The 121,896-nt window shown below is 44.1% G+C and overlaps 1 protein-coding gene across 1 annotated transcript; it reads left to right on the top strand.

Annotated features, from left to right (window-relative positions):
- The first annotated feature begins 13,519 nt into the window (after positions 1–13,519).
- Positions 13,520–97,347, top strand: pnpla2 (patatin-like phospholipase domain containing 2). The gene is made up of 9 exons (XM_070899397.1): positions 13,520–13,880; positions 58,612–58,844; positions 62,329–62,394; positions 73,831–74,040; positions 77,317–77,377; positions 86,385–86,570; positions 93,688–93,820; positions 95,353–95,475; positions 96,523–97,347. Exons 1-9 carry the CDS (start codon positions 13,682–13,684, stop codon positions 96,779–96,781), a joined length of 1,470 nt encoding a protein of 489 aa, XP_070755498.1. The 5' UTR covers positions 13,520–13,681; the 3' UTR covers positions 96,782–97,347.
- The last annotated feature ends 24,549 nt before the right edge of the window (positions 97,348–121,896 follow it).

The raw sequence follows: 121,896 nt of genomic DNA, 5'->3' as shown, positions 1-121,896 counted from the left end.
GGAATTCCACAGGTTAACAACTCTCTGAGTGAAGAAGTTTCTCTTCATCTCAGTCCTAGATGGCTTATCCCTTATCCTTAGACTGTGTCCCCTGGTTCTGGAGTTCCCCAACATTGGGAACCTGTCCAGTCCCGTCAGAATTTTATATGTTTCTATGAGATCCCCTCTCATCCTTCTAAACTCCAGTGAATACAGGCCCAGTCTCTCCTCATATGTCAGTCCTGCCATCCCGAGAATCAGTCTGGTGAACCTTCGATGCACTCCCTCAATAGTAAGAATGTCCTTCCTCAGATTAGGAGACCAAAACTGAACACAATATTCCAGGTGAGGCCTCAGCAAGGCCCTGTACAACTGCAGTAAGACCTGCCTGCCCCTATACTCAAATACCCTAGCTATGAAGGCTAACATACCATTTGTCTTCTTCACCGCCTGCTGTGCCTGCATGCCAACTTTCAATGACTGATGTACCATGACACCCAGGTCTCGTTGCACCTCTCCTTTTCCTAATCTCCCGCCATTCAGATAATATTCTGCCTTCGTGTTTTTGTCACCAAATTGGATAACCTCACATTTATCCACATTATACTGCACCTGCCACGCGTTTGCCCACTCACCTAACCTGTCCAAGTCACCCTGCAGCCTTTTAGCGTCCTCATCACAGCTCACACTGTCACCCAGCTTCGTGTCATCTGCAAACTTGGAGATATTACACTCAATTCCCTCATCTAAATCATTAATGTATATTGTAAATAGCTGGGATCCCAGCACTGAGCCCTGCGGCACCCCAGTAGTCACTGCCTGCCATTCTGAAAAGGACCTGTTAATCCCGACTCTCTGTTTCCTTTCTGCCAACCAGTTCTCTATCCACATCAGTACACTACCCCCAGTACCATGTGCTTTAATTTTGCACACTAATCTCTTGTGTGGGACCTTGTCAAAAGCCTTTTGAAAGTCCAAATACACCACATCCACTGGTTCTCCCTTGTCCACTCTACCAGTTACATCCTCAAAAAATTCTAGAAAATTTGTCAAGCATTATTTCCCTTTCATAAATCCATGCTGACTTGGACCGATCCCGTCTCTGCTTTCCAAATGTGCTGCTATTTCATCTTTAATAATTGATTCCAACATTTTCCCCACTACCGATATTAGGCTAACCGGTCTATAATCACCCGTTTTCTCTCTCATAGAAACATAGAAACATAGAAAATAGGTGCAGGAGCAGGCCATTCAGCCCTTCTAGCCTGCACCGCCATTCAATGAGTTCATGGCTGAACATGAAACTTCAGTACCCCCTTCCTGCTTTCTCGCCATAACCCTTGATCCCCCGAGTAGTAAGGACTTCATCTAACTCCCTTTTGAATATATTTAGTGAATTGGCCTCAACTACTTTCTGTGGTAGAGAATTCCACAGGTTCACCACTCTCTGGGTGAAGAAGTTTCTCCTCATCTCGGTCCTAAATGGCTTACCCCTTATCCTCAGACTGTGACCCCTGGTTCTGGACTTCCCCAACATTGGGAACATTCTTTCTGCATCTAACCTGTCTAAACCCGTCAGAATTTTAAACGTTTCTATGAGGTCCCCTCTCATTCTTCTGAACTCCAGTGAATACAAGCCCAGTTGATCCAACCTTTCTTGATAGGTCAGTCCCGCCATCCCGGGAATCAGTCTGGTGAACCTTCGCTGCACTCCCTCAATAGCAAGAATGTCCTTCCTCAAGTTAGGAGACCAAAACTGTACACAATACTCCAGGTGTGGCCTCACCAAGGCCCTGTACAACTGTGGCAACACCTCCCTGCCCCTGTATTCAAATCCCCTCGCTATGAAGGCCAACATGCCATTTGCTTTCTTAACCGCCTGCTGTACCTGCATGCTAACCTTCAATGACTGATGTACCATGACACCCAGGTCTCGTTGCACCTTCCCTTTTCCTAATCTGTCACCATTCAGATAATAGTCTGTCTCTCTGTTTTTACCACCAAAGTGGATAACCTCACATTTATCCACATTATACTTCATCTGCCATGCATTTGCCCACTCACCTAACCTATTCAAGTCACTCTGCAGCCTAATAGCATCCTCCTCGCAGCTCACACTGCCACCCAACTTAGTATCATCCGCAAATTTGGAGATACTGCATTTAATCCCCTCGTCTAAATCATTAATGTACAATGTAAACAGCTGGGGCCCCAGCACAGAACCTTGCGGCACTCCACTAGTCACTGCCTGCCATTCTGAAAAGTACCCGTTTACTCCTACTCTTTGCTTCCTGTCTGACAACCAGTTCTCAATCCACGTCAGCACACTACCTCCAATCCCATGTGCTTTAACTTTGCACATTAATCTCTTGTGTGGGACCTTGTCGAAAGCCTTCTGAAAGTCCAAATATACCACATCAACTGGTTCTCCTTTGTCCACTTTACTGGAAACATCCTCAAAAAATTCCAGAAGATTTGTCAAGCATGATTTCCCTTTCACAAATCCATGCTGACTTGGACCTATCATGTCACCATTTTCCAGATGCACTGCTATGACATCCTTAATAATTGATTCCATCATTTTACCCACTACTGAGGTCAGGCTGACCGGTCTATAATTCCCTGTTTTCTCTCTCCCTCCTTTTTTAAAAAGTGGGGTTACATTGGCTACCCTCCACTCCATAGGAACTGATCCAGAGTCAATGGAATGTTGGAAAATGACTGTCAATGCATCCGCTATTTCCAAGGCCACCTCCTTAAGTACTCTAGGATGCAGTCCATCAGGCCCTGGGGATTTATCGGCCTTCAATCCCATCAATTTCCCCAACACAATTTCCTGACTAATAAAGATTTCCCTCAGTTCCCCCTCCTTACTAGACCCTCTGACCCCTTTTATATCCGGAAGGTTGTTTGTATCCTCCTTAGTGAATACCGAACCAAAGTACTTGTTCAATTGGTCTGCCATTTCTTTGTTCCCCGTTATGACTTCCCCTGATTCTGACTGCAGGGGACCTACGTTTGTCTTCACCAACCTTTTTCTCTTTACATACCTATAGAAACTTTTGCAATCCGCCTTAATGTTCCCTGCAAGCTTCTTCTCGTACTCCATTTTCCCTGCCCTAATCAAACCCTTTGTCTTCCTCTGCTGAGTTCTAAATTTTTCCCAGTCCCCAGGTTCGCTGCTATTTCTGGCCAATTTGTATGCCACTTCCTTGGCTTTAATACTATCCCTGATTTTCCTAGATAGCCACGGTTGAGCCACCTTCCCTTTTTTATTTTTACGCCAGACAGGAATGTACAATTGTTGTAATTCATCCATGCGGTCTCTAAATGTCTGCCATTGTCCATCCACAGTCAACCCCCTAAGTATCATTCGCCAATCTATCCTAGCCAATTCACGCCTCATACCTTCAAAGTTACCCTTCTTTAAGTTCTGGACCATGGTCTCTGAAATTACTGTTTCATTCTCCATCCTAATGCAGAATTCCACCATATTATGGTCACTCTTCCCCAAGGGGCCTTGCACAATGAGATTGCTAATTAATCCTCTCTCATTACACAACACCCAGTCTAAGATGGCCTCCCCCCTAGTTGGTTCCTCAACATATTGGTCTAGAAAACCATCCCTTATGCACGCCAGGAAATCCTCCTCCACCGTATTGCTTCCAGTTTGGCTAGCCCAATCTATGTGCATATTAAAGTCACCCATTATAACTGCTACACCTTTATTGCATGCACCCCTAATTTCCTGTTTGATGCCCTCCCCAACATCCCTATTACTGTTTGGAGGTCTGTACACAACTCCTACTAACGTTTTTTGCCCTTTGGTGTTCTGCAGCTCTACCCATATAGATTCCACATCATCCAAGCTAATGTCTTTCCTAACTATTGCATTAATCTCCTCTTTAACCAGCAATGCTACCCCACCTCCTTTTCCTTTTATTCTATCCTTCCTGAATGTTGAATACCCCTGAATGTTGAGTTCCCAGCCCTGATCATCCTGGAGCCACGTCTCCGTAATCCCAATCACATCATATTTGTTAACATCTATTTGCACAATTAATTCATCCACCTTATTGCGGATACTCCTTGCATTAAGACACAAAGCCTTCAGGCTTGTTTTATTAACACCCTTTGTCCTTTTAGAATTTTGCTGTACAGTGGCCCTTTTTGTTCTTTGCCTTGGGTTTCTCTGCCCTCCACTTTTCCTCATCTCCTTTCTGTCTTTTGCTTTTGTCTCCTTTTTGTTTCCCTCTGTCTCCCTGCATTGGTTCCCATCCCCCTGCCATATTAGTTTAAATCCTCCCCAACAGCACTAGCAAACACTCCCCCTAGGACATTGGTTCCGGTCCTGCCCAGGTGCAGACCGTCCGGTTTGTACTGGTCCCACCTCCCCCAGAACCGGTCCCAATGCCCCAGGAATTTGAATCCCTCCCTGCTGCACCACTGCTCAAGCCACGTATTCATCTGCGCTATCCTGCGATTCCTACTCTGACTATCACGTGGCACTGGTAGCAATCCCGAGATTACTACTTTTGAGGTCCTACTTTTTAATTTAGCTCCTAGCTCCTTAAATTCGTTTCGTAGGACCTCATCCCTTTTTTTACCTATGTCGTTGGTACCAATGTGCACCATGACAACTGGCTGTTCTCCCTCCCATTTCAGAATGTCCTGCACCCGCTCCGAGACATCCTTGACCCTTGCACCAGGGAGGCAACATACCATCCTGGAGTCTCGGTTGTGGCCGCAGAAACGCCTATCTATTCCCCTCACAATTGAATCCCCTATCACTATCGCTCTCCCACTCTTTTTCTTGCCCTCCTGTGCAGCAGAGCCAGCCACGGTGCCATGAACTTGGCTGCTGCTGCCCTCCCCTGATGAGTCATTCCCCTCAACAGTACCCAAAGCGGTGTATCTGTTTTGCAGGGGGATGACCACAGGGGACCCCTGCACTACCTTCCTTGCACTACTCTTCCTGCTGGTCTTCCATTCCCTATCTGGCTGTGGACCCTTTCCCTGCGGTAAGACCAACTCACTACACGTGATACTCACGTCATTCTCAGCATCGTGGATGCTCCAGAGTAAATCCACCCTCAGCTCCAATTCCGTAACGCGGACCGTCAGGAGCCGGAGGTGGACACACTTCCCGCACACGTAGTCGTCAGGGACACTGGAAGTGTCCCTGAGTTCCCACATGGTACAGGAGGAGCATAACACCCGACCGAGCTCTCCTGCCATGACTTAACCCTTAGATACACTTAAACTGATAATAACAATGTTAAAAGTTACTGACCAATATAAGAAGAAAAAGAAAAACTACTCACCAATCACCAGCCAATCACTTACCCCCTAGGCTGTGACGTCACCTTTGTATCTTTGCCTTCTCCCTGTAGCTGCACCGGTACGCCTCTCGCCGACCCCGGACTCGCGCTGCTCCGAGCTCCCGCCTCCTCGACTGATTGCTCGAACTGCTCGACTCCCGCTGGCCTTTATAGGCCTCTCGCCGACCCCGGACTCGCGCTTCTCCGAGCTCCCGCCTCCTCGACTGACTGCTCGAACTGCTCGACTCCCGCTGGCCTTTATAGGCCTCTCGCCGACCCCGGACTCGCGCTGCTCCGAGCTCCCGCCTCCTCGACTGACTGCTCGAACTGCTCGACTCCCGCTGGCCTTTATAGGCCTGTCGCCGACCCCGGACTCGCGCTGCTCCGAGCTCCCGCCTCCTCGACTGACTCCCTCCTTTCTTAAAAAATGGTGTTACATTTGCTAACTCCAATCCATAGAAACTGATCCAGAGTTGATAAGACTGTTGGAAAATGATCACCAATGCATCCACTATTTCTCGGGCTACTTTCTTAAGTACTCTGGGATGCAGACCATCAGGCCCCGGGAATTTATCGGTCTTCAATCCCATCAATTTCCCTAACACAATTTCCTGCCTAATAAGGATTGCCTTCAGTTCCTCCTTCTCACTAGACCCTCGGTCCCCTAGTATTTCCGGAAGGTTATTTGTGTCTTCCTTCTTTCAGAACCAAAGTATTTGTTTAACTGGTCCGCCATTTCTTTGTTCCCCATTATAAATTCATCTGAATCTAACTGCAAGGGATCTATGTTTGTTTTCACGAATCTTTTTCTCTTCACATAGCTATAGAAGCTTTTGCAGTCAATTTTTATGTTCCCAGCAAGCTTCCTCTCATACTCTATTTTCCCCCTCCTAATTAAACCCTTTGTCTTCCTCTGCTGTATTATAAAATTCTCCCAGTCCTCAGATTTTCTGCTTTTTCTGGCCAATTTATATGCCTCTTCCTTGGATTTAACACTATCCTTAATTTCCCCTGTTAGCCACGGTTGAGCCACCTTCCCTGTTGTATTTTTACTGCAGACAGGGATATACAATTGCTGAAGTTCATCCATGTGATCTTTAAATGTTTGCCATTGCCTATCCACCGTCAACCCTTTAAGTATCATTCGCCAGTCTATTTTAGCCAATTCATATCTCATACCATCGAAGTTACCTTTCCTTAAGTTCAGGACTCTAGTCTCTGAATTAACTGTGTCGCTCTCCATCTTAATAAAGAATTCTACCATGTTATGGGCACTCTTCCCCAAGGGGCCTCGCACAAGAAGATTGCTAATTAGCCCTTTCTCATTACACATCACCCAGTCTAGGATGGCCAGCCCTCTAGTTGGTTCCTCGACATATTGGTCTCGAAAACCATCCCTAATACACTCCAGGAAATCCTCCTCCACCACATTGCTGCCAGTTTGGTTAGCCCAACAAGGCAAGGGTCAAATCATCGATGTCGGCCCAAATAAAGGATAGATCCCAGCATTCTTTAAATGGTGAAAAGGGAGGAACAGTGGAGGTAAAAAGATTTAGGAGTCCATGTATCCAGATCACTAAAATGTAGTTGGTACAAAAAATAATCAAAAAGGCTAGATATAGCCTTTATAACTAAAAACAACTTGTATTTATAGAGCACATTTAACGTAGTAAAATGTTCCAAGGTGCTTTACAGGAGTATTATGAAATAAAAAAATTGATACTGAGCAACATAAGGAGAAATTAGGGTAGGTGACCAAAAGCTTGGTCAAAGAGATAGGTTTTAAGAAGCATCTTAAAGGAGGAAAGAGTGGTAGAGAGACAGAGAGGTTTAGGCAGCGAATTCCAGAACTTAGGCCATCAATGGTTGAGCAATTATTATCAGGGATGCTCAAGAGGGAAGAATTGGAGGAGCACAGATATCTCGGGGTGTTGTGGGGCTGAAGGAGATTACAGAGATAGGGAGGGACAAGGCAATTTGAAAACAAGGATGAGAATTTTGAAATCGAGGTGTTGCTTAACCAGGAGCCATTGTAGGTCAGAGAGCACAGGGGTGATGGGTGAGCGGGACATGGTACGAGTTAGGACATGGGCAGCCGAGTTTTGGATAACCTCAATTTCAAGAAGGGTTGAATGTGAGAGGCCAGCCAGGAGTGTGTTGTAATAGTCAAGTCTAGAGGTAACAAAGGCATGGATGAGGGTTTCAGCAGTGGATGAACAGAGGCTAGGGCAGAGACGGGCGATGTCACGGCGGTGGAAATAGGCGGTCTTAGTTATGCTGCGGATATGTGGTCATAAGCTCATTTTGGCGTCAAATATGACACCAAGGTTTCGAACAGTGTGGTTCAGCCTCAATCAGATGTTGGGGAAAGGGATGGAATCAGTCGCTAGGGAACAGAGTTTGTGGCGAGGACTGAAATCAATGGTTTTGGACTTCCCAATATTTAATTGGAGAAAATTTCTGCTCATCCAGAACTAGATGTTGGACAAGCAGACTAAAGGGCTAGAATATAAAAAGGATGAAATTTTGCTACAGCTATGCAAAGTCCTGGTTAGACTGCATCTGCAATACTATGTACAGTTCTGGGCACTACACCTTAGAAATGATATATTGGCCTTGGAAGGAATGCAGCACAGATTCACGAGTTACCAGGGCTCCCAGGATTAAATTATGAGGAGAAATTACATAAACTAGGCTTGCAATCCCTAGAATATGGAAGGTTAAGGGGTGATTTTGATTGAGGTTTTTAAGATTTTGAAAGGAATTGATAGGGGAGACAGAGAGAAACCTTTCCGCTGGTGTGCGAGTCCAGGAAACGGGGACATAAGCTTATAATCAGAGTCAGGCCATTGAGGAAAGAAGTTAGGAAACATTCCTTCACACAGAGGGTGGTAGAAGTTTGGAACTCTCCCCTGCACAAAAAACAGTAGATGCTAGCTCAATTAATAATTTTAAATCTGAGATCGATAGAATTTTGCTAGTCAAGGGTATTAAGGGATATGGAGCCAAGGTGGGTGGATGGAATTAAGATACAGATCAGCCGAGACCTCATTGAATGCAGAACAAGCTCGAGGGGCTGAATGGTCTACTTCTGTTTCTATGTTCCTATGTTGGACGTGATTATGCTGACGAGCCCAACCACAATTAGGATATTGCTGATCATAAAATCTTGGAGCAGGTAGGAGTAACTGCCAATAGATGTGCTTAATGGTAGCCAATAACTTTCATACATCAATGGATGAAATCATAAGCAAACTGATACTACAGCCTGCCAGTCACTCATGCACTAAGAAAGGTCTTCTTAAGTTTACTAGGAAGGGAAGGAAAGCTGTTAAGTGAAAGCTGAGGATCTATAAAGTGATACTTGAAGCCTCTTTGAAACAGTTGAGAGTTGCTGTCAAGGACATTTATGATGTAGCACATTGTGAGATTAAAAAGTTCACCAGAGATATGAAGAGGAATCAGTGGGCTGGTGATCTTCAAGGGATCAGAATTTCACAAAATTGGTTAAAATTTGCTGTCAATTACGGTCAAAAGGATTCCTCTGTGCTTGTGGTAATCTAACCTATTTAGACATCCTTGTTGTCTAGAGAGAGCATTATACTGAGTTGGAGAAAGGAACTATCTGCATGGAAATTAGGAAAAATTATGGAGAGTCTTTGCCAAATAGAAGGCCTTAATAAACTAGTTTTCTAGGAGGGAGTGGACTCTACATTGGGCCACCTAGCTAATGATAGGGTCATAGACATGGACAGTATTCATGCCAAACTCATGAGTTATTCTAGGTGTGGGTGGGGAGGGGAGGGGGGCAGGAATTTAAAAGTCAGCCAAGAATCACTGACTTGTCTTGGAGCTGGCCTTCTGCTGCTGGTGAATAAGATTCTGTTTGAGACAGACATACTTTGGGTACAATGTGGTTTCTATCCACAAGAACAGGGATCTGCATGAGGTCAAACCTAATGAGAAAGGTCATTGATCTCAGTGGCCTTTAGGCCATTGGGACCCTACATTTTGAAGCACTGGAAATTCTTTGAAACTGTGATGACAAAAAGCATATCATGCTCTCATCTATTTTGTATCTTTTCGATGAGATAATGACCAGATAATTTGTTTTAGTGCTGTTATTTGAGTGATAAATATTGGCCAGGCCACCATGAGAACACCCCTCCTCTTTAAATAATGCTATGGGATTTTTTTATGTCCACCTGAAAGGCAGAAGGGGACTCGGTTTGATGTCTCATCTGAAAGATGGCACCTCTGACAGTGCAGCGCTCCTTCAGTACTATACTGATGTGTCGGCCTAGATTATGTGCTCAAGTCTCTGGAACAAGAAGTCTGCACAGGCTTCATTCAGCCTACATGAAGTGCATTTCTAGCAAAAGGAGAAGCAGGGCTACAAGTACACTGACCTGTCCTTCAGCAGTCTGCACAGGGAGTCAGCCTCACAGCAGGTGCAACTTTGTCAAAGTCCCTCACATCAGGATTGGAAGTGTAAAATATCAAGGCGATTGATACATTGCAAGCTATCCTGCTTAGGCCCTTCACCATTCTGAAGGCAGATGTATGTCTGTCATATAGTTGACAAGCATACTCGTGCCACAACAACTGCTGATCGTGAAAGCTACAAGATTATCATAAAAACTCAACTGGTTCACTAATGTCATTCTGGTAAGACACCTGCCAACCCTAGCTGGTATGGCCTATATCTGTACTCAGTCTTGACCCTTAATGCACTCAGTGACACTTGGGCAATATTCCCTTGCCACTATCACCCACATCCCAAGAACAATTTTTTTTAAAGTCTATACCCAGGGTATCATTAAGTTTGTAAATTTGCTATTTTTTTCAGCAATGAGGAGCATAGGGAATGGACTAATATCACTGTAAAAGCTGTATTTTGTTCATTGATTTTATGTCAAATAAACCAGTTTGTTTGTTTGCAGTCATGCCTTGTCTTGATAAGTGTACTTTTCTGCCCACCTTCCGCAAAAAGGTGAGAATGGACGTGGCAGCACATGTGATATTGGAGCAGCTGGTATATGGAGCAAGAGATCTATGTTATAATCCTTGAGATATACTATTCTTTAACTAGATACTGGGCAATAAAAGATAGACTCTGGATCATAGTGGATACAAGGTATGCTTGCCAGAGTGACCAGTGACATTAACCCCAAAGAGTATCTGAACAATACCTGAAAATTGAGACAATGCCACACCTGTTGAATGAAGATTGGCACTGAGTCAAACGTCCGTGGTAACTAAATTATGTGATACCAAAGTATATCTGCAGCATTCAATGGGTGCTGATTTATAGCCAGTTTGGTTCATTGGTGGCATCTAGGAATAGGCTGATCACTGGGATTTTTCCCACTTGGTTCCCAATAACTCACCTACCCAATGAGCTAATAGGTAGGGCAGACAAACAGCAGGAAGATTGCCAATGTTGTATGCTGGTAAACTGCATAGTTTTGGCTGATTAAATTCCAGCAACACCTTTCTTCGCACTGTGGGTCCCTAAACTCAGACCATCTTGCACCTACATTCTCTGGGCTTAGCTAATAGGGGTGTATCACTACTAGGAGGGAGTATTCATGCCATATTAGCCAAATGAAAACTATGCAAATTTCTCGGTACTTTGGTTTACTATGGTGGGGTATGAGCTGTAAGCTCGGCACTGAGCAGCGTCTTCAGGAGAGTTGGTGGGAGATCTGAGGTGTGATGTGGGGAGGGGATGAGAGATGCTGGGGCCCTGCTCCATTGTGCGAGCCTGGAGCAGCTGAGGGAGATTTATAAATAAGCGTCTCCCTGACAAGGCACGACAGCAACAGAAGCAATACCACAGAAAAATCAATGCCGGGGCACTCAAAGACCAAACTAAGAGAACCCTATACAGCCAGTGCCTCATTGCCAACCTGGCGATCTTCGATGACCCCGAGACGCAGAGTGCCCACAGCACTTGGTCTGCCCTCCAGACCACCATAACCAATGCCTGTGAAGAGACGCTCGGTCACTCAACCATGAAACACCAGGACTGGTTTGATGAGAATGATCAGGAGATCCAGGAGCTAATAAATCGCAAGCGCAGGGCATTTCTGAACTTAAAGCAACAACCCAACTTGGGAGCAGCAAGGCAGCTCTACAGACAGCTGGTGGCCAAGGTCCAACAAAAAAACCCGTGACCTAAATAGATGGTGGATGGAGAAAGCACAGGAGATTCCGCAGCTGGCCGACAGCCATGATGTGCGAGGATTCTTCACCGCAGTCAAGTCCACCTAAGGCCCCACCCCACTGCTGGCCAAGAAGGGGGAGACACTCATCAAGGACACTGAGGCAGTCAGGGCCCGCTGGAAGGAGCACTTCGAAGACCTCTTTCATCGAGACTCTGCCTTTGACACGAGTGTCCTCGACTCTATCCCGCAGCATGCTACCCGCCACCATCTCAGCAAAACCCCAAAAAGGCCATCCATCAGCTCAAGAACAACAAGGCATCAGGAGCAAATGGAATCCCTGCTGAGGCACTAAAGTATGGCGGGGAGGCACTATTGGCTCGAATGTGTGACCTCATCTCTCTCATCTGGAAGGAGGAGTGCATGTCTGGAGATCTCAGAGATGCCGTAATCGCGATCATCTTTAAAAAAGGGAACAAGTCCGACTGCGGCAACTACAGAGGAATTTCCCTGCTGTCGGCCACTGGGAAAGTCATCACTAGAATCCTCCTCAACCGTCTTCTCCCTGTGACTGAGGAGCTCCTCCCGGAGTCACAGTGTGGATTCCATCTGCTACGGGGTACAACGGACATGATCTTCATGGCGCGACAACTGCAAGAGAAATGCAGGGAACAGCACCAACTCTTGTACATGGCCTTCTGTGACCTCACAAAGGCCTTTAACACTGTTAAGCGTGAGGGACTACGGTGCATCCTCCTCCATTTTGGCTACCCCCAAAAGTTTGTCACCATCCTCCGCCTGCTATCCACGGCAACATGCAAGCCGTGATCCTGACCAACGGATCCACCATAGACCCAATCTACGTCTGGACTGGGGTCAGGCAGGGTTGCATCATTGCACCAACCCTCTTCTCGATCTTCCTCACTGCAATGCTCCATCTCACGCTCAACAAACTCTCCGCTGGAGTGGAACTAAACTATAGAACCAGTGGGAACTTGTTCAACATTCGTAGCCTCCAGGCTAGATCCAGGACCATCCCATCCTCTGTAGTCTCTGTAGTTGAACTACAGTATGCGGACGACACTTGCGTCTGCGCACATTCAGAGACTGAACTCCAAGCCACCATCAATAACTTCACCGAGGCGTATGAAAGCATGGGCTTAACGCTAAACATCCGTAAGACAAAGGTCCGCCACCAATCTGACCCCGCCACACAGCACTGCCCCCTGGTCATCAAAATCCACAGCGCGGCCTTGGACAATGTGGACCACTTTCCATACCTTGGGAGCCTACTATCAGCAAGGCAGACATCGACAACGTGGCTGTGGAAGGGGAAAAGTCAGATGCTGCTCCTGCCTGCCAGTCCTGCTGCAGTCTTTGGATGAGAGCAAGTTCAGGTTTTGATGTGATGAGCTCCCTCACTCCCATCATCAAAAAGCCTTTTGACATTCTCAGATCACACCTGACGAACGACCTCTTAGTCATTGCATTGGAAGCTGGCTTGTAGCTTCAAACGTGTCAAAAATCTCTCCCTCATCCAAGTGTTCTGTTGCCTTTCTGAAGTTCCCCAATTATGTGACTTCAGTAAGGGGATCAGAGTGGCATAGCAATAGATTATGTAGTTGTGTACAACCTTACACATGGCTTAACTTTGCAACTGCATTGAGATTGGCACCTGGGATTAAAGTTGGGAGCACCGGGGGTTACCTTCTGGGTGAAGCTATACCGCAGAAAGTGTCAGCGCCTTCCTGGGAGGAAATGTGCGTGTGTGTGAGAGAGACAAAGAGGGAAGAATGATGATAAAAGAAAACAAAATAGGTCAGCCAGTGAACTGCACATTAAGCTGCACCAAAGCTTTACGTCTCGAACCACATCGCGCGTGAGACAACGTCGCGGGACCAGTCCCCTGGGTGTGGGCGGGAGCTGCGGCCAAGGGCAGCTCGGCGATTGGCGGAGGCGAGCGGGAGGTGGTGGCGGTGGGGGTGATTGGACGAGGCGGCCGAGAACGTCATAGAGGGGCGGGGCGGGGCGGGGCGCGAGCGAGGAGAAAACAAGAGTGGCTGTTGGTGCGGGGCGAGTGGAGAACTGAACGGGGAGCCGGAGCTGAGGCGCAGCGGGGCCGGCGATCAGAGCGGGAGCTGAGGCGCGGCGCGGAGGATGTGAGTGGGAACTGCCGGGGGACACACTTCGTTGCGAGTTGTTGCCGCGGAGGAGATGCTGTCGCTGTCGCCCGACGACTCGTCCTCCTGGAGCATTTCGTTCGCTGGCTGCGGGTTTTTGGGCATTTACCACATCGGGGTGGCCAGCTGCCTGTGCGAGCTCGCCCCGTCCCTGGTGCACAACGCCAAGAACATCTACGGGGCATCAGCCGGCGCGCTGACAGCCAGCGCCTTGGTCAGCGGAGCCTGTCTCGGTAAGTGCCTGGCACTCTCCCCACCACCATTCCCCGGGGAATAAAACACACAACCAACCAGAGCCGCCCTGGACCTCAAGCCAAGCGGGCCAGGGAGCTAACAAGTTTAAAAATAACCCCCCACGTCTTTAAAATAGCGCCGCAGGACGTCCCCGAAGCTCTTCACAGCCAATAAAGTACTTCTTTTGGAAGTGCAGTCAGCTGTTGTAATGTAGGCAAACGGGACGAGCATTTGGCGCAGTCTTCTTCGGCAGTCCCTCGGAGTTGAGGATGACTTGCTTCCACATTAAAATGAGTTCTCAGGTGACTGAAGAGTCCAATGCGGGACCTACAGTCTCTGTAACAGGAGGGGCAGACGGTGGTTGGAGGGACAGGTGGATGGGGGTGCTTGGGTTGTTCTGCGCTTCTTCCGCTGTTTGCGCTTGGCTTCCGCGTGCTCCCGGCGAAGAGACTCGAGGTGTTTGGTACCTTTCCAGATGCTTCTCCTTCACTTTGAGCAGTCTTGGGCCAGCGATTTCCCCAGTGTCGGTGGGGATGTCACACTTTTTCAAGGAGGCTTTGAGGGTGTTATTGAAACGCTTTCTCTGCTCACCTGGGGCTCGATTGCCCTGTTGGAGCTCCGAGTGGAGTGCTTGTTTTGGGAGTCTAGTGTTGGACATGTGGACGATGTGGCCCGTCCAACGGAGCTGATCGAGCGTGGTCAATGCTTGAATGTTGGCCTGAGCAAGAACACTGATGTCGGTGTACCTATTCTGCCAATGGATTTGCAGGATCTTGTGGAGGCAGCATTGGTGGTACTTCTCCAGTAAGATCCCACAAACAGCAAAGATGTTCTGCTGAAAGGTCACTGAGTATGAAATGTTCACTCTCTTTCTCCACAAATGCTGCCTCACCTGCTCAGTGTTTCCAGAATTTTTCTGTTATTATTTCAGATGTCCAGCATCTGCAATACTTTGCTTTTGTAGCAATGAGATAAATGACTGGATAATCTGTTTGTGATGTTAGTTGAGGGATAAATATTGGCCAGGACACTGGGGGAGAATTCCTGATCTCTTTGAAATAGTGCCATGGGATCTTTTACCAACTGAGGGGGCAGACAGGACCTTCTGTCTATGTCCCTGCATCAGTGGAGCAGGTTGCGCTGATCATTAATACAAGTATGATTATAATAAGTAATGTTTGCTCTGGCCAAGACCCAACATTGAAAAATTTAGAATTATGGTTACAAAGCTGTAATTCAATGTTAGTGGCCCCATGACTTCCTGAAACTGATTGAGCTTTGCTCTTATGGTTTACATCGGAGCAGGTGTAGGCCATTCAGCCGCTCAGTCCTGTTCTCCCAATTGTGGGCCACCCCGACCTGCAAGAGAACATCTCCACAGGTCGGGGCTATATAAAGAGCTGGAGCATGCCACTGCAGCTTCCAGCGCGAGCTGACACAAATGTGCGACAGCTTCAAGGTGGGCAACTGGGTGACGTCATCAGGACCCAGGTCGCCTAGGAGCATCGGTGGGGCCCTAGTACAGCAGAGGAGCGGGAAGGTCGTGGCGGACTTGTGACGAGTGATCGGGGCAGAAAGGTAATGCGGGATCGTGGCTGAAATTTGGTGGGTGATCGTGACGGAGGTTCGGCGAATGTTTGGTGCGGCGGGAGATTGCAGCGGAGGAGCGGTGAGGGATCGTGGCAAAAGTGCGGTGAATGTTTGTGGCAGAGGAGCGACGAGAGATCGTGGCGGAAGTGCGGTGAATGAGGGTACAGGTCCCAGAAGAGCCGAGAGCACGGGCCTGCCCACACTGCAATATGTGTGCGCACTGGGTCTGTGCAGCAGAGCAGGTCTCCAGTCATCCTGGTTACATAAGAACATGAGATCATAAGAAATAAGAACAGGAGTAGGCCATGCGGCTCCTAGAGCCTGCTTCAATAAGATCATGGCTGATCTGATCATGGACTCGGCTCCACTTCCCCGCCTGCTCCTCATAACCCCTTATCCCCTAATCATTTAAGAAACTGTCTATTTGTCTTAAATTTATTCAATGTGCCAGCTTCCACAGCTCTCTGAGGCAGCGAATTGCACAGATTTACAACCCTCTGAGAGAAGAAATTTCTCCTCATCTCTGTTTTAAATGGGCGTCCCCTTATTCTAAGATCATGCCCTCTAGTTCTAGTCGCCCCCATCAATGGAAACATCCTCTCTGCATCCACCTTGTCAAGCCCCCTCATAATCTTATACATTTCGATAAGATCACCTCTCATTGTTCTGAATTCCAATGAGTAGAGGCCCAACCTACTCAACCTTTCGTCATAAGTCAACCCCCTCATCCCCGGAATCAACCTAGTGAACCTTATCTGAACTGCCTCTAAAGCAAGTATATCCTTTTGTAAATATGGAAACCAAAACTTCACGCAGTATTCCAGGTGCGGCCTCACCAATATCTTTTATAGCTGTAGCAAAACTTCCCTGCTTTTATACTCCATTCCTTTTGCGATAAAGGCCAAGATACCATTGGCCTTCCTGATCATTTGCTGTACCTGCATACTATCCTTTTGCACTTTGCAATCTTTCTCCATTTAAATAATAACTTGCTCTTTGACTTTTTTTTGCCAAAGTGGATGACATCACACTTTCCAACATTACACTCCTTTTGCCAAATTTTTGCCCACTCACTTAGCCTGTCTATGTCCCTTTGCAGATTTTGTGCGTCCTCCTCACACATTGCTTTTCCTCCCATCTTTGTATCATCAGCAAACTTGGCTACGTTACACTCAGTCCCTTCTTCCAAGTCATTAATATAGATTGTAAATATTTGGTTAACCCTTGCCACTGGATAAAGGCCTAGTTCTGTCAAGCCCATGTGGTATCTGTTGTGCAACGGCCACCACGTTAAAAAAAATCCACACAATGGCATCTTCGACCCCCTCAATTGGAGTTCAGGACTGGAACATCGGGTCCTCATTGAAACATCTGTGAACTCATGTGGAAGCAAGTCATCCTCGTTTGAGGGACCGCCTGTTCTGCCATTCAGTGAGATCATGGCTGATCTGTATCTTGCCTCCATCCACCTGCCTTGACTCCACACACACCCTGATTAAATTACAGCTTTATTACTCCCTGCTCTATTTTACATTTATATAATTTGTATGATTTATAGCCTCATTAAAATATAGGTAGTGTCGGTCGAAGGACATAAATAGAAGGCTGAGAGACTGTTGTCAAAATATTGAGTAATATTGTTACATAACTCGTGGGATTATGAATGAGTGGTCAGCAGATGGGAAGGAGATTTTATAAAGAAGTGGACACATTAATTATGCTAATTACTCACAAATTTGTTTAGGCCAGGAATGAAGAATAGTCATTGTGACAGAATCGTGGATGCAGGGCGGCTGCGGTGTCAAATCGGTTTTTATTTTGCATGTTCTGTGCAGTTTAACAATAGTCTGTTTTATGGTGGTAATTCTAAGTGGTTTATCATGACACCACCAGCTATGATTGCTCAGGGGGGGCTGGAGTACAAAGGGAAGGAAGTATTATGCCTCAGTTGTTTCGAGCCTTGGTCAGACCTCATCTGGAGCACTGCGTTCAGTTTTGGGTACCGCACATCAGGAAGGATGTAATGGCCTTAGAAGGGGTACAGCATAGATTCATCAGCATAATACTGTGCCTTAAAGGGTTAAATTATGAGGCCAGATTGCATAAATGTGGTTTGTATTTCCTTGAATCTAGAAGGTTGAGAGGTGCTCCAATTAAGGTCTTTGAAATGATAAAGGGATTCAATTGGGTAGATAATTTACTTCCTCTGGTGGGGGAATCCAGAACAAGGGGGCATAATCTTAAAATTAGAACTAGGGCATTCAGGAGTGAAATCAGGAAGCACTTTTGATTACACTGGGTAGTGGAAATCTCTAATTTCTTCCCCCAGAAGGCTATGGATACTGGGTCAATTAAAAATGTAAAGACTGAAATAGACACATTTTTTTACTCGGTAAGGATATCAAGGGATATGGATCAAAGCGGGTAAATGGTGTTGGGCTACATCATTCAGCCATGATTTAACTGAATGGCAGAACAGGCTGAATGGCCTATTCCTGTTCCCATGTTCCTAGAATGGATTAGTGGTATGAGAGCTGTTTTCCTTTAGAAGAAGCTCACTGAAAAATAACCTGATTCACCATTCGATTTTAATTAAAATATTTATTTTATATGGAATATTCATTCTTTAGACCTTTTCAAATATTGCTCATTTTGGTTTAAAAATGTGACCAATGTGAACACATTTTGCTCTGAAAATTAAACACCATTCCACATACCATTCCTGCTCACTTTAGATAGTAAATGCCATTCTTAATATTTCCATGAAGCTAATAGCTCGGAATTTAATTCTTTTTGATAAAGTATTGTGTATTCATTTTCTGTACTGTTTTTCTCCCCTGCATCCCTCTCCTGAAACACTTGATAGGGGTTGGTTCTACAGGCACCTGTCATTGTTCATGTGCAAGCCTTGACATTGGGTGTTGGCAGGTAATGACCATTTGGCTCTGTCTGTCTCTCTCTTTTTCTCTTGTGATCTCTGTCTCCCTCTTTTTTTCTCTGCCCCTCTCCCTCTCTCTTTCTCTGCATCTCTTTTTCTCTATCAATCTCCAATGCTTTTAGGATGCCATTGGTGATAGAACGGAAAGTGTGATAATTGGTCTTCTGGTTAGAAATGACTGCCAATAGATCAATATGTTCCTGCTCAATCTTTGGTAAATGAACAAACCTGATCTGATAAGAGTACAATCCCTTCCAGAACCTGAAATGTACCCTCGCTGCACTGGTGACATCACTATACAGCAATGTACAGTGAAACTTCCAATTAACATGGAGAAGTGGGATGACACTTTTTTTGTTGCATCTAAATACAAAGCGTCACTGGGGGCACTGGGCTTTGGCAGTTTTTTTCACGTGTGCGAAAGAACAAGTGTTGGCTAGTGCCACAAGCAGAAGTGAGGCATGAGGTATTGTTTGGCAGGAGAGAAAGAATGCTGTTCTCTATCACTGGGCAAATGGCTCGTATTAGAGCGGGCAATTTATAAGGGCACTATTGCTTTTGAAGTTTTTGGCAAATATTTTTCCCGTTCCAATTTTTTCTGTTCCCCTCTAACTCATGTTGGAATACAGTTCCACTTTGTCCAACGGACTATTCCAGTGCTAACATGGAACATATTTTGGTGGTGTATTTAAATGCATCATAACCAAATCTGATTTGATATTCACCCAACCCACATGTACACTTCCAAAGGGTCACTAGATAGCAATAAGGAGTTGTGGGCGATTTCATTTATTTTTGGTTTCTCCCTCCCTAACCTGTCGCAGAGGCACTGACCGATGATACTGCCACCCCAGTTGAGATCATCCATTTCAACATAGACCAGGGATCAAATCAGATACCACCTTGATCAGTAAAGTTGAGTGCCACACTAGGTGGTGCATTTACCCAATAAATAGGCAGTTGGATCATTTTTTTTAAAGAGAAAGAAGTCGGTGCACATAAAAGATAGTGTGCTGTACAAATACTGTGCTGTAGATACAGCTATGCCAAAACAGTTTTTAAAGCTAGTCATTTCAGCAACAGACCCTAATTCTCCTCCTGTACAACTTACACATTTTATATTGCTTTGCCACTGTGTCTGAGTGGTCACTTAACCTGCATAATGTTGTTTGCTACATTCATTAACATGTAGAAGCATAGAAGTTTACAGCATGGTAGGAGGCCATTTTGGCCCATCGTGTCCACGCAGACCAACAAAGGGCTATCCAGTCTAATCCCATTTTCCAGCACTTGGTCAGTAGCCCTGTAGGTTATGGCACTTCAAGTGCACATCCAAATACTTTTTAAATGTGGTGAGGATTTCTGCCTCTACCACCCTTTCAGGCAGTGAGTTCCAGACCCCCACCACCCTCCGAGTGAATAAATATCTCCTCAAATCCCCTCTAAATCTTCTACCAATTATTTTAAATCTATGCCCCCAATTGTTGATCACTCTGCTAAGGGAAATAGGTCTGTCCTATCCACTCTATCTAGGCCCCTCATAATTTTATACATCTCAAATCGCTCTTCCCGCAACCTCCTCTGTTCCAAAGAAAACAACCCCCAGCGGATCCAATCTTTCAGCATAACTAAAATTCTTCAGTCCAGGCAACATCCTCGTAAATCTCCTCTGTACCCTCTCTAATTGTCATGTATGTACATGTCGTTTGTAGCCACCAGATGGTGTCATTGTTGGAGGCCACTGAGCAGCACGCACATGGTACTGCTCGGGTATAAAAGGCCAGCCATTTTGTGAGTCAGGCACTTTGGGACTAAATAAAGCACAGCCAAGGTCGTACCTTGCTTAGTTAAACAGTACTCAGTTTGAACCTTTATTGCATACATAACACTAGTACAATCACATATTTCCTGTAATGTGGTGACCAGAACTGCATGCAGTACTCTAGCTGTGGCCTAACTAGTGTTTTATACAGTTCAAGCATAACCTCCCTGCTCTTGTATTCTGTGCCTTGGCGAATAAATGCAAGTATTCCGTGTGCCTTCTTAACCACCTTATCTACCTGGCCTTCTACCTTCAGGGATCTTTGGACATGCACTCCAAGGTCCCTCTTCCTCTACACTTTTCAGTGTCCTACCATTTGATGTGTATTCCCTTGCCTTGTTAGCCCCCCAAATGCATTACCTCACACTTCCCCGGATTGCATTCCATTTGCCACTATTCTGCCCACCTGACCAGTTCATTGATATCTTCTTGCAATTTACAGCTTTCTTCTTCATTATCAACCACAGAGCAGATTTTAGTGTCATCTAAAACTTCTTATCATACCTCCTATATTCAAGTATAAATCATGATAAATACCACAAAAAGCAAGGGACCTAGTACTGAGTCCTGCGGAACCCTACCATAAACAGCCTTCCGGTCACAAAAACACCCATCAACCCTTTGCTTCCTGCCACTGACTAATTTTGGATCCAGCTTGCCACTTTGCCCTGGAACCCATGGCTTTTATTTTCGTAACCAGTCTGCCATGTGGGACCTAATCAAAAGCCTTGCTAAAATCCATATACACTGCATCAGCATGAGTTAGTACAACAATTTTAAAACATTCATTCAAGAGATATGGGCATCGCAGGCAAGGCCGGCATTTATTGCCCATCCATAATTGCCCTTGAGAAGATGGTGGTGAGCTGCCGCCTTGAACTGCTACAGTTGTGTGGTGAAGGTACTGTTGTTTTTAGCCACTTTGAACCTAACTGTATGTCAATCTTCTTTTGGGGGGGGGGGGGGGCGGAGGAAGAGAGAATCTAAAGCAAGATTTTGTTTTAAAAGTGAAAAGTGCCCAAATTTAACCAAAAAACACACCAGTTTTAGGAATGGGGAAAAGGACAATAAGCCCACCCTGCTTTGATGAATCAATGAACTTCCTCACCATATCCGCAATCTTCTTTCCTTCTAAAAACATATTTAACTGCCTCTTGAACCCTTATATTGACCTTGCCTGGTAACTTAGTTATTCCATAATTCTATTGCCCTTTTCCTTTTTTAAAAAAAAAACCTAATTTTTTACTTCTGTAAATGTTTTCAGTTAACCACATATGGACTTCTGCATCATTATGAACACATATGTCTAGTTCCCCTCCCTCGTTGTAGATTGAGGTTATTGTTTCATTGTGATGATGCAGCATGGTCATTATCCAGTGTACTGTTTTTTTTTAAAAAAAAGAACTTGCATTTATATAGTGCCCTTCAGGATGTCCTTTACAACCAATAAAACATTGTTGAAATACTGTTACTTGTAATGTACAAACCCACAGATTCAACACTGAATGAATGCTCTCTGGGAAATTTGCCTGGTTTTGTGCATTTTATAATTTATAGCATGTTGAAATCCTGTTCATCTGTTTTACAGACATGGAATAAGACATCTATTTGTACGGTGAAAGATGAATGATAGTTTACTATCTGGGAAGGATGAATGATTGCTTACTGTCTGGGTCAAAAGTAATAGCTATTGCTGTGTAAGGGAAACTGAGTGAACTCTTGGTATATTTACAGAACTTAAGCAAGGACAGAGATATTTTTTCCCTTATCATTTGTCTCCAGTAGGATTTAGCTACTCCTAACATTGGTTTAATCAGCCAAAGCATTATGTGGTATGATATATTTTCAGCATATTCAGCTAAATGAAAATGCAGTAATGGTGACCATGAAACTACCGGATAATTGTAAAAACCCATCTGTTTAATGTCCTTTTTTAATGAAGGAAATCTGCAATCCTTACTTGGTCTGACCTCTTTGTGACTCCAGACCCACAGCAACGTGGTTGATTCTTAACTGCCCTCTGAAATGGTGGCTCAGCACCACGTTCTCGAGGGCAATTAGGGATGGGCAATAAATGCTGGCCTTGCCAGTGACAAGTCCTACGTCCCTAGGTCCTATGTCCTATGAATGAATTAAAAAAAAAATGTAATAGAATTTTGCAACTATATAGTGTCAGCAAGTAGCCAGCTCAATCTCGAGCAAGGTGATTTTGAGTCCAACAGCAACAATGTACATTTATGTAATGCCTTTAATTGTGGCAAAATATCCCAAGGTGGGAGTGAGACCTGAGTAGGAATAGGAGAGGTCTGGTATATGTGGTTAAAGACTCTATTCAACTGATGGACTTTAAGAATAATGTCGAAGGTGGATAGAGACATAGCAAGACAAAGTAGTTTAGGGAAGGGGTTTAACTGTGAGGACAAGGCAGCAGATGGCTCTGTCATTGCTGGTAAAGTGGAGGACGGGTGGAACATTCGTTAGACCTTGTAAGGCCTGTGAGCTTGTAATGTTTGTAGCTCCACATTGTGGATGTGGACGTATTGTGTACTGCAACTACAGAGTTAATAATTAAACAGAAGCAGGAGGTTCCGGAGACTTCAGAGAGCTGCCTGCCATGTTAGAAAGTTGTGTTGTGTGCTGTGCTCTGTGAATATATCACATTTGGTGGCGAGATGGGATTTTTCGGATGATTTAATGCTGACGTTTTGTTGGTGATGGATTCAGCCAGCCAACAGAGAAACTTTGGAAGCTTCTCTGTCTTTGGAAAAAGCTACAAAATCCGAGGTAAAAAACGAGTTTAAAATGGCTGCACCCATAGCAGTAATAGGACACTTAGGTGAATATAATTGTGACCAAGAAAGGATTAAGGCGTATGTGGACCGGCTAGAAATGTATTTCACTGCAAATAATATAATCGAAGTTCCAGAAAATGCTGATCAGAACTGGGCTGTGTTGGAACATAAGCAGGCCCGGAATTGTATGAAACCCTGGTAAATCTGCTTGTGCCTGACGAGCCAAAGGACACAACGCTTAGAGATTTTAACGAAGCTGGAGCAGCACTATAACCCCAAACCGTTAGAAATTGCTGAAAGCTATCGTTTCGGTATACAAAATCCAAAGACTGATGAAAGTATCAGCGATTACATTGTAGCATTAAAAAAGCTATCTATTCACTGTAATTTCGGAAACTTTCAAATCCGAGCATTGCGGGATCGTTTTGTTTGTGGGGTGAAAAATGATGCGATCAAAAGAATGTTATTGACGATGGATGACTTGACTTTTGAGATTGCTTGTCAGACAGCGAGGTCGATGGGCATAGCCGATCAATATTCCTGAGAATTTCATCATAATTATGGTTGTCAGTCAACTGAGGTGAATCACCTGCAGATTCAAAGTAAAAGGCGGGGTGGGAGCCCAAAGTCTCAGAAACTGGAAACTCTAACAGAGCATCGAAGTCGTGCTATCGGTGCCTGGGACAACACATTGCTCAAAGTTGTCCATATGTGAAGGCAGAGTGTTGCTTCTGCAGAAAGATTGGGCATCTTGCAAAAGCATGCCGACTGAAGAGTAAACCAGCTTTAAAGCTATGTCCAGTTTTCAAAGCTATGAGTAGAAATCCCCAGAGACTACATAGCATAGAAGAAGAACAACAGGAAGAGGAGATGTTAGAGTTACACATCATCAGGAGCACGATAATGGACAGCGATTCTAAAAGTATTAAAATCCACCTACATGTTGCGGGATTCAAGATACCAATGGAAATCGACATGGGTGCATCCGTGAGTGTACTACCGGAGTCGCTATACCTTGACAAATTGCATGATTTCCCATTGGAGAAATCCAAGATGGAGCTGCGAGGCTACTTGGGAGAGAACATTCCTGTGGTAGGTCGTATCACCGTACCGGTGAAATACAAGGATCAATTTCAGAACTTGCCTCTAATAGTAGTGAAAGGAGACAAGCCTGCCTTACTAGGAAGAAATTGGTTGAGATCACTGAAGCTAGATTTGAGTGAGATTTTCCATGTGGAAGCGAGATTTCCATCAACGGATGATATCAAGAAGTATCCGAAGGTGTTCTGTGAAACGGGCAGTCCGATCCAAGGCTTCAAGGCAAGTGTCAGGGTACAGAAGGATGCTAGATCGGTTTACTGGAAACCACGTTCCACACCATATGCACTCGAGGAGAAAGTTGAGCACGAACTAAAAAGACTAGAAACTGAGAACATTGTTTGTAAGATGGGTCGATGTAATCGGGCTACACCCATTGTTGTTGTACCTAAGTCAGATGGTAAGGTAAGATTGTGTGGTGATTATAAGGTAACCGTAAACCAGGTTCTAGAGGGTAATGTCCCCAATACATTGACGAATATAGAAGATTTTTCACAACACTGACAGGTGGTCAGATTTTCTCAAAGTTGGATCTTACGAATGCCTTCTTGCAGCTTGAACTAGATGAGGAGTCCAAGTCATGCTTGACTATAAATACGCACCTAGGCCTGTATCAATTTAATAGGTTTGGAGTGTCTTCCATCCCTGCCATATTCCAAGGGGTGATAACCAGATTTTTCAAGGTATTGAAGGGATAGTATGTTATTTAGATGACTTACTAATTTCAGCACCAAATAGGAAAATTCATAATAACATATTGAATGAAATCCTCAAACGGCTAGAGAAGCACAGAGTACGAGTGTCTGCTCGTAAGTGTGAGTTATTTCAAAACTCAGTGGAGTACTTCAGGTACAGAGTAGTCAAAGATGGTTTACATCCAACCATGGGAAAGCTGGATGCAATCAGAAATGCACCCAATCCCAGGGGAACTTCGTTCATTCTTGGGTCTTTTGAACTATTATGGGAAGTTCCTACCAAATTTGGCTACAGTATTACATCCACTGAATAAACTATTGAAAAAACAGGTCCATTGGAAGTGGTCAAAAGAATGCGATACAGCATTCAAGGAGTTCAAAAGTAAATTGGTAGAGAGTGCCATGTTAGTTCATTATGACATATCTAAGGAGATTAAGCTAGCATGTGATGCCTCTCCATATGGAGTTGGGGCAGTGATCTCTCATGTATCACGTAGTGGGTAGGAGAGACCAATTGCTTTTGCTTCACGCACTCTCAGTGCCAGTGAGAGTAATTATGCGCAAATTGAAAGGGAAGCTTTGTCATTAATTTTCGGGGTCAAGAAGTTCCACAAATACTTGTATGGTCGTAAGTTTACCATCATTATGGACCATAAGCCCCTAACAGCCAAGAGTTTTGCACAGTTACTTATGGTGGCCAGGTCTTGGTAAAGATATAGGGCCCAAGTTTCGGGCCGCGCCTAGAACGGCGCAGCCCCGACCTGGACGGCCGTTTTTCATGCCACAAAGTGCGGCTAAAAAAAAAAGTACCTATTCTCCGGCTCCCTGCAGGTCCTCTGGAGCTGGGTGCAGCGCAGCACGAGCTGTGGGGGGCGGAGCCAGGTCCCTGCGCTGAAAACAGTGCCGGGACCTCTGCACATGCGCGCTACAGTGGGCGCGCATGTGCAGTAGCTCCAGGCGCCCAAAACTGTGTGGGAGGGGCCAGGAGCACGCAGCCCCTAGCTCTGGCCGAACGGCCTCACTGGGGCTGCGTGGATAAGGCCGCCTCCCACGCCCAGCTCCTGCTTCCTCCCGACCCGACCCGACCCGACCTGACTTGACTCCTGCTCCCACACCCCCCCTGCCCCCGGACCCGACCCGACCTCCGCTCCCGACCGTGGCCCCATAGAGCTCATCGTGAGTCAGTGTACGACATGTCAATTGGTAAGCAAGCAACCACCATCAGTACCATTACAGCCAGGGAAATGGCCTCCCAGGGTGTGGCAAAGACTACATATTGATTTTGCTGAGCTAGAAGGACAACAATTGTTCATTGTGATTGATAGCCATTCGAAGTGGGTTGAGGTGTTTCCAATGTGGAAAATAACAAGAAGTAAAACATTAGACATTTGTGAAGTTTATTTTCTTCTTTTGGCCTCCCAGAAGAAATTGTTTCTGATAATGGACAAGAATTCCGTTCAGAAGAAGTTGCACAGTTCACGAGCAAAAATGGGGTGAAACATACCAAGGTTCCACCATATCACCCTGCTTCGAATGGTGCAGCAGATTGTAAAACTTGCCCTCATAAAACAAATGTTGGATCCAAATCCAAAGAAACGACAGTTGTCATCGGATCACAAATTGGCTAATTTTCTAATTGCGTATCGTGATACTCCTCACACAACCACTAGTAGAACATCAGCAGAGTTGTTTCTCAAACGACAGCCACGAACCAGGTTCTCGTTGTTAAAACCAAATTTGACACAGTCCGTGGAAGAGACACAATTAAAACAGAGAATCATGATAGAGGTAGAGTACAAGTGTGAAGTATGAAAGTAAACCAGAAGGTGAGAGTGAAGAACCATCACCATAAATGGTTAAAGTGGTTACTAGGAAGAGTAGTGAAAATATGTGGTCTTAGCACATATTTGGTCAAGATGTTTGATAATGGTTAGGTTTAGGTTAGGTTTGTTCATATTGATATTTTACCTACAGACATGGAAGGAGTTGAAGGTGGGAATGATTCAATTATTTCTGACTCATCAGATAGTTTTGATACATCAGTAGCATATCCTACATCTAATGTACTGGAAACAAATCGAAGAGAAAATCAGAATGTAAGTCTGGAAAACAATCTGAAGTTATAGTGAGTTCAAATGAAATTCCATGGATAAATCGCTCCTCAGGATGCGCCTTGAATGAGTGAATTCGATACCATGTTTGGAAGATTCTGTTCAAGGGCGAAGGTATCCTCTTCGAAACAGGAAACAAGTGGTTAAGTTAAATTTGTAAATATGGAAAAAATAAGCTTATATCCTGTGTTATGTATAAACCTGCAAGTAATGTATGATGTTTGTTATAATAACTTATTCAAATTAAGGAGGGAGAAGTGTAATGTCTGTGAGCTTGTAATGTTTGTAGCGCCACACTGTGGATGTGGACGTATTGTGTACTGCAACTACAGAGTTAATAATTAAACCGAAGCAGGAGGTTCCAGAGACTTCTGAGAACTGCCTGCCATGTTAGAAAGCTGTGTTGTGTGCTATGTTCTGTGAATATAATCACAGACCTGCATTAAAATAAATGTTCTTGGGATGTGGGAGGTGCTGGAAAAGGATGTGGTTTGCAAGCCAGAACTACCTGTATGAAAATAAATTCTGGCCTCCTTTTTTTTCTTTGCTTCACCATTGGTGGCTGTGCCTTCAGCTGCCTAGGCCAGAAGCTTTTTAAATTCCCTCCCTAAACCTCTTTTCCTTGCTACACCTCATCTCCTTTAAGACACTCCTTTTTTTAAAAACGACCTCTTTGACCAAGCTTTTGTTCACCTGTCCTAATATCTCCATGTGTCTCCGTGTCACATTTTGTTTGATAATTGCTCCTGTGAAGCGCTTTGGGATGTTTTACTACGTTAAAGGTGCTATATAAATACAAGTTGTTGAATAACAGACCTGTAAGTGCGTCAGTCTTTGTGCGTGTGTCCATGCAAATTGTAGAGCACCTTTCAGATTAAACCTGTGATCTTGTTAAATAAACATTGTACTCTGTTTGCAAAGGAATTATACCATCATGTGAGTTTGAGCCACTTGACCCTCCACTCAAAATTCAGTGGTACTAGCGATTATTGAACCATGCTTCAGCCCTTCTGTCCCTCCTCCTCCCCTCCCCTCCCTATCGTACTCCTGAGCATACTGCAAGTCCGTGAACTCTGCTGACTTGCTCTCTTTCTGATTATTGTTGCTATTTGTAACATTAGTAGATGGGCTGTACAAACATTTTTAAGCAAGAGGGATAAAAAGGCACTGATGTGTAATTATTTGAACCAGCAGATTGTAAACATTATTTCACTTTGATGGGACATATTAAATATAGAAACTGCCTTGCACAACATTTTGGCCATTCTCTACTTTACAATAGTGTTTCAAAAGAAAGAACTTTATATAAATGCCTTTCATGACCTCAGGCCGTCCCAAAGTGCTTCAAAGCCAGCAAAATCCTTTTGAAATGTAGTCACTGGCTGTCACATTTCCTTTGATTACAACAATCAGCACAGGATAAATGACAAGATTGTGTACTTTGATGGTGTTAATTGAGGCATAAGTGTTGGACAGCTGGAGAACTCTTCTACTCTTCTTCAAATAGTGCCCAAGGATCTTATTATGTCCAGCTGAGAGGGCAGATGAGGTCTCAGTTTAACCTCCCATCCAAAAGACTGCATCTCTGACAATGCAGCACTCCCTCACTACTACACACAAGTCCCAGCCTAGATTAAACTCTCAAGTCTTTAGAGTGGGACTTGAGCTTGCAGTGATCTGACTCCGAGGTGAGAGTGCTACCACTGAGCTAAGGCAGATGTTTGGTTGGCTATATGAGGGAATATCCACTTGCATTATAGCTGCCTGTGTTCTATCCTCGTCCTGTTTTATGGTGGGGGATCTCTGCAATGGTTGTGTTTGGGGTGTTTACAAGGAAGGTTTCATCCTACAGGGATCATTACCTGTCACCTTTTTTGAAAACAAAACTAAAAATCTTTGCTGTAAGTGGCTGTGGCTGTAAGTAAACTGCCAACCTGAGTAATGGAGTACCATTGGGCCCAAGTTTTGGCCTGAGTTGCTCCTGTTTTTTTGGAGCAACTGGTTTAGAATGGAGTATCTTAGAAATTGCAATTCTCGGCATTTAGTTTGCTCCAGTTCTAGTCAGTTAGAACAGTTTCACTTTGGAACAGAATTTTTTTTTCAAAAGGGTGCGTGTCCAGCCACTTACGCCTGTTTTGAAAGTTTAGGCAGTGAAAACTTATTTCAAACTAACTTAGAATGGAGTAAGTAAAGCATTTTGTACGCTCAAAAACCTTGCGTACACTTTATAAATCAGGCGTAGATTACAAATTAGGAATGGGGGGGGCGGGGGTGAAGGGAAGTAATTAAATTCTACAATCATTCAACAGTCATACTTCTACAAATAAAGATCCAACCTGAATAAAAATTTATAGACAAAGCAAAGATTAAATATTCCATGTTCCTACCTGTGTGAAGCAGCAGCAGTCTTCGAGCTGCGGTGCTTCAGGCAGGCCTTCCTTCCATCAGTGTCTGGACGGCAGCCGAAGAAACAGCAAGCAGCTTTCGAGCTGCGAAGGGGACTGAGGCCATTTGGCCAGGGGATAGGGGCGGCGTCAGGCCACAGCGGACGGCAGTAGAATCCGGCAGCAGCAGGCTCCGAGCTGCGAAGACTTGGGCCGTTCGGCCAGGGGATAGGGTAGGCGTCAGGCCCCAGTGACGGCAGCAGCAACCTCCGAGCTGCGAAGTCTTAGGCCGTTCGGCCAGGGGATAGGGGCGGCGTCAGGCCACAGCGACGGCAGTAGAATCCGGCAGCAGCAGGCTCCGAGCTGCGAAGACTTAGGCCGATCGGCCAGGGGTCCACGAGACAAATCTTAATTTTCCTCTAGTTCCTTTAAAAATGGCCGAGTGCCAATGTTTATGTGCCACTGCACGTGCGCGCTCCAACGCACACGCGCAGGGTTGGCAGCACGACATTGCCTTATTTAAATTAGCCCCACTACTTGTAGAATCGGCGCGAGTCTCTTGCTCCGTCCCCCCCGCTGTTATGTGCGCGCCGCGCTGCTGAAGACCTGCAGGGAGCCGGAGAATATGCAAGTAATTTTTCGGTGCACTTTCGAGCACGAAAAACGGGTCGGCGTGGCCCGAAACTTGGGGCCCATACAATCAGTTGGAAGAGCGTAATAGCTTTTTTTTAATCTTGGTTTGGTTGGATATTTTTGCTTTTATATTCGTTTAAGTCTGGTTTTGGGAACCCAGCAATTTGTGAGCTGTCTCCCAACATTTATACTGTTAAATCTATTTTCCACAGCCCAAGTAAAACTGTGTCAAAGTATCTGTGTTCCTGGGCTGCAGCTTCGCTGGGAGCCAGCTTTCTGATGCTAGGCTTCTCTATTCCAAAGTGAAAGAACAATATAAAGTCAGCTTTTGTCTTTTTTTTTAAAACCTTTTGAGATGAGCATTACATCTGCATGTTTCTGGGATGAGTTGGACAAATTGCCTATTATTAGCGGTGTCACATGATTACTGTGCTTAGTAGAGAATTTCAGTGCTTCCACATCACCTTCCTATTTTTGGTTACTGCATAAAATATACCATTCCAGAAATGTAGACTTTCCATTAGGCCCAGGAGATTAAAAAAAGGACAACACTTTTTATACAAATTTAAAAAAAAAAATTGAATCTATTTAAAGGGCAATACTAAATAATTTACAGATCCATATCATGTTGATGTACATGAGCCTGAGGTTAAAATCGAGTTCGAGGAGGCTGGATAGAATGTGTCCATGCTGGGTTACAATCCCACAGTTAGTTCATATTGGAATTAAGGAAGTTGGACAGTTCCAAAGGTACCTCGTTCATGTAGCCATTCTTCAGATGTTAACCGAGATGGTGTAGATGAGCAAGCCATTTGATCATGGAGGGCAGCACATGAGCCTATTCACATGTACACAGCCAGTAAGGTTGTTGTATAACGATAAGGAACTGGGATGAAACCTGATATACTGTGTTGACATTGGGCGTCACAGAAAGGTCAGGGTTACTACGGCCTGTTGATGTGATCACAACTATCAGTCTGTTGTCCTTTCAAAGCCTTGCATCTCCATCTATTGATCCCTTGGTTCCGGGGAACTGGCCATTTGCCACTCGGTAGGTACAACCCAAGGGCAGCAAGGAACAGGATGTGCTGCAAAACATTGCCATGTCTTGTGACTTCACTGTTCAGTTTTGCAACATGCTTTCCTCTTCTGGGTTGGGGGGCGGGGGGGGGGGAAGAGAGAAAGAGAGGAGAGGAAAAGAGGTTATTTTTAAAGAAAACATTGCTCACAACCCAAGAGAGATATTTTAATGAAGTGAGCAAATTAGTTGCAGTAAATGGTCCATAATATCCTATTCACAGCTGAGTCTGTGCCAGAAATTGCACTTGTTGAAATGTGCAATCATTCGATACTATACTGGCTGGTCGAGGGCCAATGTTTCGAGGAATTTTTAGTATTTCTGAGAACTGTAGTACATAGAAGAAGCACAACACTGAAGACGTTATTGTATGAAAGTAATGAAAAACAAGCAGCATGTTGCTGCACTACGTTCAATATTGCAGAGGGTTGCAAGTATGCTATCTTGCTATGCTACAATCCCAGATTCAGGAGTGTGCTATCATGGGACGATCCATAGAAATTAAAAGTGGAACTTTAAATTATATCTCTGCTCATTCAGTAGTACCCCCAGGATATGGAAAAACACATACCTTGCAACCTACAACCCAAACCAGTTGCTTGATGGCAATTGTCAGCTAAGCTCAATGGTAGCTGAGTCGGAAGGTCATGAGCTCGAGCCCTACTCCAGGACTTGAACACATAAATTGCGCTGATGCTCCAGTGCTACTCTGAGAGAGAGCTACTCTTTCGGAGGTACTGCCTTTCAGATAAGGTATTAAGTAAGCTGCATTGGAGTGGATATAAAGATCCCATGGCACTATTCGAAGAAAAGCAGTAGAGTTCTCCCAGCATCCTGGTCAACATTTATCCCTCAACCAACACCAGCAAAAGCAGATTTACAGGTGAATGATCTAATTATGGTCTATGGGACCTTGCTGTGCACACATTAGCTGCTGTGTTTGCCTACATAACAGTGACTACACGGCAAAAGTAATTTGTTGGTTGTGAAGCGCTTTTGGGACATCCTTTCTTCTTGCCAAGGACCTAGTCCCAACCAAAATCTTACACTTGGGTTGTTGCTGCACAGGTGGATCTGTACTGTGGTTCGCAAACACGGGGAGTTAATTTTGATCTTTTCCATATGAAGAAGGGGACACTATAAATAGGTTAACTTTCTTACGAGGGCACTTTCCCTTGCTGATGGTAACACCTTTAATTCTGCCTCCTAACAGCTCTGCAAAAGTGAGAAAAGGAGGAATAGCACTGAATTCCAGCTTGATCAACATCCCAAAGCGGCTCAGGCTATGAATAGAGGCCCAGTGACTCATGGAACAACCAGTCTGTCAAAAGCCATGAGTGAATGGGAGGGGACTGTAATTGGATCCGGGGCAGTATATTGAGTGTCACTTCCCAAAAACCCTTGAGATACTGCCTGACTGATACACATGCAAGTATCTAATAATGCCTTACCACATTTTTGACTATCAGTCTGAGTTCCTAATTAGCTATTATGGGCCCAAGTTTCGGCTGTCCTCCAGAACAGCGCACCTCCAAGAGGCCCGCCTATTTTGTAGAATTAAAAGCGCGCCTAAAACTTATCTCGCAATTCTCGGTGTTAAGCAAGCCTGTTTAGCAGTCGGTGCAGCTCAGCACAAGCAGCTGGGGGCGGAGCTACAGCCTTGCGCTGAAGAGTGCCGGCAGCTGCATGCATGCACAGTAGCTCCTGGCCCTCCCAGCGCATCCTGTCTCCGGGCAACCCTATCCTTGGCCAAAGGGACATCGCGATATTCGCCGCCCCTATCCCGGGCCGAGTGGCCTGCCTGCCTCACCGTCCCTCACCTTGCCTCACCGCCACTGCCCTTACCTCCTCGGTTGTGGGGTCCGACCGACCAGCAGCTCTTCGGGTGCAGGGCCCGCCCGAACTCCTCCCCGGTGGCGGGCCCCGCCCGACCAGCAGCTCTTCGGCGGCAGGGCCCGCCCGACCAGCTCTTCGGCAGGCTATTGGAGGGCTCCCGGTGCTCCAGAACGGATAGGTGCTGCAGTAGGTGAGTAGAAACTTTACATTTTTTATTTATTGATTTTTAATTTTTTTTTTAAATTTTTAATTTTTTGTTTGATTTATTGATGGTGGCTCTTTATTGATAAAAGTGAAGAGTTTAATGCTTTGGAAAATCCCCTAACTTCCCTCTAACCCCTCCCCCCACCCACACCCCATCTCTGGCTACCTGCGTCTAATTCTAAAGTGTACGCAAGGTTTTTCTGAGTGTACAAAAGTCAATACTTACTCTGTTCTAAGTTAGTTTGGAGTAACTTTTCGCTGCCTAAATTTGCAAAACAGGCGTATGTGGCTGGTAGCACCCCCTTTTGGAAAAAAACCTGAACTAAAACAAAACTAAACAAACTCTCTCGAACTGGAACAAACTAAATGCCGAGAATTGCGATTTCTAAGATATCCAAACTAAACTAGTTTCTCCTTTTTAAAAAAAATAAATAAATAAATATAAAAAAAATAGGAGCAACTCCAGCCGAAACTTGGGCCCATATGTATTGGGTTGTTTCTGTAATGTCTGGCCCCGGATGACATTGAGTATTTCTGTCAAAACAAAGTTTTGTTTCCCACTCCCTGCCCTTGTCCCCCCCCCCCTTACTGGATGAGATCACTTATTATGCAAATGATTATCTAGATGTATAGTGGCATGGATCAAAGCTGAGGCATTGTCTATCTCTAAGTTATTTAACTCTGAAAAGCTCTATATATGACAGACCTATTAACAAGAGATTGCTTGGCATTTATACCAACGTGTAATACTTTGCAGTAGATGCAAGCCTTTGATATCTGTTCCAGTGAGGTTGAACTTGCACTGTTGCATGTTGGTGTTGTTGGGAATGGGGTCGTCGTCGTCGTCATCATAGGCAATCCCTCGGAATTGAGGAAGACATGCTTCCACTCCCAAAGTGAGTTCTTTGGTGGCTGAACAGTCCAATACGAGAGCCACAGACCCTGTTACAGGTGGGACAGACAGTCATCGAGAGAATGGGTGGGTGGAGCTGGTTTGCCACCCGCTCGTTCCGCTGACTACGCTTGACCTCTTCACGCTCTTTGTGTTGAGACTCGAAGAGCTCAACGCCCTATCGGATGCACTTTCTCCACCTCGGGCGGTCTTCGGCCAGGGTCTCCCAGGTGTCAGTAGTGATGTCGCACTTTACCAGGGAGGCTTTGAGGGTGTCCTTGTAACACTTCCCCTGCCTACCTTTGGCTCGTTTACCAGGAAGGAGCTCTGCATAAAGCATTTGCTTAGGGAGTCTCGTATCTGGCATGCGAATTATGTGGCCTGCCCAGCAAAGCTGATCGAGTGTGGTCAGTGCTTCAATACTGGGAATGTTAGCCTGGACGAGGACACTGATGTTGGTGCACCTATCCTCCCAGGAGATTTGCAGGATCTTGCGGAGACATTGTTGGTGATATATCTCCAGCGACTTGAGGTGCCTTCTATATATCGTCCATGCCTCCGATCCATACAGGAGGGTGGGTATTACTACAGCCCTGTAGACCATGAGCTTGGTGGTAGATTTGAGAGCCTGGTCTTCAAACACACTTTTTTTTTTTTCTTCAGACAGCCGAAGGCTGTACTGGCGCACTGGAGGCGGTGTTGAATCTCCACATCAATGACTGATGAGAGGGATGGGGTAAGGGTGCACATAGCCATCAAAAGGATTTAGAAAGAAGTTTGTCTTCTGAGGCGTTCCCTCAAATCGAGGACCTAGTGCGCACACATATCGCAGTGTGGGCTGGCCTGTGCTGCCCCTGGACCCTCGCCTCTTCTGGGCCCCGAACTCGTGCTTCTCCTGCACCCCGATCGCATTGCTCTGCAATTTCGCCGCTCCTCTGCTCCGACCTTGCTGTACCTGCCCATGCTCCAATCACCGACCTGGGTTATGGTGACGTCCAATCCAGTTGCCCTCTTCACAGCCGTTGCCCTCCTGGACTGGCTCGCACTGTATCTTGCAGTGCCTCGATCTGCCGCTGATGGGTCTTCGCACGTCGGGGCCTCGCTGAGTTTGTCAGAGATCTGCTCCCTGTCAGTGAAGTTACATATTTTTGGATTGTCTCCTGGGCCAGCTAGTATTTTTTTTTAAAGATGGACACACGCTAGCTGTATCACTTCTATATACAGTACTAATTAAGTCACCCATGTAGTTTGCAATAACAGCAGTACAGTTATAAATTGAAATGAGAGAAATGTAATTCTAATTGCAGTGAGGAAATCACTGGTTTAGATAACCATACTGTTTTTAAATGTTAGGAGTTTATTGGTGTGACATTAACAATGTGGTCAAGATGGTAGGACAGAGGCAATTCTCAGGGCAGCGTTCTTGGCGCTGTTAGCGTTAGTGTTTTCTTAGAAGAATCACTCAACACTCAGTCGGTTCCAATGCTGATGCAGCTTTTATTACGCTCAGCGGGGAGGAAAAACTCAGGACCGTATCCAGGTTTCTCTCCACAGAACAAAGGGTTACATGCACCTTTATATGTTTCACAACAGTTACAAAACAGTTTACTACAGCTACACAGCCCATCACGGCTGGACACAAGCCAATCACAACGATTATAGATTACATATAGGTTCTTTTAACCCAATAGAATTCCCCTAGTATCCAGGGAACCATATGTTCGGTTATTGTCAGCTTGGGCTGATCGATGACTTTATAGGTTCTCTCCCTAATTCTTTCATCTGGGAGAAATAATTGGTTTATAACCTTGTTTACAGAAGATGGTTTCCCTCTTATCTTTCTTCCTGGGGAATTAATTGGTTTATGACCTTGTTCACAGGAGATGGTTTCCTTCTTATCTCTGTCTTCCCGCATCCCAGGCATTCCTACAGTGGGCCTCACAGGGTTATTGCTTGGTCATTGAACGTTCAACAGTTCACAGCTTGACTACCTGATTTCCCATCATGCCTGGGCAGCCATTTTATGTGTGTGTCCATTTTAAGCTTATGTGAGTTTTGATATATCTAGCAGGTGCCTAATGCCTAGTATTCTGGTATAATCTAAAGGTGCCTACCTCCTACAACAACTCCCCCTTTCGGTAAAGGGACTAGTCCTAGTCCCCTTTTAACCGACCATTCGACCTTTATTAGATTTTGTGCACGGCCCGGTACTCCCTGCCTCAACGTGCTGGCCAGTCACGCGGTTTCAGGAGTCCCGGTTGCTTAAATCGAATTGACAAAAGCCAAATCCTCCTGCCCCCTTATAAAACAGGCTTGTTTAGTATCCGGGGAACGGTGATTTGTCCGTCTTTGTTGTGCGTGGTGTCTGCATGCCTGGCAGGCCATTACGCCCCATGTTATTGCTAAGATCAATTGTATCCCGACCAGTATGTGTGAAATTATTCGAATCCATGGGTGGATGTTCACATTTATTCCCCAGTCCCAGACCTTTCTCCACCAACTCTGACTTTGTAAGTCTACCTCGGTATCTTCTTCCAGTACTTTGATTTTAGTTTGCAGTTGGTGATATAGTTTTACAGATTGACCCACTCTGAGCCTCAATTCTCGTAATACTTCGGTTAGATGTGGGATAGGGACCTGCTCTGGCTCGTCATAATCCTGTAAATGATCATGGAGCTGATCGGTTACCTCGATAACTTCGGACTTCCGGCGCCTAACCTGGGTGATATGCGCTTGCCCGATCGCGACAGGTCGTAGTGGTGTAAAGCAAAAGTTTGGCTGCGGTATAGGGCACTGCAGGTCATTATACCGGTATGAACGCTCTGTGGTAGAGACGCAGTATCTTCCCCTCCCTCCGTAGCCTGCCCTCGTGAAGTGCATGTGTGCGGGCACTATTTCTAGTACACACCCGTCGGTTCGGTTAAACCCGCACTCGTCTCGCTCCCCTCTGCCCACCGGGTGAGGACATACTGTGATTTCCCCCTTTTGCTTGCAATCTGCTAGGGAAATCCCGGTAAGTATGTTGTTTCGACGAATGGCAGAGGTGGTGGTCAGGTAGTAGCGTATGGAGACATTTTCCCGGATTATTCCGATATTCTCTCGTTGGTATAGGGGGAACGGCCCTGAGTCCGGCGTGGCTATAGGGATCATCAGGACTATCCCTATCCCGGTAGTCCTACCCATCTGGCAATCTGGAATTGCTGGGTATACTCTGGTCAGTCCCTTCAGAGTACAATTATCCAGTGTCCCCCTTTGGTTAGCCAACTGAGCTAAATGTGAACTGTCTATCCAATCAGGTACTTCCCCGCGTTGGATCTGGTCGAGATTGTGGCGGATCTGTCCCACCATCCACAGACCATAAGCGTGACAGAGTTGCCCCTGTCTTTGCTTTCCCTGTATCTTCCTGTTCTCTATCAATGAGGTGATTGATGGTTCTGGCTTGAGCTTCCAGGACTGAGATGCCATCCAGCTGGATTTTGGCACCCTCCTTTCCTAGGTTGGCTTGGTCTTCCTGGTTTTGCTCCACCCTCTCCAATAACCCCTTCATCACCCCTCTAAGCTGTTCCACCCTCTCATTTAATCCTTGTATGTCTATCGAGTTCACTACGGAGGTCCCTGTATTGAAAACGGTAGCAACATCATTAACTATTTCCCTCTTCATCCTGGGGGCTAACCCCTGTCCCCGGAACCTACTGGCACCCATTGCATCGGCAGCCTGCTGCATTACAACTTTACTTAATACATTGTACATCTTCCTTGACTGTTCTGTACAGTATTCCGGCATCTGGATGCCTGAAATATTGATCAGAACAGGCACAATTTCATGTCTAACATTATCATACAACAGTTCCCCCTCGCTGTACATTACAATCCCATTCTCTGGTCCCTTCGTAGTTATGGGGCAAGGCAGTTCCTCGGGCAATGTAGTGATTCTTATGGGGCGCGGTGTCGGAGGGGGTGAGAAACGTACATACAATGATATTGCAGCCGCCCCCGCCTCCTCGTAATACCCACACAGCCCCATTCCCTTCTTGCGGATGACTGATTGCTGGGATTGTCCCGGAGGCGCGCAAATTATGCCGAAAGTACATTCATTAGGCCCTTTGACATCCCTCCGTTTAATGCATCTGCTCCTTATACCCGTGGAGCACTGTACACATACTCTTATTCTTATTAGGATTCACTTGTAACCATGCATTAAAATAAGTCCTGTCCTTGCTCCAGTCCTTGGCTGCTGGGATGCACATTCCGTCCGTTAAATTAAACAAGACTCCATAGTTCATATAGTTGTTTATTTCCAGCGTGCTCTGCTGTCCGTCGGTGTTGCCCAGGGTACGTGCATGTCGCAGGGCTATCCATATTACGAGTAGCGCCGTTCGTATTCCCATTCCGGTAAGTATTATCTGTAATTTTAAACAGACGGCCTGGTCGTCACCAGGGGTTAAGTTTTTTGCTCTACGAGTGTCCCTGTCACCCTGCAAAATCAGAAGGACAAGGTTATAATCGAACCATTTCGAGCTGAATCTGTAGGGCGTGCGCCCGTGTCTTTACCCACTTAAATATTACCCAAACTCCTATGACCAAGGCCAAAGCTATTCCTCCAAACATCGCTGTCTGCTTTACCGTTGGGTTGGGTTTGTGGACTACACCTACCCACCGTGGGGTACATTGGCTCTATTGCCAGAGGTGATGTTGCTATGGCTGCGCACTGCACTATCCGTCTAGTCCTGTTATCTCTTCCAGCCTGTTTATCTTAGCTTTTAACTCTTCAATTTGTTTTATTGAATATCTATTTCTTTATTGTATCAGGCAAGTATTATTACATAAGCTAGTTCTGTTTTTATTTTTGTTTCCTCTGTTAGGTGAGTCTTTTTTTTCCTATTAAGAAATCCAAATTAATAATGTTCAGTATAAAACGGCTGTCAATGGAAAGGGTTAACTCCTTTCCAGGTTTGTAAGAAGACCTGATGTCATTACGTGACTTCACGTAATCATCTGAAAAAAAAGTCTTTGTGCCTTCAAAACTGGCTTCGAAATTAGGAATCCGTTAAAAACAGCATAAATCATTAGAGTAAACTCTAATGTTTTCTTAACTTCTAATTCAAGTACTTGCCAAATAATTTTTTTTTAAATTGTTTTAAAACAAGACCACACATACAATAGCAATTTTGTTTACTGAAATTCAATTCTGTTTTTTTTTATTTCTCTCTTTCTCCTCGTTATCTTCAAAACCCTCCTGCTTGTTTAGACTGTTCGGGACATTTTTGATAAACACTGTCCATTTTGGAAATCCTTTCAAACTGCATTGAAACTTTTTCATAATTGAAAATTCGAATCCATGTAGAGTGTTTTTTACTTATTCCAATTTTTTTTTTTCTCTTCTAATTAAACCAATATCTTTTTCACAGCAAACATCAACTAGTATTTTTCCATTTAGTCCGTTACATCTTTTTTTCCTTTCTTCAAATTAGGTTTTGTATTTTACACGGAGGGTTCGTAACTCCATAAAGTTGTTAATTTAAAATCATTTGTTTACTTTCAAAGTGGCGTCTTTATCTTTTTCTCTTTTTTTCTCCATAACTGGAATGGAGTCCAGCTTTGAGAGTTTGAGTGCTGCCTTTCGTTATCTCAAAATGCTCCAGTTTCAAAGTCGTTACTAAAGCTTGCTGTTTTTAACATTTTCCAAAAGTCCCTTTTACACCTTCGCAGATAGCTCGCCACTTGCCCAGGAGTTTGACCTGATCAGATTTAATTTAATCTTTTTCTTTTTTTTTTAAATCCACCTCAGTATTTCCTGTGCCTTCTCTGAATATCTCAAAATCCCAATTCAAACTTTGTAATTTCAATCTTTATTTAAAACTTTTTTTTTTAGAAGCTCTTTTTTTTAAAGCATTCTTTATCGCATTCCGAGACTAAATTTATGTCTTTCAACCCAATCAATCATTGCATGTTTTCTTTCGGCAAGTAAGTGAGCATGTCAAATAAATATTTTGCTCAACAAACCTATTCTTTATTTGTTTATTTTCCTAGCTCCGTAACTTATCATCCGAATAAATCCACACCTGCGTTTCTAACTTAAATGTCTTAAAACTTCCCACATACAGGACAACATTACAAAGGGTTAAAAAAAGACTTTCACTCTGTTTCTAAAATAAACAGACACTTGCATTCCTCTTCCAACCAGGCTTTTGGAACATGAAAACATAAAAAAATTCATTCTGCAGTCAAAAATCACACAGACACTTCTCACTCAACGATCATACATTTACAACAGTCTCTCTTCTTGTTTTGGCCGGCTCTATTTTTGGATCCATGACCTTTCAGGGAATTCGTAGTTTTATCTAAATAATTCCTCACATAACTAGTTCCTGAGGATTCCACCCTGCTTTAATCATTTTTTCAATTAGCTTCTTTTGTTTTTCCGCCAGGTGGCGGGTAAGTGACCCTTCTGGTCCCCACTCGAGTTTACTTGTTTTCATGGCCATTCCTGGGTAGGACTAGTACCGTTAGGAATCTACTCTCAGAGGTCCGCTTTCTTTCTAGCACGACTTGTAGCAAACTGTCTCTTGGCTACTGTCAGGTCACAAGTTCTGCTGTTACACAAACTTATACAATTCTTAAAAACGCGTTTAAGCAATTCCCGCAGTGCTCTACGTATCCTTAACGACTACCTACCACCGCTCAGCCCGTTGGTCCGACCCTGTTCACAGGTTTGGATTCTGTTAGCCGCTGTACACCGCTTGGTTCTACCCCGGGGTATTTCAAATTACACTACTGGGTCCGGAAGATGTCCCACGGTCTAAATGTGTTCCCTAAGCCTACTTGGTTCCTGGCCGTCACGTGGGACAAAAGTCCTCTTAATTCAGGCTCAGGCTAGGCGTTTGAGATATTAGACCGTCTCCTCATGTCGATCAACCAGCTTCCGCCTTCTGCACCCTTTATACTTAAAAATTGTTTTTTTTTTTTTACTCACCCGGGTTTTTTCCAAGGGCGTCCAGCGACTCCGGGAAATCCCGTCGACTACGCCATTGTTAGCGTTAGTGTTTTCTTAGAAGAATCACTCAACACTCAGAGTCGGTTCCAATGCTGATGCAGCTTTTATTACGCTCAGCGGGGAGGAAAAACTCAGGACCGTATCCAGGTTTCTCTCCACAGAACAAAGGGTTACATGCACCTTTTATATGTTTCACAACAGTTACAAAACAGTTTACTACAGCTACACAGCCCATCACGGCTGGACACAAGCCAATCACAACGATTATAGATTACATATAGGTTCTTTTAACCCAATAGAATTCCCCTAGTATCCAGGGAACCATATGTTCGGTTATTGTCAGCTTGGGCTGATCGATGACTTTATAGGTTCTCTCCCTAATTCTTTCATCTGGGAGAAATAATTGGTTTATAACCTTGTTTACAGAAGATGGTTTCCCTCTTATCTTTCTTCCTGGGGAATTAATTGGTTTATGACCTTGTTCACAGGAGATGGTTTTCTTCTTATCTCTGTCTTCCCGCATCCCAGGCATTCCTACAGTGGGCCTCACAGGGTTATTGCTTGGTCATTGAACGTTCAACAGTTCACAGCTTGACTACCTGATTTCCCATCATGCCTGGGCAGCCATTTTATGTGTGTCCATTTTAAGCTTATGTGAGTTTTGATATATCTAGCAGGTGGTGCCTAATGCCTAGTATTCTGGTATAATCTAAAGGTGCCTACCTCCTACAACAGCGCAACCATCTTCAGCTGCTTCATCAATGACCTTCCCTCCATCAAAAGGTCAAAAATGTGGATGGCGATTGCACAGCTTTCAGTTCCATTCGCAACTCCTCAGATAATGAAGCAGTCCATGCCCGCATGCAGCAAGACCTGGACAATATTCAGGCTTGGACTGATAAGTGACAAGTAACATTCGCGCCACACAAGTACCAGGCAATGACCATCTCCAACAAAAGAAAGTCTTAACCACCCCTCCATGACATTCAGTTGCATTACCATCATCAACATCCTGGGGGTCACCATTGACCAGAAACTTAACTAGACCAGCCCATAAATACTGTGGGAACAAGAGCAGGTCAGAGGCTGGGTACTCTGCAGCGAGTGACTCGCCTTCTGACTCCCCAAAACCTTTCCACCATCTACAAGGCACAAGTCAGGAGTGTGATGTAATACTCTCCACTTGCCTGGATGCATGCAGCTCCAACAACACTCGAAGTTCGACACCATCCAGGACAAAGCAACCCATTTTATTGGCAGCCCATCCACTTCCTTAAACATTCACTCCCTCCGCCACCGGCGTACCGTGGCTGCACAGTGTGTACCATCTATATAATGCACTGCAGCAAATCGCCAAGCCTTCTTCGACAGCACCTCCCAAACCCGCGACCTCTACCACCCAGAAGGGCAAAGGTAGCATGGGAATACCACCACTTCCATGTTCCCCTCCAAGTCGCATACGATCCTGACTTGGAAATTTATCCCCGTTCTTTCATTGTCGTCGGGTCAATATTCCGAGAACTTACTACCTAACAGCACTGTAGGAGTACCTTCACCACACGGACTACAGGGGTTCAAAAAGGCAGCTCATTACCATCTTCTCGGGCAATTAAGGATGGGCAATAAATGCTGGCCTTGCCAATGACGCCCACATCCCATAAATGGATTTAAAAAAAAAATCCTTTTCACAGTGGGAGTCTGGAGTGCAACCTCACTACTATATTATCCCTTTTAAAATCTTTGATCTGTAACCATATTCACTCTGAATCTTTTTTAATGCACATCAGTGCACTCTACATTATCAATTCCCTCCTTCTCTAATATTGCCATTTCTCCTCCTCTCGCCTATTGTGTTCTCCCCCGCGCCCCCCCCCCCAAAAAAAAATTAAAGCCCAATCGATTTATTTTCCACACCTGCCCAATTTGCGGTGAGGTTTCTGTCGGTGCTATTTAACCTATAACTTCCTGTGGCCCAATTGCTTCGAATTCCCCCAGTTAATTTCCCACACTGGGCATTGCAATTTAAGCACTTATTTTTTGTTTGTATTTAATGCGGCTGCTTTTCACTTGCCGTTTTTTGTCCACATTCACACCTAATGACAGGAATAACACCTTATTCCTTCCTGTCTTTTCTTTCTTGTATCTGGTCAATTTCATTTTCCTCCTCGTTCCTTCTGTTTTTCCTTCTAAAGAATAAAATTCTTTACTTGTATATTTAATTCAATTTTCTACTTGCTCTTTCTGATTGGTTACCTTCCTTTTTTCCTAGTTTAAATGGCTCTTCACTTTCCTATTTATCCATTTTACCTGTTTTTGTAGCACCTTTCCTGTTCAGATGTCACCCATACTTGCAGAAAGGTTTCCATCTTCCCCTTAAAAAGGTGCCAATGCTTCTTAAAATGAGCACTCATTTAGGCAAACACAAGCTCCCTAATTTTGCTATCCTTCCCTATTCTAGCATGTGACTGGCAGAGTTCTGCTGCTAAGCATGCTTCCTAAACTCCTTCTGCAAGACTTTAGGCCTTTCCTTTCCTATATTGTTGGCTGCCACATGCACCACGATTAATGTCTGCTCTCCGTCCACTTGCATAGTCCCTTTGATTTGTCCCTTGCCCTAGCACCTATAAGGCCACAAAGCATCTGGGACTCTTTTTCTGGACTGACACACCTCTGACTATTGAGTCCCCTATTACTACTACATTCCTAACTTCAGTAGTGTCTCTTAAAAAGCTAACATTTCGACTACAAAATGCAGCACACTCCAAGACCGGCACAATAATCTGCATGTCAGATTTTGAGACGTGCACTCGGCCCCAGCAAGGGCCCACATAACCTCAAAAATCGAGATTACAAAGTATACACTTTGCTCTGTCCCTCACACATTTGCTTTGGCTTCCTCCTAACAACCACCCAAACGCTATTGTGTAAGACAAAACCTAAAATAGTCTCTTTAATTCCATAACATATGATTATCAAACTTGTCATGTCTGTACATTCTGTTTGTAGTCATTGTTGGAGGCCACATGGTGCTGCTCAGGTATAAAAGGCCAGCCATTTTGAGAGTCAGGCACTTTGGGGCCAAAATAAAAGAGAGCCAAGGTTGTACCTTGCTTAGTTAAACTGTACTTGGTTGAACCATTATTGCATACATAACAAAATTGTTTCTTCATTTTGACTACCTTCCTCTCAGCTGCTGTGGCCTTTAAGAAGAGAAATGAGCCATCATTCTCATCACCGGATACGAATATGGAAATTGTGAAAGATTTAGAAGGGAAATAACAATGATTGATAGCAGCTGAACGGAAGTTGTGGGAAATGAAGAAATAGTTTTACCATTAGATGTTAAGGAAGTGAAATAAAGGCATCTGTTGTCCGGCACGCCACTGTTTGCCGGCCCAGTGTACTAGCAGTTTAAAAAATGGAATATGATCAGAACATAATAAAATAAAAATGCATGTCATTGTGCCTTGCAGACATGAGAAAAATATTTATTACCAACCCGGTTCTAATGTTGACGTTGCAATATTTTCTCTCTCATTTCTGTCATTCCTTCTTGAATACAGTCCCACGGGTGATGTACCACGAGGACAGACGCACCAATGTTAGCGTCCTTGTCGAGGCCAACATCCCCAGCTTTGAAGCACTGACCACACTTGATCAGCTCCGTTGGGCAGGCCACATAGTTTGCATGCCAGACACGAAACTCCCAAAGCAAACGCTCTATTCTGAACTCGTCCACGGTAAACGAGCCAAAAGTGGGCAGCGGAAACATTACAAGGATACCCACAAAGCCTCCCTGATAAAGTGCGGCATCCCCACTGACACCTGGGAGTCCCTGGCCAAAGACCGCCCTAAGTGGAGGAAGTGCATCTGGGAGGGTGCTGAGCTCCTCGAGTCTCGTCGCCGAGAGCATGTAGAAATTGAGCGCAGGCAGCGGAAGGAGCGTGTGGCAAACCAGACTCTCCGCCCACCCTTTCCTTCAACCACTGTCTGTCCCACCTGTGACCGAGACTGTGGTTCTCGTATTGGACTGTACAGCCACCTAAGAACTCATGATAAGAGTGGAAGCAAATGTTCCTCGATTCCGAGGGACTGCCCATGATGATGATGTGATACCTGTAAACTCAGTCAGGCTATCATTCCCCAATATTTGTTTCCTTTATTTTGTTTAGTCCAACTAAAGAGTCCACTTAGAATAGTCATACAGCGCAGAAGGAGGCTATTCAGCCCATTGTGCCTGTGCCACCTCTTTGAAAGCTATCCAATTAGTCCCACTCTGCTGCTCTTTCACCATAGTCTTGCATTTTTTTTTCCTTTTTAACTATATATCCAGTTACCATTTGAAAGTTACTATTTGAATCTGCTTCCACCACCCATTCAGGCAGTGCATTCTAGATAACTCGCTGCACAAAAAAAATTCTCCCCCTTTCCCCTCTGGTCTTTTTTCAATTACCTTAAATCTGTGTCCTCTGGCTTTCGACCCTTCTGCTAGTGGAAACCGTTTCTCCCTAGTTATTCTATCAAAACCCCTTTTTTATAATTTTGAATACCTCTATTAAATCTCCCCTTAACTTTCTTTGCTCCAAGGTGAACAACCCCAGCTTCTCTCGTCTGTCTTTTATTACAGATCTCACAGGTCTGTGGTAAATATTCTTGTGACAGTGTTACCAGTCACTCCTGTAAGCAAACCTCCACTCCTGTAGGATATGAAGTGAACCTTTACTGCCTAATATCTAGATAACTGATAACATGAATCAGTGGCTTGTAACTCCTTGTTATGTGTTCTGGACATGGTAATCTTGCATGTGCTGCCATGTGTGCCGTCCAATCTTGGAAGGCAGACTGAAGAGCCCTCTTGCTAGGTTGTAAACCAACAAACTAATTTATTTTACTAGAATACATGAATGAACAGAACTCAGTCTTTCACTGAGATGCATCTATTTCCTACTGCTCTTTGTACCATAAAATAACAAACCACCCATTCATGTTATCATTCTTAGTGAAAGCTATTGTGTTAGCTGTCTCTATGTTAACTGAGATGGAGCATTGCAGCAAGCAAGCCCTAGGTGGGCAGAGGAAACGCTTCATGGACGCCCTCAAAGCCTCCTTGAACATAAGAACATAAGAATTAGGAACAGGATTAGGCCATCTAGCCCCTCGAGCCTGCTCCGCCATTCAATAAGATCATGGCTGATCTGGTCGTGGATTCAGCTCCACTTACCTGCCCTCTCCCCGTAACCCTTAATTCCCCTATTGGTTAAAAATCTCTCTATCTTTGACTTGAAAACATTCAATGAGCTAGCCTCAACTGCTTCCTTGGGCAGAGAATTCCACAGATTCACAACCCTCTGGGAGAAGAAATTCTTTCTCAACTCGGTTTTAAATTGGCTCCTCTGTATTTTGAGGCTGTGCCCCCGAGTTCTAGTCTCCCCTACCAATGGAAACAACCTCTCTGCCTCTATCTTGTCTATCCCTTTCATAATTTTAAATGTTTCTATAAGATCACCCCTCATCCTTCTGAACTCCAAGGAGTAAAGACCCAGTCTACTCAATCTATCATCATAAGGTAACCCCCTCATTTCTGGAATCAGCCTAGTGAATCGTCTCTGTACCCCTTCCAAAGCTAGTATATCCTTCCTTAAGTAAGGTGACCAAAACTGCATGCAGTACTCCAGGTGCGGCCTTACCAATACCTTATACAGTTGCAGCAGGACCTCCCTGCTTTTGTACTCCATCCCTCTCACAATGAAGGCCAACATTCCATTTGCCTTCCTGATTACCTGCTGCACCTGCAAACTAACCTTTTGGGATTCATGCACAAGGACCCCCAGGTCCCTCTACACCACAGCATGTTGTAATTTCTCCCCATTCAAATAATATTCCCTTTTACTTTTTTTTTCCCAAGGTGGATGACCTCACACTTTCCGACATTGTATTCCATCTGCCAAACCTTAGCCCATTCGCTTAACCTATCCAAATCTCCTTGCAGCCTCTCTGAGTCCTCTACACAACCCGCTTTCCCACTAATCTTTGTGTCATCTGCAAATTTTGTTGCACTACACTCTGTCCCCTCTTCTAGGTCATCTATGTATATTGTAAACAGTTGTGGTCCCAGCACTGATCCCTGTGGCACACCACTAACCACTGATTTCCAACCGGAAAAGGACCCATTTATCCCGACTCTCTGCTTTCTGTTCGCCAGCCAATTCTCTAGCCATGCTAATACATTTCCTCTGACTCCGCGTACTTTTATCTTCTGCAGTAACCTTTTGTGTGGCACCTTATCGAATGCCTTTTGGAAATCTAAATACACCACATCCATCGATACACCTCTATCTACCATGCTCGTTATATCCTCAAAGAATTCCAGTAAGTTAGTTAAACATGATTTCCCTTTCATGAATCCATGCTGCGGCTGCTTAATTGCACTATTCCTATCTAGATGTCCCGCTATTTCTTCCTTAATGATAGTTTCAAGCATTTTCCCCACTACAGATGTTAAACTAACCGGCCTACAGTTACCTGCCTTTTGCCTGCCCCCTTTTTTAAACAGAGGCGTTACATTAGCTGCTTTCCAATCCGCTGGTACCTCCCCAGAGTCCAGAGAATTTTGGTAGATTATAACGAATGCATCTGCTATAACTTCCGCCATCTCTTTTAATACCCTGGGATGTATTTCATCAGGACCAGGGGACTTGTCTACCTTCAGTCCCATTTGCCTGTCCAGCACTACCCCCCTAGTGATAGTGATTGTCTCAAGGTCCTCCCTTCCCACATTCCTGTGGCCTGCAAATTTTGGCATGGTTTTTGTGTCTTCCACTGTGAAGACGGAAGCAAAATAATTGTTCAAGGTCTCAGCCATTTCCACATTTCCCATTATTAAATCCCCCTTTTCATCTTCTAAGGGACCAACATTTACTTTAGTCACTCTTTTCCGTTTTATATATCTGTAAAAGCTTTTACTATCTGTTTTTATGTTTTGCGCAAGTTTACCTTCGTAATCTATCTTCCCTTTCTTTATTGCTTTTTTAGTCATTCTTTGCTGTTGCTTAAAATTTTCCCAATCCTCTAGTTTCCCACTAAACTTGGCCACATTTATACGCATTGGTCTTTGATTTGATCCTTTCCTTTATTTCCTTGGTTATCCACGGCTGGTTATCCCTTCTCTTGCCGCCCTTCTTTTTCACTGGAATATATTTTTGTTGCGCACTATGAAAGAGCTCCTTAAAAGTCCTCCACTGTTCCTCAATTGTGCCACCGTTTAGTCCTTGTTTCCAGTCTACTTTAGCCAACTCTGCCCTCATCCCACTGTAGTCCCCTTTGTTTAAGCATAGTACACTCGTTTCTGACACAACTTCCTCATCCTCAATCTGTATTACAAATTCAACCATATTGTGATCACTCATTCCGAGAGGATCTTTTACGAGGAGATCGTTTATTTTTCCTGTCTCATTCCACAGGACCAGATCTAAGATGGCTTGCTCCCTTGTAGGTTCTGTTACATACTGTTCTAAGAAACAATCTCATATGCATTCTATGAATTCCTCCTCCAGGCTACCCCGTGCGATTTGATTTGACCAATCGATATGTAGGTTAAAATCCCCCATGACTACTGCTGTTCCTTTTTCACATGCCTCCATTATTCCCTTGATTATTGCCCGTCCCACCGTGAAGTTATTATTTGGGGGCCTATAAACTACGCCGACCATTGACTTTTTTCCCCTTACTATCTCTAATCTCCACCCACAGTGATTCAACATTTTGTTCATTGGAGCCAATATCATCCCTCACAACTGCCCTGATATCATCTTTTATTAACAGAGCTACCCCACCTCCTTTCCCTTCTTGCCTATCTTTCTGAATCGTCAGATACCCCTGTATGTTTAATTCCCAGTCGTGGCCACCTTGCAACCATGTTTCTGTAATGGCCACCAAATCATACCCATTTGTAATGATTTGTGCCGTCAACTCATTTACTTTATTTCGAATGCTGCGTGCATTTAGGTAGAGTGTTTTCATCCTAGTTTTTAAACCATGATTTTTAGTTTTGACCCCTCCTGCAGCCCTTTTATATTCAGTGGCCCTTTTTGTTTCTTGCCTTTGGTTTCTCTGCCCTCCACTTTTACTCATCTCTTTTCTGTCTTTTGTTTTTGTCTCCTTTTTGTTTCCCTCTGTCTCCCTTTATTGGTTCCCATTCCCCTGCCATATTAGTTTAACTCCTCACCAACAGCACTAGCAAACACTCCCCCTAGGACATTGGTTCCGGTCCTGCCCAAGTGCAGACCGTCCAGTTTGTACTGGTCCCACCTCCCCCAGAACCTGTTCCAATGCCCCACGAATTTGAATCCCTCCCTGCTGCACCACTGCTCAAGCCACGTACTCATCTGTGATACTTGATAAAGTATAACATTCTCACCGGCACCTGGGAATCCCTGGCTCAAGACCGCCCAAAATGGAGGAAGAGCATCTGGGAGGGCGCTGAACACCTCGAGTCTCATCGTCGAGACCAAGTAGAAATCGGCCGTAGGCAGCGGATGGAGTGTGTGGAAAACCAGGCTCCCCACCCACCCTTTCCTTCAACCATTGTCTGCTCCACATGTTAGAGACTATAATTCCCATATTGGACTGTACAGTCACCTGAGAACTCACTTTTAGAGTGGAAGCAAGTCTTCCTCAATTTCGAGGGACTGCCTATGATGATGATGATATGTTAACTGGTACTAACTTTAGGATGCAAGCAATAGGGGCTCACTTTGCTGCACACAAGCCCACATGAGTGTTTTCGACTGACTTCCCAGAGGGAATCTCTCTGCTCTCCCATTGTGTCCCATTTCCCCTCCAGAGGGAGAAAGAGAAAACAAAGGCTGCCCTGTGGTCCCTCCTTCAACTGTGTGTCACGATTGGTCTGACGAGCTGCGCACCAAAGTTACTGCCTTGAATGAAAAGCCCTCCCCTTAGTGCAGAAACTTCCAGTGTTCTGTTCAGTGAAATCTTCTGCCAAGTATAATGAGTGAAAACCATCCTAACACCATGGTGCAAACTGCTGAGGTATACAGAATTGCTTCCTAATTAGCATCTTGAATGACTTCAAATATTGTTTAAAAAATGTTGTACCCTGGCAGTTAACCCTTTGTAAGTGGAATCTTACCGTTGGTCAATATCGTAACGCATGTTAAAACCAAATCTCTTCCAAACCATGTCAGTAAAAGTTCCAAAAACATTACGGGGTTCAAATTGAACCTTTCTATAAGGTCCATGGCCACCTGAAAGCGGCGGCCACGGATTGGTGCAGACTGGTTGCTGCGGAGGGGGCCGCCATTTTGTATATTGCCCTTTAGTTTTAGAGTGGTGTAGAGGACTGTCCTGCCTGTTTTCCCGTCTGGTCATGCACGCGCTGACCCCTTACTGACCGGTGGCGCCCCCATTTTGGAAATTGCCCCGTGCGGAATTGCTCCGTGGGATCGACGCTGCCACCGGTCGGTGCCACTGACAGCTTTCTCTGTCTGGCCCCTTTTTGTGGCTGGGCGGCATGGTCGCCCATAAAGGGGAGGTGGCACTGCTGGCGAATCCATTTTATTCTTTATTGTCAGCCGACTGCCAGGTCGAACGGACAACTAAGCCCGCCAACAAGCAGTCTGGCACCCCCTCTTGAATGCCACACTGCTGGTCCGGCTGAAACCCTCCCTGATGGCCCAGTGTTTGCCACTAAAGTGGCTACACAGTTCGCAGTGGCCCTCTCCTTTAACTGAAGGGAAGGGACGGTGTGACATGCTAGCGCGATGACTTCATCGGTGCGGCGCTGATGACTTGGAGCGTCGGCCACTCCGACCCGCCCCTACTTCCACCCACTAGTGGCGGCTACTTCACTCCTCTCCCCACACCAACACGGCTCCGATCGGAAACATAAGCCAAAGAGCTGAAAATTGCCGTAATGTCCCATGCATTGGGGTGGGCTTCGTACTGAAATGGGAGGTCCAGTGCAACCTTTCACACTGGACTGTACAGACCACTTCTTTCTGATCAATGTTCCAATTACACACTGCTCCAAATGCTGATTTCAGTTTAAGTGAGGAGAACCTTTGTTGTGTTATAGTCTCAAGATATATATATATTTTTTTAAACGTTTCATAAAACATCCTGAAGATGTTTTTTTGTCCTTAATCAATGGAGGGATAGATTTTGAGAGTAGCAATTTTCTCGAGCAGTTCACAGGATTTACTGTAAAAGCCAGTGATTAGTTTGATAACTTTGTACGGTTGTAGGTCGAAACAGAAATTGTACCACTGAGGTTAAACACAATTTAATTTGTAACTTTTTATTTAGGCAATTAATATTCATTTTATTTAGAATCTGCTTTAAGATACCCCACTATCTTCATTATAACCCACATAGTTTTCAAATGTACTAGTCGTCGTCGTCGTCGTCGTCATCATCATAGGTGGTCCCTCAAACTAGGATGATTTGCTTCCACATGAGTTCACAGATGTTTCTGAAGGACCCGATATTCCAGTCCTGAGCTCCAATTGAAAGGGTGGAAGATGCCTGTGCGTGGATTTTTTTAACGTGTGGTGACCGTTGCACATCAACCACCATATGGACTTGACGGAGGTCGGCCTTTATCCAATGGCAAGGATTAGCTAGGATGACTGGAAAATTGCTCTGTGCACAACAGCTCCAGTAGAACCGCTACAAAGCTCTGTTATAAGAATGGAGAGTGCCTCTCGTTGCCCATAGTATACAATGTCCCAGAAGAAGAATTTCATGTCAGTCCAGGTCTCCACCCAAAATTTTCCCATCCTGATTCCCTCTGATCTGCAGTTTTGAAAGATACAACATATCATTGGAATTGGACCCCTTTAAGCAACAGCTGGATGCTGTGGTGCAGGAGTGCCCAAACCATGGCCCCTGGGCCACATGCTTCCCACCATGCCCGGGGGACTCTGTTCTACATTCCTAAGGGCCTGGCTTGTCCCGTTTGATATCTGTGGGGTTGGAGGTTTGGAAAAGTGCTGTTGTCTGCTGGATAAATCTTAAATCAGAACACCAAGAGTTGCAAGCACCAACAAGTTCAAACATGTCCACAGTGATGGGAAGAGATTTAAACTGTGCCTGTTGCTCCTGGTCCCCCAGACTCCATGGTACACACCTCGACAGCCCACAAAGATCAAACACTAGTGACTCGCCTCCTGACTCCCCAAAGCCTTTCCACCATCGACAAGGCACAAGTCAGGAGTATGATGGAATACTCTCCACTTGCCTGGATAAATGCAGCTTCAACAACACTCAAGAAGCTCGACACCATTTGTAATACATGCAATAATGTACTAGTATCAAAATACTTGCACACCATATGAAAACATTCATTAGTTGCACTTGAATATTGGGGAAGGAGCCTTCACATTTTAAAAAGCACTAATACTCAATGATGTTGCATATTCTGATCCCAGTTTGTAGCAGTTAAAATGCTTCTTGATAATAGCAAAGGCCAAAATGTGCTGCAAGCATTAGGATTAAAAAATCTGTAGATAAAAGATGTTTTTTTTAAGTGAAATATTGGTCATAACTGATAGTAATGTAATTAAAATGTTTAGTTCCCCTCAATTCTGGAAGTGTGTTTTTTAATGTATACTTGCATTGTTACTTTTTAACCAAAACTGCAAGCCACCGGTGATGAAGTTGGCTTGGAATAAGTGGCTTTCACTTTTTATCCAGATTTCAAAGTACTCCAGATTGATGCGTACACATAGATTTGGCACCAAAGTAATGGCCTCACATTCAAAGCCTTACATAATGCTTACATAATGAGCTTCACTTATTTGGACAGATGAATGAAAAATCGATCAGCAGGGAAACCCATGCCTTTCTTCTGACATGATTGGTATACGTGATACTGGTTAAAGCAATCTCAAAATATTTGCATTAACAGTGTCAGTCCATTAACACAGCCACTGTTCATCACTTAGTATGCAAAAGCTTTTGAACAAACACACTAGTTTTATAAGTTTTATGTGAAAAACACTTGTCGAATCATTCTGAACAGTGACAGAAGATAAGTGTTGGTGACACAGTAGAAGTGGTGATCTGTTGGAGGGCTAATAGGGGTGGGGGGTTGTGGGGAAGGTACTTGTTTTTAGCTTCTCTGCAAGGCCTCCACAAGGCCGGAAAATGTGGATTCCCAATGCTGCCATTCTTCCCGGGTTGGATTTTTAGCATGCACTAGTTGTTGACTGTAATCTGTTGATGTAACAGCCTCTGCTGCGAGCTAGCAGCCAACCCCCGGGCATGTTTCAAAGCACTTCTCTGAAAATTGGCAGCAGAAAGACTGGAAAATTAAGCCAACTGCTTCAAATGTGCCAGCATACCTTGGACAGGAGTTCTGCAAAGACAAAATAAATGCAGAAATTGTTTTGAATTTCTAACATTTTTAAAATTTAATACAGTATCTGGGGCTAGCTAAACTAGGATTGTATGAGACACTATGTTGGAGGTGTGGAATTCTGTGCATGGTAAATCAATGCAGAGCACCACCCAGGACTATTTTGCATAGTACAAATGGGAATTGGTAAACTGCATTAGAGCAGACAAACCACTATGCGAGAAGGTCATTGGGGTGGTGAGTACTTGCTTGCACCTCCTTGAATTCAGGCAGTCAAACTAATTGAATCAGACTATAGATATACTCTCTGTGTAGTCACTGTATAGTTGCATAAGATGGAGATTTGTTTACCTGATGTACTATCAATAAGGTTTACACTGTATATATGCTATACTGGCACCACTAGAGGGTGCAACTGGTGGAGACTGGGCTTTCCTGCCCTGGTGGCAGGGCCTGTATAAAAGGGTAGCCACCATGCAGCAGCCTCACTCTGGAGCTACGAATAAAGGACCGAGGTCACGACAGTTTGAGTACAATACATTGCCTAGTGGAGTCATTCATAAGTACATTACAAACATAACAAGAATAAACAAAGGGCACCAGAAAGGTAGATATTATTTATTACTAAATGGTCTTTTCCTGTTCTTATTTTAAAAGTATTGTTGATAGTTGTAAGCTGAGGCCAAGTGTTTTGTTTGGTTTACACTGATTCAACTCCTGTTTGCAACTATCATCATCATCATAGGCAGTCCCTCGGAATCGAGGAAGACTTGCTTCCACTCTTAGAATGAGTCCTTAGGTGGCTGAACAGTCCGATACGAGAGCCACAGTCCCTGTCACAGGTGGGACAGACAGTCGTGGAAGGTGGGACAGGTTTGCCGCACGTTCTTCCTGCTGCCCGCACTTATCTTCTGCATGCTCTCGGCGATGAGACTTGAGGCGCTCAGCGCCCTCCACTTAGGGCGCTCTTTGGCCATGGACTCCCAGGTGTCGGTAGGGATGTTGCACTTTATCAGGGAGGATTTGAGGGTGTCCTTGTAACGTTTCCTCTGTCCACCTTTGGCTCGTTTGCCATGAAGAAGTTCCAAGTAGAGTGCTTGCTTTGGGAGTCTCGTGTCTGGCATGCGGCCTGCCCAGCAGAGCTGATCAAGTATGGTCAATGCTTCAATACTGGGGATGTTGGCCTAGACGAGGACACTGATGTTAGTGCGTCTCTCCTCCCAGGGGATTTGTAGGGTCTTGCGGAGGCATCGTTCGTGGTATTTCTCCAGCGACTTGAGGTGTCTACTGTACATGGTCCATGTCTCTGAGCCATACAGCAGGGCAGGTATTACTACAGCCCTGTAGACCATGAGCTTGGTGGCAGATTTGAGGGCCTGGTCTTCGAATACTTTTTTCCTCAGGCGACCGAAGGCTGCACTGGAGGCGGTGTTGAATCTCCTCATCAATGTCTGCTTTTGTTGATGAAAGGCTCCCAAGGTATGGGAAATAGTCCACGTTGTCCAGGGCTGCGCCGTGGATTTTGATGACTGGGGGGCAGTACTGTGTGGCGAGGACAGGCTGGTGGAGGACCTTTGTCTTACGGAAGATTAGCGTAAGGCCCATGCTTTTGTATGCCTCAGTAAATACGTTGACTATGTCCTAGAGCTCAGCCTCTGTGCACACACGCAGGCGTCGTCCGCATACTGTAACTCGACAACAGAGGTTGGACGGTCTTGGACCTGGCCTGGAGGCGGCGAAGGTTGAACAGCTTCCCACTGGTTCTGTAGTTTAGTTCCACTCCAGCGGGGAGCTTGTTGACTGTGAGGTGGAGCATGGCAATGAGAAGATTGAGAAGAGAGTTGGGGCGATGACGCAGCCCTGTTTGACCCCAGTCCGGACGTGGATTGGGTCTGTAATGATCCATTGGTAAGGATCACGGCCTGCATGTCGTCTGGGAGCAGGCGGAGGATGTTGATGAACTTTTGGGGACATCCGAAACGGAGGAGGACTCTTCATAGACCCTCGTGGTTGATGGTGTCAAAAGCCTTTGTAAGGTCGAAGAAGGCCGTGTATAAGGTCTGGTGCTGCTCCCTGCATTTTTTCTGCAGCTGTCGTGCTGCAAAGATCATGTCCGTTGTGCCCCGTAGGGGACGAAATCCGTAATGTGAGTCCGGGAGGAGCTCCTCGGCCACAGGGAGAAAACGGTTGAGGAGGACTGTAGCGATAGCTTTCCCAGTGGCTGATAGCAGGGAGATTCCTCTGTAGTTGCTGCAGTCGGACTTGTCCCCTTTTTTAAAGATGGTCATGATCACTGCATCTCTGAGATCTCCCGGCATGCTCTCCTCCCTCCAGATGAGAGAGATGAGGTCACGTATCCACGGCAGCATACTTTAGTGCCTTAGCAGGGATTCTATCTGCTCCTGATGCCTTGTTGTTCTTAAGTTGTCTTATGGTTTTTCCTACCTCGTGCGGCGTTGGTTTCACTGAGGTCGTGGCGGATCACATGCTGCGGGATGGAGTCGAGAACACTCGCGTCAAAGACAGAGTTTCGATTGAGGAGATTTTCGAAGTGCTCCTTCCAGCGGGCCCTGACTGCCTTGATATCCTTGATGAGTGTTTCCCCGTTCTTGGCCAGCAGTGGGGTGGGGCCTTGGGAGTTTGAACCGTAGGTGGCCTTGACTGCAATGAAGAATCCTCGCACATCATGGCTGTCGGCCAGTTGTTGTATCTCCTGTGCTTTCTCCATCCACCACCTGTTCTTTAGGTCCCGGGTTTTTTGTTGGACCTCGGCCTTGAGCCGCCTGTAATGTTGCTTTGCTGCTCCCGAGTTGGGTTGTTGCTTAAGGCTCAGAAATGTCCTGCACTTGCGATCTATTAGTTCTTGGATCTCCTGATCATTCTCATCAAACCAATCCTGGTATTTTCTGATTGAGTGACCAAGCGTCTCTTCGCAGGCATTGGTTATGGAAGCCTGGAGGGCAGACCAAGTGCTGTGGGCATGCTGCGTCTCAGGGTCATCAAGGCACGCCAGATTAACTGTGAGGCACTGGCTGTATAGGGCTCTCTTAGCAGGGTCTTTAAATGCCCCCGGCATTGACTTTTTGTGGCACTGCTTCTGGTGTCCCCTCCGCTTTGGGGCTATGTTGATGTCGATGATGGATTGGATTAGGCGGTGGTCCGTCCAGCAGTCATCAGCTCCTGTCATGGCGCGGGTGATGCGCCCATCCTTGCAATCCCTGGCTCGGACGATGACATAGTCGAGCAGGTGCCAGTGTTTGGAGCGAGGGTATTGCCACGATGCCTTGTATTTGTCCCTCTGGCGGAACAACGTGTTGGTAATGAGAAGTTCATGTTCTAGACAAGTGTCAGCTGTGGTCAGTGGGTAGCACATTCGCCTCTGAGTCAGAAGGTTGTGGGTTCCAGTCCCATTCCAGGAACTTGTGCACATCAACTTAGACTGACCCTCCAGTGCAGTGCTGAGGGAGAGCTGCACTGTCAGAGGTGCCATCTTTCGGATGAGACATTAAACAGAGGTCCCGTCTGCCCTCTCAGGTGGACGTAAAAGGTGGCACTATTTCGAAGAAGAGCAGGGGAGTTATGGCCAATATTTTATTTGCAACTATAAATGGGCACCATAACACAGCTTGGTGGTGTACTGTATTAACATGCTAACAAGCTGCACCATTAAGTGGTAGTATTATGTCCGTAATGTACTGATGAATGACTCCACGCGGCAATGTGTTGTACTCAAACTGTAATGACCTTGGTCCTTTATTCCAAACTCCAGAGTGAGGCACAAGCATGGTGTGCAGCCTTTTATAGTGGGCCCTGCCACCAGGGCAGGAAATCCCCGGTCTCCACCAGTTGCACCCTCTAGTGGTTATAGCATGTGTATATACACAGTGTAAACCTTATTGATAGAACATCAGGTAAACAAGTTTCCATCTTATGCAACCACACAGTGACTACACAGAGAGTACATCCATAGTCTGCATATACAACAGGTAGAATATAAGTTTGCACCTTAATTTGGCACAAGGAAATTCCTATGGAGGAAAAAGGAGTTGTGTCCCTTGCCCGAACATACTGGGAGGGAGGGGACCATTAAAGACTGAGTCAACTCCTGGCACTCGTGTACCTCCTGAGAGGCAAAGCCCCAGGAAGGACCTATGCAGTTCATTGACTTCATCTGTGCCAATGGTGGTGGACCATTCACAGATGTTGAAGTGTTTGGTGTTCTGAGGCAGATGTAACTGCCAACTATGGAACTTTTGTGCTGGACCCAAACGCATTTTCAAAGAACCTGTTCTGAGGAAACAATTAGCACCGTTATCGTTATATTAAAAAGCTTTCAGTGGAACATGTTGCTTTAAGTTGGATCTAATCAAAACCTTACTGAAGAAAATTAATTTGCATTATGCGTTTATTTTGAAGATGATGTTGAACATATTCAAGATGCAGTTGATGTGAGAAATGGTATTGGCTCACATTTTAATAATGTACATGCCTTCTGCTTTATTTTCCTGTTAAACAATTGCATTCACACAACTGCCACGATCATTTTTCTCCCTCTTCTCATTTACACTCAAGCTTGTCAAAGACTTGTTACCAACAAGCAGCATTTTTGAGAATTAATTGTAGAGTCAGGAATTAAAGTCATTGAACTGTATTCATTGAGCTCTTCCACCACCCCCCCCCCCCCCCATCCCACCCATTTTGCTAATTTTCTCCTCTTCTCCCATCCTTTGGGTACAATTCCAAAGATATTGCTTCACCCTCCCCCATCCTGAGCGTTTTGCCGAAATGATCATTGTTTATATGTGAGCCTTAATGCTGAGGAAATGTAACTCTTTTTACGTATATATAACCAATTGAGTGGGTGTTTTTGTTTAAAATGATCTTTTGAAGATACTGCCTGTTGCTGGGGTGGTTGCATAAGGACGGTTCTCCTCTGGAAATGGCCTAGGTAGCTATTATTCTTGTGTGAGCACAGACCACGGAGAGCTTCACAGCTGCGCGCCATCCTATTCTCATATGGTGTCCGCACAAGTGCACTTCAAGCAAGGATCGCCAATAGCAGTATCATCTGAATGATTTTCTCCTTCCTAACCCAAGGGTGCTGATGTCACTTACAGTGCCTTACTGTCCTGTTGAGACCAGCTAACAACAGATACTAGGGATTGTCTTTAAAAATAGGCCACAGGCTAAGAGCACTGGACTGGTGTGACACATTACGGAAGAACTTTCAGTGGAAGGTTTAGTAAATACACACTTACTAAACATTTTTTTTTAAACTAATTTGCAGGAGAATCTGGCGCAAATATTATTGATGTTTCTAAAGAAGCACGCAAGAGGTTTCTGGGTCCACTCCACCCTTCCTTTAATTTAGTGAAGATCATCCGTAGCCGACTTTACAAAGAACTTCCAGACAATGCACACGAGCTTGCAACGGGCCGATTGGGCATTTCGCTGACCCGCGTGTCTGATGGAGAGAATGTGCTGGTAACTGTGTTCAAAAGTAAAGAGGAGCTTGTACAGGTGAAGTAGAAATATTTTTCTGTTTTTTTTCCTACACTTTCTGCTTGGATGGAAAAGGTTCTAATCTCTGGGAATTTCCCACTTTGTGTACCCGATTGATTCATTTGAATGGCCTACTCTTGTTCCTATTTGTGGCTTTCAATGATAATCATGAGGCCTGGATTCAGGAACAGTCTTTATTGTGGATGGTGAACTTTGCTTGCACATCTGCAGTGTAATGACTGCACATGGGTACAAATCATGGCAGTGTCCATGCTGGTTTCTTGTCAGTTTAAGTTTGGCCTGAAATTGATCTGCTGTTTGGGTCATTGTTTGGAATTATAGGCTTGATTTAAATGTCTCTTTTTTTCCTTTCCTCTGTTACTTTGCGTCCGCACCCCACCCCCGCCCTCCAAACTCTTTTATCCTGAAGGTGTTAATTCATGGTATAGTGCTACCTAGTTCAATTAGCCATTATTAAGTGCGCTTTGATATTGGAGTGTTAGCAAGCCATTCAACCATGGGGGAGAATGGCCTCCTTCTGTGCTGTACTACTTTATGATTCTAAGAAGGAACAAACTACCGCCAAGCCCAGATTTGTCCTCGCCCATCTTCCACTGGCATACTTTCCAGTATGAGTCACTGGAAAGTAATCAGGAGTGGAAGCTCTGGTGGACTTTTAATTTTTTTATTAGCACAAGGGTTCTAAGAATAATTCCAATTGCAGCTTTGGCTGAGATCATCTTATCACAGGGCAAGGACCAAACCTGTGACCATCCTGATCTGTTTGGCTCAATCGTCTGATCGGTTTGTTAGAAGATGAATTTACTTCTGTTATCATATTGAGTTTCAATAATGTTTTAGACACTCTTTTACATTTGAATTGGGATCATGACAGAGTGGCATTCAAACAAAGACCTCCATGCACGCGTTCCCCAATTTAGCTGTGGGAATTTTCTTTGTAGGCGCTCTAAAGTGATGCCATTTAAAGGCTTGAAACCTTCAGTGGTCTCCTATTTTATACTGTAGATGGAACTACTGAGCTATTACAATTGGAGGCATTCATCCAATCTGGAAATTCTTGTTGAGTTCGCAATTGAAACTTGGCTGAATTCCATCAGATAATAGAAACATAGAAACATAGAAAATAGATGCAGGAGTAGGCCATTCGGCCCTTTGAGCCTGCGCACCATTCAATATGATCATGGCTGATCATGTAACTTCAGTACCCCACTCCTGCCTTTTTTCCATACCCCCTGATCCCGTTAGCCGTAAGGGTCACATCTAACTCCCTTTTTAATATATCCAACGAACTGGTCTCAACAACTTTCTGTGGTAGAGAATTCCATAGGTTCACAATTCTCTAGGTGAAAAAGTTTCTCCTCGTCTCAGTCCTAGATGGCTTACCCCTTATCCTTAGACTGTGACCTCTAGTTCTGGACTTCCCCAACATCGGGAACATTCTTCCTGCATCTAACCTGTCCAATCCCATCAGAATTTTAGATGCTTTTATGAGATCCCCTCTCATTCTTCTAAATTTCAGTGACTATAAGTCGAGTTGATAGTCTTTCTTCATATGTCAGTCCTGCCATCCCGGGAATCAGTCTGATGAACCTTTGCTGTACTCCCTCAATAGCAAGAATGTCCTTCCTCAGATTAGGAGATCAAAACTGCACACAATACTCAAGGTGTGGTCTCACCAAGGCCCTGTACAACTGCAACAAGACCTCCCTACTCTTATACTTAAATCCTCTCGCTATGAAGGCCAACATGCCATTTGCTTTTTTCACTGCCTGCTTTCAATGACTGATGTACTATGACACCCAGGTCTCGTTGCACCTCCCCTTTTACTAATCTGTCACCATTCAGATAATAATCTGCCTTCCTGTTTTTGCCACCAAAGTGGATAACCTCACACATCCACATTATACTGCATCTGCCATGCATTTGCCCACTCACCTAACCTGTCCAAGTCACCCTGCAGCCTCTTGGCATCCTCCTCACAGCTCACACTGCCACCCAGCTTAGTGTCATCTGCAAACTTGGAGATACTATATTCAATTCCTTCGTCTAAATCATGAATATATATTGTAAATAGCTGAGGTCCCAGCACTGAACCTTGCGGCACCCCACTAGTCACTGCCTGCCATTCTGAAAAGGACCTGTTTATTCCCACTCTTTGCTTCCTGTTTGCCAACCAGTTCTCTATCTATGTCAATACATTACCACCAATACCATGTGCTTTAATTTTGCACACTAATCTCTTGTGTGGGACCTTGTTAAAAGCTTTTTGAAAGTCCAAATACACCCCATCTACTGGTTCTCCCTTATTCACTCTACTAGTTGCATCCTCAAAAAATTCTGGGAGAATTGTCAAGCATGATTTCCCTTTCATAAATCTATGCTGACTTGGACCGATCCTGTCACTACTTTCCAAATGCGCTGCTATTACATTTTTAATAATTGATTCCAGCATTTTCCCCACTACTGATGTCCGGCTATCCGGTCTATAATTCCCTGTTTTCTCTTTCCCTCCTTTTTTAAAAAGTGGGGTTACATTAGCTACCCTCCAATCCATTGGAACTGATCCAGAGTTCATGTAATGTTGGAAATAATAAGACAATGCTTTATTTTGCATAAATACTTTTTTATATAATACTCGGTTTATCTCTCATGTCTCAAATCGCTTCATGTACAATTAATTACTTTTGAAGCATAGTGATGGTTATGTAGGTGAATGTAGGTTATGTAGGAGCAGCCATTTTGCATACATCAAAATACCACAAACATCTATAAGATGAACAACCAGTTAATCTGTTTTTAGTGTATTGTTTGAGGGAGAAATGTTCACCGGAACACAGAGAGCAAGGAGTTCTCTTGATCAAAAAATACAAATAACTTACTGACTTGTATTGATTGCATAAAAACAAACAAATTTAAGTTGTCTATTATCTGATTGTGCTCCAGGAAACCAAATAAGGATTTAAATTCACTTCTGGTTGAGATTAATTTAATTGGATAAAATAAGAATGAATTAGCTTTCCTGAAGTGCTTACTACTGCAATACACAATAAGCATTTGGTCCAACCTTAGACAGTGATCAAAGATTGTACTTATTTGAGAGGAAAAAGTACAAGTCTGGTGTGCTTAAGACATGTTACAATGTGCATGTGTCTAAATATATTTTTAAAGGTTACTTTTAGTGGAATGTTGCATTGAATCTTTCAAAAACATTATTTCCATACCACAAGTATGGATAATCCCCATTTATTGCAACTAGTGGAACAAAGACCTCCCCACATCCATGCACCAGAAACCAAAACCTTAATGACTAAAAGCAATAAGCTTTCTGGCCTGGACTTTCTACTCGTGAAAGTACTGTCCTAATCTACCAAATTCCCTAGATTCCCAGCAGAGCATAATGGCATAAGTTATTTTTATACTCCCAGTCATAAAAGTTGTATCACTGGCAGCTCATTAAAAATATCTCTTGATCTGTTTGCAGGCCTGTATATGCAGCACGTTTATTCCTGTGTACTGTGGACTAATACCACCAACACTGCAAGGAGTGGTAAGTTAAACTGTGAGTAGAAAGTATGAGGAAAATGATCTGGAGTTTGACCAGGATGTTAAATAATACTGTTAAGTATCAAATTACATAGAAAATCCAAATTAATCTGGATTTATCTGCCTCCCCTTTCACAATAAATATATTAAATTACTGCTGTCATTCAGCAAAGTTTCATATTTTTTTTCTAAGTTTACTCTCTCTCATTTCTCTCGCTTTCCCCCTCAGAAAGTAATTATTGGCAAGCTGCAGCAAGCATCACAGCAAACCCAGTCCTGTTCTCAACTGATGTGCATGTGCACACTCCCACCTGGGTTCAAGAACAGGATCTGTCACCATTTTTTTACTTCCTTAGTTCAGGCATGCTGAGGCATATTGTAGCATCCTGGCCTCCACCCTGGCTGAGATCAACTAGTTTGCAATAGACTGGGAATCGATCTTGGTCTGTATGGCTCAGCGACTCAATGCCTTCATTTGGTGAGCCCTTAAGAAAGCTCTCAGATTTTTATGCTTACACACACTAGACATAAGGCCCTGGAGTTTCCGCTCAATTGCAGAATTTTAAGCGCAAGTTACGTTCAACATTAATCGCGTTTCCGCGATCTTTTGCACTGGATTAAAAGCATTGCGTTAGAAGCTGGCCCGCTCACAAATGTGGCCATGCCCCCCCCCCCCCCCCCCGCCACCCCCGATCGAATTAATCGTTATTGTGAGTTTCCGCTAATTGTGCCCATGTGCCGGCCTTCGAGTAGACGCTTAAAGTTAAGCTGTACTTTTTAAGTGCAAGGACACTAAATGGCACCTTTTTAAAAGCCTTTCCATATATAGTTTTTAAATGACTAAGAAACTGATTACTGTACTCCAATATAACTAGCAAATGGTTCTGTGTATTGTTCATTTATTTAAAAGCAGATTACTCACAGGTTGAAATACTTATTTTTTTGTGATTAAACCCATTTTCAGCTGTTTTAATCAAACTGCACCAAATTACCACTTAAGTATGTCGAGGAATACTTCTTAAAAGCAAAAAAAAATGAAGTTCTAAAATGCAGCCCGGTTGTGTTGGTTCATGGCAGATTTTATGTTTGGCGAAATGCAAATGAGTTTGAATGGAAACTCGAAGGGAAAAAAACCACTTATCAGAACTAGTGTAATTTTGGGTGTAATTTGTGCCTGGATCGCTGATTGCGCCCAAACGGAAACTCTACCCCAAGATCTCCTTTAACGAAAATCTATCATTTATATTCTATAAATCATGCCTCCCTCGTTGTTTCCTTTTCTAAAAACAGAAAAGGAATACCCTGGGTTAGAGTTTTACTAAACTCTTGTTTGTGAATGTGCAGAGGGGAGAAAAGTCCCCTCCGTTCTTGTGCACATTTTTAAAGCTACTAGGCTGCTGGAATTTTAATCCTTTTTATTTATATATTTTTTGCCAAGTATATGACTTGCTATAAAATGAAGCCATTTTAATTACCATTTGCCAACAGACCAATATGTTCCCTTGGCTCCCTTTATTTCTAATATCAAATGGATTTCTTTATTGTTAAGGCTAAGACTATATCTGTCCCTTTCCCCACCCACACCGTTAATCACCCAAGCCCTAATTTTTCACCTTCCCTATCATTCAGTAGTTTCTTGTCCTCTTCTGCCCCTTACTAAACTAATTTTTTTCCATGAGACCCATCCCCTGCTCCCTCAATCCTCTCCTCTCTGCACTAAATTACTGACCACTCCACTACCTATCCTAGCCCCCAGGCTTGTGAATTTTGTTAATAGCTCTCTTTGCTCAAATGTAGTCTTTCCCCCCATCTTAAAAACTCTTATCAACACCCCCTTTAAAGAGCCCACCCTCAACCCCTCCATCCGACTGCCCCATTTGTATCCTTCCCTTGTCTTCAGAATCTTCCTCAAAGTTGCTAAACATATCATCTGGTAAAGACACCATACAAGTTGTTGCTTTGTGTTAATACTATATATTTAAAAGCATAAACTGGGGAATTAATTGGCAAGAAAGTGTCCTCCTTCACATGATCCTTGGAATTCTAATGCATCTGCAGTGCTGCCAATTAGTTGGGTTTTTTATGTGTGAGTTTTTGGACGCAGACTTTCATGAATGATCGGAGAGATGAAGCTGATGAAATGTAACTTGTTAACTCCTGATTTGTACTGCAGTGATAATTTGCTTCATTTCACGTTACAAAGCAAGTGCTGAACCACAATGTTATACAATGGTGCACTGATTCTGGGAAAGTTAATTTTGCAATAAATCCCCTGATTACTATCTGCTGATCCCATTCCAACTTTGATGATATTTGACCGTGTTTGTCAATGCTTCCTCTCCCCCACTACTGTGTATGTAAACTCTGCAAGGCAGCTGAAGTTGCAAATTCCAACAGTAAAATGAAAACCCATTTGTATGTATAAAACAAAGTTTGTTTTTGAAAATTTGTTTAAAGCTCTTAACATTGAAGGGGTTCAGCATGACTAATTGTGTAAACCATTCCAGCTTCACTCTCTCTGCTGGATGTTATTTGATCCTCAAGTGCACAGCAACCTTGTGCATTCCGTGATGATGTTTGTTGTCTCTCTTTTACTGAGGACAGATTTGAGGGCCTGATCTTCGAACACTGTCTTCCTCAGGCGGCCGAAGGTTGCGCTGGCGCACTGGAGGCGGTGTTGAACCTTGTCATCGATGTCTGCTCTTGCTGATAATAGGTTCCCGAGGTATGGAAAGTGATCTACAGGACTGTAGTGATACCCACCCTCCTGTATGGCTCAGAGAGGTGGACGATATACAGTAGACACCAAGTCGCTGGAGCAATACCACCAACGATACCTCCGCAAGATCCTGCAAATCTCCTGGGAGGACAGGCGCACCAATGTCAGTGTTCCTGATCAGGCCAACATCCCCAGCATCAAAGCACCGACCACACTTGACCAGCTCCGTTGGGCAGGCCACATTTGTCCGCATGCCAGACACAAGACTCCCAAAGCAAGCGCTCTACTCGGAACTCCTACATGGCAAGCGAGCTCCAGGTGGGCAGAAGAAACCCTCAAAGGCACCCTCAAAGCCTCCTTAATAAAGTGCAACATCTCCACCGACACCTGGGAGTTCCTGGCCAAAGACCGCCCTAAGTGGAGGAAGAGCATCTGGGAGGGTGCTGAGCACCTCGAGTCTCGTCACCGAGAGCATGCAGAAAACAAGCGCAGGCAGCGGAAGGAGAGTGTGGCAAACAAGACTCCCCACCCACCCTTTCTTCCAACGACTGTCTGTCCCCACCTGCGACAGAGACTGTAATTTCTGTATTGGACTGTTCAGTCACCTGAGAACTCACTTTTGGAATGGAAGCAAGTCTTCTTCAATTTCGAGGGACTGCCAGTGATGATGATGATGACTGAGGACAGATTGGCTTATAGCAAACAATACAGCCTTGATAAAGTACAAAGTGCCCTTCTGACATAATGTCTATCTCTCCAATTTGTCCTCCATGTCTCCATTATGCCTCATCACTTATCTCTCCGATGGATAATGTGACAGGCCCAGGATTGAATGTAGGCAGGGAGGCTAGCAGCCTTTAATTTACTTTTCAATTAAAACCTCTCTTGCTGGAGTAGGACTCCACAGGCACAAGTAGCTCTCCAGCAGCTCACCAAAATGCCACTCTTCATGGGCCAAAAGAACAACATGCATTTATATTGAGCTTTTAACGTAGAAAACGATTCCAGGTGCTTTGCAGAGACGGAAGAAAAAAAACCTGTGAGCTCAAATCAATAGTGGGCAAAATAATAGAAAGCATCCTGAAATAGAGATTAGGGAAGTATCAGGAGATGCACTCTATGATAAGTCAAGAATGTGGCCGATCTTACTTGACAAATCTTTGAGGATATCACTGAGTCAGTTGCAGGATAAACTTTAGAAAACATTTTAACATGGAAGATTACAAGGTAAAACGACACAATGGGGGAAGTTTTTGAAGTTGTTAAGGGACAGTATCAACATGGAAAGAGGTGACTAGTAGGCACCTTGAGGATCCATTCTGGAGTCATTGTAGTTTTTAGTATAGATGAATGATTTGTAGGAAGGGACAGTGACTAGGCTCCCCAAGTTTGTCACTGATACTAAATTTGGTGCTGTTTATAAATAATTCAGAATAAGTGGACCAGTTGCAGAGGGATATGGACAGGTTGGAGATTGGATCTAAATGTAAGCAAAGTTCCCCAATGTAGTAAAATTAGCTACCCAATCAGATGCACAATATAGATGGGGGGGAAATAAGAGGATGTAACTCCTTGAATTTTGAGTACATTTCTGTTTCTAGGTGGCAGCTCAGCTCTGTGATAGGACTTCTGGCTCTGATTCAGAAGGTTCAAGCTCCACATCAGTACTTGAGCAAATAATCAGGCTGACACTTCAGTGTGGTATTGAGGGAGTGCTGCACTGTTGAAAAATATATCTTTTGGATGATGCATTAAACTGAGGCCCCATCTGCCTGCTAAGTTGGAGATATTTGAAGAAGAGCAAGAGAATTCTCCCAGTGTCCTCACTAACACATATCCCTCAACTAACTCCACTAAAAGCAGATTATCTGGTCATTTATGTCATTGCTGTTGTGGGACCTTATTGTGTGCACATTTGTTGATGGATTTGCCTACATAACAATGGTAACTGTAATTAATTGGCTGTAAAGCACTTTGGAAAGTCCTGAAGGTATGAAAGATACTATATAAATGTACGTTATTTCTTAATGTGGTCATTGTTTATGCTTTTAATGGTACTTTAATCTACATATAGACTGGGCAAACAAAATTTGCAGTAATAATGTGGAAGACTAATTCATGGAATGCATACAAGCTAGTATTCTAGCTCAGTATTTTGAGGAACCAATTAGGGAGAAGACTATTTTAGATCTAGTATTGTGCAATGAGAAAGGGTTAATTAATAACCTTGTAGTAAAGGTGGCCTTAGGGAAGAGTGACCATAATATGATAGAATTTTATGTTTGAAAGTGATTTTGTTAAATCCAAAACTCGAGTTTTAAATCTAAACAAAGTAAACTACGTAGGTATGAGGGGTGAGTTGTCTAAGGTAGATTGGGAAACTACATTAAAGGGTATGACGGTAGACAAGCAATGGCTTGCATTTAAAGAATTCATACAAAATTTGCAATAAATATATATTCCTTTTTAAAGCACAAAAAACCCACAGGAAAAGTGGTCCAACCGTGGCTAACGAGAAGTTAAAGATCGTATTAGATCAAAGGAAGAGGCTTATAATGTTGCCAAAAAGAGCAATAAGCCTGAGGATTAGGAGGATTTTAGAATTTAGCAAAGGAGGACCAAGAAATTGATAAAGAAAGAGAAAATAGAATATGATAGTAAACTAGTGAAAGACATAAAAACAGACTGTAAACACATCTATAGATATGTGAAGTAAATGTGGCCCCCTTACAGGCTGAGACAGGAGAAATTATAATTGCGAAAATGGAAATGGCAGAGAAATTAAACAACTACTTTGTGTCTGTCTTCACGGAAGAAGAAGCAAAAAACCTCCTGGAAACAGCGGAGAACAAAGGGTCCAGGGAGAATGAGGAACTGAAAGAAATTAGTATTAGTAAAAAATTAGTACTGGAGAAATTAATGGGATTGAAAGCCGATAAATCCTAGGGTTTTGAAAGAGATGGCTATAGAAATAGTGGATGCATTGGTTGTCACCTTCAAAAATTCCATAGATTCTAGAAAGGTTCCTGCAGATTGGAAGGTCGTAAATGTAACCCTGCTATTTAAGAAAGAAAGGGGAGAGAAAATATTGACTACAATCCAGTTAGCCTGACATCAGTAGTAGGGAAAATGCTAGAATCTAGTTTTTTGAGGTTGCAACTAGCAGACTAGATAAGGGGGTGGGGGGGGGGGTTCAGTGGATGTGGAGTATTTGGATTTTCAGAAGGCATTTGATAAGGTACCTCACAAGAGGTTATTAAACAAAATTAGGGCTTATGGGATTGGGGGTAATATACTAGCATGGACTGCGGATTGATTAATGGACGGAAAACAGAGAGTAGGAATAAACGGGTAATTTTCAGATTGGCAGGCTGTAACTAGTGGGATACCACAATGGTCAGTGCTTGCGCCTCTGCTATTCACAATCTAGATCAATGATTTGGATGAGGGGACCAAATGTAATATATCCATGTTTGCTGATAATACAAAGCTAGGTGAGAATGTAAATTGTGAGGAGGATGCAAAGAGACTTCAAAGGAATATAGACAGATAAGTGAATGGGCAAGAACTTGGCAAATAAAGTATAATGTGGAGAAATGTGAAGTTATCCACTTTGGTATGAAAATAGAAAAGCAGAGTATTTTTTAAACAGTGAGAGATTGGAAAATGTTGGTGTTCAGTGGGATCTGGGTGTCCTTTTACACGAATCACTGAAAGTTAACATGCAGATACAGCAAGCAATTAAAAAATCAAATGGTATGTTGGCATTTATTATAAGAGGATTTGAGTATAAGAGTAAAAATGTCTTACTGCAATTATATAGGACTCTGGTGAGACCACACCTGGAGTATTGCGTACAGTTTTGGTCTCTTTACCCAAGGAAGGATATACTTGCCATTGAGGGAGTGCAACGAAGGTTCACCAGACTGATTCCTGAGATGGGGGATTGTCCTGTGAGGAGAGATTGCGTACTCTAGGCCTGAGAGGTGATCTAATTGAAACATACAGAATTCTTGCAGTGCTTGACATGGTAGATGCAGGGAGGATGTTTCCCCTGGATGGGGAGTTTAGAACCAGGGGTCCGAATAAGGGGACGGCCATTTAGGACTGAGATGAGGAGAAATTTCTTTACTCAGAGGGTGGTGAATCTTTGGAATTCTCTACACCAGAGGGCTGTGGATGCTCAGTCGTTGAGTATATTCAAGATAGAGATCGATAGATTTTTGGATATTAAGAGAATCAAGATATGGGGATATGGGGATAGTGCAGGAAAGTGGAGTTGAGGTAGAAGATCAGCCATGTTCTTATTGAATGGCTCCAGGGGCCGAACGGTCTCGTCCTGCTCCTATTTCTTTTGTTCTTGTATATCTAAAATTTATACAGCTAGATGTAAAGGAATCTTTTTTTATTTCAGCTCCTACTATCTTAATTTTTCTTATTTCCTATCTTTAATGTGCATCTGAATGGGTGGGTAATTCAGATATCTGGTTCCAACCATCTACAAACTAGCAATCATGAAGCATGGAAGAGTTCATGAAGTGAATCACCTTTTGGTATTGTTTTATATCCTCTCTTGTCTCATCTCTGGGCACTTTCCCCAAATGGGTTAGGCGAGATTAACAAATTGCCTTGTGAAAACTCAAGGGGTAAAAGTGGTACCATGTTGATCTGTGGGAGACTGTTGGTGCGCCAATAATTTCCTTTGTGAATCCTGTGCATTTAAAAAAAAATGAAATTTGCTGTTGAACTGATTTTGCTGAATACAATTTAATTCCAAATACAGACAAAAGCGGATGGCTGGTTGCCAGGCAACTGGTTACTGCTTCAGCTGTCAGATGAAGGCTTGTATCCAGTGACAAACTAAATGATTTCAGTGAACTAAAGCATTCAAAATTCAACATGACATGAAATTTCAGCCTGACTGATCGTGCATTTTTTGCTGTCAAAGCTAATGCTGGTTCTAATAAACCAGTGTCTAATAATCGATGCTTCAGGACAAATATGCCTTATTCTGGAAATGATTTATTGCACATGCAATATGTAAATAAGGGAAAAGGTGACTCCAGTTCAGCTGGATATGTGTAAATTTGACATTGACCTTTTGTCTCTGTTCAGTGGGTTAATGCCTCTTTTAATTATCTTGCCATTGAAGTAACTAAAACCATAAGGAAAATTACTTGTCGGAGCTGGCACATATTAATGAAGCGTCTGTCAAGATATTAACTGTCTATAATAAAAAGAAAGAAAGACTTGCATTTATATAATGCCTTTCACGACATCAGGATGTCCAAAAGTGCTTTACAGCCAATGAAGTACTTTTGAAGTGCAGTTACTGTCGTAATGCAAAAAACACAGCAATCAATTTGCACACAACAAGCTCCCACAAACGGCAATGAGATACAGGTACATCGTCTCAAATCTGGCAACCTCGGGCTGAGACCGTGCAGATTTTTCTGGATTTCGGACAAGAAAATCAAGAGCGTACATACGTATGTTACCGAGACTGCCAAAGTACTAATGGTAGCATGGGTCAGGTCGGGTCGGGCCGGTTCGAGGATCATTCGGCAAGGTCCGGACCGATTGCACGCCATTTAAAACAGAGCAGCGAAGCCGATAACTAGTCTGGCCTGCCGGTTTTTGGACAATAATTCTGGATTTTATTTTACTGAATATCAAATGGGATTTTCTCAAAAATGTCGGGTTGTCTGACAATTCCGATTTTTGGACAGCTGGATTTGAGACATTGTACCTGTAATGACCAGATACTCTGCTTTTTAGTGATGTTGGTTGAAGGATAAATATTAGCCTTGACACCAGGGAGAACACCGCTGCTCTTCTTCGAAATAGTGGCATTGGATCTTTTACGTCCACCTGAGAGGGCAGACAGGGACTTGGTTCAACATCTCGTCCCAAAGACGGCACCTCTGACAGTGCAGCACTCTGAGTGTCAGCCTGAATTATGTGCTCAAGTCTCTGGAGTGGGATATGGACCCACAACCTTCTGACTCTGGCGAGAGTGCTATCCACTGAGCCACAGCTGACAGGCCACAATGCCCAGATTTGATCCTGCTGCGTGCTGAGTTGTCTGATCTTGGGCAGAGTGCCCATTGTAGTGCTCCAATTAGCCTTAACACTCTTAGATTTAAAGGGGGGAGAACATCAGCTGGGTTTTCTGCTTCTTAACACTGCCACTGCGCGATTGTTTTTTTTTAATCCTCCTCTTCCGCAACCAAGTCAGGTTTTCACAGAGCACTTTGTTTTTCTGTTCACTGAACGTGGGGTTTAGGAAGTCCTGGCAGTAATCTGTGTTATGTGGAAAGAGGATCTTAGGTAACTCGATGAAGTTTAGGGCCATTTTATTTGTTGCATGGCTGCTGCTTGTGCTTCTTAAACAGGTTTCCATTGGCAGTGTCTATGGCAGCCACATGGACTATTTCTCAGATATTACTCATATTACTAAATTACTGTTCAAATTTAGCCAATACCCAGAACAGTGTTTACAGCAGATCTATTTTGACAGCACGGGTTGAGGCATCCCAATTTGGGCCACTCGCTTTGTAAAATTTGGTATGAGCCCTACCAAGCGGAGGGATTCCTGAAAGATGAAGGAAGTAAGATGACCTGTGCCATAGTGTGTGTATATTTAATTTAACTCTGTTACTATGGACATCTGCTGATCAAAATTCTGATCCATTGAACATATTTGTTCCTTTATCAGAGTGCAATTTAGATAACTGAAGTATATCATCTACAAAATATCCTTGCGATAACCTGTCCTTTTATAGGGAACTAGCTAGATATCGAGTTTACTTTCTACCATCCTGTTAACCCCATTATCGTTGTATCATGTGACTAACTGGAAATTTCAGTCCACTGTCGACTTCCAGGTATTATTTGAAAACTAGGGAGGAGTGCATGGGTTCATCGCTTGGAGTGGCACAGAAGTACGGTTTGCCTATGATGGAACAGTAATACTTTAAATCATTAACCAGGAACCTTACTTTTATAAAGTTGAAATACAGGACATAACTGTGACCTCTGAGTCATACTTTGGAAAATAGCATTAGCTCACGGAATTGTACATTCCAGAAAAAAGGTCAAAACCAAGTAAACATTGGCAACTCTTGCTCTGCTGCTGTGCCTTTGATTTTTTGGCGGGTGTATAAAGCTTTTCATCACTTACCTCAAGTGTCTCCGAGTTTGATTTGCGCACCGGAATTAAAAATACGGAATCAACATTTTAGCAGTTTGGGATTAAAGACGTGAGACCATGGTAAAGTATCTCTACGTTATCATGTTGTACACAAGAATATATGATGAAATTGTGTCATCAATGGACTTGGCTGCTGCACATTTGTCTTGCAATTTCAATGAATAGTAGGACTTCAGAAGATAGTGCTGCTGAAGATTGGAGGGTTATTGTTACATGCAGACATTATTGTTACATAGATATTTCCCTGTAACTCACATACGAGATAGCTGCAGTCATTTTCAGTGCAGAGTGCTTTTGCTTCCCGAGCTCATCCAAAAAATAAACCTCCAATATCAACAGTGCCACTTTACAAAGTTGCACTAATTGTTGCCAGTCTAAAGCATCTCTTTTTTGTTTCCTCCCCTCCTATCCTGAAGGAGCTAACATGTTGCCGTACAGCTCCATGGACCCAGCAGCATCTTGCCCAAGAGGCCATTTTTCATGGCGTGAGCTGAGGCAGTGATTATAGAAACATAGAAATCTACAGCGCAAAAGGAGGCCATTTCGGCCCATCGTGTCCGCGCCGGCCAACAAAGAGTCACACGGCCCTCGGTCAGCAGCCCTGAAGGTTACATATAAACCAATGAGCAATGGCGGAAAGGTAAAGAGTATCCAGCCCAACCAGTCCGTCCCACACAACTGCGACACCCCTTGCACCGTAACATTCTATACTCCACCCCAACCGAAGCAATGCGATCTATCAGCAAACTATTCAACTATGGGGATAGACGAGCCTGTTGCTGTCCACATCTGAAATCTATACACCTGCACTTACTAGTGATGAGGAATGGGAACCCTGACTAGATTTATTTCCCTCTTCTTTCCTAGCCAAGGCGCACATTTCTGTATGTAGCCTATGTAAATCATAGAACTAATCGGCATAATGAGGTGTACATCTGTTTAGTTGTTTATATGACTGATCAGGTTCAGCTTGCGCACAGGCAACAACAACAACTTTTATTTATATAGCGCCTTTAATGTAGTAAAACATCCCAAGGCATTTCACAGCAGTGTTATAAGACAATTTGATAAATTTGACAGGTAAGTATAAGAACATAAGAAGTAGGAGCAGAAGGAGGCCATACACCCCCTCGAGCCTGCTCCGCTATCCAATAAGATTATGCCTGATCTTCTACCTCGACTCCACTTTCTCGCCCTATCCCCTTGTGTATAAAGCTTGTTCAAAAAGGTTAATATCCTGAAACCAATGCTCAACAACAGATAGTGGCCAGAAGAGGCAAAATCAGAAAAGCTGGCGTAAGCTCCAATTCCTTTCACAATTACGGATGGACACCATCTATCTCCCAAACTTTATTTGGGCTGGGGTTGGATTGGAGGGAGAGGTATGACTACATTGATTGTTAGTAGTGTGGCCCTTATTGTATTAAAGGCCATACAAGGTTACCTTTAAGTTATTTGCCATGGTACTTACTGTATTAACTATTTTACTACAATTTTATTCTTTTCAGCGATATGTCGACGGAGGAATTACAGATAACTTGCCTCAATATGAATTCAAAAATACAATTACAGTATCTCCCTTCGCGGGAGAAAGTGACATCTGTCCTCGTGATTTCTCCAGCAATATGCACGAGCTAAGAATAACCAATACCAGCATTCAGTTCAATCTTCAAAACTTATACCGCCTTTCCAAGGCCTTATTTCCTCCTGATCCAGAGGTAAGAACAAACAAATAGAGGATGAAGATCCATGCAGTGGTTATTTTTCATTATATAGGATGCTTCGAATCAATATGTGGCCTTGTTTACAAACAGTGCTGCAGATTCATGCCATTCTACCAAAGTGAGCAAATCCGTACAAGAATGCTTTGCTTAGCCCATCTTCTCCAGATGAGGACTTGGGCATTCAAATTTCACAAGGCAGAGGTAGCAGTGTGGGTGTGCTGAATAAACGTTTCTGTTTCAGTAGATATGAAGCTGGAGAGGCATGGTACTACAAAGACCAGCAAAGTTACTGCTGTTAACTATAGAAGGACTACTGCAAACAGGCAACTTTCAGCTCCAAGGAGTCTCTGATGGAAGGTCAGACTGATCACAAGACCAGTCTCCCAACTGAGTTGCTACAGTACGCAATGAGGAAACAATTCTATTCCTGCAGGGTCTCCTAATGTATTCAATTAATTCCAAATTAATATGTCAAAGTATTGGGTGGGAATGGGTGACAAAGAAAGCTTAATGGTTCCTTTATGATTTGATTCCACTGTAACTGGAGACAGTTCTAAGTAGCCTATTTTTGTGTAGTGTGCTATAGTTGAGCATTTTCTTCATACAGATTTTCAAAGGAAAAAAATGTTCCAGTAATTAGTACAGAATGTCGATTGGAAAAAAAAGTATTAACTAAAAATAACATTGTGCACTGTGTGGAAAGTATTCTCGATTTGCTGAATTGAAGTGCTGGAGAGGCAAACAAATGTGGGGATGTTGAGATGTACTGTTCCAGAGTGCACGGAGTATTTCTTTCCCTCTTCAGTACTTGTATCAGGATAACTGCGGTGAGATGTTTTACAGACTAAACCTGCAACTAACCAGTACTTTTGCCTAGGAGCTATTATAGGATACAGCACTGCACAGGGACTAACATGCATGTGATTATGTTCTGGCTTTAAAGTTTGAACAAAGATTTTCTTTCCAACCTGCTATTTCCTAAAAATTCATGTGGGACAAGTTCGATGAATTGTGTGATTTAAATTTGAAACCATCTGCAGGGAAAAGATCCCCAAATCCAAGAAGTAGCTATCTCTGGCATGTTTCAGGCCAGTAGATGCTTAATGTTCTCCTGTTTTGTCTTCCTACTACCTTTCCCACAATGCAATAATCATCCACTGACCAATTGCAGTGAATGTACTGTCATTCCTTGTCCCGAGTTCAGCTCTATTAACTGTTTTGGGGCAAGCTTAAGCAGAAAAATACTTGTTAGCAATTTGTAATCCTGATCAAAGCTTTCACGTTGTGTCAGGTTTCCTAGAGCTGAACCAGGAAATGGGAAAGTAGTGAGTGCCTCAACTTTTGCCCTGCACATTAGTAAACTGGGAGTATTGAGCTCTAATCTGGAACAGGCACAATTGGTAATAAACTATTTGAGATCATCGATCATTGATATGTTGATATTTTGCAACCCTGCATCAACTGGTGTCCTGGCAATAATTGGAAGAGAGTACATCAGGAGCGCAGCTGGCTCAGTTAATCTATGCCTGACCATTTCAAACCTGCAAGGGGTGGATTGACAGGCGAAGCACTTTAACTTTTAAGCAATTTAATTTATTGTAGTGATCCTGGAGTTGCCAGTTGAAGGCCGTCTTCACTCTGGAAAGAATCCTTATCCCACATATTTCTCCTGACTCATAAGAACATAAGAAATAGGAGCAGGAATAAGCCATTTGGTACCTCGAGCCTGCTCCGCTATTCAATAAGATCATGGCTGATCTTCTAACTCGACTCCACTTTCCTGCACTATCCACATATCCCTTGATTCCCTTAATATCCAAAAATCTATCGATCTCTGTCCTGAATATACTCAACGACTGAGCCTCCACAGGCCTCTGGGGTAGAGAATTCCAAAGATTCACCACCCTCTGAGTGAAGAAAGTTCTCCTCATCTCAGTCCTAAATTGGCCAACCCCGTATTCTGAGACTGTGACCCCTGGTTCCAGACTCCCTACCCAGGGGTAACATCCTCCCTGCATCTATCCAGTCAAGCCCTGTAAGAATTTTATATGTTTCAATTAGATCACTTCTCATTCTTCTAAACTCTAGAGAATATAGGCCTAGTCTACTCAATCTCTCCTCATAGGACAATCCCCCCCCTATCTCAGGAATCAGTCTGGTGAACCTTTGTTGCACTCCCTCAATGGCAAGTATATCCTTCCTTAGGTAAACTGTCCACAATACTCCAGGTGCGGTCTCACCAGGGCCCTATATAATTGCAATAAGATGTTTTTACTCAAATCCTCTTGTAATAAAGGCCAACATACCATTTGTTTTCTTAATTGCTTGATGTACCTGCATGTTAACTCTCAGTGATTCAGGTACAAGGACACCCAGGTCCCTCTGAACACCAACATTTCCCAATCTATCACCATTTAAAAACATACTCTGATTTTCTATTTTTCCTACCAAGGTGGATAACTTCACATTTCTCCCCATTATATTCTATTTGCCATGTTCTTGCCCACTGACTTAGCCTGTCTATATCCTCTGGACGCCTCTTTGCATCCTCTTCACAACCTACATTCCCACCTAGCTTTGTATCATCAGCAACTTGAATATATTACATCACTTACCAATATGGCAAAGAGACAGGCATTGCAGGGTGCCCAAAACCAATATTTACAAAATCCACTGCAGAATCTGTGCTATTCTCCTCTGAGTGGACAAATCCCTACAAGAAAGCTCACTCGACCAGATGATAAGACGTCTGGAACACTGCAAGGTAGAAACAGAAAGGAGCAAGAATATCAGGGTGTATGATTAGAACAAACTTTACATTTAAGCAGATGCGGAGCTATGTTACTTTGGCATGGTTCACCAGCACAGTTCCTAATTTGTTGCTCATTGAACATTACTAGTCAGGCAGGTTTCAGTTCCATAAGTGGTTTTTGGTGTCGTGGTACAGATAGATTGCCAAAGTGACGAGGAGGAAGGTCTCTCTTTTGCAAACATGAAGAGAATGAGATCCCCAAACAAAATGGAGTTGGTTTTTGAACAAAAGGTTACACCGAAGGATAGAAACATGAAGGAGAGATGTGAAGAATTTGGATTAAGATAGACAAACAAACTCTCTGAAATGTACTTTGCCTGAATTCTTTACATTTCTAGATATTAAAAATATTTTTGACTAAATAAACATTCCACAGTGGGCATATTTAATACTAATGAAAAATGTGTGCCCGATTCTAATACAGATTAATTCACTCTATCTTTTAATCTGTTTGGCAGGTGATGCGGGATATGTGCAAACAGGGATATAGTGATGCACTTGACTTCCTCAACAGGAATGGTGAGTGTGGACCTATATTTTTCTGTACTTTCTAAATGTGCAGATGTATTTGCTATCTCTATTTAAATCTGTGAGAATGACATTCTGTAAAATTGGATTTAATTACTAGAGGCAGTCACAAACATTGTATATCATGTAGCTTAAAGAACAGTTGAATTGCTTTAGTGAGTCTGAAAAAACTCAACAGTGCATCTGTCCAATCATTTTTAAAGAGATGGTAATAATCTTGAGAAGAAAGGTTAAGATCTACTCCATGCTCGAGTTCCATCTGCTCATCAATGAGATCAGTTTCGGAGCACCCATTGGTCCATTGAAGACCGGGTAAATATTGATGCCAAATTTATTTTCCTGTTCTAGCCTGGAAATTCTCAGTGCAGATATTAAAGAACATCCACCCCCATCCCTGAAGCCAAGATTCCTCTTATTTTATTTGATCCCATCTCTTTCTTGGTAGCCATTCCAGAGCTGGATTCAGACCATCTCCATGGGCTTCTGTAAGGACAAGTGTGCAGAGGTTTGCAGATTAACCATGTTGTCCTCTTTCGATGTGTGCAAATTTACGTGGAGCCAAATGTTACAGTCTTCTGTGTGCTTGCTTTATATGGTTTAGTGTGATCAAACAAGATGGCAAAATAATTCCTCCCTTTGTGAAACTCCAGATCAAAATGTTAAACCCTAATAAAAAGTAGGGTAGTCAATGGATGTGCTAAATTTTGTATTCCTTGTCACTCAGTCACTCAATCTCCACATACAAATAAATAGGCCATTCTCTTAATTCAGTGGGAATACTGAAAGATGTGGTAACCACAGGGTTATGTTATCACTTTGGTCACAGCACACTTACTGCTATTGATGGAAGGATCTGCCACCTTCCACTACAGGGCCTGTCTGTCATCCACATATGATGATGTTGACCTCTTCTGCACCTGCACCTAAAAATCACTCTATAGACAACATACTGGCGCAGAATTGGTCTGAATTTCCCTAAACCATGCCTCAAACGTAGCTAGTTTTATGCCCATAGAGCTGGCAATTGCTTCTAAAACTCAATTATGCAAGATTTTGAGGTAATCCTATTGGTGGCAGCCATGTTTGTTTTATAGTTGCCGCATTGCTATCACTACAGTTTAGAATTACAACAAAGATAAATTAAAAGGTGTGCTCCAGTTGCTGACTTTTAATAGCATTAAAAAAAGAGTTTCGGTTAACTGTTGGTTTATAGAATTGCATCTACATATCGTGAAACAAATATCACACACAGTTTCCATTTCCTATCATAACTCTGGAATGTTAACTTAATCCCAGTCTCGAGTAACATTCACGCTTGGCTAATTGCTGGGGAGGATCACTGGTCTTCAGAGTCTACATAGAGGGAGAAAAACTCCCTGGAAGGGGGGGTTGGGGTTGGGGTGGGGGTGTGGTTTGACTTTTTAACCTGTTGGATCAACCAAATTGTGGTAAAGACTGTGGCCCAAACAACTCCATACCTTCCGACTGAGGATCAAAGTGTGGATTTTTGGGAAGTGGAAGAAGGATGAAGGGTTATGCTTACTGATTGGTTAATTAGCATAATCAAAGCCTTCAGCCTACTTTGTTCAGTTTATTTTGTCTCTATACATATCCTGATCTTTATATCCGAAGCTTGCTTCACGGTGCTTTTTTTTGCCATCTTGTGGTGATGCTAAGCAACAACACGCCAAAGCATATATTTAGATGTCACTTTACTTCCCATCCTGTTGCCTTCAGAAGGTGTGGACGTTTTGCTGTGATACAGTTCAGTTTTAACTTTTGGCACAGCACAATTTACACAATACCGGGTATTCATATCTTGTGAACTGCAATCGTGTCAGCAATGTTTAAAACAAGTCAAAAATATCAATGTATTTGGAGGAAACTGCCATATATGTGGACTGAAAAACAAAATTATTGTAAAGAGCTGATGTGAATGCAGCTCACAAAATATCTATAGACACTCAATTAAAAAGAAAGCAGAATTATTTGACTGCTTGTGGCTTCTTGTCCTCCAACAGATGGCACTAGATTGTGATCCAGAACAGGCTGTATTTATTCCTCTTACAATATCCAATGGTACTGAGGCTAATTGTAGCGAACCTACTGCCTCCTCACTGAGTTCAGTTAACTCGGCCCACTCTAGGAATTGATACTTGAGATTATCTGGTCTATGTTGCTTGATACTACACTGAGCAGTGTTTTTACTTACTGGGCTAATGAGGAGCTCCATATATCAAATTGTTTTATGATCCACGTTCGGCTTTTTCATTTGTAAAAAAAAGTCATAAATTTTACTCCTAATATTTCCCGAAGCTGATGACTTTTAGAATATCAAAATGGATCTAATTTTCTAAACTTGCTAGCTGTTGATTTTTATTCCTTTACAATGTCTTGATGTGAAATTCTGTCCCTCCCTCCCTCCTTATTGATGAAATTATAATTGCCAGGGCAGCCAATTTATTTATTTTTCCCCTAGCTCTGATGTTCCCAAATACCAACCTTGGTCAGGTTATGGTTGTTTATCAAGAATAGGGAAGTGTGCTTACATAGATACAGTGGCCAGGGATTTCCACTTCAGCCCTCACCAGCTCACAACTTTCCACCCTTTAAAGTGAGCAGAAAATCAGACCCTGGCGGACACGAGTGGAAAATCTCAGCCAACTTTTTTCTCCCAAGCATGCTACACTTGCCACGTACCATGGCTCAAATTAATCATGTACTGTATCCAAAAATTTGCATTTGAATGAATCAGTGCTACCTGCTTCCACCATCTCCCTCGGAAATCTGTTCCATAAATTGACCACACTCAAAATATCGGGCTCAAGTTTCGGACGCCCTCTAAAACAGCGCACATCGGAGAGGCCCGCCTAATTTATAGAACAAAAATTGCGCCGAATACTTACCTTGCGATTCTCTGATAGCTGTAGGTCCATTTCCACCTCGGCACGGCGTAGCAGGAGCTGCTGGGGGCGGAGCTGCAGCCCTGCGCCAAAAACAGTGCCGGCAGCTGCGCGTGTGCAGTAGCTCCTGGCCCTCCTAGCGCGTCCTGTCTCTGGGTGACGACCTTATCCCTGGCCGAAGGGACGTCGCCCCTATCCTGGGCTGAGTGGCCTGACTCATCTTACCTCGGCGGTGGGCCCCGCCCGGCCTACCGCTGGTGGCAGGCCCCACCCGAAGAGTCACCTGTGTCGGTGGCAGCCCGGCATCGGCTGCATGCGGACCCCGCCCGAAGTCCTCGGCGGGGCCCGGCTTCGTCGTCATCTTCTCCCCCTCCCTCGTTCTTCTTCCCCCCCCCCTCTTCTTCCCCCCCTCTTCTTCTTCCCCCCCTCTTCTTCCCCCCCTCTCTTCTTCCCCCCCTCTCTTCTTCCCCCCCTCTCTTCTTCCCCCCCTCTCTTCTTCCCCCCTCTCTTCTTCCCCCCCTCTCTTCTTCCCCCCCTCTCTTCTTCCCCCCCCTCTCTTCTTCCCCCCCCTCTCTTCTTCCCCCCCCTCTCTTCTTCCCCCCCCTCTCTTCTTCCCCCCCCTCTCTTCTTCCCCCCCCCTCTCTTCTTCCCACCCCCTCTCTTCTTCCCCCCCCCTCTCTTCTTCCCCCCCCCTCTCTTCTTCCCCCCCCCTCTCTTCTTCCCCCCCCCTCTCTTCTTCCCCCCCCCTCTCTTCTTCCCCCCCCCTCTCTTCTTCCCCCCCCCTCTCTTCTTCCCCCCCCCTCTCTTCTTCCCCCCCCCTCTCTTCTTCCCCCCCCTCTCTTCTTCCGCCCCCTCTCTTCTTCCCCCCCCTCTCTTCTTCCCCCCCTCTCTTCTCCCCGGTTCGCTCTCTTTCCCCCCATCTCTCTTCTCAACCCCCCCCCCCCCTTTTCTCCCCGGTGCTGCAGTAGGTGAGTAGAAATAATTTTTTATTTATTGAGTGATTTTTAAATGTTTTAATTTTTTTTGATTGGTTTATCGGTTTATTTATTGATTTATTTATCATTTATTATTGATGATGGCTCTTTATTTGTAAAAGTGAAGTGTTTAATGTTTGTAACCCCACTTCCCCCCGCCCCTGCATCTCATTCCCTACGCCTGATTTATAAGTGTAGGCAAGGTTTTTCTGAGCGTACAAAAATCTACACTTACTCCATTCTAAGTTAGTTTGGAGTAAGTTTTCGCTGCGTAAACTTTCAAAACAGACGTAAGTGGCTGGACACGCCCCCCTTTTGAAAAAAAAATCTGTTCTAAAATAGAACTATTCTAACTGACTAGAACTGGAGCAAACTAAATGCCGAGAATTGTAATTTCTAGGATGCTCCATTCTAAACTCGTTGCTCCAAAAAAATAGGAACAACTCAGGCCGAAACTTGAGCCCATTGTTTCCACAGATAGTTTTGAATTTATCCCCCTTCAAGCATAGGCTATATCCTCGGGCTCTACTGTTCTGGACAAGGTGGAATGGTTGATAATTGGTCAAATCAAATCGCAGGGGTTAGCCTGGAGGAGGAATTCATAGAATGCATACGGGATTGTTTCTTAGAACAGTATGTAACAGAGCCTACAAGGGAGCAAGCCCTCTTGGATCTGGTCCTGTGTAACGAGACAGGAAAAATAAACGATCTCCTCGTAAAAGATCCTCTCTGAATGAGTGATCACAATATGGTTGAATTTGTAATACAGATTGAGGATGAGGAAGTTATGTCAGAAACGAGCGTACTATGCTTAAACAAAGGCAACTACAGTGGGATGAGGGCAGAGTTGGCTAAAGTAGACTGGAAACGAGGACTAAACGGTGGCACAATTGAGGAACAGTGGAGGACTTTTAAGGAGCTCTTTCATAGTGCGCAACAAAAATATATTACAATGAAAAAGAAGGGCGGCAAGAGGAGGGATAACCAGCCGTGGATAACCAAGGAAATAAAGGAAAGGATCAAATCAAAGACCAATGCGTATAAGGTGGCCAAGGTTAGTGGGAAACTAGAGGATTGGGAAAATTTTAAGCAACAGCAAAGAATGACTAAAATAGCAATAAAGAAAGGGAAGATAGATTACGAAGGTAGTAAACTTGCGCAAAACATAAAAACAGATAGTAAAAGCTTTTACAGATATATAAAACGGAAACGAGTGACTAAAGTAAATGTTGGTCCCTTAGAAGATGAGAAGGGGGATTTAATAATGGGAAATGTGGAAATGGCTGAGACCTTAAACAATTATTTTGCTTCTGTCTTCACAGTGGAAGACACAAAAACCATGTCAAAATTTGCAGGCCACAGGAATGTGGGAAGGGAGGACCTTGAGACAATCACTATCACCAGGGGGGTAGTGCTGGACAGGCAAATGGGACTGAAGGTAGACAAGTCCCCTGGTCCTGATGAAATGCATCCCAGGGTATTAAAAGAGATGGCGGAAGTTATAGCAGATGCATTCGTTATAATCTACCAAAATTCTCTGGACTCTGGGGAGGTACCAGCGGATTGGAGAGCAGCTAATGTAACGCCTCTGTTCAAAAAAGGGGGCAGGCAAAAGGCAGGTAACTATAGGCCGGTTAGTTTAACATCTGTAGTGGGGAAAATGCTTGAAGCTATCATTAAGGAAGAAATAGCGGGACATCTAGATAGGAATAGTGCAATCAAGCAGACGCAGCATGGATTCATGAAAGGGAAATCATGTTTAACTAACTTACTGGAATTCTTTGAGGATATAACGAGCATGGTGGATAGAGGTGTACCGATGGATGTGGTGTATTTAGATTTCCAAAAGGCATTCGATAAGGTGCCACACAAAAGGTTACTGCAGAAGATAAAAGTACGCGGAGTCAGAGGAAATGTATTAGCATGGATAGAGAATTGGCTGGCGAACAGAAAGCAGAGAGTCGGGATAAATGGATCCTTTCCGGTTGGAAATCAGTGGTTAGTGGTGTGCCACAGGGATCAGTGCTGGGACCACAACTGTTTACAATATACATAGATGACCAAGAAGAGGGGACAGAGTGTAGTGCAACAAAATTTGCAGATGACACTAAGATTAGTGGGAAAGCGGGTTGTATAGAGGACTCAGAGAGGCTGCAAGGAGATTTGGATAGGTTAAGCGAATGGGCTAAGATTTGGCAGATGGAATACAATGTCGGAAAATGTGAGGTCATCCACCTTGGGGAAAAAAAACAGTAAAAGGGAATATTATTTGAATAGGAAGAAATTACAACATGCTGTGGTGCAGAGGGACCTGGGGTTCCTTGTACATGAATCCCAATGAATCCCAAAAGGTTAGTTTGCAGGTGCAGCAGGTAATCAGGAAGGCGAATGGAATGTTGGCCTTCATTGCGAGAGGGATGGAGTACAAAAGCAGGGAGGTCTTGCTGCAACTGTATAAGGTATTGGTAAGGCCACACCTGGAGTACTGCGTGCAGTTTTGGTCACCTTACTTAAGGAAGGATATACTAGCTTTGGAAGGGGTACAGAGACGATTCACTAGGCTGATTCCAGAAATGAGGGGGTTACCTTATGATAGATTGAGTAGACTGGGTCTTTCCTCCTTGGAGTTCAGAAGGATGAGGGGTGATCTTATAGAAACATTTAAAATTATGAAAGGGATAGACAAGATAGAGGCAGAGAGGTTGTTTCCATTGGTCGGGGAGACTAGAACTAGGGGGCACAGCCTCAAAATACGGAGGAGCCAATTTAAAACCGAGTTGAGAAAGAATTTCCTCTCCCAGAGGGTTGTGAATCTGTGGAATTCTCTGCCGAAGGAAGCAGTTGAGGCTGGCTCATTGAATGTTTTCAAGTCAAAGATAGATAGATTTTTAACCAATAAGGGAATTAAGGGTTACGGGGAGAGGGCGGGTAAGAGGAGCTGAGTCCACGACCAGATCAGCCATGATCTTATTGAATGGCGGAGCAGGCTCGAGGGGCTAGATGGCCTACTCCTGTTCCTAATTCTTATGTTCTTATAATAATGTGCTCTTGTAGTTTGTGGCATCATCTGAATGCTTTTGTAGCCTTGTCCGCCTTTTTGGTTTTGGGTCCCAGGTGTTGCTGTTGCTGAAGCATTTTGGCAACAATATATAATCAACCCTATTCCACCAGTATGCTGTCTGACAGTTATTTATATTCTTTTTCGCCACCTCCTGAACCCCAGCCACCTGGCTTTTCCTGGCTTGTACCTCCAGAATATTCAATTTTGAGCTCGCTCCAAATGCTTTTCCTCATGTCCAACAAGAAAGTCCACTTCCAAATGAAAGCCCTCACTCTCTCTGACTCTGAGTAAAATAATGTGGGATAGTCTGCCGCAGGCAAACAATGAACCCTTTTATTGTTACCAGATAGTATGTAGTGTGTCTCTTTTCACTTCAGAGAACAGCTATCATTGGCCATGCCAGTCAAGTTTTGTAACAGACCAACCTGCCAAACAGATTATTCCCAGAAGCAGCACACCAAGCAGGATATTAAATGAATTCAAATACAAGTTTGGAGATAGTTCACAAAGAGTTAAACAGCCAACCCAGTCAGAGTAGGATCTTTTTGTAAATCTCCTTCCAGTGCTTGGGATAAATACTTTTGAGAGAGATAACAGACTCCTTAATGAACCAACAAAATACAATCTTTGCAGGATTTATATAGACATAGCCACACCACTGCGCAGGAACTTCAAGGCCAGATGAAACTACTGATGCCAAAAATGTATGGAAATTTTGTCATAAGATCCTTTGAAGGTCAACCTGAGATATGGGTAATCTACTTAAACATTGACAACAATCTGCATAACCTGTAAACACAAAGGGATGATGACAAAAGGCACATAGATGTTTGGGTTCTTCCAAACATGCACTTGACAGCTACTTCAAAGCATTATTCACTCTAGTTGACCTACTTTAGATCAGGACTAGAGCACCTTCCCTGTTGGCATTTTGTTTTTAGTGATATATTCATTCTTGACTGGCTTTTCATATTAAGAATACTTTTGCCCTTTTAAAGTGTTACAGTAGATGTGTTGTCTTTAACCAGTGCATTGGATTTAAAAGGAGATGTAACTTCCAATTTGAGTGTGATGTTTTAAAATTAATTTTAAATCAAGGTCGCCTGCTTCCACCTCCGTAACATTGCCCTCCTCCACCACTACCTTGGCCTTTCTGGCATTGAAATACTTATTTCTGCTTTTGTCGCCTCTCGACTCAATGTATACCAATGCTGTCCTAGCCCCACTCCCATCTGCCACCCTCTAAACTTCAGTATATCCACAACTCTGCTGCCTATATCCTATCCCGCACCAAATCCTGATCGCCGATCAGCTCTGTCCTCACACTAGCTCACACTCCCCCAACACTTCAAATTTAAAATTCTCATCGTGTTTAGATTTCTTCCTGTCCCTGTAATCTCATCCATCCCTCCTTCCACACTCTCATTTTCTCTGATTCTGTCCTCTTGTGTCTGAATTTCCTTTCTCTTCACCCCACTATTGGTTGCAATGCTTTCAGTTGCCTAGGCCCCATGCTTTGAAATGCCATTTCTATACTCCTCCACTTCCTTCTTCTTATAAGACCCTCTTCAGAAAACCCAGCTCGCTGACCATGCTTTGGCCATCCCTCCTAATATTTTCTCCTTTTGTGTCAGCGTTCATTTTTCCTTATGTCAAAGGCACTTTATAAATGCAAATTGTTGCCGATGGTGGTGTTGGTCTCGTGCCAAAGCCACATAGAGGGTGGATGAGTCATCTCTTGTGTAAGTGAGTTATTTAATGTGTTTTGACACAAAGTACACCCAAGTGTTTGTGCATAAGGTCACATTTTATGTTCATTTAAAGCCAGGACTTGCTTATGGGAGCACCCTTCTGTGTTGGGCATCAGAAAAAGTATCTGGTATGAACACGAATTGCCATGTTTCTTTCCTGTAATATTTCCAGCCTCCCATTGAATGTATCTACATCAGATGTAGCGCAGTTAAACAGTAATCAGGATTTGTTTCTTTTCAACCCAAAGAACAGCTTTTGCCACATGAGAAGAGTAAGAAGTAATTATTTTTTCCACCCCCATCATGCAGGTCTGTTGAACCGGCCACAACCTTTGCAGAACCCTTCACACTCAGCTTCGAATGAATGTGATACAGTCGATGACGAGGAGGTGGAGGCAATGGAAGCAGTAGAGGGAGGTCAAGTGGGAGTAATAGACAGGGTGAAGAAGAACAATGACCAGATCCTGGAACATCTATCACCACGACTTCACCAAGGTGAGCAAAGGTCAGCCATGATCTAATTGAATGATGCAACAGGCTTGAAGGGCTGAAAGGCCTACTCCTGTTTCTAAAGCATTGCTCACTACTCCAGGTAAGGTCACCTGCAGTCTGACTGCTCAAGGGGTAAATATATTTTTTTGACCAGTATACCATCCCATGGGTGCTGTTTTACTCTGCAGTACCTCACCCAGGTTAGCCAAGCCCATGCTGCCTTCCTCCAGTGTCCATAAATGCACTTCGAGCAGTGGGGTGGGAGTGGGGGTGTGGTCCCAGGATAATGATCAGGTGTGAGACGCTTGGCCAAATAATTTTTCTTTCCTTAATCCAAAGGCCTTGAAGCAAGTTTCTGCGTTCGTATTGCTGCCCCACCTGAGATCGGCTAACTTGCCACAGACTGGGGATGAAGCCTGGGACTTTTCTTTTCTGTATGGTTCAGTTACTTTGGTTAAACCCACTGATGATGGAGCGATACATGTCAGCATACATGGAACCGATTCTTGTGTCTGCAGATGATGTTTGTAAGGGGCAGCATGTAGACGAGGAAAAGGAAAGGGCCAAGGATAGACGGGTAATGGTGCAGGGGCGTGAAGAGATACTATTGCTGGAGATGCTCTGGTTATAATTGGATAGATGAGAGTGCAACCAAGCAAAGGTTTCATTGAGCTGGACATCAGAGGAGATTTTGTGGCCAACTGTGACAAAGGCTGCAGAGAGGTAGAGAAGGATGAGGGATAGCGCACCACAGTCACAGGATATCATTTATGACTATGATTAGGGCCATTTCAGTGCTGTGGTAGCGGCGGAAACCTGATTGGAGAGATTCAAACGTGGAGTTGCAGGAAAAATGGGCATGGATGTTCAAGAACTTAGGAGGGGAAAGAGGGAAAGGGAGGTCGGTGATGGGGCAAGGGCAGTGGGATCAAGCTTGGATTTATTAAGGAGAGGGGGAGAGAACTGGCAGTTGGTGTAACTCTTTTATAACAGCTGTACTAAAGCAGCTTGCTTTGACTCATCTATTCATATATAAAATTGTTTTCTTATTTCCAGCCACCTGTAGGTAATTGAAACTGAGATTATCTGGTCTATGTTAGTTAAAACAACACTAGCAGTGTTTTTGCTCACAAATCCAGGAGCTCCATATATTTAAATGGGTTTATGGTTCATATTGGGCTTTAAAGAAAAATCATAAATCTTTCCTAATATTTCCCGATGTAGATGACTCTATCAAAAATGGATGTAGTTTTTTAAACTTGCTAGCTGTTTCTTTTAATTCCTTCGCAATGACTCGGATGTAAAATTCTACCTCATTGTTGATGAAATTATAATTATTATGTTTTTCCTTATCTCTGATGGTCCCACAGTACCAGCCTTGGTTAGGTTGTGGTTGTTTATTGAGAATTGTGTTCACATAGATTCTATGGCCAGGTATTTGTACTTCAGCACTCGCCAGCTCACTATTTTCCACCCATTAAAGTGAATAGGCAGAATATCCACCCATTCATGGTTGATGCAATCCAGTTTGTTCTCACTCTATGATACACCTGTGAGTTATGTCACTAAGCGTCTCTCCACCCCTACCTCACAATGTTAATATCTGAAATTGTTGTCGTCATTCCTCTGTGTGTCGGGGGTGTGTGTGTGTGTGTGTGTGTGTCGGGGGGGGCTGTGTGTGTGTGTATGTCGAGGTGTGTTAAGTATGGAAGAACTCCACAAGACTGAGTACTAAAATTGATGTGACCTTAGTCTCTTTAATACAACTCCAGAGTGCCGAAGCAGCATGACCGACAACCTTTTATACTCCCTTGCACGAGTTGTGCAGGTGACCCTTGGGCCTCCAACAGTTGCGCCCTCTGGTGGCAAGTCTTACACAGTTACAATGTTTACATACATAACATCACTCCCCCCCCAAATTATTTACAAGTTGAGACGATCCGGGACCCTACGCTCCCTGGTTGATCGTCTGAGTTCAAACTCTGGCATGGGTGAGTTGGTCGGACCATTGCTGCATTGCGGCGCGGCTGGTCTGACAGGACTGTTGGGAATGGTGGGTTCATCCTCTTGATTGACAGCGAGGTCGATTGCTGGTTGGGTGTGTGTTGGTGGATCGATGATGGTGATGTCCACTTCAGGTTGTTCCTGGTTGTCGGTGAACCGCAGTTTGGTCTGATCCAAATGCTTTCTGCACGTTTGTCCATTCAATAGTTTGACTATAAACACTCTATTTCCCTCCTTGGCCAAGACAGTGCCAGTGACCATAATTAAGGACAAACATAGGGTCGTTCACATCAATGTCACGCAATACAGCCGCGCGATCGTATGTTTTGCCGGTGACGCCGGGTTTCCTCATGATCATTTAGATCCGGGTGGACCAAGGAGAGCATGGTTTTGAGTGCTCTCTTCATTAACAATTCTGCAGGGGGAACCCCAGTGAGTGAATGGGGTCGCATCTGGTAGCTGAGCAGAACCTGAGATAAACGGGTCTGCAAGGAGCCTTCCGTCATGTGTTTCAAGTTCTGCTTGATAGTTTGGATTGCCTGTTCCGCTTGACCGTTGAATGCGGACTTAAACGGGGCAGACCTGACATGCTTGATGTCATTGCGGGTCATAAACTCGTTGAATTCCGAGCTGGTGAAACACGGTCCATTGTCACTGACAAGAACGTCGGGCAAGCCATGGGTGGCAAATATAGCCTGGAGGCTTTCAATGGATGTGCTGGATGACATGATTACGCATTCAATCCATTTAGAGTAAGCGTCCACTACAACTAAAAACATATTTCCGAGAAAGGGGCCAGCAAAATCTACGTGGATCCTGGACCACGATTTGGAGGGCCATGACCACAGACTCAATGGAGCCTCCCTTGGTGCATTGCTCAATTGTGAGCACGTGTTGCACTGGTGTACGCATGACTCTCAGTCCAAGTCAATGCTGGGCCACCAAACATGCGACTTGGCTATAGCCTTCATCATGACTATGCCTGGGTGGGTATTGTGTAGGTCATGTAAAAATGTTTCCTTGCCTTTTTTGGCGAAACCACGTGATTACCCCATAAGAGGCAATCCGACTGGTTGGACATTTCATCTTTGCGTCAGTGAAACGGCTTAATTTCATCTTGCATTTCCCCAGGAACGGCCGACCAGCTCCCGTTGAGGACGCAACTTTTTACAAGTGATAGCACAGGATCCTGGCTGGTCCAGGTTCTGATCTGGCGAGTAGTGATGAGTGACCCCTCATTCACAAAAGCATCCATGACCAGAAGCAAGTCTGCAGGCTGCGCCATTTCCACCCTAGTAGTAGGCAATGGTAGCCGACTGAGGGCATCAGCACAGTTCTCCATGCCTGGTCTGTGGTGGATAACATAGTCATAGGCGGACAATGTTAGTGCCCATCTTTGGATGCGGGACGAAGCATTGGTATTTATACCTTTGCTTTCTGAAAACAGCGAAATGAGCGGTTTATGGTCGGTTCCAAGCTCAAACCGAAGTTCAAATGGGTTTGGTGCATTTTCTTAACCTCATATACACATGCTAACGCCTCTTTCTCGACCATACTGTAGGCTCTTTCAGCCTTAGACAGACTTCTAGACGCGTATGCAACCAGTTGAAGTTTGCCCGATACATTGGTTTGCTGTAACACACAGCCGACCCTGTACGAAGGTGCATCACAAGCTAGCACTAATCGTTTACTTGGGTCATACAGTAGAAGTAACTTATTAGAGCAAAGTAGGTTTCTGGCCTTCTCAAAGGCTGTCTCTTGAGATTTACCCCAAACCCAGTCATCACCCTTACATAGCAACATGTGCAACGGTTCCAGCAAAGTGCTTAACCCGGGTAGAAAGTTAGCAAAATAGTTGAGGAGTCCCAGGAACGAACACATCTCCGTCACATTCTGTGGTCTGGGTGCATTCTTGATGGCCTCCGTCTTGAAGTTTGTGGGTCTGATGCCGTCTGCCGCAATCTTTCTCCCCAAAAATGCAACCTCTGGCGCCAGGAAAACATACTTGGAGCGTTTCAGCCTGAGTCCCACTCTGTCTAGTTGACTTAGAACCTCTTCCAGGTTGTGCAGGTGGTCGGTGGTGTCACGACCGGTGATCAGGATGTCATCTTGAAATACAACGGTGCGCGGAACCGATTTCAGCAGACTCTCCATGTTCCTCTGGAAGATGGCAGCAGCCGAACGAATCCCAAAAGGGCACTTGTTATATATAAACAGTCCTTTGTGTGTGTTGATGGACGTCAATCTTTTCGAAGATTCAGCCAGCTCCTGTGTCGTGTAGGTGGAGGTTAGGTCCAACTTGGTGAACAACTTCCCTCCCGCTAGCATTGCGAACAGGTCATCTGCCTTGGGTAGCCGGTACTGGTCTTGTAACGAGACTGTGGGGCAACAAGGCACAAAGGCCTTGTAGTCTCCACAGATTCTGACCGTGCCATCGCTTTTCAACACCGGAACAATCCGACTGGCCCACTCGTTGAACTCGACCTGGCGATATGATTCCCTCTCATTGAAGTTTGTCCAGTTCAATCTCTACTTTCTCCCTCAAAATATATGGAACCGCTCGAGCCTTGTGATGAACGGGCCTTGCATCGGGGACTAGATGGATCTGCACCGTGGCACCTGTGAAGTTGCCGATGCTTGGTTTAAATAGCGACGGAAACTTGCTCAGCACTTGGATGCAGGAGGCATCATCCACTGAAGATAGTGCTTTGATGTCGTCCCAGTTCCATCGAATCTTTCCCAGCCAGCTTCTGCCGAATAGGGTTGGGCCATTGCCTGTTACAATCCATAGTGATAAATCATGCACAGCTCCATCGTACGATACCTTAACTGCCGCACTGCCAATGACTGGTATGAGCTCTTTGGTGTAGGTGAGCAGCTTTGTCTGAATCGGGCTCAGTTTGGGCCTTTGTGCCTTGTTGCCCCACAGTTTCTCAAAAGCCTTCTGGCTCATAATTGACTGACTCGCCCCCGTATCCAACTCCATTGATACCGAATACCGTTCAATTTGACTTTCAGCATGATAAGAGGGCTCTTGTTGGTGAAGGTGTGTACCCCATACACTTCTTCCTCGGGTTGAGTTGCCCCTCTCGTTCTGCGTGATCCACGCTGGATCGATCATCCTCTGCCACATGGTGAGTCGCAGCACTCTTGCATATTCACTGGAAGTGCCCCATTGTTTCGCAGCCTTTGCATACGTAGTGCTTGAATCGACATTGATGGGCTCGATGACTACCCCCGCAGCGCCAACATGGTGCTAATGGATTTGCATTCACGTCTGATGGCGAACTCTGAGTCATCCTAGGTCTTGCAGCTGCAGACCCTGCCATATGCAGTTCTGCCTGCTAGTGACGTTATTTTATGAACAGTACTTGCCAGTGAGCTTTGATGCTGGAAAGACATCTTTCTGGTATTATCGCTCGTGGATATGAATGCCTGGGCTATCGTGATGGCCTTGCTCAAGTCTAGGGATTCGGCAGACAGCAGCTTGCGAATAATGACCTCCTGGCTGATGCCAAGCACAAAAACGTCCTGCAGCATTTCCCCCCAAAATCCAGAAAATTCACAAGTTCCCGCAAGGCGTCTCAGGTCAGCGACATAACTCGCCACATCCTGGCCCTCGAAGCAGTGGTGCGTGTAGAAGCGATAGCTGGCTATTAATACGCTCTCCTTCGGCTTGAAGTGGTTCCGAACACAACTCTGTATATGTCTTCTCTGCTGGTTTCTCCGGTGCTAGCAGATTCTTGATGTGGACCCACATACGGTGAGGAGAATCGCCCTGAACTTGATTGCTTTATTGTCCCCATCCAGCTCGCTGGCCACAAAGTGCTGGTCGAGATGCTCAACGAAGGCTTCCCAATCCTCACCCTCTACAAATCTTTCTAAAATACCAACGGCAGCCAATACCACGTGAAAGTTCGTAATCTGTTACTCGTCGCCAATTGTTAAGTATGGAAGAACTCCACAAGACTGAGTACTGTGCGCTAAAACTGATGTGACCTTAGTCTCTTTTTAATACAACTCCAGAGTGCCTAAGCAGCATGGCAGACAACCTTTTAAACTCCCTTGCACGAGATGTGCAGGTGACCCTTGGGCCTCCAACAGTTGCGCCCTCTGGTGGCGAGTCTTACACAGTTACAATGTTTACATACATAACAGGATGTATGTGTATGTGGGTGTGTGTGTGTGTGTGTGTTGGGGTGTGTGTGTGTTGGGGGGTGTGTGTAGGTGTATGTGTGTGTGTCGGGGTATGGGTGTGTTTCGGCGAATGTTTGTGGCGGAGGAGCGGCTAGAGAACGTGGCGGAGGTGCGGCAAATGAGGGTACGGGGTTCAGAAGAGCCGAGGGCCCAGGGGCAGCACGGGCCAGTCCACACTGCGATATGTGTGTGCACTAAGTCCGTGCAGCAGAGCAGGTCTGCAATCGTTTTGGGTAATCCTTGCCGCTGGACCAAGACCTAGCTCTGTCAAGCCCGTAAATCCACGCACAGACATCTTCCACCCTGGAGTCCAGGACTGAAATATCGGGTCCTCCATTGAAACATCTATAAACTCATCCCTTTTGCTGTGGAAGCAAGTGACCCTCGTTGAGGGACCGCATATGATGATGATGGTATACTGGACCATTTTTCCGTTTTATTTTGCACCAGTGTTGGCACCTGGTATAACAAAGAACAGCGATACAAGTCCCTCTGCTCTTCCCCAAAAGTGAGCCTCAACTTCCAGCTTCAGAAGAGCATGTGAATTTTCCAATTTCCTACACTAGCCAGACATCCTGGTGACCTTTTAGAGCGCGATTGTAAATTTGTTCCAAAAAATGGAACAGAATAGTTGTTTGTGTTCATTGGGATCTAGATCGAAAACAGTCAGATTCAATCTGAAATCCTGGAACGACTACAGGGGCTTTCATTCCAGTATTCTGAGAAGGATCTGAACCGCAGTCTCCGATATAACCGAGAAGTGCCCTAACCTCTGTGCCACGCAGTTTCTTTCATATCCCTGACTCTTCCGCACAATAGAATCTCCCAAAAATCCAATTTGGCATGTGTTTGTATGTGTTCTTAATTTGTTTTGATTGCAAGCTGATTGATTTTCTGTAATTGTGTTCTTTTTACTCAGCACTAATTGAAGCCTGTGCTGAAAGAAGAAGTTTCTGTGCAGTCTTTTTAAACACACTGCCAGTCCGCCTAGTCTCTGCCCTGATGCTTCCATACACCTTGCCCCTGGAATCAGCACTTTCATTCACCATAAGGCAAGTTTGTAATTTCTGTTGTTCCGTGTCATCATTAGGACTATTCGCCTTCCTCTGATGTTCCTCTGGAATCTTCTAATCAGCTGAAGTTTGGCTGCCTGGTTTGGCTATTCTCAAACAAGTCTCTATATAGAGTGCTTCAGAATAAGTGAGGTCTAGCTCAAGGGAAGGTAACATTAATTGACATATAGCTAAATTCCTGATTCCTTGCTCCTACTGGGGAACAGCGTTCGCAGGGAATGCTGGTCAGACATGTCTCTGACCCATACTCCTTTCAAGAACGGGTTCTCCGATGGGACGTGAGGTTGTGAAATTAGCCCTAGCAAATCATGGCTTGTACAGTGCTGGCTGCCACTGTAGCTATGAGAAGTTATTGGAGCAATCCACAGTATGAGGCCATCTACCCAGCTGAAGGAAGAAAGATGGAGACATATGGACATTTATTTAGTTTTATTTTCTAGTGTAGAAGTCACCTTCAATATTAGAACTAATTCTTTAGTTCAAATAGCTTTATTACTGTATCCATTGGCCATGCCTTCTGTTGCCTAGGCCCCAAGCTCTGGAATTCCCTGCCTAAATTTCTCCGTTTCTCTACTTCTCTTTCCTCCTTCAAGACGCTCTTTAAACCTATCTCTTTGATCAAGCTTTTGGTCACCTGCCTTAATTTCTCCTTTTGCGGCTCGGAGTCACTTTTTTTAATCACATAATACTCCTGTGAAGCGCCTTGGGATGTTTCATTATGTTAAATGCAAGTTGTTATTGTATAATTAACTGATTTTTCAATATTACACTGCATTAGTTGAAAGTTTAAAAACAATGTTTGGCTCAGGGAACCTGGAATTTCCTGGAGTTGCTAACAGTCCAAGGGTTAAGCCGGAAATTGACTGTCAAAGTTTCTTTCATCTGAAAAGAGAGAAATGTATCTCTAATAGAAGAACCACAGCATGCTTTTTTAAAAAGTTTCAATTACATTTGCCTTCCTGAAACCTGTTTGCCTTCAGCTTGTTACCTGAGAGGATTTTCATGTACAGCAACAATGACTTGCATATAGCGCATTTAATATAGTAAACCATCTCAAGGCTCTTCACAGGAGCGATATAAACAAAATTTGACGAGCTTAGCAGAAAAGGGTCAATAATGTTTTGAACTGCCCAGGGTATATTTATAAATCACATGGGGGCATGGTTTATATTTCTGAATCATGTTGATTTAGATCACAAACTCTCACTTTTGTGCGCCAGTATTCTATATCTATTCCAAAAGAAAGTGACTAAGTTGGCGTGACTATGTTATCGAGTGTTTGGCTGGGACTGGAGTGAGTGGCATTGTCTGCCACCCATGGCATTTCTGGAATATGTATTCTGCAAAGGAAACCTTGGGCCGAAAAGTTACCACATAGCATGAGATCAGGGAGTGCTTTATACAGGTTGGGAGTTAATATTTTATGACCTACACTGCCCTTATTTTTAAGACTGAAGATGTGCGCACAGGGATTTAATTATACTTATGCCTTCATACTTTGTACCTGACAGAATCCTGGAATGGTTGCCTGATCTCCCGGAAGATATTGACTGGATGAAAGATCAGATTGGCAGTATTTTGTGGTACTTTGTCACAGTTGCCAAGGCACAACTGGAACATCGTCTTTCAGCAAGGTACTGACGGTTGATTAGAGAGTAACCATGCAATGATTGTCTGCAGTGTGGGTATTTAAAGCTTTCCATGTAAAGAAGTACATTTCCATCTGTACAACTTGTCAACCCTATGTGGACTTCTGCATTTCAAAATAGAATGGGGACAGATAAACCTTGCATTCTGATTTCCCTTTTCCATTCCACCCCCACCCCGAAAAGTGCTGACATTCTTCTTGTTCAGTACTTGTTGAACTATTCCATCACGGGGGAGGGGGTTATCACAGCCCCGCTAAATACTGCTGATACCCAACATCCATACATGGCGTTTGCATCAGGAGTCGCTGGATAATGATCAGGACTGGCTGTTTGTGTTTTCGTTCTCTCTTCCTCACAGGAGAGCTGAGGCCAGTTTTAGCACTCAAGCTGTGATCCTGGCTGAGATCAGCTGACACACTGAACTACATAATATACATTCATTCATTTATTTCTGTACTCCTCTGATTGTTCTGCTACCGCCCCCCCCCCCCCCCCCCCACATACCTAATGCTGCAGCTGTTGTGATTGGCCAAGCGTTCCGGTTGAACTGATATAAATTCTGCCGTTTCCCTGTGGAATTCTCTCTGATATAGTCATCATTGGGACCTATGTCCCCTTTCCATGGTAATTTGCTTCTTGGCAACCTAGCACACATTCTCCTTTGCCTTCTTGGCAACTGTTGAGGTCAAATGCAGAACCTCCAGAGCTCTCCACCGCTCTCCGCCCCCCGCATCAGCTAACTCGTCACTGGAAATCAAGTCTGGAGATGGTTTGATCCACTTGGTACAGGATCTCACCAAGGTGTGCATTAATCCACTGAGCTGTACAGGGAGCAGGTACCCATCCTTTTAAGTGTAGGCTCTCATAAGTACGGTGTATTTAATGGTAGGTGGGGAGAGGAGGGTTGGGAGGGATAAGACGAGGAGAGAGAGTTAGCTCGTCTTGCTCCTTTATTAATACCTGTTTAATCTTTTTTTTAAATGGAAAATGATTGGCTTCTCCTCATTTTTACTTCCTTCTTCTCTGTTCCAGGCTGCAATATAATATGAGGCTACAGAGGACCCAGAGCCTTTTTTTAGCACAAGGGCCATCTACCTACAAGTCTGTCCGGAGATGGGTTCGGAGCAATACTTCGGTGATGGATCTGATTTTGAAATGTGAAGAGTACCAGCGTCGCCTATGGCCCAGCATGCCCCTTCCCAACTGGGACATGCAGGGCTCAGTCTACCAGCAACATCTCAATTCCGGCTTACACATGAAATCCTCTGCCCTCCTTGGGGACCAGATTTGACTTTAGAAGGAATTCCCTTTCGTGCAGAGCATTTCCTCCTCTAAGTGTCACGTTAACTGCAAATATTTTTTTTACATAAACAATTTATATAGATATTTTTCTTGTGTACATATATACCACCTGGAAATAACCTGTTTGAAAACTTGTGGAGTTGTGTGTTCCACGCATGAAGCCAGGCCTCTTGACAAACCTCTTCCAGTTGAACAAGTTATTTTCAAGTTAACCATTTCCCTAGATTGTCTGTTGGGAATGAGCCCATAGTGTAACTTCAGTGGAGCAATACCCAGATGAATAGCCGACATTGTGGTAATTGCTATTTTAGAAACCTGAATTGAATTGAAATTTTAACAAAGAATTTATTTCTTTGTATTTAAACAATCGAGAAATTAGTCACAGAAAAATGGATTTCAGTGACTTTTCAATCAGAATGATGAAGCTGAATTTAGCTATGGGATAGTGGATTGAATCTTTGAATGGAATCACAAATCCCTGAATTAGTGAAGAAATCTGCAATGGAAAGCCAAGTATGACCAAAGATTAATTTAATGTCAAATAACTGGAGGAAAGGGTGGGGGGGGGGGCATATTTATAAAAGTAACAATTTCTAGTGAAGTGGCTAACTGGAGATTGCATAACTAAGTGTTCATACCTCATGACTATACATATAGGATCAATGCAACATTCTTATGCCAGATCAATGAAGTTCTAAGCTACTGTTTTTTTCAAGTCTTTGATTAATTTTAGTCAGAACTATTAAAAAGTAGAATTTTAAAGTGCCACTTTCAATCATTTTGTTTAAATTTTTGCAATTTTTTTTTACCTCTGGATTTATTGTTAAAAGTTTTGCTATGTTTCTGAAAAAAAACAGTAGCTGTTTATATTTATAGATTGTTTCCATAAGATTTTTCTTGTGATGTACTTTGACCACTTATTTTGAAGGCAATTTTATTTTATTGTTTTTACTCCACTGTTTTTATGTTTTAAGACTCCTTCAATGTTATGTGGTACTTGCAAGTCTGTCAGCTCAACTCAAGATAATGACTTTCAGCTTCTGTTTTACTTATCTCTGCTTGTAGATGCGCAGTATTAATTCCATTACTTGTACAGGTTGAACCTCTCTTATCCGGCACCCTCGGGACCTGGCCTGTGCCAGATAAGGGATTTTGCCAGACGAGGGGATGGTCACAATAAATTGGATGATTCAGGTACTGAGTAAAGGGATATTGGGGCTTGCTGGCTTGGGGCTGGGAGTGCAGCAGAGAGATCGTGGGGGGGGGGTGGTTGGCAGTGGATCACCAGGTCAGGCTAGCGATTTCGGGAGTCGGCAACGAGGAAGGACTTGAATTTGTTCATGCCGGAGTGGCCGGGAATGGTGCCGGACGAGGGGTGGTGCCGGATAAGGGAGTCCTGGATAAGGGAGGTTCAACCTGCACAACAAAAGCAGCCAAAAGCAAAGAACTGCCCTCCCACATCTAGATAGCCAAGACCAGCAACAGGTCACCTGCCCAACCTTTTGATTTAGCAGATGGTTTGGAGGGCTGAAGCAGGTGAAAGGAAAAAAATATGCAAGGACATTTCATGCAAGTTGATTTTTAAAATGTGGGGCTATAAATTTACCTTGGGAGTTAACACAGACTGGGCATTGGTATTGTATCGGGTGCCTGTTATACCACCCATCTGATACTCACTTGCATTGAAGTCAATGGTACCAAATATTGGGTGGGGTATATAACCGGTGGCCAGCGCCTGTTTTGTGCTTTTGCCCTCGATGAATTTGTACCTCATTATGTAATATCCTTAAAATTTAAACACTTAATTATCATTTTGCCACTGTAATTCAATGGGTAGTTTTGGGAGGACTACATCTCCAAAAGGTATCTTCAAGTAACTTCTATTCCAATGCACTGGAGCAATAACAGTGCATGTGTGCTAAGGCAGTACGCACAACCCTCTGAGCCTAGAGTTTGTAAAATGGCCTTTTATGCATGCAGTATATTTTTTGTTTTTGAGTTTGTAAATAAGGCACTGTATATTTTACAGATATCCCTTTCCCCATCTGACAATGTAAAGAATTCACTGTTTCCAATGTGGATTAATCTCTGCTGTCAAAATTCATAGTTGGTTTATTGGACTGAAAAATTGTAGTGTTAATTTGAATCTCCAATGCATAATTGATATTTTGTATACCTAATAGAATTATTCTTCATTATTTCCCCTCTGCTTTGGGTCTTGCCCAATCTTTGCAGATCTATTGCAGATTCCTTTCCCATTGCAGGTGTGAAAGAGTGGCCTACAGTTACTCTCTGCTGCTAATTTGCACTCCTTGCACCTGCTCAAGGCCTCTTAATGACTTGGCTAACATTTGCAACTAGCTGGCTCGGGAATTAGGGGTACAACCTGACAGGACCACACAGTGACACAGTTGGGGTGAAACTGGTCTGCACCAGTAGCGCAAAGTGGGCTTGTCCAAATCGGCAATCTGCTTTACACCACACCTGATTTTCTTTCCCATTGAAGCCAATTCGCCACAAACCTGTGTCACGCTACTGGTGTACACCAATTTTACCCCCCCCCCCCCCGCCCCCGGCCTCGTATGTGTGGATACTACTTGCTAGACCCCTTTGCTGCCCAGCACTCGGTAAGTGTTTTATTGAAAAAGAGTCTACTCATAATATATTCCCTTGTATATAATATGAATTAAGAACATACTACCCTGTATACTTTATCTAAATTATAAGAATTTCAAAAAGATGTTTATTTTTTTTGTCTATGTTGAAATGAATTTTGAGAACGTTTGTATAGACTGTACATCAACTCCATGCTAAAAGATATGGATTCACAAAAATATAGTCCATTTTAATTGCCTGAAAGGAAGATGGATTTGTTATGTAAACAAATTGTACTTCGACTATTTTTTGGCTCTGAGGTGCGTATTTAAAGTTACAGTTGTAAAATGTAATTGACTGGGATGCAGATTTGATGGAGAGAGACTGTAATTTGAGGAGGATCACACAGGTTTATGTTGAAATGAGCTCCTCTCCGGTTCCTCCCCTGAGGGCACTGACCCTTGGTGGGATATGGTTAACTGAGATGCCAGGTGCCCATTGGTACCTCATATGTACCCATGTGTGAACCAAAACAATGAATGTTAGCAAGTTATTGAACCATGTTATTCATCTCATAGGTGAGACTTGATTCCCACAGGTGCATTTCACAGCAGAGTCACTGGACAGCAATCGAGAGCTGAAACCCCGGCTTCTTCCTTTTCCTCCTTTTAGTATGGAGGCTTTGTTCTATCTAGCTTCAGCTAACTCGACACATACCAGAGACCAAACCTGGAACCCTTTGGTCCATATAGCTCTATTTTATCTAAGTTTATCATATCACTAATATATTTGAATGCATTACCAGCAGAAGATTTTGTAGCCTAAAATTCTGTTAATGCACTGCACCTAACTATAGAGCAGTACAGTGTATGTCTGGTGAAGGAGCCTATGCTGGATGATTTACTTATGATCGAATGGTGATCCTAGCATTAGTTTATTGAAAGTGAAAGTGCAAAATTAAGAAAGAGGGTCGAGAAGGAGCAATGATTGTTTCCCCATACATTAAGATTTCTAGATATCTTCTCTGTTGCATTAGTTCGTAAGCTTCTCTGAAGGGATAATTTTGTTGTTTTCCCCCAATCCCTAGCTGACTAAAATCTAACTGTCTGTAAACCTTCCAGAAGCCACTATGATTTGCATTATGCTGCTATGGTAGACAATGGTTTGCATTATATAATTTGATTCATAGTTACATGCAATTTTGTAATCCCTAGAAGCTGACTGATGTAAAACCACTTTGCAACGACGAAGGTTTTCACTGAGATGAGACTTTGCTCAAATAAAGGACTATTTTGCACTTTGAAAAGATTATTTTGATACGCAGTTAACACTGGTCCTTGTATCCTTGTGTAAAGATTGGCTTTGGATTATAAATGTATCATAACAAGTGCACTTGCTAAGTAATTTTGTCCATGAAGGGCTTTCTCTCGTACATTTGTGCTACTTTTGCGTGCTCTATAATGTGTGGAGGATGTGGAATTTGGTAGGGTCTTCATTCTTTGAACAATATGTCCCTTCGCACACCATATTCTTACTAATTCATCCTGCAGACCCCGTAGGATTGTTGGGTTAGCATTGAATGGTTAGTCTGATTTAGTTTATATCTGATAGAGGTGCTCAAAATTATGAGGGCTTTTGATCTGATAAATTGGGAAAAACTATTTTTACTGGGCAGAGACTGAGTAACTAGAAGGCATTCATTTAAGATCATTGTCAAAAGAACAAAGAGGTTAGGAGAAACTGTTCTATGCAGAAGATTGTTAGGACATGGAATGCCCTTCCAGAAACAAAGGTGGATGTAAAATCCATGATAACTTTTAAGAGGGAAATGAATAAATATTTGAAAAAGAAACATTTGAAAAGGTAGAGGGAAATTAGACTTTGTAGATAGCTGGCACAGGTATGATGGGCCAAATAGCAGTTTCCTGTACTGTAAAATGAATCGACCTTCAGGACAGATTGTACTGTGGAAGTGGCACAGGTCCTTTTAGATAATAACTGTGGCTTTATATAATATGATCAAGTGCTTCATTGCCAATCTGCAGTGTCACAGCATTTTGATGTGTGTGCTCCGTATGTGGGAGTAGATTTTAGTCTTCACGCTCTGGGCGAGTTGATATGTTGGAGCAGATTTCCCTCCCTTTAGAACCCACCAGATTATCATTTGGTTGAAATCCATGGAACGAAAACTGGGTGGAATCAATAAAGAGCAGGTTATCCGCTCCACCAGATCACTTTCCAGGCAATTAAGACTAAAATCTACCCCATAGTTTCTTCAGAACTTACAACCACCTGAGTTGGCTGCTAACTGGGGAACAATTCTGCTTCAAAGTTTACTGAATGTGTTGACATCTTTGTAATTCAGCGAGGTAAAATGATTTTTTTCCCCCCTCCTCCCTGCCAATATAAAGCTTAAGTAATCCAATATTCGGTTTATTATCCACAATGGAACTAGAGTTGGCTTAAGCAATGTGCTTCAAACCAAAGAAAGACCTTGGTTTATGGGTGGAGCTTGACTTGTACACTGATCTTTTCTAGTTTGATAACCACAACTTGAATTTATATAGCATCTTTATTTTAGTAAAACATCCCAAGGCACTTCACAGGAACAATTATCAAACATAATTTGACATGAGCCACATAAGGAAATATTAGGACGAGGCCAAAGAGAGAGGTTTTATGGAAAATCTTAGCGGCGGAGAGAATTAAGAAGGGAATTCCAGAGCTGAAGGCACAGTTGTCAATGGTGGAATGATGAAAATTGGGGATACTCAAGAGACCAGAATTGGAAGAATGCAGAGATTTCAGAGGGTTGTAGGGCTGGAGGAGGTTACAGAGATGAAGGGATTTGAAAACGGGGATGAGAAGTTAAAAATTGAGATGTTGCTGGACTGGGATTCGATGTAGGTCAGCGGGACTAAGTGCGAGTTAGGATACAGGCAGCAGAGGTTTGGATGAGTTCAAGTTTATGGAGGATGAAAAGTGTGAGGCTGATCAGCAGAACATTGTGATAGTAAAGTCTAGAGGTAACAAAGACATGGATGAGAGTTTCAACAGCAGAAGAGGGGAGAGTGACGATGTTATGGAGGTGCAAGTAGGTGGCCTTGTTGATGGACAGGATATGGGTTCAGAAACTCAGCTCGATCAAATAGGATGGCAAGATTGTGAACAGTCGTTCAGTCTCACAGTGGCTAGGGAGAGGGATGCAGTCGGTGGTTTGGGAACAGAGACTGGCGGGGACTGAAGACAATGGCTTTCCAATATTTAATTGGAGGACATTTCTGTTCATCCAACACTGGATGTCGGAGAAGCAGCATGACAAATCAGAGGCAGTAGAGGGGTTGAGAGAATCACCCCAGTTTGCATTGCCCACTATTGGTGTGACACATAGTGCTGTCTGTATCCACCCTATCTCCACCGGTGGCTCTTGCATTCAGATGCTGCAGTTATTTTTAAATGCTAGCAGTTATCCTGTGGGATAGCACATGATGCACTATTTTATAACAGCAGAGTGTTCTACCAAGTATTCTGCTGCTGTTAAGGTACAGCTCTATTAAAGGTGGCCTGTTCCTTTAAGGCCACAAAGTCTATTGCCGTAAATAAGCAGAAGTCCAAGGTCAACTAATTACTGCTGGTGAGAGAAGATTGTAGATTGGAATGTGGCTGTAAATTTTTAGCTCGAGGTTGATTTGCAAACTTCACTCGCTATTTGTACAAATCAAAGAAGACCATGGTATTTCTCCTGGTGTCGTGGCTAACATTTATCCTACAACCACCACCAGTTAAACACAACCATCATCACTTAAACAATCAGACTATATGGTCGTTATCTCACTGCTGTTTGTGGGACTTTGCTGTGTGCAAATAGGCTGCTGTATTTGCCCACATAGCCGTGACTATACTCCAAAAGTACTGTACTTCATTGCTGTGAAGTTTTTGGGACCTCCCGAAAATGTGAAAGATGCTAAATAAAATGCAAATTCATTTATTAGTTCTTAACTGCACAGGAGGCACTAAATTAAGTATGTCACTAAGCATACTGTGATATAATAATTGGGCTGCTGACTTTTGAGCCAGGCACTTTGGTCTCAAAGTTCCACCGAAATGGCACTAGAGATTGAGACTGGTAAAAATGATGCATTTAAATTCTCTCATGTCATGTTATGTTATATTGGGCACTGCAAACCAACAGAAAGACACATTTCATTGTTTTCCATTTAGTTTTGTCTTTTTAAGCTGCCAATGCTAAGGTCAGTTTGTCTGATCTCTATTTACAGATTTGCACCTGTAAATAATTGACTGCAGTGCTTTTACGGCCAGTAAATAGTTGCACAGGACATACAATGTATCGGATTTTGAACATGTTGTGACTTGATAGCCATTGTGAAAGTTTTCCTGCAGAATGCTACCCATTTTAGAAAGCAGTAAACTGTTCTAATTTACATTTCTTCTTGTCAACTTCCTCTCTTTCTGTAAAGGCACTGACTCCTGTTGGGCTATGGTTCCATGGTCCCTAGTACATTTTCACAATGCCCATTTTCCATGTGTTCAGCTGTCAAGAGAATCGCACCCAAGTGTGACCCTTCCTCACCCGATTGTGTGCCTGTCCATGTACATACACACATGCATCCTTTTCTTTTTCCTCCTTCTCTCTTTTTTTCTTTCTCTCGCACAAGTCAGGGTAGCAATTAGGAGCAGAAATTCTGGCCGAATTTTTAAAAATCTCCCCCCTGTACACCGCACCCCAATCCTAGAATTCTGAGTCCAATTATGGCACCCTGGCTGAGAGCTAATTCAGGACAGGGCAGGAATCAAACTTGTGGAATTCTGTGTTGCTCCAACATTGGGACTGCCTCTATGCACTCGGCCATCAGGGGGAGCTTAATTTGCTTTAATTTTATGAGTATTGATTTTGAACATGTCATAGTTCAGATCCAAGGTGCACAATATTCGTTGTTCTTATGCTGCTTTGTTGTAATATTCGGTCTCTTATTTTAAGTTAATAATTATTAATAATAAAGAGTGTTGCAATTAACTGGTTTGTGTGATCTTCTTCTCACGAATTGTGGAAGTTTGTAAAAAAGGAAAGACAATAATCATGGGAGATTTTACTCTTCATATTAATTGGACATTACGTTGCGGAAACCAGGGATCTGGTACTGTGTAATGAAACAGGATTAATAAATTATCTCCTCGTAAAGGATCCTCTAGGAAAGAGTGATCATAACATGGTTGAGTTTCAAATTCAGTTGGAGGGTGAGAAAGTTGGATCTCAAACCAGTGTCCTAAGCTTAAATAAAGGAGACTACAAAGGTATGAAGGCAGAGTTGGCAAAAGTGGACTGGGAAAATAGATTAAAGTGTGGGATGGTTGATGAGCAGTGGCAGGCATTTAAGGAGATATTTCATGACTCAACAAAAATATATTCCAATGAGAAGGAAAGACTTCAAGAGAAGGGATAACCATCCGTGGCTAACTAAGGAAATAAATAAAAAATGGTATCAAATTGAAAAGAATGGTATACAAAGTGGCCAAGATCAGTGGGAGGCTAGAGACCATAAGAACATAAGAATTAGGAACAGGAGTAGGCCATCTAGCCCCTCGAGCCTGCTCCGCCATTCAATAAGATCATGGCTGATCTGGTCGTGGACTCAGCTCCACTTACCTGCCCTCTCCCCGTAACCCTTAATTCCCTTATTGCTTAAAAATCTATCTATCTTTGACTTGAAAACATTCAATGAGCCTGCCTCAACTGCTTCCTTGGGCAGAGAATTCCACAGATTCACAACCCTCTGGGAGAAGAAATTCTTTCTCAACTCGGTTCTAAATTGGCTCCTCCGTATTTTGAGGCTGTGCCCCCTAGTTCTAGTCTCCCCCACCAATGGAAACAACCTCTCTGCCTCTATCTTGTCTATCCCTTTCATGATTTTAAATGATTCTATAAGATCACCCCTCATCCTTCTGAACTCCAAGGAGTAAAGACCCAGTCTACTCAATCTATCATCACAAGGTAACCCCCTCATTTCTCGAATCAGCCTAGTGAAACGTCTCTGTACCCCCTCCAAAGCTAGTATATCCTTCCTTAAGTAAGGTGACCAAAACTGCACGCAGTACTCCAGGTGCGGCCTTACCAATACCTTATACAGTTGCAGCAACACCTCCCTGCTTTTGTACTCCATCCCTTTCGCAATGAAGGCCAACATTCCATTTGCCTTCCTGATTACCTGCTGCACCTGCAAACTAACATTTTGGGATTCATGCACAAGGACCCCCAGGTCCCTCTGCACCACAGCATGTTGTAATTTCTCCCCATTCAAATAATATTCCCTTTTACTGTTTTTTTTTCCCAAGGTGGATGACCTCACACTTTCCGACATTGTATTCCATCTGCCAAACCTTAGCCCATTCGCTTAACCTATCCAAATCTCCTTGCAGCCTCTCTGAGTCCTCTACACAACCCGCTTTCCCACTAATCTTAGTGTCATCTGCAAATTTTGTTGCACTACACTCTGTCCCCACCTCTAGGTCATCTATGTATATTGTAAACAGTTGTGGTCCCAGCACTGATCCCTGTGGCATACCACTAACCACTGATTTCCAACCGGAAAAGGACCCATTTATCCCGACTCTCTGCTTTCTGTTCGCCAGCCAATTCTCTATCCATGCTAATACATTTCCTCTGACTCCGCGTACCTTTATCTTCTGCAGTAACCTTTTGTGTGGCACCTTATCGAATGCCTTTTGGAAATCTAAATACACCACATCCATCGGTACACCTCTATCCACCATGCTCGTTATATCCTCAAAGAATTCCAGTAAATTAGTTAAACATGATTTCCCCTTCATGAATCCATGCTGCGTCTGCTTGATTGCACTATTCCTATCTAGATGTCCCGCTATTTCTTCCTTAATGATAGCTTCAAGCATTTTCCCCACTACAGATGTTAAACTAACCGGCCTATAGTTACCTGCCTTTTGCCTGCCTCCTTTTTTAAACAGAGGCGTTACATTAGCTGCTCTCCAATCCGCTGGTACCTCCCCAGAGTCCAGAGAATTTTGGTAGATTATTACAAATGCATCTGCTATAACTTCCGCCATCTCTTTTAATACCCTGGGATGCATTTCATCAGGACCAGGGGACTTGTCTACCTTCAGTCCCATTAGTCTGTCCAGCACTACCTCCCTAGTAATAGTGATCATCTCAAGGTTCTCCCTTCCCACATTCCTATGACCAGCAGAGGATTGGGAAACTTTTTTAAAACCAGCAAAGAACGACTAAAAAAAATAATAGAGGGAAGATAGATGATGAAAGTAAACTAGCAAGAAATATAAAAACAGATGGTAAGAGTTTCTACAGGTATATAAAAAGGAAAAGAGTGACTAAGGTAAATGTTGGTCCCTTAAAGGATGAGACTGGGGAATTAATAATGGGGAACATGGAAATGGCAGACACCTTGAACAAATATTTTATATCGGTGTTCATGGTAGAAGACACTAAAAAATCCCAATAATAGATAATCAAGGGGCTATAGGGAGGGATGAACTTAAAACTATTAAAGAAGTATTACTCGTTAAAATAATGGGACTAAAGGTGGACAAGTGCCCTGGACCTGATGGCTTGCATTCTCGGATCTTAAAAGAAGTGGCTGCGGAGATAATGGATGACTTGGTTGTAATCTACCAAAATTCCCTGGATTCTGGGGAGGTCCCCGTGGATTGGAAAACCGCAAATGTGACACCCCTATTTTAAAAAAGGAAGCAGACAGATAGCAGGAAACTATAGACCCATTAGCCTTGCATCTGTTGTTGGGAAAATACTGGAGTCCATTATTAAGGAAGCAGCAGCAGGGCATTTGGAAAAGCATAATTAAGTCAAGCAGAGTTAGCATAGATTTATGAAAGGGAAATCATGTTTGACAAATTTGCTGGAGTTCTTTGAGGATGTAACGAGCAGGATGGATAAGGGGGAACCAGTAGATATGGTGTATTTGAATTTCCAGAAGTCATTTGATAAGGTGCCACATAAGAGGTTATTGCACAAGATAAAAGCTCACGGGGTTGGGGGTAATATATTAGCATGGATAGAGGATTGGTTAACTAACAGAAAACAGAGAGTCGGGATAAATTGGTCATTTTCCGGTTGGCAAACAGTGACTAGTGGGGTGCCGCAGGGATCGGTCCTGTGTTCTCAATGATTTACAATCTATATTAATGATTTGGATGAAGGGACCAAGTGTAATCTAGCCAAGTTTGCTGATGATACAAAGATGGATGGGAAAGCAAATTGTGAGCAGGACACAAAAAATCTGCAAAGGGATATAGACAGGCTAAGTGAATGGGCAAAAATTTGGCAGATGGAGTATAATGTGGGAAAATGTGAGGTTATTCACTTTGGCAGAAATAATAGAAAAGCAAATTATAATTTAAATGGAGAAAAATTGCAAAGTGCTGTTGTACAGAGGGACCTGGGGGTCCTTGTGCATGAAACACAAAAAGTTAGTACGCAGGTACAGCAAATAATCAGGAAGGCAAATGGAATGTTGGCCTTTATTGCAAGGGGGATAGTGTATAGAAGCAGAGAAGTCTTGCTACAACTGTACAGGGTATTGGTGAGGCCACACCTGGAGTACTGCATATAGTTTTGGTCTCCATATTTAAGGAAGGATATACTTGCATTGGTGGCTGTTCAGAGAAGGTTCACTCGGTTGATTCCGGAGATGAGGGGGTTGACTTATGAAGATAGGTTGGGCCTATACACATTGGAGTTCAGAAGAATGAGAGGTGATCTTATTGAAACTTATAAGCTAATGAGGGGGCTCAAAAAGGTGGATGCAGAGAGGATAGTTCCACTCATAGGGGAAACTATAATTAGGGTACATAGTCTTAGAATAAGTGATTGCCCATTTAAAACTGAGATGAGGAGAAATTTCTTTTCTCAGAGGGTTGTAAATCACTGGAATTCTCTGCCCCAGAGTGCTGGGTCATTGAATATATTTAAGGCGGAGATAGATTTTGGAGCGATATGGGAGTAAGAGGTTATGGGGAGCGGACAGGGAAGTGGAGTTGAGTCCATGATCAGATCAGCCATGATCTTATTGAATGGCGGAGCAGGCTTGAAGGGCCAAATGGCCTACTCCTGCTCCTATTTCTTAAAGCAGTGAAAGTGGGTCAGTGAGCATCTCTAGGTCTGACTCAGTCACAGGAGGCAATCAAGTGACACTACTCCCTCTGACTTTCCTTCTTTCTCTTTGCTGGGCACGTCCCCACAGAATGCAATTGAGATTGGGAGCTCTGCATCACAACAATCCACAACACTGGATACATTGGGGGGAATTTTAACCAAAAAAAACAGGTGGGTTGGGGGCATAGGGGTAAAGTGTTAAAAATATGAATCCCGACCTGAACCCGCCTCCTACCCCACGGTTTTAACGGAGGCAGGGGGGCAGGTAGCCAATCTGCTGCCAGGAGGCGGGTTGTCTATTTAAATATTATAATGAGGCTAGAAGCCTATTCTTTAACCTCCATGTTGTATTTAACTTTAGCTGGTTGGGTTTAGCACACCTCGTGAAACCTGCCAGCTAAAGCAAGGTGAGGACTGCTGGATCCAGGAGGTAAGTGACATTACACTTACCTCCTGAATCCACGGTCGCTACCTAACCTATGCCCCTGTGATTGGAGACATAAGAAATAGGAGCAGGAGTAGGCCATAAGGCCCCTCGAGCCTACTCCGCCATTCAATAAGATCATGGCTGATCTGATCATGGACTCAGCTCCACTTCGCTGCCCGATGAGGTCTCTAATTTCCCATCCCATCCTCCGGTCCCCCTGTGCTACTCCTCCGACCCCCGATCCTCACCCGACTACCCCAACCCCATGCTGCTCCTCTGACTGGCCAATGATCATGGTGTTCTGGACTCCCCCTCACATTCACTCATACCGCTCCTCCAGCCTTCTACGATGTTCTCGACACCTGCTTTATCCTGGTCCCGGCCTGCGATTGCGATCGTCTGGACCCCCCCAATGCTCCTCGGCCAACCCATGATGTTCTGAAGACCCCCACCCTTTACTGGACCAGCCTGTGAACACGATGTTCTGGAACCTCCCCCCGCTCTTCCAGCTGGCCCATAATTCTTTGAGAACCCTGCTCCCCCGGCCAATCCCGGCCCCCATGTGACACCTCCCTCCCTCCCTCCCTCCTCTGTATGGCCTAGTACCGCAGGTCTACCCACTTGGAGCCAGCCAGCCTCTCAATAGGCTGGCTGTGGGTGGGAATCAGGCTTCCCATTCAAATTAGGCCCTGCCGCTAAATTCAGTAGGACTTGCGGGGAACTCGTTCTCCCGGTTTCCAGATCACCTCAGAGCCCCCCCGCCCCAACCCGCCTTTTCCATTAAAAGTCAGCCCATTATTTTAACTTATACTTAAAAGTTATCTCTTGCAAAAATGTATATTTTTTTTGAATTGAAGTCACCATACCAACCTGGTTTGGTCTGCAATTCTGACTTCCTTCCAATGCGGATTAAAGCATGCCACCAAAAAATCCCTAAATTCCTCCTTGGTTTCCTGTCACATTTTCCCACGTTCAGTTCATCTTGAGATCCTTTTTTGTTGGTCTATCGTGAATAATAGCTATCCTCGTCTCCTAATTTTTGGTTCTACAAAGTCTGTCAGGTAAGATTAGAGGAGATTGCCAGAGCCATTATTTGCATTGGTTCTGCAAACAGGCTTTCCTGCAAGGACAGACGTCTCAAAGCTGGTACATGTGATGGGAAAGACTTCTTTTGGTATAAAAGCCACAAGTTTGAGGCTCATCTTTAGTTTTACCGTATTTCTAGGCAACTGCAGTGAGAGAGAACTTTGCAAACACAGGCATCACTTAAGAACAACAACTTGGTATTTATATAACGCCTCTAATGCAGAAAAATGTCCCAAGATGCTTCATAGGAGTATTCGATAAAATATTTGACACTGAGCCACATAAGGAGAAAATAAGGCAGGCTTGGTCAAAGAGATCGGTTTTAAGAAGCGTCTTAAAGGAGAAGAGAGAAGTAGAGAGGTGGAGAGATTTAGGGAGGGCATTCCAGAGCTTAGGGCGTAGGTAACAGAAGGTACGGCCACTAATGGTTGAACGATTATAATCAGGGAAGCTCAAGAGGGCAGAATTAGAGGAGCGCATTACTTACAAAATAATTCTGTTTGTAGAATGCCAGATAGAGTTAATTACTGAAACATATGATGACTTATTTTTGGCTTCTGTATGTTTCACATTAAATTTATCTTACTATTGTTAGACTGGCAGGCATATTTCCACCTGTTAGAGAAGCCGTGAGTGTACAATGGATAACCTGTACTATGTCTAATATAACTCAGCAGTAAACAGGTAGGTTGTTAGTTCTGAGACACTCTACATTCCATTTATTACACACATACAGTTAAGTCTCAGTTCATAGGAGATGCAGGCCTGCTTGTGAAAACTGTCTTTTGTGTTGTGCATGAGGATTGAGTGTTGGGGAAGTGCCTGAATCATAACATGTATTTAAAAAAAATATCAATCCTTCGATGTTTTCTTTAAATCAGGCAGGGTCCTAGCATTTTTATAATCAAACCATGTGACTTTAATTGTTGTATATAATTCCTTTGACAGCATCTTTGACTATGTTCTGTAAGATAAATGTTATCTTAAATGAAAACTTCATCTGTTACACCTTGTAACAGGTCTTGAAATGGTCAGCAGAGGGCAATCCTGGGCTGGATAATACTTGCAAATGTGGGCACCATGTCTATGAAAATATGTGTGCAATGCAAACCCTCATCATTGGCGATACCACATGTAGCACCAGTAATGGTGGTGTTGGTGCAGTGAGCTGGGTGGAATCTGGACTGCTGGGATTCGAGCAGGGAATTGTTGGAGAGATGAGTCCAAAACTGGGAAACAACAGCGCAAAGGCCTTAGATGGAAAGGGAGGTTAACAATGAGATTTGGGTGGAATGGATGAAACAAGGGTTATATGAGCAGAAAGATGATGAAGGCAGTTTAGAAAACGAGAAAGACCATGCCGATACAAAGGGAGCCATTTTTGCTATTAGCAAGCATAGTGGTCAGAAAGGTAATTGAATGACCAGCAGGTCCCCTGCCTGCACCAAACTTAACTCTCACCTTCTGCGTAAGAGCAATCTGGGACCCTAACCTATTTTCATTCCTCTAATTCGCAAGAGCTGACGCTAATCATATCACCCTGACTGCCATCTCAACTGTGCTCCACTGACTCTGCGCAGACCAGGGATTGAACCAGGGACTTTTTCTGGTCCATGTGGCTCAGGTACTCACTAACTTAACTTATTGAGCTCCTGGAAGCTGCTTTGGTTCTTACAGAGGTGAGGGGTGAAAGTCTCCCCCACCTTTAGTAACTATACGAAGTGCCTCTAACTAAGGCCTGGTGTGAGAAAGTAACAATGCTCAGAGGGGGTCCCCTTCATTCCCAAATATACTTTTCTATTCTCCACAACCTCGGCCCAGCTCTTTTGTCATCCTTTACCTAAGTCTGCTTATCTGGTGCTTTATTGATTTTGGAGGCACTTTTTGGTTGTCTGCTCATGGTTATTGTAAACTAGACTAGATTTAATTGAATATGTCAATGTTCTTTCTGAATGTGTACGTTAAGACTGATAATAGTGGCAAATGGAATGTGATATTCACTTGAACCCAATAGCACCAAACATATATTAGACCAGGGTAATATGCAGCAACTCTGTTTTGTTGACATTAAGTAAGGGATCTGTGCTATGTATCTTGTCAGGGTAATTAGACCGTGGGCCAAGTGTCAAAATAATGCTTTTCCATAGTCCCTCTGTGGAAGTACTTCATATTCACACCAATATTAATTGCAATGTTCCCATCTTCAAAAAGTGAGCATTTTGCAGAAATTTTCATTGGAAAATAGGCAGAAATCTCGTCAAAACCCAGAGCGATGACGCAACTGCAAGTTACTTAAATGACCAATTACAACTGCTGTATTTGTCAGTACCACAAAATCAGCCAATCACGATCTCTGTACTAGATCGATTAGAGTCAGTGACTGCATGCACCAAAACAATGGCGTGCTGCATGTACGTAGTTACGGGAGCCAAAGGCAACATAATTTATTTTTCAGACTCCAGCTGGATAACATTTTTCATGAGTGTTCATCAATGGAAATTTACTGGAACTAGAGAAGCTAAAATTGCAGAGAATGCCATCGAAAGTTTAGATTTGGCACTGGTTATTGCACTAGAAAGACTTGCAACAATCCCACATTCGCTTGGATATCATCGGCAGTGCTACATGCATTTCACTGATATATCCAAGATCGACAGAGCCAAGAAGAAGCAAGAAAGGGAAAATCAGAACTATGAATGTGAGTACATGTGATTTTATAGTATTTCCTAGGAAAATGTAAAGGGTAGAGAGATTGCTCTGAAAGCAGATCGGAATTTATTTGCCAGACTAATAGCTGTTGGAACAGTGAGAAAAGTGGACATCAACGAGATTCTGGTTCATACGTTAGGGCCATTGCCCTTGCCTCTAGCTAATCATGATGGATATTCATCAACACAAACAAAGCCAAGCTCTTACACTTTCTCGAAGGGTCAGTCAACCCACCCCCTACGATTGATGGGATCCCAAGTGGTTAAACTTGGGTGTGGGATGCGATGGCATTGATTAAAGTCATGAAATCACAATCAACATTTGGACAGTTTGCTGACCAAGTACTGAAAGTTCTTGTGAGATAAGCAAAGATGGATAAGTCCCGAGTGATCCACTTTGTTCCAGACAGACACAAGACCAACAGCATCGAAAGTGGTGAAAGGGATCGGAGGTCAGTTGGAGGAACGCAAATCACCAAAATCTTCTCTTCTGACCAGAAAATTCCAAAGCAGTGGACAAAATTTCTGTCTTATGGTGCCAACAAGGAAAATCTTCTCCAGTTCCTCAATGAAAGATAGTACAAGTCTGCAAAGGAGATTATTGCTGATGTAACTATTATGCTCATAATAAAGGATGAAACTGAGTACTGTATGCAATGAGTAAGTGTGACCTTAGCTTCTTTAATTAGACTCCAGAGTGCAGGTACCTCGTGGGTGGCCTGCTTATATACAGTGCTCCCAAGGGATGCTGGGATCCCTTGGGACTCCAACAGATAGGCCCTCTGGTGGTGGTGTGATACAGGTTCCCAACGGTTAAATACGTAACATCACTCCCTCGTAAAGTCAATAGTACACTTATTTACAGGGTGAGCCGATCTGGGGCTCTTCGCTCCCTTGTCGATCGTATCAGTACAAATGCAGGTGTGGGTGAGTTGGTTGGCTCTTCACTGGGCTGCTGGGCACCTGGCCTTGCCGGGCTGCTGGGGATGGTGAGTTCGGCTTCATGGTCAACCATGATGTCGGTTGCCACTTGTGTGTGTTGGAGGGTCGAAGTTAGTGATGTTCTCTTCGGGTTGCTCGTAGCTGTTAATGAACCGCAATTTGGTTTGGTCCAAATGCTTTCTGCACGTTAGTCCATTGGCCAATTTGACCTGAAGCACCCTACTCTCTTCTTTGGCTATGACCGTGCCAGCGAACCATTTGGGACCATGTCCATAATTGAGTACAAACACAGGGTCATTGACCTCAATATCGCGTGACAAGTTTGCGCGATCATGGTACATGCTTTGTTGATGTGGCCTGCCCTCGACATGGTCATGGAGGTCAAGATGGACAAGAGAGAGCCTTGTTTTGAGCGCCCTTTTCATGAGCAGCTCAACTGGGGGAACTCCGGTGAGCGAGTGGGGTCTGGTGCGGTAGCTGAGCAGAACTCGGGACAGTCGGGTCTGCAGGGAGTCTTTGCTTGATGGTTTGAACTGCCCATTCTGCCTGGCCATTGGATGCGGGCTTGAACGGGGCAGATGTGATGTGCTTAATTTCATTGTGGGTCATGAATTCCTTGAATTTTACCAGGGACAGTAAAGGATCCTGGCTGGTCCAGGTCCTGATCCGACGGGCCATAACGGGTGACTTTTCATTTTCGAATGCATCCATCACCATGAGCAAGTCAGCAGGCTATGCCATTTCCATCCAGTGGTGGGCAATGGTAGCTGACGGAGAGCATCAGCGCAGTTCTCTGTTCCCGGTCTGTGGCGGATTACATAGTTGTATGCCGACAGCGTGAGCGCCCATCTTTGGATGTGGGCAGAGGCTCTCTGAGAATAGCGATATGAGCGGCTTATGGTCAGTTTCAAGCTCAAACTTGAGACCAAACAAATACTGGTGTATTTTTCTCACCCCATAAACACACGCCAGAGCTTCTTTTTCAATCATGCTGTAGGCCCTTTTGGCCTTGGACAGACTCCTGGATGCATAAGCAATTGGTTGCAAAATCCCCAATTCGTTAGCCTGTTGTAACACACACCCGACCCCGTATGACGACGCATCACAAGCTAGCACTAATCGTTTACATGGATTATACAGAACAAGCAGTTTGTTTGAACATAACAGATTTCTGGCTTCCTCAAAGGCAGCCTCTTGTGAATTCCCCCATACCCAGTCATCTCCCTTGCGCAGTAGCACATGTAGGGGTTCTACCAAGGTGCTTAACCCGGGTAGGAAATTACCAAAATAGCTGAGTCGTCCCAGGAACGACCACGCCCCATCACGTTCTGTGGTCTCGGCGCATTCTTGATGGCCTCCGTCTTGGTGCAGGTGAGTCTGATGCCGTCTGTTGCGATTCTTCTTCCCAAGAACTCGATCTCTGGCGCCAGGAAAACACACTTCGAGCGTTTCAACCTGAGTCCCATGCGATCTAGCCGACTTAGAACCTCTTCCAGACTCTTTAAGTGTTCGATGGTGTCCCGACCTGTGACCAGTATGTCGTCCTGAAAAACCACGGTGTGTGGAACCGACTTTAGCAGGCTCTCCATGTTCCATTGGAAAATTGCCGCGGCCGAATGAATCCCGAACAGGCATCTGTTATAGATGAACAGAACTTTGTGCGTGTTGATGCAGGTAAGGCCTTTCGAAGATTCCTCCAGCTCCTGCGTTATGTAGGCCGAGGTCAGGTCCAACTTGGTGAACATCTTTCCTCCAGCCAGGATCGCAAATAGGTCGTCTGTCTTGGGTAGCGGGTACTGGTCCTGTAGCGAAAAACGGTTAATCGTTACTTGATAGTCCCCACAAATTCTGACTGTGCCATCACCTTTGAGTCCCGGGACATTTGGACTGGCCCACTCGTTGAATTCCACCGGCACGATGATGCCTTCTCGCTGCAGCCTGTCCAACTCAATTTCCACTTTCTCTCGCATCATATACGGTACCGCCCGTGCCTTGTGGTGGATGGGTCGTGTACCGGGAACCAAGTGGATCTGCACTTTCTCCCCTGAGAAACTTCCAATGACTAGCTCGAACAACGATGGAAATCTGCTCAGAACCTGGGCACATGAGGCGTCGTCGACTGACGAAAGTGCTCGGATGTCGTCCCAGTTCCAGCAGATTTTCCCCAGCCAGCTTCTGCCGAACAGTGTGGGGCCATCCCCTGGCACGATCCATATTGGGAGTTCATGCACTGCTCCATCATAGGAGACTTTGACTTCTGCGCTGCCAATTACAGGGATCAGTTCTTTGATGCAAGTTCTTAGCTTGGTATGAATTGGGATGAGCTTGGGCCTGTGTGCCTTGTTGCAGCACAACCTGTGGCAGGCCTTTTTGCTCATTATGGACTGACTCGCACTAGTGTCCAGTTCCATGGATACTGGAATTCTGTTCAGTTCAACTTTTAACATTATTGGTGGACATTTCGTGGTGAAGGTGTGTGCCCCGTACACTTCTCTCTCCTCAGTTCGAGTCTCTAGTTCAGCCTGATCCACCATGGATCGATCTTCCTCTGCAACGTGGTGGTTTGCAGGGTTTGCAGCTTGCCTGCACATTCGCTGGAGGTGTCCCATTGTTCTGCAGCCGTTGCACGCATAGTGTTTGAAGTGGCATTGATGGGCCCCAATGATCACCTCCACCGCGCCAACAAGGTGTTAACTGCCTCGCATTAATGATTGATGGAGGACTCTGGGTCATCTGAGGTTGTGCAGCAGCTGACGTGTACGTTCTACCATGTATATTCCTGCTTGAAAACGACATTACTTTGTGCACAGTACTAGCCGAAACTTCTTTATGCTGCAAAATTTGTTTGGTGTTATCGCTGGTGGGCATAAACGTCTGGGCTATCGTTAAGGTTTTGCTCAGATTCGGTGTTTCAACAGTAAATAGTTTGTGAAGGATTACCTCATGTTCAATGCCAAGCACAAAAAAGTCTCTTAGCATTTGTTCAAGGAATCCATCAAATTCGCGATGTCCTGCAAGGCACCTTAGTTCGGCGACGTAGCTCGCCACTTCCTGGCCCTCTGACCGTTGACACGTGTAGAACCGATACCTCGCCATCAAAACGCTTTCCTTAGGATTTAGGTACTCCTGGACCAGCGTACACAATTCTTCATGGGATTTGGTTGTTGGTTTTACCGGAGCGAGAAGATTCTTCATGAGGCCATAGGTTGTTGCCCCACAGACAGTAAGGAGAATTGCCTTTCATTTGGCAGCGTTCTCGTCCCCTTCCAGCTTGTTGGCCACGAAGTATTGGTCAAGTCTCTCCACGAAGGCCTCCCAATCCAGGATACCAACTGTTCTTTGCATTTTTGCGTGGTTGTTCATTATCTCGTTGCCAATTATTATGCTCATAATAAAGGATGAAACTGAGTACTGTATGCAATGAGAAGGTGTGACCTTAGCTCCTTTAATTAGACTCCAGAGTGCCGGTACAGCGTGGGAGGCCTGCTTATATACAGTGCTCCCAAGGGATACTGCGATCCCTTGGGACTCCAACAAGTAGGCCCTCTGGTGGTGGTGTGATACAGGTTGGAAAGGGTTAACTACATAACATTCTTTGTTGGACATGGAAGTGAGTGTCATGCTATATGACAGAATGGCAGCAAAACAGATCTGGAGGTGGTATCAATCCCAGCACTGTGCTCCAACCAGGAAGAAGCCGACACACGACTACTGTTTCACAGCGCATTTGCTGCCAGTTCCAGTGAGCATGTCATCATAAACAGTCCCGACACTGATGTTTTTGTACTGTGCTTGCTGTCCTGCAAGGACATTGATGCTGAGCTCTACTTTCACACAGGAAGAGGAAACAACACGTATACAATAAATATTCGTCGCATCTTTGATCACTTTGGGAAAGATGTATGTATTGTTCGCATAGAGTTTCACTGTTTTTCAAGATGTGATTCAGTGAATGCTCTGTCTGGAATGGGGAAGGTGAAATCAGTGAAAGTCCTGATCGCCAGCAAAGAGCACTGTCCGACATTTGAGAAGTTAGGAACCTTGTTTGCTGTTTCACAATCCCTTTGTGAAGAACTAGAGGCATACACGTGCAAACTCTATGAGCAGAGTGGATGCAGAGATGTGAGCCAGACCAGATGTCAAATATTCAAGACCGGAAGCTATGCAGAGAAGTGCTTGCTACCAAATAAAGATTCACTGTACAAGCATATACAATGTGCCAATTACCAGTCTGCAATTCACAAGTGATATCTTGAGAACATGCCGGAAATCCCAACTCCAAAGGACCATGGGTGGAAACTTGTTCATGCAGCAAGACCTGGATGATGTTCAGGCTTGGACTGAGAAGTGGCAAGTATCATTTGCCTCACACAAATGCCAGGCGATGACTGTCTCCTTTACTGAATCCTTTCAGTCCTTACTGAACCATTGAAGCCCTTGTGAAAGCCTAATAGTCCTTACTGAACCATGAGGCCCTTGTGAAAGCCTAATAGTCCTTACTAAATTATTGTAGCCCTATGAAGCCTTGCTGAATCCCTTACAACCCTGACTGAAACCCAAAAACCCTTACTGAATTGCTTACAGAGTGTAAATGAGTCAGATAAAAATTTGTGCTCTATAAGTTCCAGCTAATGACCATCTTGAACAAAAGAAGGCTGAGCCATGGTCCCATGAAGTTCAGCAACACCACCATCACTGAGTTCTCTGCCATCAATGTGTTCTGGAAGCACCATGACCACAAGGACTGAAGTAATTCAAGGGAAAAAAACACCACCACCTTCTCAGGCCAACTAGGGATGAATAATCAATATGGCTTTGCCAGCATCACCCACCTCACACTGAGAACAACTGTTTAAAAATCCCATATAGCCCTTGATGATCCCGTGTTTATGGATGATATCATCAAATAACAATGTGAATGAGGAAGAGGAGCCATGAGCAAATCTAATGGCAAGAGTAGCAGTTGGTGCTGGCAATGCAAAGGCTGCATTAGGACAGGTAAGAGTGGAAACAGACAAGGGCAGTGCCACGAAGGACAGGCAGGAGAATGGCATGATCGCCCATGCTGAATGAGACAGAGAGGGTAAGGGAGGACAAGGAGCACAATGTGTGATCTGCAGATTGGTTTGGGTGAGTCGGTTCTCATGGCTGAACAGCACAATTCACTGCGTTGGCTCAAACATGAAGAATGGCCACTGTGGCAAGGCACAGGGAAGTGCAGCCTTTGCATCGCCAGCAATAACTTCTACTCTTGCCACCAGAGTTGCCCACGGCTCTGCTTCCTCCGACTTTCGGACCTTTAGAGGCCACTCGACTGCCCGAACTCCCGCTCCTGTGGTCGCCTCCTCCGACTCTCAGGCCTTTATAGACTGCTCGACTACCCAAACTCCTGCTCCTGTCTTCACTAAGGAAGACACGAATAACCTCCCGAAAATACTAGGGGACCGAGGGTCTAGCAAGAAGGGGGAACTGAGGGAAATCCTTATTAGTCGGGAAATGGTGTTAGGGAAATTGAAGGGACTGAAGACCGATAAATCCCCAGGGCCTGCTAGTCTGCATCCCAGAGTACTTAAGGAAGTGGCCCTAGAAATAGTGGACACATTGGTGGTCATTGTCCAACATTCTATAGACTCTGGATCAGTTCTTATGGATTGGAGGGTAGCTAATGTAACCCCACTTTTTCAAAAAGGAAGGAGAGAGGAAACAGGGAATTATAGACCAGTTAGCCTGACATCGGTAGTGGGGAAAATGTTGGAATCAATTATTAAAGACGTAATAGCCGTGCATTTGGAAAGCAGTGACAGGATCGGTCCAAGTCAGCATGGATTTATGAAAGGGAAATCAAGCTTCTACAGTTTTTTGCGAATGTAGCTAGTAGAGTGGATAATGGAGAACCAGTAGATGTGGTGTATTTGTACTTTCAAAAGGCTTTTGACAAGGTCCCACACAAGAGATTAGTGTGGAAAATTAAGGCACATGGTATTGGGGGTAATGTATTGACATGGATAGAGAAATGGTTGGCAGACAGGAAGCAAAGAGTGGGAATAACTGGGTCCTTTTCAGAATGGCAAGTAGTGAATAGTGGGGTGCCGCAGGGTTCAGTGCTGGGACCCCAGCTATTTACAATTAATAATTTGGACGAAGGAATTGAATGTACTATCTCCAAGTTTGCAGATGACACTAAGCTGGGTGGCAGTGCGAGCTGTGAGGAGGATGCTAAGAGGCTGCAGAGTGATTTGGATAGGTCAGGTGAGTGGGCAAATGCATGGCAGATGCAGTATAATGTGGATAAATGTGAGGTTATCCACTTTGGTGGCAAAAACAGGAAGGCAGAATATTATCTGAATGGTGACAGATTAGTAAAAGGGGAGGTGCAACGAGACCTGGGTGTCATGGTACATCAATCATTGAAGGTAGGCGTGCAGCACAGCAGACGGTAAAGAAGGCAAATGGCATGCTGGCCTTCATAGCGAGGAGATTTGAGTATAGGAGCAGGGAGGTCTTGCTGCAGTTGTACAGGGCCTTGGTGAGACCACACCTTGAGTATTGTGTGCAATTTTGGTCTCCTAATCTGAGGAAGGACATGCTTGCTATTGAGTGAGTGCAGCGAAGGTTCAGCAGACTGATTCCTGGGATGGCAGGACTGACATATGAGGAAAGACTGGATTGGCTAGGCTTATACTCACTGGAATTTAGAAGAATTGAGAGGGAATCTCATAGAAACGTATAAAATTCTGACGGGACTGGACAGGTTAGATGCAAGAAGAATGTTCCCGATGTTGGGGAAGTCCAGAACCAGGGGACACAGTCTAAGGATAAGGGGTAAGCCATATAGGACCGAGATGAGGAGAAACTTTTTCACCCAAAGAGTTGTGAACCTGTGGAATTCTCTGCCACAGAAAGTTGTTGAGTCCAGTTTGTTAGACATATTCAAAAGGGAGTTAGATGTGGCTCTTATGGCTATAGTGATCAGGGAGTATGGAGAGAAGGCTGTGGTGGGCTACTGAGGTTGAATGATCAGCCATGATCTTATTGAATAGCGGTGCAGGCTCGGAGGGCCGAATGGCCTACTCCTGCACCTAATTTCTATGTTTCTATGTTGGTCCTACCTTTGGAATCTTAACCCAGAAGAAGAGAGGAAGAGAAAATTGTGGACTAGGAAGCAACGCTCCCTGTAAGCTGTACTTTGTTCCTCGTGGCCTGTAGAAGGCTGTGGAGGCCAAGTCACTGAATATATTTAAGAAGTAGATAGATTTCTAGACACCCAATGCATCAAGGGGTATCGGGAGAAAGCAGGAATATTGTGTTGAGATAGAGGATCAGCCATGATCATATTGAATGGTGGTGCAGACTCGAAGGGCTGAATGGCCTACTACTGTCCTATTTTCTATGTTTCTACGTTTCTTTTAATGCGCAGTCCCTTTAAATTTCTGCGTAAGCGTGGTATTTACAATCTGAAAGCCGGTGAATGGCCTGCGCGGTACCTTTCCGATGACTGCGCGGCCGCACGCACATCTTAGCGGGAACATTGCTAGGAAGATGCAGAGATGGATAAATGAACAGCTTTTGCTGCTGTAGCTCCATTTAGTGGGATACAGGCAGGCAGGCACACGATCTGAAGAGTTATTTTTGAGTGGACGAGAGCAGTGGAACCTGACAACATGAAACAGCCACAGTTCAAGTGGTGATATGGACTTGGTTGTATTGTGGCATTTTCTTTTTCATGCTTTAGCCACCTCCACTTCTGAAGGTGCAAAGCCTTTATCCCCACCCACCCGCCCCACCCCCCCATCTCCTTCTTTCCGTCAACCCTCTCCCAACCCTTTCTGCACGCGTTGACACCTTGATGGGATCCAGTTCTGTGGACTCGACCACTACCTGTACAGCACCCATGTGACCATTATTCATGTAACGAGTGTGGACAGTGAACACCGGGTGAGATATTGGACTGTGGTCAAGCTGGATTCTGTTGTCACCTGACAAAGACACACATGCCCTTTCCAGTAGGAATCACTGAATCAGAAATGGGAACCTTGCTGATTTTAACTCTGCCAAGTCCAGAGGTGCTGAGGCTAATTAGAAGTACCCATGCTCCTGCGCAGCTGAGATCAACTAACTCAGCCCAAACAAGCGACCGAATTGAGATCTGTTGGTCTGCCACTTAT

The sequence above is a fragment of the Pristiophorus japonicus genome, chromosome 14, assembly GCF_044704955.1.
Source record: "Pristiophorus japonicus isolate sPriJap1 chromosome 14, sPriJap1.hap1, whole genome shotgun sequence".
Classification (NCBI taxonomy): Eukaryota; Metazoa; Chordata; class Chondrichthyes; family Pristiophoridae; genus Pristiophorus; species Pristiophorus japonicus.
Note: the sequence above shows the minus strand (reverse complement) of the source record. Positions and strands in the feature narration are given on the sequence as shown.

What these genes read in the sequence shown, in the direction of transcription:
- pnpla2 (XM_070899397.1), top strand. Translation starts at nt 13,682, where the DNA reads ATGCTGTCGCTGTCGCCCGACGACTCGTCCTCCTGGAGCATTTCGTTC. An exon ending in TATTTCCTCCTGATCCAGAG is followed by an intron (nt 74,041 to 77,316) that starts GTAAGAACAAAC and finishes TCTGTTTGGCAG; the next exon opens with GTGATGCGGGATATGTGCAA. An exon ending in ATCACCACGACTTCACCAAG is followed by an intron (nt 86,571 to 93,687) that starts GTGAGCAAAGGT and finishes CTTTTTACTCAG; the next exon opens with CACTAATTGAAGCCTGTGCT.